General features: G+C 44.7%; 1 protein-coding gene and 1 long non-coding RNA gene across 3 annotated transcripts in view; one reads left to right on the top strand and one right to left on the bottom strand.

Annotated features, from left to right (window-relative positions):
- LOC106548287 (uncharacterized) overlaps positions 1 to 37,395 on the top strand; it is a 73,677-nt gene extending 36,282 nt beyond the window's left edge. The window contains exons 3-4 of the long non-coding RNA XR_015697451.1: positions 30,781 to 30,873; positions 37,264 to 37,395. This is a non-coding gene — a long non-coding RNA (uncharacterized LOC106548287). The remainder of the gene's footprint in view (positions 1 to 30,780; positions 30,874 to 37,263) is intronic.
- Positions 37,396 to 60,442: 23,047 nt separating this feature from the next.
- DEUP1 (deuterosome assembly protein 1) lies at positions 60,443 to 131,938 on the bottom strand. Of its 2 annotated transcripts, XM_087721088.1 has the most exons (13): positions 131,821 to 131,927; positions 131,513 to 131,573; positions 121,326 to 121,497; positions 114,883 to 114,978; positions 111,936 to 112,070; positions 104,307 to 104,420; positions 101,414 to 101,668; positions 95,064 to 95,209; positions 93,312 to 93,417; positions 90,313 to 90,462; positions 86,542 to 86,741; positions 66,045 to 66,321; positions 60,443 to 61,173 (listed from the first exon to the last, which is right to left on the bottom strand). In XM_087721088.1, the coding sequence occupies exons 2-13, from the start codon at positions 131,554 to 131,556 to the stop codon at positions 61,000 to 61,002; spliced, it is 1,869 nt and encodes a 622-aa protein (XP_087577214.1). In that variant the 5' UTR covers positions 131,557 to 131,573; positions 131,821 to 131,927; the 3' UTR covers positions 60,443 to 60,999. The 2 variants fall into 2 exon arrangements, with proteins under 2 accessions (XP_087577214.1, XP_087577215.1); XM_087721089.1 differs by lacking the exon at positions 66,045 to 66,321 and having other exon boundaries at positions 131,821 to 131,938.
- Between the last annotated feature and the right edge of the window lie 12,241 nt (positions 131,939 to 144,179).

The raw sequence follows: 144,179 nt of genomic DNA, 5'->3' as shown, positions 1-144,179 counted from the left end.
AAATTAGGTGTGTCAAACTCAAGGCCCACGGGCTGAATTTGGCCTGTTTGGTGCTTAGATTTGGCCCGTGGGGCCGCCTTGGAAACAGTGATGGACCAGCCTTGGTGCCTCTGCCAGTGAAAATGGAGTTCAGGAGAACCACGTGCGGCCGTCCCAGGCTCCTTTTTTGGCCCCGACGGCATCCTGCAGCTTCTGCCGCCAAAATGGGAGCTCAGGGGGGTTGTGCACAGCCCCCCCCCCATCTCTGTTTTCTTGGCAGAGGGTTGCAAGAGGCTGTCATGGCCAAAAACGGGGCCCAGGACCCCATTTTTCCTCGCAGAATGCTTGAAGCTACCACAGGTGCCCCCAAACATGAGTGATGCCATGCTGGCCACATCTAGCCATGCCCCCCACAAGGTCAAACACAACTCTGATGCAGCCCTCCATGAAATCGAGTTTGACACTCCTGCTTTACATTATACCAAATAACTGAAGAAAGTTTTACTTTTCAAAAACGAGGCAAAGAATACAGGCAGTCCTCAACTTATGACCTTTTTTTGCAGTTGGTTGTTAAGCAAAGACTAGCTTTAAGGTTGAGCACTGATTCAAGATGTTTCAGATAAACTGGCCTCCTTATGTTACCTCCTTTTTTTTCCTTTTTCCCTTTCCTTTGGTAAAATTAACAGTGGTGCGAAACCAAAAATGTTGTGAAGACAGAGAGTTGCGTTATAGTAATCCAGTGGGGAAAAACTGTTAGGCAACCTAACTTTCCAAATTCGCATCCCAAGCAAGGAGGGAAGGAAGGAGAGAAGGAGAGAAGAAAGGAGGGAAGGAAGGAGAGAAGAAAGGAGGGAAGGAAGGAGGGAAGGAAGGAGGGAATGTAGGAGAGAAGGAAGGGGGGAAGGAAGGAGGAAAGGAAGGGGGAAAGGAAGGAGAGAAAGAGAAAAGAAAGGAGGGAAGGAAGGAGGGAAGGAGAGAAGGAGGGAGGGAAGGAAGGGGAGTAGGAGAGAAGAAACGAGGGAAGGAAAGAGGGAGGGAGGGAAGAAGAAGTAGGACCGTGGTAAGATAAGATGGATCTTCAAGTATATCGTCAACAGTAGGGAAAAAATGTTATAAATACATATTATTAATAACAGTTATGAGATCATATAATTGTGAATGTATATATGAAATTGATAAAATAAAATAAATTATATCCTTAAAAAAAAAATTCGCATCCCACTTGCTGTTCAAAAGCTATTGCTCCAATGTGCCCGTCAATCTCATTAACAGGCACACAAAAGGTAGGATGTTTGCGATCTGCAAAACGCACCAGCCTGTTGATTGATTATATGCCATCGAGTTGGTGTCAACTTTTAGCAGCCACATAGATTTTTTCCCCAGCAGAATCTGTCGGGGTGGGTGGATGTAGATGCTTTAAAATTGCTTTAATAAGGTTAATGCTGTGGATTTCTGCCTTGATCAACCTATGCGGTGAAATAACCTGAGAAGTAGAATTGCAAAAGGGCTTTATTCCTTATCTCTCAAATGATAGTTTAATGCCAGGATGGAAGTGAGGTTTAGGTTTAGGTTTAATTTATTTGTATGCCGCCCTTTTCCCTAAAGGGACTCAGGGCGGCTCACAACTCAAAAAGGGAGGGGAAATACAAACAGAGTTACAAAAAACATAAAAAACCATACATAGTTAAAAGCACAACAATCATACCATTCGAAGTGGGGCAGCGAGTCTTTAGCCCCAGGCCTGTCGGAACAGCCAGGTTTTAAGGGCTATGCGGAAGGCCTGGAGGGTGGTGAGGGTACGAATCTCCACGGGGAGTTCGTTCCAGAGGGTCGGAGCAGCCACAGAGAAGGCCCTCCTCCGGGTAGTCGCCAGTCGACACTGGCCGGCTGATGGAATTCAGAGGAGGCCTAGTCTGTGGGATCTAATTGGTCTAGTGGAGGTAATTGGCAGTAGGCGGTCTCTCAAGTACCCAGATCCAATACCATGAAGGGCTTTGTAGGTGACGACTAGCACCTTGAAGCGTACCCGGAGATCAACAGGCAGCCAGTGCAGCTCGCGGAGGATAGGTGTTACGTGGGTGAAGTGAGAAGTTCTTATCAATAGAATTGGATTTGCATCTACTGCTCAGGTTAGTCTTCAACTTATGACCATAGTTTGATTTAGAATTAAAGTAGAATGAGCTGGAAGGGACCTTGGAGGTCTCCTAGTCCAGCCCCCTGCTCAAGCAGGAGAACCTATACTGTTTCAGATAAGTGACTGTGAGATTGAGATTTGTTTTATTTATATGCCGCCCTATTCCCGGCGGGACTCAGGGCGGCGAACAACTCAAAGGGGGAAAGGGAACACAAAAGTACAAGACAAGCATTTAAAAAAGCCAACAGCCACACAAGTCGAGAGGGGAAGGGAGCTCATCAACCCCAGGCCTGCCGACACAGCCAGGTTTTAACGGCTTTTCGGTAGGCCTGGAGAGAGGTGAGGGTCCGAATCTCTGCGGGGAGTTCATTCCAGAGGGCCGGAGCCGCCACAGAGAAGGCCCTCCCCCGGGTCGTAGCCAGATGGCATTGGCTGGTAGACGGAACCCGGAGGAGGCCAACCTTGTGTGATCTAATGGGTCTTTGGGAGGTAATTGGCAGCAGGCGGTCTCTCAAGTACCCAGGTCCAATACCATGAAGGGCTTTATAAGTGACAACTAGCACCTTGAAGCGTATCCGGAGACCGATCGGAAGCCAGTGCAGCTCGCGGAGGATAGGTGTAACGTGGGTGTACTGAGGTGCACCCACAATCGCTCGCGCGGCTGCATTCTGGACTCTCTAGTCTCTTCTTTAAAACATCCAGTGATAAGAGCGCCCACGATTTCTGTAGGCAAGCTCTTCCTCTGATAAATTGTTCTCACTGTTAGGAAGTGTCTCCTTAATTCCAGTTTGCTTCTCTCTTTGATCAGTTTCCAACCATTGTTTCTTGTCCTCCTCTCTGGTGCTTCAGAGAATAATTTGACCCCATCTTCTTTGTGGCAGACCCTCAAATACTGGAATACTGCTATTATATCACCCCTAATTCCTCTTTTCTTTAGATTAGCCAAACTCAAATCCTGTAGCCGTTCTTCATATGGTTTAGCCTCCAGGCCTTTGATCATCTTAGTTGCTCTTCTCTGAACTTTTCCCAAAGTCTCAACAACGTTTTTGTAGCATGGTGACCAAAATTGGTTGCGGTATTCCAAGTGTGGTCTTACTACCATGTTTTCCCGGAAATAAGACAGGGTCTTATTTTCTTTTGACGCCCAAAATAAGTGCTTGGCCTTATTTTTTGGGAGGTCTTATTATTTTTGAGGTGCAGGAGGCAGCGAGCGTGGCCACCTCATGGCTGCTGCTGCTGTGTTGCGATATTTTCAAGGGAGGGCTTATTTTAGCGCATGCGCTCAAAAACCCTGTTTGGGCTTATTATCTGGGGAGGTCTTATTTTCAGGGAAACAGGGTGGGGTTTTATAAAGTGCTACTACGTGATCTTGATTCTATGTCTCTGTTTATACAACCCAGGATTGTATTAGGTTCCTTTGACTGCTGCTGTACACGTGAAGTGTTAATATCACTTTCTAATGCCTTGGTAAGGCCACACTTGGAATACGGCATTCAGTTTTGGTCACCACGATGTAGAAAAGATGTGGAGACTCTAGAAAGAGTGCAGAGAAGAGCAACAAAGATGATTAGGGGACTGGAGACTAAAACATATGAAGAACGGCTGCAGGAACTGGGTATGTCTACTTTAATGAAAAGAAGGATTAGGGCAGACATGATAGCAGTGTTCCAATATCTCAGGGGTTCTCACAAAGAAGAGGGAGTCAAACTATTGTCCAAAGCATCTGAAGGAAGGACAAGAAGCAATGGGTGGAAACTAATCAAGGAGAGAAGCAACTTAGGAGAAATTTCCTGACATTTAGAACAATTAATCAGTGGAACAACTTGCCTCCAGAAGTTGTGAATGCCCCAACACTGGAAGTCTTTAAGAAGATGCTGGATAGCCATTTGTCTGAAATGGTATAGGGTTTCCTGCCTAGGCAGGGGGTTGGACTAGAAGACCTCCAAGGTCCCTTCCCTTCTGCTATTGTATTGCATTACTATATTCAAGTGATCATCCACTAGGACTCCAGGGTCTCTCTCCCAGTTACTTTTTTTGAGCCAGGTCTTGCCTAATCTGTGCTTACACCTTTGGTTTTACCTGCCTAAATGTAAAACTTTGTTTTCTCCACATTAAAATTCATTTTGTTGGATAGGGCCCATTGTTCAAGTCTTTCAAGTTCAGCAGTTTTTTTTTATTTATTTACACAGGGAGTCCTTAACTTACGACCACAATTGAGCTCAACATTTCTGTTGCTGGATGAGATACTTGTGAAGCGGGTTTTGATCCATTTTTACGACCTGTTGTTAAGTGAATTACTGCCCTTGTTAAGGGGGCAACATGGTTCTTAAGTGAATCTGGCTTCCCCATTGACTTTGCTTATCAGGAGGTCCCAAGAAGTGACGACATGTCCCTAGGTCATTGCAACCGTCATAAAGACGAGTCAGTTGACATGTGTCGGAGTTGAAGTGACCATTCAAAGTTACAACAGTACTGAAAAAAAGGGACTTGTCCCCATTTTTCACAGTTACAACCATAGCAGTGCCCTCATGGTCATGTGATCAAAATTCAGATGCTTGGCGACTGTTTCATACTTATGACCATTGCTGGGTCCCAGGGTCATGTGGTCACCACTTGCAGTCATTTGACAAGGAAAATCAATGGGGAAGTCAGATACAGTTAAGAACCATGTTGTCACCTTAACAAGGGCAGTGATTCACTTAACAACGGGTCGTAAAAAATGGGGCAAAACTCACTTCACAAGTATCAAAGACGTTACTAACTTTATCAACTGCAGTGATTCACTCAACAACTGTGGCAGGAGAGGTCATAAAATGAGGCGAAACTCACTTCACAAATGTCTCACCTAACAACATAAATTTCGGGCTGAATTGTGGTCGTAAGTCAAGGACTATCTTAACCCCCCCCCCTTTTTTTTTTTTTGCTGTATCTATAAAATGATGAAAGTGGCTTTTAGACTTCTGGGAGCAAATTGGCAGAAACCCAGAATTTTAAATTAGAGGGGTTCCTCAGTTGTTCTGTCCCCCCTTCTCCGCTCGTTAACAGACGACAGGCAAACAAACTTAAAAGGAACTCTCTTTATCAGTTCTCGGCTCAGAGTGGCTGCGAGCCCAAAAATAAACAGAAATAAAGTCTTTTTCAAGAAGATAACAGAATACAAAACAAAAACTCTTACAAAGCAATGCACTTCCCCAAGTGCCTCCTTGAATCAGGTTTACAGAAAGCAAATAGCAATAGCAATAGCAGTAGACTTATATACCGCTTCATAGGCCTTTCAGGCCTCTCTAAGCGGTTTACAGAGAGTCAGCATATTGCCCCCAACAATCTGGGTCCTCATTTTACCCACCTCGGAAGGATGGAAGGCTGAGTCAACCCTGAGCCGGTGAGATTTGAACCGCTGACCTGCTGATCTAGCAGTAGCCTGCAGTGCTGCATTTAACCACTGCGCCACCTTGGCTCTTCTCCAAGTGTCCATCAAAGAAACCACGACCGAGGATCAAGGAACGTTGACTTCTGCAACCAGGGCGTGGCACCATCAGTCCTTTTATCCGTAAGAGAAACCTCTAACGAGCCACAGCTGGGTGTAATCACCTCCTATGAGTCCTCAGTTGTGCCTTACGTCGGTCAGCTCTTCTCCTACGTGTATCCCGAAAAGACTCACAGGAGGGTTCTTGCTCAGTCTCTCTTGTGTCCTCTCCACTGATCCAAGGCTCAGTCTCTCTTGTGTCCTCCCCACTGATCCAAGGCTCAGTCTCTCTTGTGTCCTCCCCACTGATCCAAGGCTCAGTCAGTACCTGGGGACCAACTAGTCTCTCTGAGCCCTGCTCAGAGGAAGACCACTGTCCAGAGCCCTCCTCCTCTTCCAAGCATGACTCATAAGCCCCCTCGCTGTCAGAGTCTGATAACAGCTCCAAAGGCTCTAGCCGAGTCACAACACTCAGTACTCATTGTTAATTGATTCCGGAAGTCACAATGAGTACCAAATACAAGGAATGCCAAACAGACTTTTCCAATAATATAGTGAGTCACAAGGCAGTCAATACCAACAAGATCTATCGTGTTTCCTCAAAAATGAGACCAGATCTTATATTCATTTTTTCTCCAAAAGACGTGTTAGGGCTTATTTTGGGGGAAATATAGTACTAAATGTGTCCGCCTGGCTGACGATCTTAACTGGGTCTTATTTTTGGGGTAGGGCTTATGTTGTGGCCCAGCAGGAGCCGTTGGAGCTGCCACCAGACTCCAACAGCGAGGGGCCCTATGAATCTGCCCTGGAGGATGTGGAGGACCCTGGACAGGGTTCCGACTCCAAGCCAGGGTTCAGAGAGACTGGTTGGCCACCAGGTGGCGCCTGAGCCTTGGACCAGTGGGGAGGATGCAAGGGAGAGTGATCCAGAAACCAGCAGTGAGTTGTTCCTGGATGCACGCCATCGAAGAGCTACTCGGCATCAAGAACAATTACGCAATTACAGGAGGTAATTGCGCTCAGCTGGTGGTCATTAGGCTCCTCTCCAGACTATAAAAAAGACTGCTTGTGACACGCCCCTCTTGCAGAAGTCAACGCATTGACTAAAGAGAACGTAACTAACTTGGCAGGCTGGATTGCTGCCAAGGTTTGTCTGAATTGCTGCCAAGGTCCTTATCTGTTTGTTTGGTTGGCTTTCAGCCACCGAGATTTTGGCTTCTTGCTATTAAAAGTACATTCTAGTTAAGCTTGTCTCGGCTTTCCTTACTGGACGGAGGAGGGGGTCAGAACAGGCTTATATTACGAGTATCCTGAAAATCATGCTAGGGCTTATTTTCCAGTTTTCGGGGGAAACGTGAGTAGTTTGTATGTTGAGTACCAAACGAACAATGAGTACCGGGAACAATTTTTCACATCAGAATATGTTGAGTACCAAATTCGATGAGTTTCAAAGCAGTTGAGTACCAAAGTACGACTGTAAATTCTTTCTTTGAAAGCTCTGATTGTTTGCCTGCTCTGGGATTATCCTTATCCTACTTCTCTATTCCTTTTTATTTTAAAAATGTTTTCTTTTGCACGTACATCCTCTTTCTGCTCTGGCAAGCAGTTTATAATTCACCCATCACCGTAAAATATTTCTAAAAAGTGAGGAAAATTATAACAAAAGCAATGCTGTTTAACGTGAGTGTGGGTGCCTTCATATGCACAGATGCACATCAGAGCCTTTGGCGAGATGGGCAGCACTTGGCCTGCCAGATGTTGTTAAATGACATGCTGGTTGATTTTCCAGGAGTTCGAATCGAGCAACTTCTGGAAAGCTTCAGGGATCAGGGTTATGCCAGATCTAAGATCTGAGCCAGTGAATTATTTTGATGATCAAATGAGTCAGTGGTGGGATTCAAATAATTTAACAACCAGTTTGGCCAGGGTCAGGTTGGCATGGGAGGTGTGCCCCATCCCCATCTTCCAGCTCCGCCACACATGCGGGACAAATGTCCCGCAATGGCCAATCTGAACCTGCACGAACCGGTTGTTAAATCCACCACCACCCTGCTATCAAAGTGGATCCTGGGCACTGCGCTGCAAGGGAGATACAGGAAACAGAGCAGCCGGCACGAGGGGAGAAGGAGGAGCAGGGAGAAGAAAGAGGGAAAGCGGCTTTTTCCTTCCCTCGCGCCTGCTGCTCAGTTGTCTGTTTCTCCATTGCAGCACAGCACCCGGGATCCACTTCGATAGCGGGGTGGTGGTAATTTAACAACCGGTTCAATTGAACCGATGCAAACCGGCTGAATCCCACTACTGAAATGAGTGCAATTGCAGCCTTGCTGAGATCCACTCGTCTTAAAATTGTCTCTCAGTACAGCAAGGTTTGGAGCCGAAGATGGCTCATCTATACATATACCCCTGTCCTCCCTCCTCCTCCCTCCTCCCGCCCCTCTTAATGGTCAAGGCTCCGCAGGATGATCTGTCTTGGATCTACTTGCAAACCGGATAGGAAGGATTCTAATAATCAAGTCCTGTGACAAATGATAAAAGGAGCCAGGCACGTTTAGCTTGCAGAAGAGAAGATTAAAAGCAAACATGTCAGCTGCCTCCAGATATATTGAAATGCTGTCACATCGAGCTAACTTATTTTGTGTTCTGCTGGAAGACCAGGCTGTGGAGGAGAGGGCAAAGAAGTGGGTGGAAAGAGTAAAATAAAGATTGTGGTTAAGCAGGAGTAGGAGTAGGATTAGAGGTTGTGGGGTCCTTCTTACTAAAAACATCTCCACGGAACAATTGTTTGTCAATTAGGCTATACTTACACGCTGAACTTCAGATCACACATGGAAGAAGAAGCTGGCTAGATGAACCCCTTTCTGTGATCATGAAACCGGCTCAGTTGTGGTGACTTGCTACAGCGTTAGTTCCCATGGTAAAAAGCCAAGTTTGCAGTTAAGTGGGAGGTAGGTTTTACTAGAAGTGTTGGAGCTGAAATAGTTCTGAAATCCACACTGTCCTTCAGCTTGTTTACAGAGATTATCAGATACATACTTCATAACATAGCCTTCTCCCACGGCTTGAACTTTGCATGGAGGGCCCAAACTTTTAAAAGTAATCAGAAACCCGAGTTATTTTAAAATGAGATGGTGTCAAATAAATGTAATAATAGATCCAAATAAATTATTGGCCCTCAGCACTTGAAATAGAACTATTACCTTAGATGAGGTAGGAAGAACCTCATGAATGTATGTTGTTTACTATTTTATTATATGTTTCTATCTTAATGTCTGTATTCCCCTTCCCCGATTTTATGTGAGCCGCCCTGAGTCCCCTCAGGGAAAAGGGCGGCCTACAAATATTAATAAAATCTCAAATCTCAAAAAAAGAACAATTGCAGGAATTGGGTCTGTCTAGTTTAATGAAAAGAAGGATTAGGGGCAGTGGTGAAATTCAAATTTTGTTACTACTGGTATGGTGCAATGGGGCCGGGCGTCCACCACATGCACGTGCGCAGCACAAGCATATGTACTTACCACCCGCAATGCTCCAGCTGCTCAGCGGAGTGTCGCGCAGGCGCTGTAAGCTTCGTATCCGTGCGTGTAAGCCCTGATCGGCTCAAATATAGATAAGAAGGGTGGCGGGTGGGCCCTCCTCCGGAGCACCATACCGGAACAGTATCTGGTGCTCCCAGCAGGTACCGTACCGGGGCATACTGGTCCTATCCCACCATTGGTGTGCAAGCAGTGGGAGCACTAGAAACCGGAAGAGCAGCTTCCTGGTGTGCATATGCAGGAGTGCCAGAAACCGGACAGGCAGTTTGCCGGCGCACATGCTGGGAAGCTGAGCTTCCAGTTTCCAGCCTGCACATCTGTGCTGGTCACCTGGTCTTCCGGTTTCTGATGCACATGCAAAGACCAACTGTCCGGCACATATGTGTATGCCGGAAACCAGAAGCTCAGCTTCTGTGCTGGGAAGTTGCTCTTTTTGCTTCTGTCACTCCTGAGCACGTAAAACCAGCTGGCTGCCACCCATGTGCATGCTGGAACCCAGAAGAGCAATGGGCAACGGCTGGCGTGCCCGGAGAGATGGCTCTGCGTGCCATTTCTGACCCGCGTGCCATAGGTTCACCATCATGGTACTAGATTGTATAGGGGTATCTTTTAGATTGTCTATCTCAGTGTTTCTCAACCTTGGCATCTTTAAGATGGGTGGACTTCAATTCTGGGAATTCTGGGAGTTGAAGTCCCCCATCTTCAAGTTGTCAAGGTAGAGAAACATTGGTCTATCTCAGGGTTGGCAAACCTTTTCAGCACCGGGACGTGAATGCAGGTGCGCGCCTTGGAGCACCAGAAACCCGAAGACTGGTGGAGGGCGCCAGTGGTACGGTGCAATGGGGCCGGGCGTCCACCACATGCACACGCGCAGCTGGTGCATGCACACACGCAGCATGCAGCATGCAAATATGTACTTACTGCCCACCACGCTCTGCGGTGCCTCCACGATGCTCCAGCTGCTCGGCAGAACGTTGCGCAGAAGCCGTATGCTCTGTGCGTGTTCGCAGAAGCCCCGAACAGCTCAAATACCGGTAAGAGAAGCAGGCGGGCGGGTGGACCCTTCGGAGCACCGTACCAGAACAGTACCTAGTGCTCCCAGTAGGCACTGGTATGCCCCGTACCGGGTGTACTGCCTGCAACCCACCACTGTCGGGCGTGCACATGCCAGTTTTTTGGCTGTTTTGGGGGGCGGTTTCAGGCCATTTTCGGGCTGTTTTCAGGCCATTTTTCGGGCAGTTTTCTGGAGCTCTGGTATCCAGAAAGGCGGTTGGCGATGGCGCGCATGCCCACAGAAAAGTCTCTACATGCCACCTCTGGCACATGTGCCATAGGTTTGCCATCACAGGCCTATCTCATATAGACCAACTGCCTCTCCAGTTCCTTGGAGGAATTCCAGCAATCCTAAATTGCACTCTTTGAATTTGAATTCCCCAACTGTTCTAAAAATGTTGTTTTTGTTTTGTGAACTGGAATTGCTTGACAAACCCTCTACACACTCACACACACACACACGGATGCACAAGTTGAAAAAACACATTAATTTGAAACATGCTCCTCTCTTCCAGTGTCTACTGCCTGCCAGACGAAGCAACCATTGAGCTTAGAGTAAGCTTGTCTGCTTTGGACTCAGAATAATTCTCTTGGTTAATATTTATATGAAGTGCTTTAATGATGCCACAGCAAAATTGGCTTCCTATCTGTTAGGTAAGCTCCCCATTGGGAGAGCGAGTACGTTCAGAGAAGCGTTGTGAGAGTTGTGTTGGAGAACACACAACCAGCATACAGAGACAGTGCAGTTTAAATAGGCTTTTACTTTCGTGGAAATAGAGGTATCAGAGTCCATCAAACAGCCCAAGTCATACACGGATAAGACAGTCAGTCATCAATGTCTTTCAGTTAAGGGTTAATCCAAATAACATAGTCCATAATCATACAAACAGTCTGGTACTCAAAGTTTGCTAGTAGATGCAAAACTTACAATAGCTCACGGCACTTTCTAACAGCCAGCTTCCAAAACACTCAGATCAGATCAGCCCAGCATCTAACAAACAGAGAGCTAACAGTCATTCTGGCTCCCTCTTATGGCCGATTGAGGAAAACAGCAACCAATCACATTTTACAGTGTGATTTAAAGAAACAGGTACAGCATTGCTATATGATTTATATATTGCCAACCCAACCGTTAGATTATATTCCTAACACTATCAAAGGGAGGGTAGGATCTTTTGCCTGTTGAATCCATGGTGTTTCGGGGAGCGAGGCTGTTGCAAAAGAGGCTTTTGGTTTCTGAGGCACACGTAAGAAATAAAAGCCCAGCCTTCTCTCTAATCCGATGTTTCGTTTGCAAAATTTTATCCTGCCGAGGGTAAAAATAATAGTAATAAAACATATGCATTCATATTAACCAAGCACTCACTAGTTTTTGAAAGAATGCCAGCTCTCTCAGGACCGTATTGGTGCTTTGAACAGATTGAGTAATAATCTACCGGTGTCAGTCCTGATTTATGGATGGCTTGGGAGAGCAAATGTTTGCCATTTCAAGTTGTTCAGCGATGTATCTGCAATATTGTTTTTCCCAAACTGGAAATAAAAGTAGTGAGTACAGCCGAGTTTGATACGTTTAGGACGGAGTTCAAGCATGCAAAACCATTTCTTGGCCCACGGTTGTAGAATTAATTTAGAAATAAGTTTAATTACATGGAGTGGGCCATTCCACTGAGTAAAAATACGCACAAGGTAGCAGAGACTAGAAACCGACAATTTAGTCCTGAGTGACATATAGTCTCTTCAATTGGATCTACATAATCTAGTTGGCACATCAAGTTAACTTAATTACGGCTCAATTATGTCTTAGCGTGTTGGCTGAATTCAACTTTTGAGATGTATAAATCATGGGAGGCCCCAGCTCATTTAGATTTATTTAGTAAAAGGTAAAGATAAAAGTTCCCCTCGCATATATGTGCTAGTCGTTCCCGACTCTAGGGGGCGGTGCTCATCTCCATTTCTAAGAGCCAGCGCTGTCTCTGTGGTCATATGGCCAGCATGTCTAAACACCGAAGGTACACGGAACGATGCTGAAATTTTTGAAGCCCACCCCTGCACATCTCCCTCTGATGGTCCTTGAGTAGCATCATTAAAGGACCCCTTACTGGCTCTTAAAGGGGGCAGCAACCTGTTTTAACTGAGACTAGCTTTCCGAATATCTTCATTTGATGAGAGTGGATGGATGCTCCCTGCCCCCCATCCCCTTCCTTGGCCCAAAGTGAGTGATTTGTGATGGTTGCCTGAGCCTCGTGCATCCCTAGGGCGGCTTTCCTTTTAAGTGTGCTGTTGGAAAGTACCGAGTTAGGGTCAGGCTGCTGAGGCGTGCATTTGTATGCGGAGTGGGAGAGGCCGTATATTAAAAACAAAAAGAAGAAGAAGCCGCTAACTCAGATATGGGCAATTTCACATCCAGGGCTCTCATTTCCATACCTGAAGCCAATTGGATGAACATCTTTTGATGTCTGTTGCCTACCAAATACCGCATTCCATATGCAAATTCTACCCCGGCAACAGATTACCCAGCAACCACTTAGACATAGTATGTATGCCTTTTCGGGTTGAGAACTGTTGTGTCCATTATACATTTCTTGGTATAGAGGCACCGTGAGAAATCAGGATCTCTGGTTTTCTCCTGATGCTGGCTTGGGGTTAGTTTGCCTCTAAATATACTGTTTTGTCTAGCGGCTTCCCTGATTCTTCCCTCTTGAAGGATTCCATAAATGCTTATTATAGTCTTTCCCAACCTAGTGCCCTTCTGAGATTCTTCTAAACGTTCTTAGCTGGCATTGCTATGTTAGCTAGGAATGATGAAGGTTGACACACAAACGTTTGGAAGGTACCAAGTTGTGGAAAACTCGCCAAAGAGCTGAGATTACAGTTGTAGTGGATTCCTGGAGTGAGCCATGTGTTGGACTAGATCAGGGGTATCAAACTCAAGGCCCACTGGCCAGATGCGGCCCACAGGGGGCTTAGATCTGGTCCGTGAGGCTGCCCTGGAAACAGTGAAGGACCAGCCTGCGGCACCTGTCCCAGTGAAAATGGAGCTCTCAAGGTCCGTGAGCAGCCATCGCTGGCAGAAGGTGGCAGGAGGCCATCGCAGCCGGAAACGGAGTTCGGGAGCCTGTTTTCACTGGTAGAGCACTCGGACCATCACAGGCTCCCTAGCACAAGTGACATTGAGCTGGCCACGCCCCCCTGTCCATGCTCCCCTCAGTCTCCTGAGGTCAAACATCATCCTGATGTGGCCCTCAATGGAATTGAGTTTGACACCCCTGGTGTCAGGGTTCCAAATAGCATCTGAAAGTAAATCAGAATCCAAGGCAACGTATTGCTCAAAGTTCCAATTTATTAAGAGAGCCATGTTGGTACAACTGGGAAAACACGAATCTGAAAGCTTCCTGGTTTTCTCCACCCAGTTGAAAGTTCAAGAACTTGCCCCTACACCATCACATGGTCCAATCTTCCACTGCCGTTCTGGCAGTTCCACCCATCCAGTTCCGGTCAGGTGCAGAGGTATGAAGAGAAAGGATGACCTTGGCTTTCTAGGAAGAATTTTGTTATGGCTACCTAGCATCTAACTCTGTACAATCCCCCCTCCCATTTTCCCACAACAGAAAATGCATAGTAGAATAATAGAAAGTGTGGCAGGCCAAAGATCCAACAGAAAAGATGGCTGCAGGTCTGAACACTTGGACTAGATCAGTGCTTCCCAAACCTGGATAAATTAGCCAAAATTGGCTAAACTTATTTTTCTTTGGGTAACACTACACAAACCCATCATTACATCTAAATTGACTAGAAGGTTGCCATGTGTATTAAAATATATTCTAAAAATCTCCCCATTGAGACAAATATCAATGAAATCACCAGTGGTAATTTGCTGAAATGACATAAAGATCATGCAATGATATTGTTTTTAAGAATACAGGTAGTCCTCACGTTATGACCATGCATTCAGTGACCATTTGACATTATAACAGTGCAGGAGGAAGAGATTTAACCACCGGACAAATTTAATAAAATTTTCGTTAGAAGCAATTTTGATTAATGAAGGAAAAGTTTTGGGAAGCATTGGATTCAATGATCATGATTCCTTCCGGTTTTTGTGTTCCAGGATTCTATAAATATGTTTTTTTCCCCCTCTTGCTGTTATGGTACAGAATAAGATGTCATATTTTGTATAATATAATTTGGAGATTTGATATTTGGTGCAATACGTGGGAATCATTAGAGAGGAAGAGAGTTCATCATCCTAAGAGCTGCTTCTGTTGCTCTGGAATTATACCTCAAGGTAGTAATTATCAGAAGTTAATAACAATAATATAATTAATAAGAAGCAGCAGGAAACAGAACCATGTGTTATGTTGCTCTCAAGAGGACCATGCTGAAGTAGGAGCAGGAAAAATTATGCAGGTTTTCAGATGCTGTAGATGTGCCAGCAGATAAGGTCAAACATAAAACATTACAGATAAAATTCTTGGAGCTCTGTTACAGAACTTCAGGCCTAAAAAGGAATGAGAATTCAATTGTGTGTTCTTCCAAAGCTGTATTAGATATTTGACGTATTCTGGATTTATCCTTGAAAAGTGCGATTCTGCGCAGCTACTCCTCGACTTACCACAGTTCATGTTGTAAATGCAACGATTGTAAGTGTGAAAAACAGCCATAAGTCATTCTTGTGACGTCAAACGGTCACTAAATGAACTGTTGTAAATTGAGGGCTTGCTGTAATGAAGTCTTCCCAATGGAGGCCTCCTTCTGTTTGCCCTTCTTCATCTGGACCGCCCCTCCCTCTTCTGTAGGACCTTAAAGAAACACTAGTCCTTGAGATATTATTTAGAGCAGTGGTTCTCAACATTTTCTTCACCATAAGGCAGGGGTGAAATTCAGCAGGTTCTGACAGGTTCTGGAGAACCGGTAGCGGAAATTTTGAGTAGTTCGGAGAACTGGCAAACATCATCTCTGGCTGGCCCCAGATTGGGGTGGGAATGGAGATTTTGCAGTATCCTTCCCCTGCCATGCCCACCAAGCCATGCCCACAGAGCCTGTAGCAAAAAAAAAAAAATTGAATTTCACTACTGCCATAAGGTAAAGGTAAACGTTCCCCCGCATATGCGTGCTAGTCATTTCTGGCTCTAGGGATGGTGCTCATCTCCGTTTCTAAGCCGAAGAGCCAGTGTTGTCCGAAGACGTCTCTGTGGTCATGTGGCCAGCATGACCAAACTCCGAAGGCGCACAGAACGCTGTTACCTTCCCACCAAAGGTGGTCCCCAATTTTTTCTACTTACATTTTTACGTCCTTTCGAACTGCTAGGTTGGCAGAAGCTAGGACAAGTAACGGGAGCTCACTCCGTTACGTGGCGGTAGGATTTCAAACTGCCGAACTGCCGACCTTTCTGATCGACAAGCTCAGTGTCTTAGCCACTGAGCCACCGCGCCCTCTTTCTTCACCATAGGCCCCCTGTAGATAGCATTTGTGGCCATGGACCATAGCCATGGATCCCCGCCCCTGGATTTCAAGATTGAAATCATCATTTCTCGGTTCTCTTAAGACTCTCTGTGACAACATTGCAATTCCCCAGGAATCCAAGGACCCCAGGTTGAGAACCATACATTTAGAGGAATCTCAGATCTGGATTATCACCAGTGAATGCCACTGTCTGTGTTTCTGTGCTACCTAGCTGAGTGATATATACGGTATATATTTTTAGGATTCTATGCCCGTGATGGGGAACCTATGGCATGTGTGCCAGAGGTGGCACGCAGTGCCCTCTCTGTGGGTATGCGCACCGCTGCCAGTTGCTCTTCTGGTTTCTGGCGCATAGGGTGGTCTTTGCGAGTGCTAGAAAATAGCCGGCGTGGTAGCTCTCCAAGCCAGATAAGGTCTGTGACTATAAATCCTCCCTTGAAAGACTATGCTGGCTGTGAATGGGCAGAATTCATGATAAATTAATAAAAGGGGTTTTTGTCTGGGTTTTTTTGTGGGGAGCCGAGGTGGCGCAGTGGTTAATGCAGCACTGCAGGCTACTTCAGCTGACTGCAGTTCAGCAGTTCGGCTGTTCAAATCTCACCGGCTCAGGGTTGACTCAGCCTTCCATCCTTCCGAGGTGGGTAAAATGAGGACCCGGATTGTTGTTGGGGGCAATATGCTGACTCTGTAAACCGCTTAGAGAGGGCTGAAAGCCCTATGAAGCGGTATATAAGTCTAACTATTGCTATTGCTATTGCTTTGTCGGGACAAGGAGTTTGCTTCATGCTCTTGGGAAGCCTCGATCAGAACAGGGAGGGGGGGCACTGTCAGAACTTAAAATCCAGGTCATGAGGTCCACCCACCCCCCATGGTGGTCAGTTTTAATTTCCAACGGTTGCAAAGTGACCGGTCGTAAGTTGAGGGCTACCTGTAAAACATGCTTGTGTTGGGGAAAATCGAGGTATAGGCCAGTGAAGTATTTGTTTGGCCTTCTTCCGTCCCATATGGATCCACGTATTATCCCCCTGGCTTCACATTGAATGGGTAGGCGGGAGAAGGGGGGGGGGGAAATAGGCAACCTGCTGACCAAATCCGGCTGAAGCTGAATGAATCTCTTATATTGTGGTGGGAACTTGTTTTCTTCTATTGGCACCTAAGGGGTGTAAAAACGAGCTACAAATTTATTTATTTTTTGTAAAAGAACCTCCTGTTATTCCAGCGAGTGGAAATTTATGTGAAAAACATGTTTACCTTCCCTGTCTGTGTTAGGGAAATCTTTGTAAAGGTTCGGTCAGGAATTTATTTCAGCAAAAAAGGACCGGCTGGTAATATTGATGCCCTGCTGTCTTCCTGCACAATATTAAAGAGAAATGAACAGGGAATTAAATCGGCTGCCTTCTGAGCTGCTGCAATTATGGTCTGCCTTAAATAATAGCCAAAAAGGTTCTTTGTAAATTCGAGTGCAGGTGGCGGCCGCTGCGTTCCTGGCTGTGATTGTGCAGTGAAAAAGAATGGCACAGCAGATTTAAAAGGTGAATCAAAGGAATGGCGGCGCCCCATTCTCCTTTATAATAATATTACGCTTTGGAGAGAGGGGAAGACATAGTTCCTTGTGATTTCCTTTAGCAGGGACATCCTATGGCAATGGGTCTCAAACTCGATTTCCTTGAGGGTCCAGATCAGGGTTGTGTTTGACCTCAGGGGCCCGGGGTGGGCGTGGCCAGGTTGTGTGTGACCATTTCAGGGTTTCTGGCACTCATTGCATGCGAAGACCAGCTGGCCAGGGCGCATGTGTGCGTCAGAAACATGCATGTGCATGTGCACCGAACGACTGTTCTTCTGGTTTGCGCCGCTCGTGCACGTGTGAAGACTAGCTGGCTAGCACACTGGAACCCAGAAGAGCAACGGGCGATGGCTTGCATGCCTGGAGAGATGGCTCTGCGTGCCACTTCTGGCATGTGTGCCATAGGTTCGCCAACATGGCTCTAGAGATATGAATCACCCTTCATGGAAGGACCAAGAATAATTTCATTCTAGTCTTCTCTTTCTGTAGTGTTCTACTGCTGAAGCACTGATGAGCCTTTTTTGGTCCAGTTCAACATTTTGCCCTTGGCACTGCTCTTGGGCAGGCACCGAATCACTCTGAAGTCACAATTCCTTTCCTCTTGCAAGTTAGGAGAGAAAGAAACAGTATACCATCTCCATTAATTCCTGTTTTGCAGGTCACATCTGTATTTTTAGGATATTCCAGTAAGGGATATTGAATTTTGTAGGAGACATCAGATCAGCATACAAATGTTTTTTTTGGGGGGGAAGGATCTCAATCTGTGCAACTGTCTCATTAGGAGACCAACTGTTGGTGTGGGATACTTAAAATTGGGTGAATGTAGCTGAGATCGGAATGGGATAACTCACCACATCAATTGGTCCCAGCCAACTTGCTGCAGGACAGTTCAACCAATGCAAAAGTTACATTAATTTCGACGGAACGGAGGCATATAATATTAAAATTAAAAAAGTCAGTCCAGAAATATAAGAGTTACAATAATTTCAACAAAACCGTGGTCACCAATAGTAAAAGTAACTGGGTGAAATGATTAACATAGCATTGAATTGTCCCACAGTGAATTGTTCTGTGCTGAGTTGGTCATGTCAAGTTGCCACAGGGCATGTTGGCCATAGAGAATGTTTTTTTCTGTTAAATGGTTGTCATGAGTCCTTAACTTAACAACCATTTGTTTACTGATTGTGTTACCATCTTTCCTGAGCCTTCCCACTGCCCGGTAGACTGGGTAAGTGGCCGCAGCTCAGGACCCCGGAGAGGAGGTCCGGGTGGGGCGGACAGTTTCCTTTCAGTTTAGGAGAGTTGGTTTAATGTCAGAGCTCGAAATAATGAATCCATAGCAAGCAAGACTCTGAAGTATGTATATTCCTCAAAGAATACTTTTATTTGGAATTATCATACTGGCACATATCCAGTGAAAACCAGCTCTAAGGTCTCCAGCGAATTAAATGTAAAAGTTTCCCCATTTTCTCAAAATGGGCTGGCAGCTGGGTGACATCACTCTGCCTTCCTGTGAGAATGACCTTGCTTCCCAAGAGAAAATATGTTGCTTTGGCTATATGTTTCCCTCTATCTCAATACCCCCCTCCCTATCCCTCAGCTCCAGTGTGGCAACACTGAAGTGGTCAAAAATGGCTTCAGTCAGTTCAGCTTCAGGGTTGACAGACTGTTGGAAGTTAGAGTGGCACTTATGACCTATCTTCGCACTTAATGATTGTTGCAGCATCCCCACTATCACATGTTCAAATGTTGGTGCTTGGCAATGCACATGTATTTACAATAGTTGCAACATCCCACGATCACATGATCACCATTTGGCGACCATCCCAACCAGTTCCAACAAGCCAAGTCCAAAAGGCAGGAAACAAAAAGGAAAAAAATGGGTGAAACCAAGCAAAATGGGCGAAACTTTCATCCCGACTGTGGTTATAAGTCAAGGACCATCTATATTGCTCCCAATTTATGTCAATTGCCTAGTGATGTCATTGTGCCCATGATATGAACAATGCGGGTGGTATCATTGATGGAAATGATATAATTGGCCTCATTTGCATTGATGTGATGATATACTCTTGAGTCAATCAACTCTGGGGGAATAATGAAGTCTTCCTTCTCTTTAATCTGTAAAAATAAGTTATCTCACTACTTGATCTGACTCTAACATCCTCATCTTGTGTCCTTATGAATGCCCTTTTAGAATAGAATAACAGAGTTGGAAGGGACCTTGGAGGTCTTCTAGTCCAATCCCCTGCTTAGGCAGGAAACCCTACACCATGTCAGACAAATGATTATCCTATCTCTTCTTAAAGACTTCCAGTGTTGGAGCATTCACAACTTCTGGAGGCAAGTTGTTCCACTGATTAATTGTTCTAACTGTCAGGAAATTTCTCCTCAATTCAAAGTGGCTTCTCTCCTTGATTAGTTTCCACCCATTGCTTCTTGTTCTACCCTCAGATGCCTTGGAGAATAGCTTGACTCCCTCTTCTTTGTGGCAACCCCTGAAATATTGGAACACTGCTATCATGTCTGCCCTAGTCCTTCTTTTCATTAAACTAGACATACCCAGTTCCTGCAGCCGTTCTTCATATGTTTAGTCTCCAGTCCCCTAATCATCTTTGTTGCTCTTCTCTGCACTCTTTCTAGAGTCTCCACATCTTTTCTACATCGTGGCCACCAAAACTGGATGCAGTATTCCAAGTGTGGCCTTACCAAGAGAATAATTCTTTTCATAGATAAGTCTTTTTGCATGTTTCAACTTATATGTCTGTCCGCCTGTCTATCTGTCATCTTCAATTAATATATACCATATTTTTCAGAGTATAAGACACTCCGAAGTATAAGACACACCTAGCTTTTGGGGAGGAAAACAAGGGAGAAAAATCTGCCTTTGCCTCCCAGCAATTTGCCTCCTTGCAACAAACAGCAAATACTACAGATGATATACACTGTTTGTGGTGTTACATTTCAGACTATACTTGTACAGATGCTGTTAAAACTGATGTGCTTTGTGGAAGTGTAGTTATTCTCTGCTATTTAAAAGAAGATACAACAGCACTGGGCCTCTTCAGATCAAGCATTTATTTTAAAGAGCTTCTTCATTTTGTTCAGCTGTCCAGAACAATAATAAAGCAGTCTTTAAAAAATAAGTCTAATCGTTTGAACATTCTATAGGCATTTATAGTTATTGACTATATACCTCCTTGCAGCAAACAGCCTGATTAGCACAAGAAAAAAAAATCTGCTTCTGCCTCCCAGCAATTTGCTTCCTGGAGCAAACAGCAAGTTTCACTTTCAGTTTCAGCTTGGGCCTCCCGATCATCAGCTGTTTCAGGCTGCAGGGATTGCTATAGCCTATTGCAGCCTCCGCAAGCCCCATTTTCCCCGTTTGCTGCAAGGAGGTAAAGTGCTGGGAGGCAGAGGCAAAGGGTGAGGGATGCTGGGTGGGTGGGGCTACATTCAGTGTATAAGACACACCCAAATTTTAACCCTCTTTTAGGGGTGGGGGAAGGTGCGTCTTATTCTCCGAAAAATACGGTAATCTCTTTGTTGGAATTTAGCCCAAACTCTAAACCCAGCCCTTATTTGGTTCCTCTCATCGCCTCTTTGGTGGAAGCCTTTCAATTCCATCATTTTAAGAATTAATAATCCATTGTTAATATGGATGCCATCCTGCCAAGTTCAGCGTCCTCAAAGACTTGTTTTTATTTTTTTTCCCGTGCCAGAATTTTCATGCCAACCGAGGTTTGATTCGGAAGCACTCAGAAGATCTTTCGCATTGTGCTTCACTGTGCTGTACTTTGGGGGGGAATGAGGTCAATAAATTCCTTGCGCAGATGTTACATTACAGATGGTGAAAGTGCTTGAATGCCCGTGGAAGCGAGTGAATGTTATTACTGAAACATGAACTGTAAAGGTGTTTCTTCTCTCTCTTTATTGAGTGGCCATTTCCATAAATAAGCACACTGACCATTTTTATGCGGTTTGCTGAAAAACTATTTTCTGTCTTTCGGGTGTCCTTCATTTTGCAAATTGAATATTATTATCAGAGCCCATTGTGGGTCCTGCAAAGGGAGGAAGGGGGTGAATAATATAATATTTGGTTCCTTTATTTCATAAACAAAATACCATATTTTTTGGAGTATAAGACGCATCGGAGTATATGATGCACCAAGATTTTGAAGAGGCAAATTAAAAAAAAAAGTTTTTGCACTCTGCAGACTTCCCAAAAACGGGCCCGTTCTTTTGCCAAAAAAAAGGGCATGCAGAGCCTTTAGGAGGCTTATAGAGTGCTCCTAGAGGCTGGGATTGGGGGACATAATTGAGCAAAAAACGGCTTGTTTTTCGCTCATTTGTGCCCTCCCCAGCCCCCAGGAGAACTCTGCAAGACTCCTAAAGGCTATGCACGGCCATTTTGGCAAAGGGGGTGGGATTTCAGGAGGCTGAAAACGCTGTATTCAGTGTATAAGACGCACCCAGATTTTCACCCTCTTTTTTGAGGGAAAAAGGTGCGTCTTATACTCCGAAAAATACAGTAATCTCACAAACAATATGCCAGTACAGGTAGTCCTCGAATGAGGACCAGTTCATTTTTACAACATTCAAAGTTACAACGGCACTGAATGACTTGCGACCATTTTTCACACTAAACAACCATTGCAGGATTCCCCAGGGTCATGAGATCGAAATTTGGATGCTGGTTCGTATTTGTGGTGGTTGCCCTATCTTCTGACAAACCAAGTCAATGGGTGAGCCATATTTACTTAAGAACTGTGTTGTAACTTAAGAACTTCAGTGATTCATTTAACATCTGTGGCAAGAAAGGTCGTAAAATGGGGCAAAACTCACATAGCAACTTAAATTTGGGGCTCTGTTGTTGTTGTAAGTTGAGGACTACCTGTATAGCAAATCCTTGGGTCAGTGTTTTATACACCCCTGGCAACTTAAAGATGGATGGCCTGTTGGCTGAGGAATTCTGGGAGTTGAAGTCCATCCATTTTCAATTTGCTGAGTTTTAAAAAAACACTGCCTTAGATACCTGCCCCATTATTAGTTGAAATAATTAGAACCAAATGCTTTTTAAAAAATTTCTGAACAGTATTCCATCTAGCTGGGTAAGGATATGGTCCATACCTCCATGGCAAGCCACTTCAAAATAGAATAGAATAACAGAGTTGGAAGGGACCTTGAAGATCTTCTAGTCCAACCTAGACAGGAAACCCTAAACCATTTCAGACAAATGCTTATCCATGAAACTTCCAGTGTTGGAGCATTCACAACTTCTGGAGGCAAATTGTTCCACTGATTAATTTTTCTGACTTGTCAGGAAATTTCTCCTCAGTTCTAAGTTACTTCTCTCTTGATTAGTTTTCATCCATTGCTTTTTGTTCTACCTTCAGGTGTTTTGGAGAATAGTTTGACTCTCTCTTCTTTGTGGCAACCCTTGAGATATTGGAACACTGCTATCATGTCTCCCCTAGTCCTTCTTTTCATTAAACTAGACATACCCAGTTCCTGCAACTGTTCTTCATATGTTTTAGTCTCCAGTCCCCTAAACATCTTTGTTGCTCTTCTCTGCACTCTTTCTAGAGTCTCCACATCTTTTCTACATTGGGGCGACCAAAACGGAATGCAGTATTTGACTCAACTCAATAACATTTGAATTTTCTAGCATAAACTAGGAATCCTGCCACAACATTTCTCTTGAATTTTGTCCTGGGCTTAAACTTGACCCAATCCAAAATGTTGAATGTATTTTTCTTCATCCACTTTCTTATGGACTTGCTTATATAATTTGAGGATAATTGCCATGTAGCAAGTTCTGCTTAACCGAAAAGTTCAGTTTCAGATGGTGTACAGGTGATTTGATATTCTGTAGAATTTTTCTGTACAAAGAAGAATTCATGCTGCTAAGATTTGTAATGGTATATATGGGAAAGACCTTGGGAGAACAGAGACGCTGCCTAGGGAATGGTCAGAGAAGAGACAGCTTAACCCACATCTGTATAAGGGCAAGAAGCTCAGGAGGGACCCTGCCAAGTTTCTTCAGCTGTTAAGGAGAGGGTGGGAGAATTGTACTTTGAGATTTGCAAGACTCTGCCAATGTAGGTTTACGATAAACTGAAATAATAGAATAACAGAGTTGAAAGGGACCTTGGAGATCTTCTAGTCCAACCCCTTGCTGAAGCAGGAATCCCTGTATCATTTCAGACAAATGTTTGTCCAATCTCTTCTTAAAAACCTCCAGTGTTGGAGCAGCCACGATTTCTAAAGGAAAATTACTCCACTGATTAATTGTTCTAACTGTCAGGAATTTTTTCCTTAGATTGCTTCTCTCCTTGATTAGTTTCCATCTATTGCTTCTCCCTACTAGCTCATCTGGTTTGAGTCTACCCCATGAGACCGGACATCAATCTTGCAAGTCTGAAAGTACAATTCTACCACTATCTCCTTCCCAAACCTCATGTTTAAATCCAGTGGTAGAAATACAGAGTCTATGTTGGGCTGATCTGAGATATCTATAACAGAGAATATTGGTAGCTCAGGGTTGAAATAATGGGTCCTTGGTGCTCTCTGAGCTTGGTTGTTTTCTTGCAGACATTTCGTTACCCAAACTAGATAACGTAATCAGTGCAATGATGTGCATCACACTGATGGCGTAACCTAGTTTGGGTAATAAAACATCTGCAAGAAAACAGCTAAGCTCGGAGAGCACCAAGGATCCATCATGATCTAAAATAGCTTGACATCAAATGCAGAGTGACATGTACCATATTCCTGCTACCAAAATATATCTTATTTAGTGGGTTAGCCCTTTCCCCTCTTCAGCGGAAAACCTATATATAAATAGATTCGTGGGTAGAACCCACAAGTCTGCAAAATAAATGTAGGATAAAGGCTATTTCTGGCTGGCTGGCTGCATCAAAAATGCTTGATTGATCTTAGAAGCATAATTACCAATGACTACTTAAGTCCATTTCAGATTAGTCTTATGCAGACTGATGTTTTGAAATCCCAAACATCACAAAGGCACAATTGGTGTGAATATATATTGCATCCAGTTTAGGTCACTGCAGTGGTGGGTTTCAAAAATTGTTCGAACCTACTCTGTGGGCGTGGCCTCCTTTGTGGGAGTGGCTTGCCACCCATGTGACTGGATGGGAGTGGCTTGCCGCCCATGTGACCGGATATGAAGATGCCGACGACACTTGTCAGAACCACCTTAAATTACCTCACACACAACACTGCCATGCATAGGAATATGATGTAAACTTGTTTTTTAAAAGGCATCTTTGGTTTGCGTTAAAACAACTTCAACACACGCAATCTTCTGATTGCACCACAAACGCAGTAGTCATCCTTACCTTTCACAGAGGCACTGAGTTTTATAAATATGAGCATGATAGTGTAGAATAATCCTATCCAAGGACCAATTGTGGGTTTCAAAAATTTTTGGAAGCTCTTCTGTAGGTGTGGCCTGCTTTCCGGGTCAACTGGTGGAACCTCTTCTAACCGGTTCGGTAGATTTGACGAACCGGTTCTACCAAATAGGTGCAAACTGGTAGGAACCCACCTCTGGGTCACTGGATTATAAAAAAAAAAATGTTGAGACTTTGGAAAGAACGCAGAGAAGAGCAACTAAGATGATTAAGGGCCTGGAGACTAAAACACAATGAAGAAACAGTTGGGGGAATTGGGTATTGCTAGTCTAGAGACAATAAGGACTAGGGGTGACATGAGAGCAGTTTTTCAGTATTTGAGGGGCTGCCACAAAGAGGGAGTCAAGCTATTCTCCAAAGCACCTGAGGGCAAGACAAAAAACAATGGATGGAAACTAATCAAGAAGAGAAGCAACCTAGAATTGAGGAAAAAACTTCCTAACAGTGAGGATAATTAACCAGTAAAACAACTTGTTTTCAGAAGTTTTGGATTCTCCATCACTAGAGACTTTTTAAGAAGAGACTACACAGAGACTTGTCTGAAATGGTAAAGGGCCTCCAGCTTGAGCAGGGGGGCTGGACTAGAAGACCTCCAAGGTCCCTTCCAACTTTATTAATCTGTATTCTGTAAGGAGGATGCTTTCCTTCCCCTTCCTGCTGGGAAACTCTATGACCCATTTGCTTTCTCTACCTGTTGTCACGCAACCTATTGTTGATAGCTTTAATAATTGTGGCAAAGATCAATGCTGGTTATTCTTTCATAGAAGCAGAGAATTGGAAGGGATCATTAAATCTAACCCCTTACTCAGTGCAGAAATCCAAAGAAAAACATTTACGGGAGATCACTGTCTAGTCTTTGCTTGAATCCATCTAGGGAAGAGAACCCGATCACTTTTCTAAATAATTGGTTCCGCTGTCAAACTCAGAGCCGAGGTGGCGCAGTGGTTAAATGCAGCACTGCAGGCTGCTTCAGCTGACTGCAGTTCTGCAGTTCGGCTGTTCAAATCTCACCGGCTCAGGGTTGACTCAGCCTTCCATCTTTCCGAGGTGGGTAAAATGAGGACCCGGATTGTTGTTGGGGGCAATATGCTGACTCTGTAAACCGCTTAGAGAGGGCTGAAAGCCCTATGAAGCGGTATATAAGTCTAACTGCTATGTATTGCTAAACTCCTCGTAATGTTAGAAAGGTTTTCCTTTGTCATAAGGTTTGGTGGGAATCTGCCTTCCTATAACTTAACTCCATGATTCTGTGTCCTGCAATCTGGGAGAAGAAAGAGCAGCCATCACTGGACTGGTTGTTAAACTGGTAGGATCCCACCACTGATCCAGAGACTTCTTGAGCCTCAAAATTCTGGATTTCTTCCATCTCCCTTCATAGCCCTTGTCATCCTTCTCCGAAGCTCTTCCTGCTTCTTTTGAGGTTTCTTTTAACATTGGCCAGTAAATAGACAAACTGGGCTGTGAGAAACCACCGAGTATGATGGCATACAATAAATAAGATAATACGTTGTGTGGTTTCTTTTTAAGCAGTATTTTAAAAGATGTTTTCCGTGAGTCGTTCTGCCTGCCCATCAAGGAACTTGGTGGAAAGTTGCAATTGTGAAATATGTAGAGGCCATCTCATTAGGGATGCTCTTTTTCTGCTTTTGGTTTTTTGGGGATATTGGGGGTTGAATTTCTTACCTGCTTGCTTTTCTATTTCTTTCTCGGCATCATAACTTTTCGAAAGAAGCCGTAAAGTGAACAGTAGAGGTTCTTCAGGATTATGCCTGAAGAGAGCCGAGGTGGCGCAGTGGTTAAATGCAGCACTGCAGGCTACTTCAGCTGACTGCAGTTCTGCAGTTCGGCTGTTCAAATCTCACCGGCTCAGGGTTGACTCAGCCTTCCATCCTTCCGAGGTGGGTAAAATGAGGACCCGGATTGTTGTTGGGGGCAATATGCTGACTCTGTAAACCGCTTAGAGAGGGCTGAAAGCCCAATGAAGCGGTATATAAGTCTAACTGCTATTGCTATTGCTATGCGACACCTATTCTTCTACACAGAGAGTTAAATATTGTATAGAAATTATGCAGTCTATTAATTTGTGTTATTTACCAGTTTTTATTATCCAATATTATGAGGCAACATATTGGTGGGAAACATGCAGAAGAATCCTTCATCCTGCAGTGGTTAGACAATGGTGACGAGAAGGAGGCGGTAGAGCAGGGGTGTGTCAAACTCAAGGTCTGGGGGCCAGCTCTGGCCCACGGGGTGCTTAGATCCGGCCCACGGGGCTGCAAAGGACCGGCCCGCAGTACCTCTGCCAGCGAAAATGGAGGTTGTGAGGGCTGGGTGCAGAGATCCATTTTCGCTGGCAGAGGCACTGCGGGCCGGTCCTTTCGCTCTGTCAGCAAAAATGGGCTCCCGAGTTCCGTTTTCGGCTGTGAAACCTCCTGCAACCCAGTGGTGGGTTTCAAAAATTGTTCGAACCTACTCTGTGGGTGTGGCCTCCTTTGTGGGAGTGGCTTGCCACCCATGTGACCGGATGGGAGTGGCTTGCCGCCCATGTGACCGGATATGAAGATGCCGACGACACTTGTCAGAACCACCTTAAATTACCTCACACACAACACTGCCATGCATAGGAATATGACGTAAACTTGTTTTTTAAAAGGCATCTTTGGTTTGCGTTAAAACAACTTCAACACACGCAATGTTCTGATTGCACCACAAACGCAGTAGTCATCCTTACCTTTCACAGAGGCCCTGAGTTTTATAAATATGAGCATGATAGTGTAGAATAATCCTATCCAAGGACCAGTGGTGGGTTTCAAAAAAATTTGGAACCTCTTCTGTAGGTGTGGCCTGTTTTCCGGGTCCACTGGTGGAACCTCTTCTAACCGGTTCGGTAGATTTGACGAACCGGTTCTACTGAATAGGTGCAAACTGGTAGGAACCCACCTTTGCTACAACCCTCTGCTAGCGAAAATAGAGGTTGTCAGGGCTGTGTTCAGAGCTCCATTTTCACTGGCAGAGCGCTCGGGCCGCTACAGTGACATTGAGCTGGCCACTCAAGGTCAAACACAACCCTGATGCGCCCCTCAATAAAATTGAGTTTGACACCCCTGAGGTAGCGGAAGAGAAGGAGGAGGGGGATTCTTTTTGGCTGGGTAGATCATGACTCCTGGTTACTACTATGGACAAGGCCTTGCGAGTTTCAAGGCAACATTTTTCATAAGGGGTTTTGCCATTTCCTTCTTCCTAGGGCTGAGAAAAAAAGAATGGCTTGAGGTCATCTAGTACTTCTCATATAAGAACAGAATTCAGATCTCTCTGAAATGCCATAATTATAGGTGTCAGCACCTCTTCATTGAGTAATTAGGAAAGAAGACCACGAGACTCCGTGGGTAGAAATCAAGTGTACTTTTACTAATTATAAATGATTAAAGGCGTAGCGAAGCGAAGACTGATTATTTAGGCGCGAAAGCGATTGATATATAGAATAACCCATTCCTCACCCCTTGGCATCCCAGTTACAGTCCAATCATAATTCTCCTAAGTGTCAGGTGTGAGATAACTTCAAAAGGCATCACTAAGATGGAATGTCGGTGCCGTTAGTCTTGGCGGGAACCTCCTCCGCATGCGTAGTCCGACAGGCAGCAGAGCTCCAGAATCTTCCTCCAGCACAATTAGTAAACCCCTCCCAAATACCATGCCCTCCCTCCCCGTTTCATGGCAGCCGAAGCAGCAGCAAAGCAGAGGCTGACAATAGGTAGTCCTTGACTTAGATCATAACTGAGCCTGGCAATTACCGTCGTAAGTCATGAGGGTCCTAAAGTGGATCATCACATGATCGGACCTGATTTTGCATCTTTTTGTGGTGGTAGTTGAGCAAACCATTGTGGCATTTCCCCCTCCCCCTCTGGAAATTGGAAGTACATGCCAGTTTCCAGAGGAAAACCGATGACCATTTTTCACGCTTACGACCATTGAAAGCATCCCCACGGTCATGTGATCAAAATTCAAAGGCAATCGTGTTTATGACGGTTGCGGGTTTGTGTAATTCCCTTTTGCGACCTTCTGACAAGCAAAGGTTGTTGGGGAAGCCAGGTTCACTTAACCACCATGTTACTGTTTAACAGATTAACAGAGTTGGAAGGGACCCTGTAGGTCATCTAGTCCACCACCACCCCCTCCCAAGCAGGAGACGCTACGCCATTTCTGACTGAACGGCAGTCCAATCACTTCTTGAAAGCTTCCAGGGATGAAGCTCCCACAACTTCGGAAGGCAACTTCTGTCCCACTGGTTGTAGAAGTGTTGTAGAATATTGTAGGAGTAAATTCTCTCAGCCCCCATTCCTCCTAGGTCCATAATGGCAAACCCATGGCATGCATGCCACAGGTGGCATGCAGAGCCCTCTCTGCGGGCACACCGTTGCCCAGCTCAGCTCCACAGCGCATGTGCATGTGCCTCCCACCGGCCAGCTGATTTTCGGGTCTGCCGCACATGCGGGAGATGCGCGCACATGCACGGGGGATGGGAAGGTCGCACACGCATTGCATTATAGGTGTGGGCGCCACACACTTTCGGTATGCGAGGACGAAAAGTTTAGCCATCACTGTCCGAGGACCTCTGGAAGCTCCTGGATGGAGATTATCTTTAAAAAAATATTATGTGAATTGCCAAATGAATTACAGAGCTTTTTTCATCCTTGACTCTCCAATGGTAAAGCCATTCATCTTTGACTCTCCAATGGTAAAGCCGAGGTAACAATGCATCTATACTAAGGATAATCCAAAGAGCGACGAAGCCCTTTTGTGAAATTTCCATCTAGCCTTTGTTTTTAGTTTTAGGGTCATTTTTCAAGCTTTTTCAAAGGGGTCGGAAACTTGACAATGCTTTTAAAAACCAAAGTTGAGCTCCCCAGGTCAAATCGGGGCGATGCCATGGGAAGGGCAGAGGGCAGTCCCCGTCCATCTGCCGTCTGCCCGTCTATCTCAACAACTGCATTGATTCACTTCACTGTGGCAAGAAATGGGGCAAAATTAACTTCACCGCTGTCTCGTTTAACAGCAGGAATGCTGGGCTCTGTTGTAGTCGTAGGTCGAGAACTATTTGTATTTCCTCTCTTCACTTTCACACCCTTCTGGAGATATCTCCTACAAAGCCATATCCTGACGTTGGGAACTATTAAAATCTGATCGAATGTCCCTTTTTTCCTACTTTTCTGTCATTTTGGCTGGAGGCAGAGATGAAACTCATTTTTCCAAATGCAATTGGAAAGCATGGAAACTCTCAAACCTGCACTTACGTTAAAAGCAATGTTTTGCTAATAGCAGGTCAGTTTTGATTCAGGCCTGTAATTTGGCAAGGAAGAAAAATACCTATCTGCCATCTCAAGGATAGTAATTTTGTGCGCCGTCCTAATTTCTCCAGAATTGCTTTGCATATAACTAAAAGCTTTTTACCCTTGAAAATATAGAGCTGGAGGTAGAAGGGAAATAATAATGCTGCCTCCCCATTTGTCCAAAAGAAATGTATTTTTGGAGCAAACAAAAGGGTGTGTTACAAGTTTCCTGCTTTTTTTTTTTCCTTTTGGCTGTCCGAAGTTAATTTTTTCCCCATTTTAGTTCAGTGTTCTGTATTACAACCATATCTCTACAAATCTAGGATTGCAAATCGACTTTAATCCCTCATCTAAAATTGTCTGTTGTTAGGATTAATGTAGATCAGGGGTGTCAAACTTGATTTCATTGAGGGCCGCATCAGGGTTGTGTTTGATCTTGGGAGACCAGGGGGGTGGGGTGGCCAAGGTTGGGCATGACTAGCTCAACGTCACTCGTGTTGGGGGTGCCTGTAGTGGCCAGAGCACTTTGCCAGCAAAAACGAGCTCCTGAGCTCTGTTTTCAGCTGCCATGGCCTCCTGCAACCCTCTGCCAATGAAAACAGAGCTCGAAAGGACTGCGTGCGGCCCTCCCGAGCTCTGCTTTTGCTGGCAGAAGCACCACGGGCCGGTCCTTCACTGTTTCCAGCGTGGCCCCTCTGGCCAGATCTAAGCACCCTGTGGGCTGGATGCCGTCCCCGGCCCTTGAGTTTGGCACCCTTGTATTAAGCTATCAATGGAAGTGCCTAGACCAGCTTTCTAAAATAAAGTTATTTGTTTTTTTTCAGCATGAATGTCTGTTTGTTTGTGGCGTGTGTCAGTGTTTTGGACCGAGCAAGGTTTTAGAAACAGAACTATAGAAACAGAACCTCCAGCCAAAGGTAAGCATCAGCTCTGGAATCTTCTTCTATCATCTTCTTTCTTCCATATGTATAAAAATGGCTTTATGTGTGTATGTTCCAGCATAACTCTGGAACGCCTCGAGCAATTTCAACCAAATTTGGTACACAGATGATTTACTCTCTGCAAATAAATACTGTGGGGACAAAATCACCCCTAAAACCCCTCAGGGTGTGTGTTCTGTTAAGATGCAGCCTGTTGTGCCTTAAAATGGCTTCTACTGTACTGCTATAAAATGGCCTATACTGTGCAGCACAGTGGCGTTGCCATGGTAACAGCTTCACAGTACTCCACAAGGGGGGCATCATGTCTGTACGCCAAAGGTGCACGGAATTCTGTTACCTTCCCACTGAAGTGGCACCTACTTATTTACTCACATTTGCATAATTTCAAACTGCTAATTGGGCAGGAGCTTGAGTACATAACAGGAGCTCATCCTGTCGGGCGGCACACGGATTTCGAACCCTGCTGTCAACTCTCCAGCTGAGAAACTCAGTGTCTAAACCAGTGTTTCTCAACCTTGGCAACTTGAAGATGTCCGGACTTCAACTCCCAGAATTCCCCAGCCAGCATTCGCGAATGCTGGCTGGGGAATTCTGGGAGTTGAAGTCCGGACATCTTCAAGTTGCCAAGGTTGAGAAACACTGGTCTAAACGCTGAACCATCGTGCAGAATTACAGTCCTGCATAATTTGATAATTTCAGTACTGTGAGGCCCCTGAAATCGGTGCATTTGGGAATGTGCGAAGAGTGTCAAGCTTTGCTTCTTGACCCTGTGATATAGTACAGCAAACAGCCATGAATGTTTCAAGCTGGTTGCTTGAACACCCAAGCTGCAATCACAGGACTGCAGAAGCTTGTATTTTCTCTTAATATCCTGAGTGAGATTGTGTGTGTTATAAAGTCAAGATGATTAGCCTGCAAGCCACTCAGCTCTCATTTACAAGAAAACCAAGCGACCAGAAAAACAGAGACTTAAGCCTTTCCGCTCAAAGGCTTTTCGGATAGATGTGAATCTATTTATATGTAGTAACCATAACAATTTAGCTTTCAGTTCAAACCTATGTTGGAAGCATGATTACTAATGGTGGTCTTTAACAACTTGAGGTTAAACAAAATAATGGGCGCATGTATTGCTTTTTAAAAAATCTTTAAATTGCCACAAATAAATGCCGCTGTAACTCTGTGAATAACCTTAAAAAATTATAGAGGAACTAGCCATTTGTCTAAACCTCCATACGGACTTTAGATGGGGTCAAAGTTGAATGGAATTCAGTCATTCCCTTGTTCACAGTTTTAGTTGCTACTTAGCTCCAGAGTTGACAGCCACTGGATTTAGTTAAGTTTAAATGAGATCCATAGAATGGTCTCCAAAAGCCTATTTTGAAAAGCCAAAACAGTAGAAGAAAAGTTGGGACGTATTGTGTTTGTTCATTATCGGTTTTCTTCCATCTCTGCGGCTACCCATCTCTCATCCAGGGGACTCCAAATGAAAGAAAGTCAAATTTAAACCACAGCAGCTTGTGATTCTGTCAGCCCACTGCTTTTAAGGGCGAAGTATTTCGTGCTCCGATATTTCACTTCAGTTCGTAATTTAAAGCCCCATTCATCACGCATCTGCTCTCAAGTTATGTTTCACTGACTTTTGTGAGGCTTAGTTTAAGTAAGCAAAACCGTGGCTTGAATCTGTCAGAAATTACTTCGGGCTGAGGTATTTATGTTGTAGGCCCTCCAAGCCCAGGGAATGAAAAAAATCTGTTGTGGCAGCAGATTCGGACAGTGAGGAGGGTTGGGGAGGAACATGGGTCAGTCCTGGAGTTTGGGGAAAGCTCTGATGAGGGCTCTGCGTTGGAGGAAGAGATGGGGCCAGGGCCGTCTGACAGTTATCAGCTGCCTTCAGAGTCGGACACCAGTGAGGCAGACGAATAGCAGGAGCCTGTTCCCAGTGTGTGCATGCGCAGAGTTGCCAGACGAAGGGAACAACTAAAGAGCAGGGGTCAACTTGTGAGTAAGGCCAGACAGTGAATGGCCCCTCCCAGAGGAAATAAAAGAGGAGCGAAAGCGGAGTGGAGTTTGCAGGAGACAATTAGTTTGCTTAATTGGTTCGTGACTCTCCGAGACTCCTTGCCAAGTTTTGCAACCTCGACCTGGCAGCTCTCCAAGCCAGATAAGGTTTATGTCTGTAAATCCTCCCTGGAAAAACTTTGCTGGATGTGAATGAGCAGAATTCACAGTAAATTAATAAAAGGACAAGAAGTTTGCTTCGTGCTCTTGGGAAGCCTCTGTCAGAACAGAATCTTTAGGTGGCTGAAGGGATGAAAAGGGAAGGAAAAATGAAGATACCTTTCTAAAGAGCCAAACACATTCAGTTTATCTATTTATTAAATTTATATGCCGCCCTTCTTACCCTGCAAAGCAATTCAGAGAGCTTGCAATTACAACTTCTTTGCTGATTTCAGGACAGGGAAAGTATGTTTTATATAGACAATCTGTTTGTTGAGACTTGGGGGCAGATAATCCTCAACTTTGTTTAGCAAGTGTTCAAAGTTGCTTATGACCAGTCCTCGCACTTGCAACCGTCACAGCAAGTGACAGCAGCACCCTGGTCACATGATCAAAATTTGGGCGCCTAGCAACAGCATATATTTGTGACAGTTGAAGTCTTCTGGGGTCATGGGATCCCCTCTTTGCGACCTTCCAGCAAGTAAATGTAAAACGGGGTAAAATTCACTGAATAACGGTCTCTCTTAGCAACATAAATTTTGGGCTCAAGTGTGATCGTAAGTCGAGGATTACCTGTACTTCAATTATGGGGGAGATATCGAGAAAACAATTGTATTGGATGTATTAGTAAAAGGCCCAGATCTGTTGATGCGCCCCAAACCCTTTCCAGAAGTTCTCTCTAAAGAAAAAAAGAAATTAATGCAACAGAAAAATAAAATAGCAGAGTGAAATATGAACTATATTTCTTTGAGCCATGGTAGTGCAATGATTAGAATGCAGTATTGCAGGCTAATTCTGCTGAGTGCCAGGGGTTCAACCCTTACCAGCTCAAGGTTGATTCCATCCTTCCGAGGTGGGTAAAGTGAGGACCCAGATTGTTGGGGGCAATATGCTGACTTTATAAACTGCTTAGGGGGGGTCTGTAAAGCCCCATGAAGTGGTATATAAGTCTAAGTGCTTTTGCTATCCTGTTTCCCCGAAAATAAGCCCTCCCCAAAAATATTGCAAAACAGCAGCAGCCATGAGGTGACCATACTCACCTCTTCCAGCACCTCAAAAATAAGAATAATAACACCTTTCTGAAAATAAGGCCAAGCGCTTATTTCAGGGGGTCAAAAGAAAACAAGATCCTGTCTTATTTATGGGGAACTGTATTAATTTGATTTAAAACTAGGTTAACCTCATTTCACTGCTTTCCGGAGACTTCCCACTTCTTTGTCCCAGTCCAAACCATTTTGGTGATTGCAGCCCTAGCAATGGCATTCAGAGGCCTGTAATTGCAGAGCTGGGTACAACACAGATTTGTGCCATAGTGGACCATTGACAGTGGATAAAATAGATTCTATATAATTTTCATGTTATGTTGTTTTAGCCTTCATTATGATTGTGACAGGGATGGCCATTAAGAGAGATGCTGTCAGTTCCACATCTTCAACTTAGCTTTTTTTTTTTTTAACCAGCATAAGAGCCTCAAATGACTGTTTTGATCAGTTTTCCAGCTTCTCAGGCCAAAGCCAGCTAGACCACAAACAACAAGTATATATCTCTATATATAAAATGGCGGTGTGTGTGTGTGTGTTCCAACATAACTCTGGAACGCCTCAAGGAATTTCAACCGAATTTGGTACACAGATTACTTACTCTCTGGAAACAAATACTGTGGGGGCAAGACACCCCTAATGCCCCCCGGGGTGTGTGTTCTCTTAAGATACAGCCTTAAGAAGCACCCAACATGTGACTATGGTATGTATGTGTAACTGTCATCCCTTTGAAAACTTGAGAGACCGCCTGCTGCCAATTATCTCCCATAGACCCGTTAGATCGCACAGGGTTGGCCTCCTCCGGGTTCCGTCTACCAGCCAATGCCATCTGGCTACCACCCGGGAGAGGGCCTTATCTGTAGCAGCTCCAGCCCTTTGGAATGAACTCCCCGCGGAGATTCGGACCCTCACCTCTCTCCAGGCCTTTCGGAAAGCCGTCAAAACCTGGCTGTGCTGGCAGGCCTGGGGTTGATGAGTTCCCCTCCCCTCTCGACTTGTATGGCTGTACGACTTTTGTGTATTTTAATTATGTGTATTATGTTTGTGTCCCCTTTTCCCCTTCGGAGTTGTTCGCCGCCCTGAGTCCCTCCCGGAGAAGGGCGGCATACAAATAAACTAAACCTGAAACCTGAAACCTGAAACCTGAAACCTGGTCATTAGCAGCTCTGGGGAGGTCCGTTGTAATTTCAAATGGTTGTTAAGCAACGGGTCTTAAGTCGATGACTTCCTGTATTATAGCATCGTAGAAAATATTCATGATACCTGAAATATACACCCATCATCTCAGCGACTAGGAGATTTTAACTTCAATAAATAATGGCATCCTACCCCCTCCATATTATAACACGTAATCTGGAACTTAAAATCCCAGCACATCAGTAACCTACCAACTTGGATAAGTCTAGATAAAGTGACTGTGTAGAAATGAGGACAGGTTCTGTGTGTCTTTATTGATTTCTCCTACTTGTCAGTTTGAATAAATAACATTTTGCAATCTCAGAGACCTCAGTGTTCTTGTTAAATAAATATCTCATGAAAACTCGGGGCCTGTGTTTACTTAAATCTGTTGAGATTCCGGCTGTTCTCTCACTACTATCACCGTTAAAAAACCCCGATTATAGATATTATTCTAAATGGGTTAGCTTGGCTATTCATGGAAAGGCATAGCTACCTCATAAAAAAAGGTTTTAAAAAATTGGCAATGTTTGGAAAAGCTTTAGGGTAGGGGTCCCCAATCCTTGGTATGTGGACTGGCACCGGGCCATGGCATGCCAGCAACCCGGACGCACAAAAAGTAAAAACTCACCCACAGAACGCAGGCAGCAGGCAAAACCACATCCCCTCCAGTGCATGGAAAAACCTTTCTCCGCAAAACCAATCACTGGTGCCCAAAACGTTGGGGGCCACTGCTTTAGGGGGTCATCTCCCAGCTGCATAGAATGTACTTCTCAGTGTTGTGGCCCGCCAGCAGCCAGCAGCCAGTGGAGCTGACAGCAGATTTGGACAGTGAGGAGGTTGGGGAGGAACAGAGGCCAGTCCTGGAGTCTGGGGAAGCCTCTGATGAGGGCTCTGCGTCAGAGGCAGAGATGGGGCCAGGGCCGTCCGACAGTTACCAGCTGCCATCATAGTCAGACATCAGTGAGGCAGATGAACAGCTGGAGCCTGTTCCCAGTGTGCCAGGCGAAGGGAGCAGCTAAAGAACAGGGGTCAACTTAGGAGTAAGGCCAGAGGTGGACAATGAATGGCCCCTCCCAGAGGAAATAAAAGAGGAGCGGGAGTGGAGTTTGCAGGAGACAATTAGTTCCTTCCTGCATTCTTGCCAAGTATTGCATTGTCTGAAAGATATAGGCCTGGCCACTCTCCAAGCCTGATAGAGGTCGGTAATTGTGAACTATTTTGAAAGACTGGGAGAGAGGAAAGATTTTGCTGGAGAGGAATTCACTGTAAATTAAATAAAAGAGATTTATTGGGATGAGGACTTGGTTTTGTGCTGCTGGGGAAGCCTAGGTCAGAACACTCAGTATTAACCCCGTCACTCTTGTTCAGCAACACCAGGAGTCTCCAACGTTACCTCCCAACGGCCGATAAGATCCCACAAGGTGGGCTCCTTAGGACACCCTCAGCGGGACAGTGTCGGCTGGCGGGGCCTCGGAGGAGAGCCTTCTCTGTGGCTGCTCCGACCCTGTGGAATCAGCTACCCCCAGAGGTCCGGACCTCACCCACCCTCATGGCCTTCAGAAAAGCTTGTAAGACCTGGCTGTTCCGGCAGGCCTGGGGCTGTTGACCTTACTATGTAGGGTCCAGCCCCAATCAGAACCTATGGGTGTTGGAGAATTTTTAAATTTTATTTTTATTTTTATTTTGTTTGTCTTCTTTCTGGTTCTGTGTAAGCCACACGGAGTCCTCCGGGATTGGGCAGCCTATAAATCTAATAAATTAAATTAAATTTTAAGACTTGCAGACTTCAACTCGCCAGAATTCCTCAGTTAGATATGCTGGCTGGGGAATTCTGGGAGTTGAAGTCCAGAAGTCTTCAAGTGGCCATGTTTGGAGGCCTCTGACCCAACACCATCAACACTATCATTTTTTTCTCTTCTCTGTCTTCCAGGTTTTTACACCGGACCCAATCCGACGCCAAAAAGAGCCGAGGTCGACCGGAAGAAGCATCTCTTGGCTGCCCCTTTGACCCGTCTTTGATTAGATTTCCTTGGCGAGAGGTCCAGGAAAGAAGGAGAATGAGACAGCTGAAAGGGAAGCCCAAAAAAGAGACATCCAAAGACAAAAAGGAGAGAAAGCAAGCCATGCACGAAGCCCGCCAGCAAGTCACAACTGTGGTGCTGCCCACCTTGGCTGTGGTGGTGCTTTTGATTGTGGTGTTTGTGTACGTGGCCACCCGCCCCAATACCACTGAATGACATGGATTTTGAACTCTGCCCCTTGGGTGGGCATGCCAAGGCCCAACAACTAATCAAAGTTGCCCCTTCCTCAAGAGATCCTTTTTTAATCACTGATGTTAATAATCCTTTTACAAAGGAATCCTCTTTCTCTGACTTGATCCACAGTCCACAGTTGCTCTGGTGGAAGGTCACATAGAACATACTTGATTCCAGGGACACGAAGTATGTTTTATTGTCTAGCATAATGTGCCTTTTTTAGACCTCAACAGTCTCTTGCTCACTCACTCCTTAAGGTAGAGTCCGTTGCTTTTGGAAATGTGTATAAATATCAGCTTTGAGTTGGTCAGCAGCATTGGCCCCGTCAAGTTCCTGTATGTTGGCTTCACAGCTGCCAAAGAAGTGGATTTTTCCCCTTCCGTTGTAATTATATAATGGCATTTGAAAATCTTTGATTAAAAAAGTATTTATTTTTGGAATAAAGAGAACACACGTCTTACATAAAAGGCTTTTCCTCCTGATTTACTCTTGAAACCGTTCTGTTGTGGAAAACGACAGAGAGTAGATAATGGTTCCCTCAGAATTAAGCCAGGATATAAACAGGACAGTTCCTTTCTCCATATGAAGCTTTACCAATGAATAATTTAAGATAACTCTTTTAACAAACATACACTATATTGCCAAAAGTATTCGCCCACTTGCCTTTGCTCGCATATCAACTTACTGTAAATGACATCCCATTCTTAATCCATAGGGTTCAATATGATGTCGGTTCACCCTTTGCAGCTATAACAGCTTCAACTCTTCTGAGAAGGCTGTCCACAAGGTTCAGGAGTGTGTTTATGGGAATCTTTGACCATTCTTCCAGAAGCGCATTTATGAAGTCACACACTGATGTTGGACGAGTTTACGTGGCCTACCACTTCGTGGCTGAGTTGCTGTTGTTCCCAAACACGTCCACGTTCTTATAATACAGCTGACAGTCGACTGGAATATTTAGGGGCGAGGAAATTTCACGACTGGATTTGTTGCACAGGTGGCATCCTATCACAGTTCCACGCTGGGATTCACTGAGCTCCTGAGAGCGACCCATCCTTTCACAAAAGTTTGTAAAAACAGTCTGCATGCCTAGGTACTTGATTTTATACACCTGTGGCCATGGAAGTGATTGGAACACCTAATCCTGATTACTTGGATGGGTGAGCGAATACTTTTGGCAATATAGTGTATGTTTGTTCTAGTAAAATTATAGGAATTTCGGACAGCATTAATGTTGATTTTTAAGTGTCTACACTTTTTTAAAAAGTCCTGAGTCCAGCATACTAAAACAACGGCTTACCACATGATGAAACACAAATACCCGAGCTATTCGATAGAGCCAAGGTGGCGCAGTGGTGAAAGCGCAGTACTGCAGGCTACTTCTGCTGACTGCCGGGTGCCTCCAATTTGGCATTTCGAATCTCACAAGGCTCAAGGTTGATTCATCCCTCCATCCTTCCAAGGTGGGTAAAATGGGGACCCCGATGGTTTGGGGGCAATATGCTGACTCTGTAAACTGCTTAGAGAGGGCTGTAAAGCACTGTGAAGTAGTATATAAGTGCTATTGATATTGATATTGTTATTTTTAATATAATTGACTAGAGGTCCCCAAACCCCAGGCGGTGGACTAGCACTGGGCTGTGGCATGCCAAAAACCAGGCCGCGCAAACAAGCGAAGCCCCATCCAGGGAATGCAGGCAGCATGCAAAACAACACACCCTTCAATCCACGGAAAAACCTCTTTCCACAGAAACGGTCCCAGGTGCCTAAAATGTTGGGGAAGCTGCTATAATTTACTATATGGTGGGATCCAAATTTTGAGATACACTGCAATAATAAGGGAAGGAAACCCAGCTCTTTCATGCGCCTATAGTTAAGAGGATGCCTAAAATAGGGTCTCCGAATCCTTAAAAGTAAATGTTCCCCTTGCACATATGTGCTAGTCGTTCCTGACTCTAGGGGGCGGTGCTCATCTTCGTTTCAAAGCCAAAGAGCCAGCGCTGTCCAAAAACGTCTCTGTGGTCATGTGGCCGGCATGACTAAACACTGAAGATCCCTGTTTTTCTACTTGAATGTTTACATGCTTTTGAACTGCTAGGTTGGCAGAAGCTGGGACAAGTAACGGGAGCTCACTCCATTATATGGCACTAGGGATTCGAACCAGTGAACTGCCGACCATTTGATCGACAATCTCAGCGTCTCAGCCACTGAGCCACCACGTCCCAAAGTCAACCCCTAAATTTGGCTTGGCGCATTTTGGTGAAATTATGATATCTTAGCTCCTTGTCTGATGACATTATGAATTTTTTTAAAAATAAAAGAGCAAAAGTTGAAGCAGAAATAATAGTATTTCGCCTTTTCATTTAGACACAAGACCAATAGGAGCATTGAGTTCTTCCCATGATAAACTGTATTTTATTACATAAGCCCTATAGCTTGGTTCACAATGCTGTTAAGTATCCATAAAATTCACGGGCTGGTTGTAAACATCATACTAAGCTTTAATGCGGCATGCACAATGTAGTATACTGAGCCTTAATGCGATTTTAGCTTCTGGAGTTGTGTGACCTGTTTGCCCTTAACAAAAAAGAAAATCACATTAGAGGAACCGCTTTCATTAGTAGTGTTACGATTGATAAGCAATAAATAAACAGCGATAAAATAAATAAACATGAACCAGTTCAGCTGCCAAGCATCCAAATTTTGATCCCAGGACCATGGGGATGCTGCAACAGTCATAAGTGTGAAAACCAGTCATAAGTCACATTTTTCAGTGAGGTTGTAACTTTGGTCATTAGAATAGGATAGGATAGGACAGAACAGAATAGAATAAGAAGTGGAGGATAGAATAGAATAGAATAGAATCAGGTGAAGGATAGGGTAGAGTAGGACAGGATAGGACAGAACAGAATAGAATAGAATAGAATAAGAAGTAGAGAATAGGATAGGACAGAACAGAATAGGATAGGATAGAATGGAAGGGACCTTGGAGGTCTTCTAGTCCAACCAGGGCTGGGTTTCGACCGGTTCGCACCGGTCCCTGCGATCCGGTTGGTCGCCGAACCCGGAAGTAAGTAACTTCCGGGAACGGCGAAGCCCCCCCCCCTGCACCCACGCGCGCCCGCACACCCACGCCCGCTCCTTACCCGGTTTTTTCGAATTTTGCGCTTTCCACGCATGCGCAGAACGCCTGCGCAATCCTCCAGGAGCAGCTGGAGCATCGCGCAGACGCTAGTACGCATGCGCGCACCACGTGTGTGCACGAGGACGCCGCGTGCGTGCACACGCGCGCTGCGTGCGTGCGTGAGGACGCCGCCGGCCTCGTTCCAACCGATCCGGTTGGAACGGGGCGAGAAACCCACCCCTGAGTCCAACCCCCTGCTCAGGCAGGAAGCCCTAAACCACTTCAGACAAATGATTGTCCAATCTCTTCTTAAAAACCTCTGAAGCAGCCACAACTTCTGAAGGCAAGCTGTTCTACCAGTTGATTGTTCTCCCTGTTAGGACATTTCTCCTTAGTTTCAGGTTGCTGTTCTCCTTGATTCTTTTTCATCCATTGCTCCTTGTTCCTGCCTTCAGGTGATTTGGAGGATAGGTTGACACCACCATTGGAACTATCATGTCTCCTCTAGTTAAAAAGTTGAGGAAAAAAATGAAAGTTCCTAACTTACAAGTCTGTAGAGCAGTGTTTCTCAACCTTGGCAACTTGAAGATGTCTGGACTTCAAGTCCCAGAATTCCCCAGCCAGCGCTGGCTGGGGAATTCTGGGACTTGAAGTCCAGACATCTTCAAGTTGCCAAGGTTGAGAAACACTGCTGTAGAGATTCTCAGTCATCCAGGTCAGGATTGTCCCAAAGATGCTTTTTTCAGGAGGCAACTGGACTTTCTTGTTTTTTTCTTTTGAAGACATTTTGCTTCTCATCCAAGAAGCTTCTTCCTGACTTAGCATTTAACAACATAAAAAAGGCAAAGCATTTCACCAGTAGAATTTCCAAGCCATTTCTCTCTTAACATGAAGTGATGGTAGGAGAAGGGAGTGATTTATTAGAATCATTTTAACAGAAAAATCTCATTGCAGGTTTTTTTTCCCTACCTCATCATACGATCAAGCTACCAAGAGTGGTTATTACCTGATAAAGCCATTTTACATATATTTCTAACCACCTTTTCCCTTTGCAGATATCCATTTATAGCCAAGGTGTTATGGCTTGCAATGCAATCTTATCACATGAATCCTATCGTGACTCCAAGCATTTAAAAAGGCATTTTTTGGGGGGTAATTTTATTATCATTCAGTTCAAGAATCTTAAAAGTGAAGATATGGGGAAATGGGCATTTTAGTTTTACATTCCTGAACATCTCTAAATGCAGGATTTATTTATTTCCTTCCTTTGTATTCATTTGCAACTGTCTAAAGATTCCTACGTATATTACTAAGGTCCCACAGCGTATTTGGCCTCAAAATGTAAACTGTGCCAATGGAGGCGCCCTCCTCAAAGGCATATAAAATATTTGCAACGACAATAGAGAACAAAAAGTGGAAAAAATGGTGCCTTCTTAAGAATTGGGAAATAATAATACAAGGGTATTGCAACCAGGAACATCCCTACTATTTCTCATCTCACCTAAGTATCAGCATGATTTCTAAAGCTTCTAAAATAAGCTATATGTGTGTTGCAAGAGTTTTTAAAAGGAAGACTGAAATGTAATAATTATAGCAATGGAACAGGTGGTGCTCAACATATAACCGAGCCGAGGTGGCGCAGTGGTTAAATGCAACACTGCAGGCTACTTCAGCTGACTGCAGTTCTGCAGTTCGGCTGTTCAAATCTCACCGGCTCAAGGTTGACTCAGCCTTCCATCCTTCCGAGGTGGGTAAAATGAGGACCCAGATTGTTGTTGGGGGCAATATGCTGACTCTGTAAACCGCTTAGAGAGGGCTGAAAGCCCAATGAAGCGGTGTATAAGTCTAACTGCTATTGCTATTGCTATAACCACAATCGAGCTTAAAATTTCTGTTGCTAAGTGAAAAATTACGCCCCACTTTACGACTTTTCTTGCTGTGTTTGTTAAGTGAATCACGGGAGCTGTTAATTTACTAACACGGTTGTTAAGTGAATTTGGCTTCCACATGGCCTTTGCTTGTCAGAAGGTCACAAAAGGGGATCACATGACCCCAGGACACAGCACCTATCCTAAATATGTTGCCACTTGGTGTTCACTCTTCTTAACAACAGAGTTGTCGGTCCCCGTCGTGGTTGTTAAACGAGGACTACCTATACCAGAGGTGTCAAACTCGAATTCATTGAGGGCCTCATCAGGGTCAGAGGTAGTATTCAGCCAGTTCTCTGACCAGTTCTCTGGTTCGGGCGAACCGTTACCGGCAGCTGTGGGAGGCTCCGCCCACCCATCCCGATATAATCCACGACCTTCTGCGCATGCACAGAAGCCGGGGCGCATGTACAGAAGGTTGCGCTCACATTTGCAAACCGGTAGGGAAGGGAAGTGAATCCCACTGCTGATCAGGGTTGTAGTTGACCTTGGGTGGGCATGACCAACTTGATGTCACTTGGGTCATGGGCGCCCGTGGTGGCCCGAGTGCTCCGTCAGCGGAAACGGGTTCACAAGCTTCGTTTTTGGCTGCGACAACCTCCTGCAACCTTCTACCAGTGAAAACAGAGCTCGGGAGGACCACGGTCAACCCTCCCGAGCTCCGTTTTCGCTGGCAGAGGCACCATGGGCTGGTCCTTCGCCATTTCCAGGCGGGCGCCACAGGCCAGATCTAAGCACCCCGCAGACCGGATCCAGTCTTGAGTTTGACACCCCTGAGCTATACGCTCAGGTAGCATTTCCAATCTGCAGCCCACTCGGTAGTCATTTGTTACTTCAAAGTGTCAGGAAAATATTTATGAAGAAGGGGAATTGAACTATAAAAGGATTCATAAGCAGAGCAGAGAGCTGTGAGACCAGACCTCAGAGAAATCTGCCTTGCTGGAAACCTACATGGAGCAGGATGAGAGGCCAGGGAGAGACGTAGCAGCTGTTTCTTGTTTCACCTTCTTCCCAAGCCATTTCTCAAAAATTAAAAACAGAGGCAAACAACATTTGGTGTCAGGAATATACTTAGCTTTTTATTGTGGGAGGGGGCGTGAGCTGAGTAGTTGGGAGGAGATGTAAAGAGGAGAGGAGAAAATTTTACTTGAACCTCCATTTGCAGATAGGTTGAATTTTCTTTTCACTGCTAAACACTTCTTAAAGAGTGTTTCATCCCAACTGTATTATTTTTTATAAATAACTCAGGGCGGCCAATATATATATAACCAACTCCATTGTATTTATTTTATACAATGACAATAAAGACTATGCTAATATATCGAATGCTCCTTTCTCCTATTTTCCCAAGAACAACCATGTGACATGGGTTGAGTTGAGAGCGAGGGACTGGTCCAGTCAACCAGCTGGCTTCTGTGCCTAAGACAGGACTACAAATTATAGTCTCTTGGTGATTGGCCCAACTCACCCAACTTTCATGTCTAAGGAGGGACTAGAACTCATAGTATCCTGGTGATTGGCCCAAAGTCATCCAGCTTTCGTGTCTAAAGGAGGGACTAGAACTCACAGTATCCTGGTGATTGGCCCAAAGTCACCCTGCTTTCATGTCTAAGGAGGGACTAGAACTCACAGTATCCTGGTGATTGGCCCAAAGTCACTCTGCTTTCATGTCTAAGGAGGGACTAGAACTCACAGTATCCTGGTGATTGGCCCAAAGTCACCCAGCTTTCGTGTCTAAGGAGGGACTAGAACTCACAGTATCCTGGTGATTGGCCCAAAGTCACCCTGCTTTTATGTCTAAGGAGGGACTAGAACTCACAGTCTCCTGGTGATTGGCCCAAAGTCACTCTGCTTTCATGTCTAAGGAGGGACTAGAACTCACAGTATTCTGGTGATTGGCCCAAAGTCACCCAGCTTTCATGTCTTAAGGAGGGACTAGAACTCACAGTATTCTGGTGATTGGCCCAAAGTCACCCAGCTTTCATGTCTAAGGAGGGACTAGAACTCACAGTATTCTGGTGATTGGCCCAAAGTCACCCAGCTTTCATGTCTAAGGAGGGACTAGAACTCATAGTATCCTGGTGATTGGCCCAAAGTCACCCAGCTTTCGTGTCTAAGGAGGGGCTACAACTCACAGTATCTGGTGATTGGCCCAAAGTCACCCTGCTTTCATGTCTAAGGAGGGACTAGAACTCACAGTATCCTGGTGATTGGCCCAAAGTCACCCAGCTTTCATGTCTAAGTGGGGGACTAGAACTCACAGTCTCCTGGTTTGTAACCTGGTGCCTTCATCACTAGACCAAATGGGCTCTGTTGAATACACATGAATATGGATTTTATATTTTCTCCCTTCAACAAAGCAGCAGCGTAATCAAGAAAAGCTCTCAAGAGCTTCAAAAGTAGTTCCAAAAATACCGGTTGAGCAAAGCCTGATTTCTTGGAAGTGCTTGTCATCAAGTACACCCAGAGTAGGTCTATACTGTCGCTTAGAGCAGTGGTCTCCAACCTTGGCAACTTTAAGACCTGTGGACTTCAACTCCCAGAGTTCCTCAGCCAGCAAAGCTGGCTGAGGAACTCTGGGAGTTGAAGTCCACAGGTCTTAAAGTTGCCAAGGTTGGAGACCACTGGCTTAGAGATACTAATTCAGAGATGACTATAGGGGAGAACAGACACAACATGTCAAAATGGCAACTCCAGTTTTTTTTTTTTTTTACATACGACACACATATTAAAAAATGGCAGGGTTTTAATCTGCCATTTTGACTTTTTTGACCTCCCTCGGCAGCCCCATGCTTAACTTCTGTTAAGCATGGGCCTGTTGGAAGAAATGTCAATCAGGGTTCAGTTCCAAGTGGGGAAAAAGACACTGGAAACAGGAAGCTGCTTGGAAAGATGGTTTTTAATGGTAGACAGGACCACGTGGCTTGAGGTCCTGGGAGGAAAAAAGGGGAAGAGATGCTGAGAATGCCCTGGTTTTATGCCCTCTCTGGGCTTTTGAATTTGAGCTTGTATTCTGATTGACTGTCAGACTCCCATGGAGCCATGCAAGGGTAATTTTGTAGGTTGTACTTTTGAGTCCCAGGCTTGGTTGAGCCTTGCTGGGTGATGGCGTAATGAAGGGGCTCTCATGCCTGCAGCCATCTTTTCTTTTGGATCTTTGGCCTGCCACACTTTCTATGATTCTACTATTTTTTATTATGGGAAAATGGGAGGGGGGATTGTACGGAGTCACATACTATGTAGCCATAACAATATTCTTTCTAGAAAGCCAAGGTCTTCCTTTGTCTCTGTACCTCTGCACCTGACCGGAACTGGATGGGTGGAACTGCCAGCATGGCAGTGGGAGAGTGGACCATGCGATTAACTTGTGGGTGTAGGGACAAGATCTTGAACTTTCAACTGGGTGGGGAAAACCATAAAGCTTTCAGATTCGGGTTTTCCCAAATGTCCCAACATGGTTCTCTTAATAAATTGGAACTTTGACCAATACTTTGCCTGGGACTCTGATTTAATTTTGGATGTTATATGGAACCCTGACAGGGGTTTGGGCAATTTCTCCTATGGCTCTGCCTGAAGGAGGTGGATCTTTGTTATGTAGAATACACTGACTCAGGCCTTAATGGTCCATTGACAAAGGTGGGGGGCTGAGTTTCTGCCTCCCTTTTAGGGGAAATATTCTGCCCTTTGAATATTTTCTCAAATATTTCATTTTTCTAGGAGAGGGGTGGGTGCTAACTTCCTATAGGCCTTATGGTTGCTGGTAGCCCAGGAAACTACATAACCTGTGAATAAATTGTCCTATTTAAGGTGATAGATGGGGGAAATGATGACATTCATGATCAGAGTCTAGTCCAATTACATTTAAATGAAAGGAAATTAAATTATTTTCAGTGCTAAGTCCATCCATTTCTTGTAATGCTCAGAGCCTAGTCTGAGCGCCCAAATGCCTGTTATTGAATAGATTCACCTAATTCATTGAAAAATCTCAATTTTTCTCTCTCTGCAACCCAACTTGTTTTTTGATCTGTTTTCACTCCGGCAATCTTTTCCATGCTTCACCTGCAAAATATCTCCTCCTCCAGCAAAAAAAAAAAAAAAAAGCTCTGAGGCTGGGTCACATTTGATTACAAAGAAAATCACATTGATCTGCTATGCAAAATCTTGATGCCAGTCAAAACTTGTTTTCGATGTTTTAAATCACCTTGTCATCCGCCGGCAAAATTAAGCCTACCGGGCAGATTAAAACTATAAAACAAATAAGAAAATTTTGGCAGATAAAATCCAAGTTGATAAAATGACAAAACAAACCCTACAATCAAAGGAAAGAAGTAAAAAGGACAATTGTCCCAGGAAAGATATGCCTAGATTAAAATGGCACTTGGAACCATGCGTTAATTTCTGTTCCAACCGAAGAAGAAAAATTATATACAGGGAGTCCTCCACTTACCACAATTCACTTACTGACCGTTCAAGGTTACAACGGCACTGGGGAAAGTGACTTATGACCACTTTTTCACACTTATGACCATTGTAGCATCACACACACCCGGTCACTTGATATACACTCATGTATTAAATTTATTTGTATTTAATTCTGGCTCCAGCCAGAATTGTTCTGAATATCCACATCTCCTCTTTTCCCTGGACAAACCTCCTTTTGAGTGCAGATCGTGATAAACTCTGCACAAACTTGGATCCTTTCTGGGTACCAAAACCGGTTCACCGACAAAACCGCGAAGCCCTTATCCGTGCCGACATAAGCGCGGAGGGCAAATCTGCACCTTCCAAAGCACTCAGCACCCTAACCCTAACCCTAACCCTAACCCTAACCTAACCCTAACCTAACCCTAAACCTAACCCTAAACCTAACCCCTAAACCTAATCCTAACTGTTACCTTAATTTAAATCGGCTTTCTGTCGCCGCGCTGTTTTAAAGCGCCCTTCTGTCGCTGCGCTGTTGTCGCCGCGGTGATGACATCGTGGTGATGACATCGCGGTTTTAGCGACACGGTTTTGTCGCCGCTATTTTGACTAGCGCGGTTTTGTCGGGCCACAACCAAAACCATGTTTAAATATTTGACTCAAAGTTGTGAGGGTGGGTTGCTTCTGATCCTTTTGTCAGGATTGGATCCCAGCTGGGAAAAATCACCCTCGCATTCCGAATAAGGGAATGGGTAGCTGAACTCTCTCATAAACCGCAAGGCACAGGAACCTTCCCAATCAATTTTTCAGCTCAGCTCAATTGTTTTTAATATATTTATTCTCCCGGAGGCTGTGAATTAATGGCTGTTTTGGGAAACGGTGCACACAATCTTCCTCTTTCCCTCCACTTTATTAACTCAGACAGACAGATGTGCCCTAAGAAGCTGGCCATTACCAGTAGTTAATACCGCAGCAGTGCACATGGTTTTCTTAGGTAACCGAGTTTAAAAAAGAAACTTCTGATAATTACCTGCAAAAGATGCAACAGAGCGAGAGGCCCTGCAAAGCTCTTTCCAGAATCTATATATATAAAAACGGCTTTGGTGTGTGTGTGTTTCCAGCATAACTCTGGAACGCCTTGAGCAATTTCAACCAAACTTGGTACATAGATGACTTACTCTCTGGAAACAAATACTGTGGGGGTAAGACACTCCTAAAACTTCTTGGGGTATTCTGTTAAGACACAGCCTGTTTGTGCCTTAAAATGGCTTCTACTGTACTGCCGTAAAATGGCTTCTACTGTGCAGTGCAGATTTTCTCACTCCAGGGGAAGGATACAGCAAAATCTCCACTCCCCTGGAGTGGGGAGGGAATGGGGATTTTGCAGTATTCTTCCCCTGGAGGGGGAGGGAATGGGGATTTTGCAGTATGCTTCCCCTGGAGTAGGGAGGGAATGGAGATTTTACAGAATCCTGCCCCTGGAGTAGGGAGGGAATGGAAATTTTACAGTATCCTTCCTCTGGAGCGGGGTGGGAATGGGGATTTTGTAGTATCCCTCCCCTGGAGTGGAACAGGAATGGAGATTTTGCAGTATCCTTCCCCTCCCCACTCCAAGGGAAGGATACTGCAAAATTTCCATTCTCATCCCACGCCAGTGGAAGGATACTGCAAAATCTCCATTCCCCTGGAGTAGGGAGGGAATGGAGATTTTGCAGTATCCTTCCCCTGGAGTGGAGATTTTGCAGTTTCTTCCCTCTGGAGTGGGGAGGGAATGTGGACTTTGCAGTATCCTTCCCCTGGAGTGGGGTGGGAATGGAGATTTTGAAATATCCTTCCCCTGCCATACCCACCAAGCCACGCTCACAGAACCGGTAGTAAAAAAAAATGAATTTCATCACTGATTGGAAGGGATCTTGGAGGTCTTCTAGTCCTACAACCTGTACAAGCAGGAGACCCTAAACCATTTCAGAAAAATGGTTGTCCAATCTCTTCTTAACCCCCCCTCCCCAGTGTTGGAACACCCACAGCTTCTGAAGGCAAGCTGTTCCACTGGTGAATTGTTCTCATTGTTAGGAAATTTCTCCTCGGTTCTAGGTTGCTTCTCTCCTTGATTAATTTCCATTGTTTCTTGTCCTGCCTTCTGGTGCTTTGTAAAACTCGTTGAAGGACATTGTATGCACCGGTAGCATTTGCGAGATGGATTTGTTCTTCTCCCCATTCACACAAAGTATCTTCTATAGGGAAGCTGTAAATGCAGCGTACAGATTAGAAATGAAAGTGACATGTTTGCCGGGGGAACAGGTGCTTTATAAATAAGTAAGATTAATAAAATGTGGTCTATAATTAGTACCACCTTGTACTTATCAAAGCCTGCCCCAACGTGTGAGTCAGGAAGTGCTTCAGGCTACAGCTGCTACCTTTCCAATTTCCAAATCCCCTTCTGAATAATACAATATTCAGCCTGCATTTTGGGGAGTTACCTTCAGATGCCTATTGAAGTTAGGTCACATCCTATTTTTGAAGGCCTGTTTCCTGCAGAGACTCATTATTTTTATTGCTCAGATACTATTTCGGTCAAGTGTACATGTGTCCCACAAACCATTTTCTCGAGAGAGAGAGAGAGAGGCACTAACGGAACAGACGGTGTAAAATCTACCTGGCAGTTCTGGGCTGCATAATTTTTCTCTGCTCCACATAATTTCTGGACTTCGTCGCATCACTAAAGGAAAGAATGGAATTCAATGATTTGCTGCAGACAGACGAGAATATGAGCTTGCTTGTGTTCTTGTAGACGTTTCATTACCCAAACTAGGTAACGTCATCAGTGCAGTGCAGTGTCCCCAAATGGGAACAACCAAGACCTGGATGAATGAGAATCTCTACAGGCTTTTAGCTATACAGTTTAAGATGAACAGCCTTTGAATGGTGTAGGAGTAGGAATGGATTTCCAGGGGAAAAATGGCAGATCACAGAAATCAGATCAGCCGGTTTGGCCCGGTTCGAGCAAACTGGTAGTGGCGACTCAAGAGCCAAGGTGGCGCAGTGGTTAAATGCAGCACTGCAGGCTACTGCTAGATCAGCAGGTCAGCGGTTCAAATCTCACCGGCTGAGGGTTGACTCAGCCTTCCATCCTTCCGAGGTGGGTAAAATGAGGACCCAGATTGTTGGGGGCAATATGCTGACTCTCTGTAAACCGCTTAGAGAGGCCTGAAAGGCCTATGAAGCGGTATATAAGTCTACTGCTATTGCTATTGCTATTGCGGGAGGGTCCGCCTTGAGGCCGCCGCCTCCCTCCCCCAGTGCTAGGCCGTTCTATTCAGGCACATTTTCTAAGCCGTGTGTATGCGTGTAAGCCGTGTGTGCAAGCCAAGTAGATGCGTGGAAGGGCGCGTGTATGTGCAGAAGGCGCTTGCTCACATTTTTGGTGCACAGTGAACAGGTAGTAAAATTATGTGAAACCCACCTCTGAGGAGCACCACACACATGACCCTAAGGACAAAGATAAACTTCCAAGTGCTTTAACGACCCTCTAAAAAGGATGCCAATGACCAGCTGCCTGCTAGGAATATAAATCCTTCCATTCCACACTATCCGATCAGAGCTCCCGAAGCTTCTTGGATGAGAAGTGAACCGTCTTCAAAAGACAAAACAAGAAAGTCCAGTTGCCTCCTGAAGAAGCACCTTTGGGACAACCGTGACCTGGATGACCGAGAATCTCTACAGACATTTTGCTATCCAATTTGGGACGAACACCCTTTCAATGGTGTTGGAGTAGGAATGGATTTCCAGAGGAAAAATGACAGGCTGCAGGAACCAGGAGCATCACTCAGGTGACCCTGAGGACAGAGATAAACTTCCAAGTGCTTTAACGACCCTCTAATAAGGATGCAAATGACCAGCTGTTTGCAAAGAATATAAATCCTTCCATTCCCCATCATCCAATCAGAGCTGAAGAAGCTTCTTGGATGAGAAGTGCAAGATCTTCAAAGAAAAACCAAGAAAGTCCAGTTGCCTCCTGAAAAAGCACCTTTGGATCATCTTGAAAGGAGTGCGGTTTGGTGTCAGTTTATATTCCGGTGTCTTGCCTGTCTGTATGGGTGAGAGTGGCCTTAGAAAGTGTCTTCTCCAAAATGTTAAGCGCGTTTCACTTTTTTGTAAATCCACCTTCCCGGCCAAGGTGGATCCGGGATACAGGGTGTAATCCGAAATGTCAAAATGGCAGCCATGATGGTCTGATTGAAGCTTCACACATTTTTTTTTTAATGTGCGTAAACATCAAATCCCTTTCCTGGTTTCTTTCATTATTGATAGGACATGTTCCTTGCAATTCTCCAATGAATTGTGTCTTCATGTGAAGATTTCTGGCATCGTATATTTTCTTCCCCTTGAACTTCTTTTCTGCGGCTTCTAACGATTTCTGGACTCTCTCTTCGCAGAGTTCCTTTGATACTTCCCTGAACCTCACTGGAGGTTTTTAAACAGAAGCTGGAGAATTAACTATTGGAGATGATGAAGGGCATGGTTGTGTGAAGACCTCTGGAGGCTCCCTAGATCCTTTCAGAGGCCCACAAAATCAATTTTATTTCGCCAGATGTTGAAGATACTTGCAAAAAATTAAAACGATGACACCCTACTCATTATTATTTTTTAGGTGCTAATAATATAGAGGTTTTTTTTAAAGCTGTCCAGTGTTATTTTGATATGAGCTGGGTGGCAGATAAATTTAATAAGCAAATAAATATGTTATTTATGTCAATCTCTTATTAATTTTAATATTTTGGCTTTTACGGGATTCAACAACTCAATATTCTATCAATGCGTCCATTTTAATGTTGAACGCAGTAAATATTGATCAATATAATATCCTGACTTGCTCTCGAGTTGCCATAGGCAGGGGGATGGGAAAACCAAGTCTCACGGCTGCATTGATGAACTTCCATTTCAGTCAAATCAAAGCACATTCCTGTGGCAATGTCAAGGTCATCTCCAGGGGGAGCCAGAGTGGCCAGAGGGAGTGACTTCTACAACCTGTGAAATTGCTTCATTGGGGAATGTGACTTGTGGGGAAGGGGAAACAGGGTCAGAGCCGAGGCCCGGATTAAGTGAAGTCAGAGTTGGCTTCACTTGGTTGGTGCTGACAGGAAGCTCCTAATAAATAACTGGATTTCTTTTGAAACTTAGCTTGAGGCTTCTGATTTAATTAGGGCATCAGTCGGAATCCTGACACAAACCATATAAAAAGGAAACACTATTCTGGCATCTCGCATAAGGTTTAAAAGTGGGACAGGGTTTCAAGAGGAAAGAATTTGAGAAACCTAGGTGTGAGTCCTGCACTGTACAGGGGGGGGGAGGGGGGGTTGAACTCTAGCTCTATGATTCCATGATGACAGTTCACTTTGTGCAAATCTACACCAATCCAGACAGCCAGTTTGGTCTTGTAGTCAAGGCATGAGGCTAGAAACCAGGGACCATGAGTTCAAGTCTGGCCATAGGCATGAAAACCAGCTGGGCAGGGGTGGGCTTCAAAAATTGGTTCTCTGCCCAGTTGCTGGGTGAGCATGGCCATGGTGGGTGTGGCCTAGTCTGCCTCCTGCACCACTGTGGGGGCGGGCATTTTTGCCCTCCCTTAAGGTGACCAGATGTCCCGCTTTTGGTGGGACACCCCCGCCTTTTGATGCATATTCCCGCGTCCCGCCCGCTTTTTAAAAAGGCACGCTTTTTTTGGCGCTGGCAGCTCCCGCCCATCAGCTGCTGGGCTGGCTCATCGTTTCGTTCTATGCTACCTACAAATTTAAGCCAGCCCAGCCTGCCGCTCACTAATTTGATTGGCTGGACTCCAGCCAATCAGTGAGCTGGCCAACCAGCTCACTGATTGGCTGGACTCCTTAGCTGAGGACGCATGCGCGAGTTCTCCATTTTATTTCGTCTTTCTTTCTTGTTGGGGTTGCAGCTGCTGCGCTTACTCACTGGTGGTGAGTATGTTTTGTATTGTCTAATTAATTTGGTACCGTGGGAATCGGGAGGCGCTGGGGGGAGGAGACGTTGCTGGTCGCCGCGTGCTCCCTCGCTCGCGGCTGAGGAGGGGGAGGAGGGGGAAGCAGCCCGGCGTTGCTCGCGGAGGAGGAGGAGGGGTGGAAGGCAAGCAGCCCGGCGTTGCGTTGCTCGCGGAGGAGGAGGGGGGAAGGCAAGCAGCCCGGCGTTGCACGCGGCGGCGGAGGAGGAGGGGTGGAAGGCAAGCAGCCCCGCGTTGCGTTGCTCGCGGAGGAGGAGGAGGAGGGGGGAAGGCAAGCAGCCCAGCATTGCACGCGGCGGAGGAGGAAGCAGCCCGGTGTAGCTGCTCGCCGCGCGCTCCCTCGCTCGCGGCCAGGCTTTGGTACTGCCTTTCCCGCTCTGTGCGTGCTGCCCAGACCAGACCTCTATTCCTTCCGTGGAGTCCGTTCGTGAATCCATGGGATTCGCCGCGGAAGGAAGAGATATCGGGGGAGCGGCGGACGCCAGCAGAGAACGTCCTCTGGCTTCTGGGCCTCCCCGCTGCTGTCCCGATCTCTCTTCCTTCCGTGGAGTCTGTTCGTGAATCCATGGGATTCGCCGTGGAAGGAAGAGAGGTCGGGGGAGCGGCGGACGCCAGCAGAGAACGTCCTCTGGCTTCTGGGCCTCCCCGCTGCTGTCCCGATGTCTCTTCCTTCCGTGGAGTCCGTTCGTGAATCCATGGGCTTCGCCGCGGAAGGAAGAGATATCGGGGGAGCGGCGCCGCCAGCAGAGAACGTCCCCTCGCTTCTGGGCCTCCCCGCTGCTGTCCCGATGTCTCTTCCTTCCGTGGAGTCCGTTCGTGAATCCATGGGATTCGCCGCGGAAGGAAGAGATATCGGGGGAGCGGCGCCGCCAGCAGAGAACGTCCCCTCGCTTCTGGGCCTCCCCGCTGCTGTCCCGATGTCTCTTCCTCCGTGGAGTCCGTTCGTGAATCCATGGGATTCGCCGCGGAAGGAAGAGAGGTCGGGGGAGCGGCGGACGCCAGCAGAGAACGTCCTCTGGCTTCTGGGCCTCCCCGCTGCTGTCCCGATGTCTCTTCCTTCCGTGGAGTCCGTTCGTGAATCCATGGGATTCGCCGTGGAAGGAAGAGAGGTCGGGGGAGCGGCGGACGCCAGCAGAGAACGTCCTCTGGCTTCTGGGCCTCCCCGCTGCTGTCCCGATGTCTCTTCCTTCCGTGGAGTCCGTTCGTGAATCCATGGGCTTCGCCGCGGAAGGAAGAGATATCGGGGGAGCGGCGCCGCCAGCAGAGAACGTCCCCTCGCTTCTGGGCCTCCCCGCTGCTGTCCCGATGTCTCTTCCTTCCGTGGAGTCCGTTCGTGAATCCATGGGATTCGCCGCGGAAGGAAGAGAGGTCGGGGGAGCGGCGGACGCCAGCAGAGAACGTCCTCTGGCTTCTGGGCCTCCCCGCTGCTGTCCCGATGTCTCTTCCTTCCGTGGAGTCCGTTCGTGAATCCATGGGATTCGCCGCGGAATGAAGAGAGGTCGGGGGAGCGGCGGACGCCAGCAGAGAACGTCCTCTGGCTTCTGGGCCTCCCCGCTGCTGTCCCGATGTCTCTTCCTTCCGTGGAGTCCGTTCGTGAATCCATGGGATTCGCCGTGGAAGGAAGAGATATCGGGGGAGTGGCGCCGCCAGCAGAGAACGTCCCCTCGCTTCTGGGCCTCCCCACTGCTGTCCCGATGTCTCTTCCTTCCGTGGAGTCCGTTCGTGAATCCATGGGATTCGCCGCGGAAGGAAGAGATATCGGGGGAGCGGCGCCGCCAGCAGAGAACGTCCCCTCGCTTCTGGGCCTCCGAGAGCGTGGACGCAGCGGCAGCTGCCCGCAGACAACTTCCACGCGTTTCCGGAGCTCCTGTCGCTCGGCAGAAGCTCCTGAAGCGTGTGGAAGTTGTCTGCGGGGCAGCTGCCAGCGCACCCACCTCTCCTCCTGCCTCTTCGTGCATGGGATCGCTGCCTCCGAGAGCGTGGGAGCGGCTGCGAGGAGTCCGTTCGTGCAGCGCCCCAACCTCTCCTCCTGCAGGAGGAGGAGGAGAGGTTGGGGCGCTGCACGAACGGACTCCTCGCGGCCGCTCCCACGCTCTCGGAGGCAGCGATCCCATGCACGAAGAGGCAGGAGAAGAGGTTGGGGCGCTGCACGAACGGACTCCTCGCGGCCGCTCCCATGCTCTCGGAGGCAGCGATCCCATGCACGAAGAGGCAGGAGTCCTCTGTGGGAGCCCTGTCAAAGCGCACCTTTCCCGCGTCGGCGGCTGCAGGGACCGCCCCACCGCTTTCTCTTCCTCCTCCTCCTCTTCCCCTTCTGCCATGAGCAGCAGCAACGGCAGCCGAGCCGGGAAATGGGCGCTTTGGCAGGGCTGTGGGAGCCCTGTCAAAGCGCACCTTTCCCGTGTCGGCGGCTGCAGGGACCGCCCCGCCGCTTTATCTTCTTCCTCCTCCTCCTCCCCTTCCGCCCGCAGCAGCAGCAACGGCAGCAGAGCCGGGAAAGGAGCGCTTCCGCCGCGCCCCCAAGGACCGCTGACCTCGCGCCTCCGTTTCTTCTTCTTTCCCAGCCTTCCCAGTTAGCTTGCTTGAAGCTCTGAGGAGGCGGGAGGAGGGTCGCAGGAGTGGAAGTGGGGGGAGGTCTTCCCAGCCGGGAAGAGCTGAGAGGCTGCCGGCCCCTTTCGCAGGAAAGTTAACTTTTCTTGGCGAAATCCTGCCCCCCCCCCCCCGCGTGGGTGAGTGGTAGGCTGTCCTCTTCCCGCAAGCCGCCCGGAGTTACCTGTGTGTGAGGTGGGCTGCCCTATGCATTTGCGTGTGTGCGCTGGAAAGAGAGTGAAAAAGAGAGGGAGAAATAATTATATTAATTAGATAGATCAGTCTTTCTCCACCTTGGAGACTTGAAAGTGTGTGGACTTCAACTCCCAGAAAGGGAGTTGGGAGAAAGGGAGAAAGGAGGAGAGAATGAAAGGATGATGGAAAGAAGAAAGAGGTAAGGAGAGGAGGATGGAAAGGAGAGAAAGAGGGGGAGAGAGGGTAGAAAGGGGAAGAGGAAGAGCAGGAGTAGGAGAAAGGTAAGGGAAGAAGGAAGGGAAAGGAGAGCAGGAAGGAAGAAAGTAGAGAAGGGAGGAAGGGAGAAAAGAAAGGGAAAATAAGGTGGTGTTATAACAGGAGGAAGGGATGGTAAACAAAGCAACCCAAACTGTATATTATAACCTATTAAATGAAATAATAAATGTATAAGAATGATAAATGTTAAAACACTTGTAACCAAATGACATGCTATATGTGATGATGGGTTTTTTTCTTTTTGTTTTGTTTTTATTGTTGTGGGTATGTGTCGTCTATGTAACAAAAAAAAATAAAAAAGTTGATAGGCAAGAGGAAGGAGGAAGGAAGGAAAAAAGAAAAAGAGGGAGAGAGGAAAGAAGAAAAGATGGAACTAGAAAGCAAAGAAGGGAGGGAGGGAGGAAAGGGGAAGACAGGGAAAGAGTAGAAAGACAGAGAAGGTGAAGGTAGATAGGCAGAAGGAAGGAAGAAGGAAGAAATAGGAAAGGAGGGAAGAAGGAAGGAACAGAAGCGAAGAAATGGAAAGAGCAGAAAGACAGAGAAGGTAGATAGGCAAAAGAAATGAAGCTGAAAGAATGGAAGGAGGAAGGAAGAGAAAAAAAGAGGAAGGGAGTGAGTGAGGAAAGAAGAGAGGATGGAAGGAGAAAGGAAGGAAGAGAGGGAAAGAGCAGAAGACAGATAAGGTGAAGGTAGATAAGCAAGAGGAATGAAGGAAGAAGTGAGGAGTCTCGAGGAGGGGGAAAACATTTAGTGACCAAAGTTACAATGGCATTGAAAAAAGTGACTGATGACCATTTTTCACACTTAGCGACCATTTTCACACTTAGCGACCGTTGTGGCATCCTCATGGTTACGCGATCAAAATGTTGATGTTTGGCAACAGATTCGTATTTCTGATGATAGTTTGAAATGGTGACAGTATAAATTATTGCTGGTGTAATACTTAACAATGGTTTTTAAGGATTTCTTTTATTTATAGAATACCTTTTTTATTATTTTGGGGGGATTTTTACTTTTAAATTGTTTATAAAATGTATTTACTACAAGAAATGTTCCTTTTTGCAAATGTGATCTTTGCAAATCTTTGTGATGCAATATGTTCAGACCAGGTTTATGTGTCTCAAAGTGGCTGCTATTCTATGGGCAGGCCAGGTTGGTGCAAGGCAGCTTTGCCAGATTTGGTGTGTTTCACCCTCATTGAATTTTATATCGTATAAAGAATGGAAGGAGGAAGGAAGAGAAAAAAGGAGGAAGGGAGTGAGTGAGGAAAGAAGAGGATGGAAGGAGGGAGGAAGGAAGGAAGAGAGGGAAAGAGCAGAAGACAGATAAGGTGAAGGTAGATCAGCAAGAAGAATGAAGGAAGAAGTGAGGAGTCTCGAGGAGGGGGAAAACATTTAGTGACCAAAGTTACAATGGCATTGAAAAAAGTGACTGATGACCATTTTTCACACTTAGCGACCGTTGCGACCATTTTTCACACTTAGCGACCGTTGCGACCATTTTTCACACTTAGCGACCGTTGCAGCATCCTCATGGTCACGTGATCAAAATTTGGTTTGGCAACAGATTCGTATTTATGCTGGTTTCAGTGTCCTGGGGTGACCTTTTGACAAAAAATTTTTTTTTAATCAAGCCCCCCCCCCCCCCGGTCAAGGGTGTCCCTCTTTTCCAATCTGAAAATCTGGTCACCTTACCCTCCCTGGACTCCGGAGGCTTTCCCCTAGCCTCCAGGGGGGCGAAAACAGCCTTCCCAGGTTCCGGAGGCCCGTTTCCAGCCTACCTGAATTTCCGGTAGGCCGTTTTTCGCCCTCCCTGAACCTCCATGCACACCCTGCACTTATCTGCATCCAAAATGGGCCGCATGGGGACTCCTGGGAGGGGAGGGGTGGGCGGATCCAGCCAGGAGTGGGATTTGGGGGTTCTCCGAACTGCGTAGAACAGTGTTTCTCAACCTTGGTGACTTTATTTCTGGGAGTTGAAGTCCACAGGACTTAAAGTCACCAAGGTTGAGAAACACTGGCATAGAATCTTAGCTAGAGGTTCTTCCAATCCCCCCCCCCCAAACCCCCATATGCCCACCCCTGCAGCTGGGTGACTTTGGGCCAGTCACTCTCTCAGCCCAACCCACCTCACAGGGTTGTTGTTGTGGAGAAGATAGGATGAGGAAAGTGTGTGTTGGATATGTTCACCCCCTTGAGTTATTTCTAAAAATAACAACTGTATAAATAAATCTCCCTTGGGAACTCTGGACTAATTGGTCAGTCAAAATTACATTGGCTTCATATTCCGAGTTGGCTAAAATTTTAACTACTTTTAGCCAACTCGGGTTAAAAATCTCTCTCTCTCTTCCCAAGACAGATTTATTTATTTGTATTCTACCGTTGTTGTTATTATTATTATTATTTCTGTCTCTTGCAGTCAGGACACACACACACACACCATTTTATATATTGGAATGATTTTGGGATATTGAATTTGCAATGATCAGGACAGCAATTATCATCAATGTGATCTGTACTGTGGCTCATCTTAAAAAGATTTGCAGACATGTCCACGTATCAGGTTGACCTTGGTCTCTCTTGCCCAACGGAGCTGGAAGTTGGACAGCAGCATGTACATTTAATAGATTATTATTTTTTAATTACTGTATTATTATTGACTCTGCCCTTTCTGGAGACTTGCCCTGAACTTTCACGTTTCTCTTCGGCTGAACTTAACAGTTCAGTTAATTTCAGCTCTCCTGCATTTTACTGCGTTGAATGGAAAGAACCAGACACCCTAAAATCGAAGGCAATTTCCCCTCCCCTCTAAAAGATCGCAATAAAGCACCCACAAAAATTCCTGTAGGCAGTGTGGCTTCTTTTTTCTTGCCAAATGCCAGCTCCCATTGAATCCAATCCATAAGAATGTGTCTGTGTGATACATTTAATTGTGGTTGTGTACATATACAGACACAAACGCAGTTAGAAGCCATACTGCTCCTTCTTTGAAAGGCAGACTCATCATTAACATAACGCTTGATTTATTTTTATCAATTAAGCCCGCTATGTTTATAAAATTAATAGTTCCTCTGTCTGCATTCATACTCACAGATTGTTCTTTAACAACCCTATTTCTCTTATGTACATATATATGTATGTATATGTGTGTATGTATGTGTACACACACACACACACACACACACACACACACACACACACAAGAAAACTTGGCCTCAGCAAATATAAACTTTTGCAATACATAGGCTGAAGTCCAAAACATTATTTAAAAAGGTAAATAAGTAACTAACTTGAGTTGTCATCCTACGTGTTTTTACGTTACTTTTTCTTTTGTGATAAATTCTCTTTTCAGTCTATAGATTTACGGTAACTTCTTTGGATTTATAAGAGTCACAATGGCACAGTGGTTAGAGTGCAGTTATTGCAGGCTACTTCTGCTGCCTGCTGGCTGCCTGCAATTTGGCAGTTCGAATCTCACCAGGCTCAAGGTTGACTCAGCCTTCCATCCTTCCACGTCAACAACATTTTGTCCTGCCAACATGAGCTCTTCCTCTGTACATAACAGAATAACAGAGTTGGAAGGAACCTTGGAGGTCTTCTAGTCCTACAAGCAGGAGACCCTATCCCATTTCAGACAAATGGTTGTCCAATCTCTTCTTAAAAACCTCCAGTGTTGGAGCATTCCAGAGCTGGAAGAGACATTAGAAGCAGTGGTGGGATTCAAGTAATTTAACAACCGGTTCTCCGCCCTAATAATTTCTTATGCGTCTTATACTCTGAAAAATATGGTACTTAAGAACAAATTTCTCTCTTAGCAATATAAATTTTGGGCTTAATTCTGGTTGTAAATCGAGGATTACCTATATTAAGTTAGATTTTGCCAGGGAAAATTATCTGAATTAAAGGAAGGGTAAAGTTAACACTACCATATCTGGGTTGCAAAACTGCAGTCAATGGAGATTGTAAGCAACAAAATACCCTAACCCTAACCGTGGCCCGTCAAAACCGCGCTCGACTAAGCCGCGCCCGATTAAACCGCGTCGCTGACGTCATCAACAGGGTGACAACAGCCAGTGCGGAACAAGAAGGGCGCTTTAAATAGCGCTTTGAAAGCAAGCCGATTCAACTTAAGGTAAGGGTTAGGTTTAGGGTTAGCTTTAGAGTTAGGGTTAGGTTTAGGGTTAGGTTTAGGGTTAGGTTAAGGGTTAGGATTAGGATTAGGTTTAGGTTTAGGTTAAGGGTTAGGGTTAGGGTTAGGTTTAGGGTTAAGTTAAGGGTTAGGTTTAGGATTAGGTTTAGGGGGGTTAGGGTTAGGGGTTAATTTTAGGTTTAGCGTTTACAGCGTGCTTCTGTCTCCGCGCTGTTGTCGCCCTCTTGATGACGTCAGCTACGCGGTTTAGTCGAGCGCGGTTTAGTCGAACGCGGTTTTGTGGTGGAACCAACCCTAACCCTAACCCTAACCTCAAGAGCTGAAATACTTGAAACTGTTTCTTGTTTTGATGAGACCCATAACAGTCACATTAGTGTGAATTTTGTTCCCAGCCTTGCAACCCACCTTGAATCCGTCTCCAAAATAACATTTTGGATGCAGCATTTTGAATATGAAAACAGAATTTTGGATCGCACTAAAAAAATTAAAAAATATATATTCACATTTAATTTCCAGACTTTCTTTTGAGACCTCTTGATACACAATCTTCCAAATTCATCTTGAAATGAACTCCACAGCGAAACGATATAAAAATCTCACATTACAAAAAAAAAAATTCTTGGGCTAAAGTTTTTTTTTTTTTTTAAAATGGTAGCTGATGTTTGGTGCAGGGATTTATCTGTACAATTTAAGGTTTTATTTTTTTTTTAAAGCTTCATCTGCGGTGGATATGCTTGAGAGTGGCATGGTGCTTCAGGGTATTTGCTGACTGCCTTTGCAGTTCTTCAATGTGAGAGTTTAAAATCTGTTCGAGGTCCTGTGCTCTCCTCTCTTCCTCTTGTCGAAATTTCTCTGCTGCAGCGGCCGGGAACAAACTCTCTCGGGAAGGCTGAATGACACACAAAATTTTTTGACACAATGAACACACGTATAATTAAGGCTGCTTTTCTTATTAGCGCAGGGGCACTGCTGAAAGTATGCTTTAAATGTTTGAGACATGCAATCTTTACAGGTATCTTGCTGGGCCCTACAATCCCACCGGTGATATCTTAGAATAGAATAGAAATAGACCTCCACAAATAGAATAACAGAGTTGGAAGGGACCATGGAGGTCTTCTAGTCCAACCCCCTGCCTAGACAAGAAACCCTATACCATTTCAGACAAATGGTTCTCCAACATCTTCTTAAAGACTTCCAGTGTTGGGACATTCACAACTTCTGGAGGCAAGCTGTTCTACTGATTCATCTGATTCATTGTTCTAACTGTCAGGAAATTTCTCCTCAGCTCTAAGTTGCTTCTCTCCTTGATTAGTTTCCACCCATTGCTTCTTGTTCTACCCTCAGGTGTTTTGGAGAATTGACTTCACTCTTCTTTGTGGCAACCCCTGAGATATTGGAACACTGCTATCATGTCACCCCTGGTCCTTCTTTTCATTAAACTAGACATACCCAGTTCCTGCAACCATTCTTCATATGTTTTAGCCTCCAGTCCCCTAATCCTCTTTGTTGCTCTTCTCTGCACTCTTTCTAGAGTCTCCACATCTTTTCTACATCATGGCGACCAAAACTGAATGCCGTATTCCAAGTGTGGCCTTATCAAGGCATTACAAAGTGGTGTTAACACTTCCTGTGATCTTGATTCTATCCCTCTGTTTATGCAACCTAGACCTCTGTTGGCTTCTTGAGATCTTCTACAGCAGGGAGGTCAAATTGGATTTCATTGAAGGCCGCATCAGGGTTGTGTTGGACCTTGGGGGGCTGGAGTGGGCGTGGCCAGCTCAACATCACTCATGTCAGGAGCGCCTATGGGGGCCTAAGTGAAAACGGAGCTCGGGAGGATTACTCTGGAAACAGTGAAGGACTGGTCCATGGTGCTTCTGCCAGCAAAAATGGAGCTTGGGAGGGCCGCGGGCGGCCCTCCCAAGCTCCATTTTTGCTGGCAGAGGCACCGTGGACCGGTCCTTCGCTGTTTCCAGGGCAGCCCTGAGGCCAGATCTAAGCATCCCCCGGGCCAGATCCTGCCCCCGGGCCTTGAGTTTGACCCCCCTGCTCTACAGGTACTCCTCAATGTACGATTACAATTGAGCCTAAAATTTAGGTTGCCGGGTGAGAAATTTGTTGAGTGAGTTTTGCCCCATTTTACGACTTTTCTTGGCACCGTTGTTAAGCGAATTGCTGCAGTTGTTAAATTAGTAACCCAGTTGTTAAGCTTACCCCCTTGACTTAGCTTGCCAGAAGGTCGCAAAAGGGGATCGCGTGACCCTCTGGATGCTATAACCATCATAAATATGAACCAGTTACCAAGCGTCCGAATATAAATCATATGACCCTAAGGATGCTTGGTACCTGGTTCATGTTTATGATGGTCACAAATGTGAAAAATGGTCATATGTCACTTTTTTCAGTGCTGTTGTAACTTCAAACGGTTACTAAGCGAACTGTTGTAAGGGGAAAACTACCTGTACTGTATCTAGGCCATATAATGCAGATGGCCACCAGATGGCAGCAGTGTGTATAAAATTTTCTCTTGTCTCTCTGCTGCCATCTAGTGGTTGTTAGAACTCTAGCAGCCGTAGTTGATAGTCTACTCCAGGGGTAGTCAACCTTTTTATACCTACCACTCACTTTTGAATCTCTGTTAGTAATAAAATTTTCCAACCGCCCACCGGTTCCACAGTAATGGTGATTTATAAAGTAGGGAAGTAACTTTACTTTATAAAATTTATAAAGCAGAGTTACAGCAAACCCCTACCGCCCACCATGAAAGCTGGAACGCCCATTAGTGGGCGGGTGGGGACCAGGTTGACTACCGCTGGTCTACTCTAACTGTTGAAGAAGGTGCAGAAAACAGTCGGCAAGATGGAAAGGAAAGGGTGTACCTATAAACAGCCTCTCCTCCATTTTTCTAACTGTATCTTGCTACAATATACATATGTATGTATATATTTATTTCGGTCCGATGAAGTCAACAGTACATTAATCAGAGTGGTATTTTCAGCCAGTTTGGTGCAATGGTTAAGTTGGTTGGTCTAGAAAACAGGAAACTGAATTCTAAATTTGTCGTAGGCATGAGAACTGGCTGGGTGACTTTGGACCAATCACCAGAACCGATGAATATTTGTCTCTCTTTAGACACGAAAGCCAACTGGGCCAGTAACTCTCACTTTAACCCACCTATACCAAATATTAGGTATGTTTTGCCACTTCAACTTACAGTAATCCTTGACAACCTCCAGTTGCTTAACAACTATTGGAATTTACTAAGGTCACAGAATGGGTGTTCTTTATGGCAGTGTTTCTCAACCTTGGCAACTTGAAGATGTCCGGACTTCAACTCCCAGAATTCCCCAGCCAGCATTCGCTGGCTGGGGAATTCTGGGAGTTGAAGTCCAGACATCTTCAAGTTGTCAAGGTTGAGAAACACTGCTTTATGGTCCATAAAGCAGTACACTGGGTGTTATAAATGCTAATGCTACACACACACACACACACACACACACACACACAAACACAAACACACACACACACACACGGGATTCAAATAATTTAACAAGCGGTTCTCTGCCCTAATGATTTCTTCCAACAACCAGTTCACCAAACTGCTCAGGAAGTTAACAACTGGTTCTCCCGAAGTGGTGCGAATCCCACCACGGCACACCTACACCCACATCCAATGGGGACACAATAACAACACGTTGTGTGCTTGGCAACCTGGTTGTCTTTATAATCACTTATAGCGTGTCACACAACAACAATTCGTGATATTTTTACTAGTTTGGGGCACAAAATGCCATTCCAATGAACGAATTTGCTTAATGGCTGCAACGTTTGCTTAACGGCTACAGTGAAAGATTTTAGGAAAGCACTTCTGGCTACGCTGGCTGAGGAATTCTGGGAATTGAAGTCCACATATCTTAAAGTTGCCGGGGTTGAGAAACGCTGATCTATATTCAAGTTTGTTTCTTGCATATCCATTTTCTCCCTTTTTTTTAATGCAGAATTAAGGGAGCTCATGTGCAGGAATGAGCCATTACAAATTAATCAGTAGATATAATTTTTATATTACTTTGGATATTATCACTAACGTGACATTTTTCGGCGGAGTAAATTTAAGGCTTCCTGGAGCATCATCAACTAAAGAAAATAGCACTGTGAGATTTCCACAATGCCAAAAGGATGCATAATATCTAAATCTGAAATAAGCGGGGGAGGTAAAAGCAGCACATTTAAATACCTCTTTAAAAAAGCAATTTTAAAAAAAATTCTACATCAGGCTTTAAATGTAGGCTGATTGCAAATTTAAGTATTTTCTTTTGCCTATCCATTGGACTCTTGATTGCTGGCAATGTGATGTCTCGGAGCATGAATGTGCTTGCAGTCACACACAATTGACTTGGTGTGAACCCTGCTAAGCCAGACTATTTTTAACAGATTCACAGAGTTGGAAGGGACCTTGTAGGTCATCTAGTCCAACCACCTGCCCAAGCAGGAGACCCTACACATTTCTGGCAGATGGCAGTCCAGGCTCTTCTTGAAAGCTTCCAGTGATGAAGCTCCCACAACTTCAGAAGGCAACTTCTGTCCCATTGGTTGATTGTTCTCACTGTCAGAAAATTTCTCCTCATTTCTAGGTTGAATCTCTCCTTGTTTGGTTTCCATCCATTGTTCCTTGTCTGGCCTTCAGGTGCTTTGGAAAATAGATTGACCCTCTCCTCTCTGTGGCAGCCCCTCAAATATTGGAAGACTGCTATCATGTCTCCCCTGGTCCTTCTCTTCACTAGACTAGCCATGCCCAGTTCCTGCAACCGTCCATCGTATGTTTTAGTCCCCTAGTCATTCTAGTTGCTCTTCTCTGCACTCTTTCTAGAGTCTCAACATCTTTTTTATAGTGTGGCAACCAAAACTGGATGCAGTATTCTAGGTGTGACTTGAAGGTTTTAAATAAATACATGTGCAACCGGCCTGTTACACAGTAGATTCCATAGGGCACTTCTTATAGAATAGGAAAGGTGAGCTAAATTCAGGTACTCCTTGAGTTATGACCGTAATGGAGCCTGCCCATCATGGTCTTAAGTTGTGATTGTTGTAAAACAGGTTGTGAGCAATCTGACATATGATCTTTTTTTATGGGAGTTGTTAAGCGAACGCTGTGATTGTTAAGCGAACCAATGGCTTACTGTGGGCCCAGTTTTGCCAAAAATTGAACATAAAGGCCAGTTTGGGAGAAAACTGTCCTAAATCGTGGTCACGTGACCAGAGGACACCGCAAACAGATGTGAATTGTGGCCCAGTACCAAGTGCTCGAATTGTGGTCATGTGACTGTGAGAGGAAGCGGCCCTCAGAACTTCTAATCCGGGTCGTAAGAACTCCTAAGGTCGGGCCAATGGTCCTAGCAAAGGGTCGCTAGGCCACCCCACCGGTCATAAGTTGAGGACTATCTGTATTGAGTTTGAAAGTGTGTGAACTTGCCTAGAAAAAAAAAATTAAAGAGAACTTTTGAAGGTGAAGAACATCTTGGAGAGCACGAGGAGGAGGAAACAATGCCGTCAAATTAACATGTTGATAAATAGACCTAGTGGGACTGAGGTATCTACCACCACTGTCATTTGTGAATGCACAAGTTCCTGACAGCTGTCAGTTTGTAGGAAGGACCCACTTAAAAAGTTTATGTTGTGCCCACTCGCTGAAAACAGTTTCTCATCCCTCGGCTCGCCGAGAGAATATTGACCACGCTCTTACGAAGCAAAATAATAAATTACCATCTGTCTTTCTTCCATAATGTAGACCTGGTTCAGCAATACGTCAGATTTATTCCGATGAGGAAAGGAAGTGGAGCAGTATGGTGGGAGCACCTCTAGGGGGGAGGGAGATCTACCATCTGCTACGGGTTCACGCTCTCGGCTCGATCTTTCAGGAAGCGAAGGGCCATTGCTTTCAAGAGTAATCCTATCCCGCAGGCCATGCCAGTCAGGAACATGCGTTTGGCAGCATCCCAAATGTTCATATATTGCAGACTGGATTGAATTCTGCACAGGCCTAAAAGAGCAAAAATGTTTATAAGGTTATGGCGATCAGTCGGAGCTTCGAAATGTTCCTAAAAAGCAAATTATTCGGTAGGAAACTGTTCATCCAGCGTTCTTTTATGGAACACAACACAATATTCATGTGGCAAAAAAAAAAAAAAAAGGTCTACCCTCTTAAGATACCGTATTTTTCAGAATATAAGATGCACCGGAGTATAAGATGCACCAAGATTTTGAAGAGGCAAATTAAAAAAAAAGGTTTTTGCACTCTGCAGACCTTGCAAAAACGTCCCTATTTTTTATCAAAAAAAAAAGGGGGGGCATGCATAGCCTTTAGGAGGCTCATAGAGTGCTCCTGGGGGCTGGGGATGTCAGAAATGAGCAAAAAACGGCCTGTTTTTTGCTCAGTTTTGCCCTCCATGGCCCCCAGGAGCACTCTGGAAGCCTCCTAAAGGCTATGCATGGCCATTTTTGCAAAGGGGGCGGGATTTCGGGAGGCCAAAAATGCTGTATTCAGTGTATAAGACACACCCAGATTTTCACCCTCTTTTTTGAGGGAAAACGGTGTGTCTTATACGCCGAAAAATACGGTGTTAATTTTATATAAAACATATCAAACCTAGGTAATCCCTGACTTACAACCATTCATTTAGTGGCATTCAAAGTTGCAATGCCGTGGAAAGTGAGTTATGACCAGTTTTTCACACTTATGGCCATCGGAGCATCCTGTGGTGGTATGATCAAAATTCGGGCTCTTGGCAACTGGCATGGATATGTAGTCCTCGGCTTATAACGGTTCATTTAGTCACCGTTTAAATTTATACCCGGAACTGAAAAAAGTGATCTGTGGCTCATGTTCATACTTACGACCTTTGCGGTATCCCCATGATCAGATGCTTGGCAACTGGTTCCTATTTACGATGGTTGCAGTGCCCCGGGGGTCATGCGATCCCCTTTGACGACCTTCTGACAATCAAAGTCAGTGGGGAAGCAAGATTCACTTAACGACTAGGTTACTCACTTAACAACTATAAGTTGTCAATGGAGAGCTACCAGTAAAGACCAGCTCCTTCAGCTGCACCTAAAAACATATCGACAGTCAGAGTAAATGAGACCGACCTGCATTTATGACAGTTGCACTGCCCATGATCACCGTTTGTGACCTTCCCAACTGGCTTGTAACAAGCAAAGTGTCAGCCTCTGCTTTGCTATCGCTTCAGCTGCCATGAAACGGGGAGGGAGGGCATGGTATTTGGGAGGGGTTACTCATTGTGCTGGAGGAAGGTTCTGGAGTTCACCGACTGATCGGACTACGCATGCGTGGGTGTTTCCCGCCAGGACTAACGGCGCCGACATTCCATCTTCGTGATGCCTTTTGAAGTTATCTCACACCTGACACTTGCAAGAATTATGATTGGACTGGGACTATGATGCCAAGGGGTGGGGAATGGGCTATTCTATATATCAATCGCTTTCGTGCCTAAATATTCAGACTTCGCTACGCTTTGCCTTTAATCATTCTTAATTAGTAAAAGTACACTTGATTTCCACACATGGAGTCTTGTGGTCTTTCTTTCCTAGTTAATTAATGGAGAGGAGCTGACACAAAGTCAGTTGGGGGTGGGGGTGGGATGGGACACAGTGGTGAGATTCAAATAATTTAACAACCGGTTCTCTGCCCTAATGACCAGCTGGGTAGGTGGGGCTCGGTGGTCATGTGACTGGGTGGGTGTGGCCAACTCAATGTCACTGATGTCGATGGGCGCTTCGCCTTAGCTGTTACAATGTACTAAAGGTTAACCGCAGAGGCAGTTTCTGTAAGCAGGGCAATAAAGATTAGGCTAGAAACAACCCCAGAATGTTTCCTTCCTGCCTTCCTTGCAGGATTAGCCCTGAAAAAGTGGGGAAAAACCAAAAGATTTCTTCCAACAACTGGTTCTCCAAACTGCTTAGAGAGGCAACAACTGGTTCTCCTGAATAGGTGCGAACTGGCTGAATCCCACCACTGGGGTGGGAGACAGATTCACTTAGTGACTGCATACTTCACTTAACAACTGCAGTGATTCACTTAACCACGATGGCAAAACATAATAACTCACAACACACTTAACAACTCTTGCTTAGCAATGGAGATTTTGGGGGACCCTTCTGGTCGTAAGCTAAGGACTAGCTTTACACTTGAATGGAAAGTTGCTCAGAAAGTCCAGCTGAACAGCATCTTTACAAAAAAAGACATCCTGGGACTTAACACAGGTAGTCTCAACTTACAACATTTCATTTACTGACTGTTCAAAGTGACCACGGCGCTGAAAAAAAGGGACTTAGGACCATTTTTCACACTTAACGACCGTTGAATCATCCTTGTGGTCACGTGATCAAAAGATGTTTGGCAACTAGCTCATATTTATGACGGTGGCTGGACCTGAGAGGGGGTGTCACATGATCAGCTTTTGTGATCTTCTGACAAGCAAAGCCAGAAGCAATGAGCTGTGGTGGTGCAGTGGTTAGAGTGCAGTACTGCAGGCTCATTCTGCCGATTGCCAGCAGTTCAATTCTCACCAGGCTCAAGGTTGAGTCAGGCTTCCATCCTTCCAAGGTGGATAAAATGAGGAACCAAATTGTTGGGCGCAGTAAGCTGGCTCTGTAAACCGCTTAGAGAGGGCTGTTAAGCACTGTATATAAAGCGGTATATAGCAATAGCAGTTAGACTTATATACCGCTTCATAGGGCTTTCAGCCCTCTCTAAGCGGTTTACAGAGTCAGCATATTGCCCCCAAGAACAATCCGGGTCCTCATTTTACCCACCTCGGAAGGATGGAAGGCTGAGTCAACCCTGAGCCGGTGAGATTTGAACAGCCGAACTGCAGAACTGCAGTCAGCTGAAGTAGCCTGCAGTGCTGCATTTAACCACTGCGCCACCTCGGCTCTTATATAAACCTAAGTGCTATTAATATTGCTAAAGTCAAGGGGGAAACCAGATTCACTTAATCGCAATGTTATTAGCTTAACAAAGGGCAATGTTTCACTTAACAACTGTGGCAGGGAAGGTCGTAAAATATGGCATCCCTCACTAAACAAATGTTTCGCTTAGCAACATAAATTTTGGGCTCAATTGTGGTCGTAAATCGAGGACTATCTGTATTGTATTCCAGACGTGGTCTTCTGTAGCTTTCAGGTCTCGGTTCCTTTTTAAGTTTGGACTCTGTCCAAATATCCAGCCTAGCTACGATAAACATCTGAAGCGAATCGTTTCTGTTTATCACAGTGGAGCACTGCTGCATTTTGTCACAGTCTTGGCACTGTGACAACGAACAATGAAACAAGGCACATGTCCTTTGGCGCCTTCGGAGAAGCTGGCTGAAATACGGACGGATTAAATTAATACGTGATGATATGCCCAACGGCATCCGTTTGATGCGACCTCCTCGGGGTCCCTTCTAGGAGTTATGTCGGTGGATTAAAGCTCTGGGAAAGCACAGGGATGTCTGTTGGTGAGACTTTGTTTTGGATAATAATTTTGATGAGACCAGGGGCTCCCGTGCAGCCCACCCACCCAGGCACGCAGAGTCCCACATGGTAACCCATCACATCGTCAGATGTCCTGTAGTTGGCCTACCAGAGACTTCACAGCACTAAGAGCTTTACGGACTTCCATGCGTTATTACTCACTACGCTCACTTGGTGGAGAGATAATACAGATATAGATAGGATGTGGTATAGGGCAGTGATGGCTAAGCTTTTTGTGGTTGAATGCTAAAAATGGGAGGGCACCCATAATGCAAAGTGGACCCCACGTGCGCATGCATGCGCACACACACATATGCTCCCCCCTGCACACTGCACTACTCGCCTCCAAGCTGAGCTTGGTATTTCCTCCGGTAGGCCAGGGGAAGTGAAAAACAGTCCCAACGGGCCAGTGGTGGGTTTCAAAAATTTTTGAAACCTACTCTGGGTGTGGCCTCCTTTGTGGGAGTGGCTTGCCCGCCATGTGACCTGGTGGGAGTGGCTTGCCGGCCATGTGTTCTCTCTCTCTCTCTCTCTCTCTCTCTCTCTCTCTCTCTCTCTCTCCCTTTCCTTTTGTCTCTTTGTTCCTTTTTTCTTTTTTCATCTCTCACTCTTTTTCTTTCTTTCTTTTAAAATTTATTTATTTCTTCCTTTCTTTCTCTTTCTCTCTGTGTCAGTCTGTCTGTCTGTCTGTCTCTGTCTCTGTGTGTGTGTGTGTGTGTGTGTGTGTGTGTGTGTGTGTGTGTGTGTGTCAGTGGTGGGTTTCAAAATTTTTTGGAACCTCTTCTGTAGGTGTGGCCTGCTTTCCAGGTCCACTGATAGAACCTCTTCTAACCGGTTCAGTAGATTTGATGAACCGGTTCTACCGAATAGGTGCGAACTGGTAGGAACCCACCTCTGCAACGGGCTTACCAGAAGTTCAAACTTCCGGTTGGCCTGTTGGGCCTGTTTTTTGCCCTCCCCAGGCTCCGGAGGCTTTCCTCCGGAAGATCAAAAATCAGGTGGCTGGCGCGCACCTGCGTGCTGGAGCTGACGGCTTGCATGCTGGCAGATATGGCTCCACATGGAACCTGTGGCACGCATGCCATAGATTCGCCATCACAGGTATAGGGTCTCCTGCTTGAGCAAGGGATTAGACTAGAAGACCTCTGAGGTTCCTTCCAATTATTCTATAGAATAATAGGGTTGCAAGGAACCTCAGAGGTCTTCTAGTCCAATCCCCTGCTCAAGCAGGAGACCCTCTACTCGTAATGGCTAACCTTTTTGTCGTTGCCTGCTGAAAGTGCACACATGAAGGATGGACCTTGAGAACTAACTGTATACTGCAGTCATTTTCAGCTCCATGTCCTCCAGATGTTAGAGGACTACATCTGCCCCCAATTCCTCTGTCTGCTGGGAGTGTTAAATGGACCATTTACAACGTGGGCATGGCTGATATTCTCTCTAAAGCAGGTGTGTCAAACTCAATCCCATTGAGGGCTGTATCAGGGTTGTGGTTGACCTTGGGGGGGCTGGTGGGCATAGCCAACTGGTTGGGCGTGGCCAAGTGGGTGGGCATGGCCAGCTTGACACTATTCCCCAAACTGCTGGCATGTTTCCTCTTTGCATTGGGTAGACCGGAAGGAAGTGACACAGGAAGACTGGGCCCAAGTGACGCATGTAGACCGGGCCAAAGCAACAAGAGCCGGCCTCTCACATTTTCCAGGATGGCTCCATGGGCCGGATCTGACCACATCGCGGGCCGGAACTGGCCTGCGGGCTTTGAGTTTGACATCCCTGCTCTAAAGCTTTACTATATTGTAAAAGGAATCTGACACATAAAAGTGAAGAATCTCTGCTTCAAATTGTAAATATCTATAATACGGATAAGAGAAGAAAAATTACTTATAACTGTTTGTTTTTGAGTTTTTTCTGTCCGCTGGACAAACATGATCAAGAAGAGTGACTATAAATAGCAGAAACACATTAGTGCGGCATCTGGAAATTGCCAATTATCTACCCCCATCTTCCCCCAAAGCTCAACACATTTTTATATTTGCTATCCCAAACTTACCCACTGCCATTTTTTGCTTGGTATAATTGCTATGGTAACGGAACAGCAAATTAAAATAGAAAAAAGTCAGGCTTTTACATTTATTAAAAAAATAAACGACACCCTGGAGTTAAAATAAGCTATCAATAATAGTTTGGTTCACCTACTTCTGTTTGATAATTTAACAGTAGCTTTTAAAGGGAAAACGATAATGGATTGTTTAAAAAAAATTAAAAATCAAAAAGTCGAAGCGAAAGCCAGAATCACAGATGCACTTAATTTCCAGGATTTCAAGATTTATCGTTGCCAAATATGAGCTGCAAAATTCTGGATGACCACCAAACGAATGCAAAGAGATATAGAAAACTTTAGCTCATCTGGAGATTTGCAGAGTTGGGGAAAAAAAACATTCGGGACTCCATGATTTATACATAACTGTATTTCCAGCCATTTAAATTTAAAAAAAAAAAAGGCAAATAGCCTTTTCTTAAGCTACGGCACCAGGATGGGAAAATGGCAACAGCAGCCGTCCCAGTTAGATAAATACCAACTTCACATCTATACATGTCCTTCAAGCCAGCAACAGGAACTTCAGCAAGCTGGTGTGCACAACACCAGTGCTACAATAAATAAACAGGTTAATTGTGCCATCTAGAAGAATTTAAGAAAGAATCCAGAAAGAACATAATTCAATTTGCCACTGAGTGGAGCTATTTAAGTGCCCTCAGGTGGAAGTTAGAAATATACCGGTTTCTTTCTGAACGTAGGAAGAGAGATGACACGGTGGGGCTAATACATACTTTAAATCCTGCATTCCTTCCTTTGAAATGGCAATTTTTTAGTAAAACCGTTGTAAAATGCAGTCACGTGACTGTGGAATGTTGCAAAGGGCCATAAACATGGTGCGGTGCTAATGGGGTCACATCAGGGATGAAATTAACTTACCATCGCTATCGGTTTGCAAATGTGAGCGTGTGCAGGGCTTCTGTGCATGCACAGAGCGTCAAAAACAAGATGCGATGATGTCTGGGTGGGTGGGCAGAGCTTCCCACCTCTGCCACTACCGGTTCGCCCGAACCGGGTAAAACCGGCTGAATTTCACCACTGGATTACATGACCCTGAAGTGGGGGGGCATCTCCTTTTCAGATAGGTCATAAGTTTGACTAATCACTAAATGATCAATCATAAGTTAAGGCCTACTGGTATATAAACCGGGAACAAATCAGTGGTGGGATTCAGCCGGTTCGCACCTATTCGCGAGAACCAGTTGCTAACTTTCTAAGCAGTTCAGAGAACGGGTTGTTGGAAGAAATCTCCTTTTGTTTTTTCCCACTTTACAAGGCTAATCCTGCAAGGAAAGCAGGAAGGAAACATTCTGGTGTTGTTTCTAGCATAATCTTTATTGCCCTGCTTACAGAAACTGCCTCTCCAGTAAACCCTTAATACATGGTAACATCTAAGGCGAAGTGCCCATCGATGTGAGTGACGTTGAGTTGGCCACGACTACAGAGCCACACCTACCCAGCTGATCATTAGGGCAGAGAACCAGTTGTTAAATTATTTGAATCCCACCAGTGGAACAAATCCCACACTCAACTCACCCTGGTGATGTTCCCTAGCTAGGTAACAAAACGTCTGTAGGAAAACAACCAAGCACAGGGAGCCTCAAAGACTCTACTGTTCAAGCCTGAGCTACAGATATCATCGTATTTTGTCCCCTTTTCCCTTCACGTTAAAATTTCATGTGCTCTGCCTTCATTTGGTACTGCTTCAAATGACACAACTTTTCATGCTGTACCAGCACTGAAGTACTTTTAATGAAACTTCTCAAAATTGCATCTGGCATGAGAGAAAAAGAGCTGAGATGAAAGACATAATTCAGGCTGCTTATTAAAATAATTTCCTACTGAGCCATTTACATCACATACTGGGGTTTTTTTTGTTCCCTCCTCTTACCTTTTTATTACTTAGTATTAACACGTCCTATACGGCTTTTAAAATTAATATTGGGAGGAAAACCAGGGTGGCATATTAGGAAGGCTTCACAATGTGATATTCCCTCACAAAGGAAATATCTTTCCAAGGTTTAGAAAAGCATAAGAGAGTATGATTTTCATACTTTAAAAAAAAAATCTCTTTAATGGGCCTCTGTTAAGTCAAAGGAAATTTTGAGCTTTGGCAAAATGAAGAAAAAATGTAATGGAGATGGGAAATAGGATGTTGGACATTTTGTGCTCTCCCAAGACTTGAAAAGGAAAACAAAATGAAAGAAAATTGAGAGACTAGCATTAAATTAAATTAAATTTAAAAAAAACCCAGCCTGTGACAAACCATGGCATTGGGTACTCAAGCCCAACTAGCTCCTAGCATTTTGCATTTTGTATATTGCCAGAGAAGGACATACAACTTACTAAGGTAAAGGTAAAGTTTTCCCTCGCACATATGTGCTAGTTGTTCTTGATTCTAGGGGGCGATGCTCATCTCCGTTTCAAAGCCGAAGAGCCAGCGCTGTCTGAAGACGTCTCCGTGGTCATGTGGTCGGCATGACTAAACACCGAAGGCACACGGAACGCTGTTACCTTCCCACCAAAGGTGGTTCCTATTTTTCTACTTGCATTTTTACATGCTTTCGAACTGCTAGGTTGGCAGAAGCTGGGACAAGTAACGGGAGTTCACCCCGTTACGCGGCACTAGGGATTCAAACCGCTGAATTTTCTGATCGACAAGCTCAGCATCTTAGCCAGTGAGCCACCGCGTTCCCCTACAACTTAGTACGCTAGTGGAAATATGTAGGGCACCAGAGGTGGTATTCAGCTGGTTTGGACCGATTAAGATGAACCGATAGTGGAAATCGTGGGTGCCTCCCCCTGACTCTATGCTGTTCTATTTAGGCACATTTTCAAGTCACGCAAGTCGCAAACGCTCAAAATGCATGTGTTGAAGGCCAAGTGCATGCGTGGATGGGGTGCGCTCACATTTGTGAACCAGTAGGGAAAGTAAGTGAATACCACCCCTCAGGGCACCTACTGTAGAAAAAACAATTCAGGAGAAACAATTTCAGCATCTAATTACTGAACGTTTGAACTTGTACCATTTACAGGTAGCCACAATTCTGCCCAAATGTTCTGTTGTTAAGTGAGACATTTGTTAAGTGAGTTTTGTCCCATTTTAGACCTTTCTTGCCCCAGTAGTTAAGGAAACAACTTGCCTCCAGAAGTTGGGAATACCCTAACACTGGAAGTCTTTAAGAAGATGTTGGATAGCCATTTGTCTGAAACAGTATAGGGTTTCCTGCCTAGGCAAGGGGTTGGACTAGAAGACCTCCAAGTTCCCTTCCAACTCTGCTGTTGTATTATTGAATTGATGCAGTGGATAAGTTAGTAACATGGTTGTTAAGTGAATTTGGGTTGACTTTGCTTGTCAGAAGGTCACTAAAGGTGATCACATGACTCCGGGACACAGCACTATTGTAAATAGGAACCAGTTTCTAAGTGCCTGGATTTTGATCATGTGACCATGGGGATGCTGCAAAGGTCGTAACTGTGAAAATCTGTGATGGTAAGTCACTTTTTTCACTGCTGCTGTAACTTTGAACAGTCACTAAACGAACTGTTTTAAGTCGGGGACTTCCTTCCTGTATAACCAATTATTTCCTGGAAGACAAAGAATTAGTCCTTGATTTCTTTGTATACAAACGAAAAAATACTATGTGAAAAAAGTCACTTAGGGGATTTGTGGTGAAACGTTTTCAGCATCAAGAATGATGGCTTATGTTGTTGTGACCCACCAGTGGCCAGCAGAACTGGCAGCAGATTCGGACAGTGAGGAGGTTGGGGAGAAACATGGGCCAGTCCTGGAGTCTGGGGAAGCCTCTGATGAGGGCTTTGTGTCGGAGGCAGAGAGGGGTCCAGGGCAGTCTGACAGTTCTCAGGCTGTCTTCGGAGTCAGTGAGGCAGACAAACAGCTGTCCCCAGTGTGCGCATGCACAGAGTTGCCAGATGAAGGGAACAGTTAAAGAGCAGGGGTCAACTTGGGAGTAGGGCCACAGGTGGATGATGAATGGCCCTTCCCAGAGGAAATAAAAGAGGAGCAAAAGGGGAGTGGAGTTTGCAGGAGACAATTAGTTCAATTAATTGGCTTGTGACTCTCTGAGACTCGTTGCCAAGTTTTGCAAATATCGGCCTTGCAGCTCTCCAAGCCAGATAAGGTCTGTGGCTGTAAATCCTCCCTTGAATGACTTTGCTGGATGTGAATGAGCAGAATTCACAGTAAATTAATAAAAGGGACCAGGAGTTTGATTCATGCTCTGGGGAAGCCTAGGTCACAACACATGTGTCGTCTCAAGCTTTAAATCCAATTAACTCTTTAGAAAATTAAAGAGATGAAAATACCTTTCAAATGACTCTGGAAACAGTGGGAGGTTACACTGGTGTCTCTGAATAAAATATGGTGTATCTAGGTAAAATATTAGGCTGTTATTGAGATTTTTCTTATATAGTACAGTATATTCTTATACAAGGAGTCTTTAATTTATAGCCACAATTGGGACAGAAACGTCCATTGCTACGGGAGATAGTTCTTGAATGTGTCACCCCTGATTTTACCACTTTTTTTTTGTCCTGGTTGTTAAGCGAATCACCAAGGTTGTTAAGTGAAGCCTGAAGTCATTCAGTGAGCCCAGCTTTCCCCACTGATGTTGCTTGTTGAAAGCCAGCTGAGAAAGTACAAATGGCAATCACGCGAGCCCAGGAGGCTGCAACGATCGAAATAAATGCCAGCTGCATTTATTTGCAATGGTTGTAAGGGCGAGGACTGATGACGCGTCACTTTTTTCCCAGGGCCTCATAACTTCAAACAGTACCTGTAATCTACCTGTAATCCTAGCTGAATGTCAATGTCAATAGCAAGTGTTTACAGACACAAAAACAGCTTCGTGCAAATAAATGGATGGAAACTAATCGGGGAGAGAAAGCTACCTGGAATTAAGGAGAAACTTCCGAACAGTGAGGACAATGAACCAGTGCAAGAGTCGGCAACCTTAAACACTCAAAGAGCCATTTGGACCCATTTCCCACAGAAAAGAAAACACCGGGAGCCACAAAACCCTTCCGGTGTCTGACTATTTCTTGAGCGGCTAAAAAACTAGCATATATAGTTGAATTAAATGTTGTTTTCTTCTGAAACTTTTCATTTCTTGGACTTATCCATGGTTGGCCTATTGGGGGTTGAAAAGCTCAATCAATCACATGCCAGAGAGTGTTGCACGTTGGTGGTTGTGAAGCATATTTTGAGTGACAGGGAGCTGCAGCAGAGGGATGAAAGAGCCACATGCGGCTCCAGAGCTGCAGGTTGCTTCCCCCTGAACCAGTGGGACGGCTTCTGTAGGTGCTTCATCACTTAAGAAAAGACTGGACGGCCACCTGTCTGAAATGGTATAAGGTGTCCTGCTTGAGCAGAAGGTTGGATTAGATCTCCAGGGTCCCTTCTAGCTCTGTTCTGATTGATAGATTAAACATAGGTTCCATTGAGTTTTATCACAAGGTATCAGTGGAATTTCAGAGCCGGTTTTGTGACTGCCATCTTCTGAAAATCTCATCTATAATTTCATGCCTGGCGCTTCAGAGGTTGTGCATCCTCTCCCATTGTTAACTATTTATATTTTATGCGCTGATGAAGCAGGGAAGGCGATAACAAGGAGGCAGAGACTTCAGGAAACTGTTGTAAAATTCCAAGTTTTTACAACTGTTTGTGCTCTTTCTGCTTTGGATAACACAAAACCTCCCCAAAACCACCCCCATCGCTGGAGACAATGCCTCCCTTTTTTGCCACTTGACAGAACTCCAGTCGAGAAAGTCCCATCAAATCTGATTTTTTTTCTTTTTGGGGCTTCAAAGACCATTATGATCACATCGTAATTGTTCTCTGACTATTATGGAATGGCCTGTCCCCTTAGTTAACACATGACAAATGGCAGCACGCACGGCGTCATTGGTTTGCCCTCCGCTATAATTGCTGTAATTGCAATGGCTTTGTCAAGAGAGAACCTCTAATAAACTACAGTGACCTAAAGTGTCATTAGAAAGGAGCAAGCAGGGGCCAGGTTCGTTTTCAAAACTCTGCCAGCAGCCAAACAACAGGGATGAAAAGAGGTTGGGAAGATCAAAGGTGCCCAGTGCTGACTGGAGCCTCTTGTCAATGTGTGCTGTCAAACAGTTGCCATGGATTGAGCCCAATTATGTTGAGGCTGTTTCGCTCTCCTGTCCTCTTAAAAAGCGTTAAAAGCTGGCATAGCCTTCTTCAAATCCAGCAGACAGGCCCTAAAAAGCTTGACCAAATCGCAACTCTAAATCACAACTCATTTTTCACAGCCAAACACAGTATCTATAATTCAGCCCACAACTAGCACTTAAGACTTACATATTGTTTTGCAGTGCTTTACAGCCCCCTCTAAGCGGTTTACAGAGTCAGCATATGCCTCCCAACAATCTGGGTCCTCATTTTATCAGAAGGACGGAAGGCTGAGTCAACCTTGAGCCGGTCAGAATCAAATTCCTGGCAGTGAGCAGAGTCAGCTTGCAATACTGCATTCTAACCACTGCACTACTATGCTGATTTTTACAAAAGTAGGGTCTACGGCTTATAATACCTCCCCACTCCCGAATTTCCTAATTCCTTTAAAGCTGGAATGGATCCCTAAATGTTTAAAAATAAAAATAAGTGCTGTTTTCTATGGGCTGTGGGTGGAAAGAGAAACAGATTACCAAATAGATAAAGGTAAAGGTTCCCGCTATCCAGTTGTGTCAGACTCTAGGGAGCAATGCTCACCTCTGTTTCTTAACTGAGGGAGCCAACCAGAGGTGGTATTCAGCAGGTTCTGACCAGTTCTGGAGAACCAGTAGCGGAAATTGTGAGTAGTTCGGAGAACCGGTAAATACCACCTCTGGCTGGCCCCGCCCCCATCTATTCTCTGCCTCCCGAGTCCCAGCTGATTGGGAGGGAATGGGGATTTTGCAGTATCCTTCCCCTGTCACACCCACCAAGCCATGCCATGCCCACCAAGCCACACCCACAGAACCGGTACTAAAAAAATTTGAATCCCACCACTGGAGCCAACGTTGTCCAAGGACATTTCTGTGGCCAATATGACTATACCTTTCCACCAAAGTGGGATCTATTTATCTACTCGCATTTGCATGCTTTTGAACAGTTAAATTGGCAGGAGCTGGGGCGAGGATGGGAGGTCGCTGTCAGCTTTCCAGGTAACAACTCATGTTCTTTAACTAATCTATCTATCTATCTATCTATCTATCTATCTATCTATCTATCTATCTATCTATCTATCTATCTATCTATCTATCATCTATCTATCTATCTATCATCTATCTATCTATCTATCTATCTATCTATCTATCTATCTATCTATCTATCTATCTATCATCTATCTATCTATCATCTACTATCTATCTATCATCTATCTATCTATCTATCTATCTATCTATCATCTATCTATCTATCTATCTATCTATCTTCTATCTGTCTAATCTCTCTTGTCTGTCTGTCTGTCTGTCTGTCTGTCTGTCTGTCTGTCTGTATGTATGTATGTATGTATGTATACATATATGCCTAATTAAAAATCCAAGTAAAATTGTACATTTACTCTGAGGTAAGTTATGTTGCCCTTTCCTTTAATCCTCACTACCCTATTCAGTGCTTCAGCAGTTGGTCATAGTTAGTTAATCTTGTTTGGGCTCTAGATAAAGACCATGAGGAAATGAGCCAGATTGACTGGGAAATTAAGAAAGCTGCCCCAGAGGAGCAGCTACCAATCACTTCCACATGGTTGAGAAGAAAACCAGATGAACATATCCTTGGAGTCAACAACAGAGTCATCAACTTCAACTTGGGGTTGACTTCCACTTTTTATCCAATCAATTTATTACTGACTCAGGGGACCTGGAACGCCTGGCTGTGATCTCCAGGCAGACTGGAAGAGAAGGAGAGACACATTGGGAGGGTGTCTGCACTAGCCTATTCTTCCCTTTTACTGGTGATATCATTACCGAAGTCCCAAATCTTCACTTCAGCTAGTGCAATTCTCATGTCTTCCAGCTTTCTGTGAAGTATATTTGTCATATCAGTTGCTCCAGGATCCTCAGTGTCAATAAATTCCAGGAAATGCAGTCTAGCAATCACCATCGCAAGGACATTTTTATTAGATTCTCTTGCTACAAAAAAGCCGTTTGTTCTACACGGCTGATCTCAGGGGGCCTGTCCAGAATAGCAAGATACAGTAATCGCCGACTGATTTCTTCCGTTGGACATTTGTCGCCATTAATGTGGTGTGGTCGCATTTTGTTAGCCTTCACAAGCAGCACAACCAGGAGTACTAGTTCTATTTTTATTGTGAGGTTACGTTAAGCAGAGTCCTGTGAGTAGGGAAGGAAACCCCCAAGTCCGTTCCAGTTCTGTTATTCTGAATTCTTACAAAACTGAAAGTATTTCTCTCCAACTTTCCTTTCCCCCTCCCAGATGTTCTCATTCCATCCCTCCTTCTGTGAGCTGAGACATCTTTCACAAGCTCATTGTCCCATTTGCAGCTCTCCATTCTGTCTCCCAAGGCTATTCCCAAATACTATTATACATGATAAAGGTTCCCCCCCACCCCCAAGTAGTTGAGTGTATAGATTTCTTGAGCAGTGATTCTTCTTAGATGCTCCTAGAGTAAAGTTATCAAGCTCAGAAATTTTAAGAAACCTTCAATCACTTGTTCTATGCATTTAAAACGATTTAAAATACCATTTATGCTAGATTTTGGATTGCAAACGTTTGTTACAATAACCACCAGCCTTTCAGAATGTTTAGCCAGCAAAGAAAGCCTGATGCAATCTTGTCTGGACACCATCTCCTCTCCTCTCCCCTCTTCTCCTTTCCTCTCCCCTCCCCTCCTCTCCTTTCATCTCCCCTCTCCTCCCTCCTTCCCTCTCCTTTCCCCTCCTCTCCCTTCCTGTCCTCTCCTTTCCTCTCCTCCCCCCTCCCCTCTCTCCTTTCTTCTCCCCTCCCCTCCCCTCCTCTCCCCTCCTCTCCTTTCCTCTCTGTGATTTTGTTCCCTTCTCATGGCATAGAACAGTGTTGGCGAAGCTTCTTGGCACCAAGTGCCAAAATGGGAGCACGCGGGTAGGGGAGCACCGGAAACCGGAAGAGCAGTTCCCCGGCACCATTGTACATTGGGCTTCCGGGTTCCAGCGTGCACATACGGGCCGGTCACCTGGTCTCCCACTTTCTGGCGTACATGCGTGTGCAAGGAGCAGCTGGCTGGTGTGCATGCATGTGCCGGAAACCAGAAACTCAACTTCCTGACAGGTGCATGCGTGCCAGGGAGCTGCTCTTCCGATTTCCGGTGCTTCTGCATGTGCAAAGACTAGCTGGCCAGTGCGTATGTGCATGCCGGAACCCGGAAGAGCAATGGGTGATGGCTGGTGTCCTTGGAAAGATGGCTCTGCGTGCCACTTCTGGCACGCGTGCCATAGGTGCGCCATCATGGGCATAGAAGATTTGTAGGAAGAATCTCCCTCTTCTTTGTTTCTTGTAGAACCTAATGTAGCTGGAACATAAGGTTGGAAAAATAAGTGAGGGAAGACTCCTCTCCTAGAAGAATGAAATATTTTGAGAAATATTAAAAAGGCAGAATATTATATTTCCCTAAAGGAGGAATGGAGAAACATGCTCCTGAAGGCAGAAAGACACACCCTCCACCTTTCTTAACAGCCCCCACCAGATATTTGGTGCCCATTGAGAAAGACTGGGCCAGCCTATCTACAAAACAAAAGACCTTCATCTCCAGGGTGAAGGGATTAAGACATGACCTTTCTGGACATAATAGGATTAACTCACTACCATTTAGCAGCAGAGCTCACTGCATTGCACAATCTCCTAAGGGCATTGCATCAAAGTCCAAAGTTCAATCAAACTTGAGAGCTCAACAGCCAATAGAATACATGTTCTTGCACAGGAAACAGGAAGCTCACGTGCAAAGCCCAAGAGAAGGTATAAATACCCCTCACTCTCAACTCCATGTGGTCAGCTGCCCAGAACCACCTATGTGCTTCTGCTTCATCAATAAATAGATCTCTTTCCAATCAGCCTCCAGCCTCCATTTTGTCTCCACTGCCTTTCTCCCGGCTTGGAACTGAACCTGATGGCTATTTCTCCCAACAATTGTAAATAAATCAGTAGGTAACGTTCTAGATTTTTGAGCTCATAAGCCACGGCCACTTCAGTTGTCACCATCTGGACCAGAAGAACCTTGAGGAGCAGGAGGAATAGCCGCAAACAAGACACCGGTTAGATAAGGGAAATCTTGAGTCCAAAATAGAAATGCAATTTGAGAAAACTTCTCAGATCTGACATTCCCCAGGTCTCTTGTAGATAAAGGCTGGGATGGAAGAAGCCCTCTCAGGTTTGCAAGATCCTGTTACTCTAACCTTAGAGTAACAGTAGCATTCGCATTCATAACTTTGGTTTCCTAGTCTGGTCTACTTCAAAGGGTCTGACACCTTTAGGGATTTCATGCCGTAAAGTATCAGACAGAAACTTCTGTTTTCTTTCTCTTTTGAGAGAATGAAAATTTGTCACTTGTTGTGGTCCAGGCCATGCCAAGAAAGGACTCTGGTGTGTCCACAATCCATCTAGACGTCAGGTACTATAGCAGCTCCTTGTTCTGCCTCCATCACCACTTTTCTTCATTCTTGGCTTTTCCGCAGGAAACGAGCATGGTCAACATCCACTTGAGAAGGAGATCTGGATGCTTGCAGTTTAGCCAGGGGTGGGATTCAGCCGGTTCGGACTGGTTCAGGCGAACCGATAGTTCCGGTGAGCATTTGGCCCCGCCCACTCACCCTTGGGTTTCCTGTCCTATATTTCCCTGGTTTTTAGCTCAGCTGATTCACGCGGCACAATGGATTGCTGCGTGTCAGCTGTTTTACTCACAGGCGCTGACATAGAAGGTAAGTTTTGAAACTTAGAAAGGTTGTTTTTTGAATGCTACACACGTGTGAAGCGCCCGTCAGGCGCATGTGAGCGTGAAGCATGAGCATACGGGCAAAGCGCGCGCTCACCGAACTGATTGTTAAACCGGTTGCATCCCACCACTGAGTGTAGCTATAAAGTCACCTGGAAGATCAGTCATCTCACCATCACTTGCACGCTTGCAGGGGCTGGGAACCTGGCGGTGAATATTGTTCCTGTGTTTCTGACAGAAGCTTGTTCCTGTTTTGATAGAAAAGCTTTCTTTTTCTAAACGTTGCACTAAGAGAGATGCTTCCTTCCCCCAGCTCCCTGCCCCACTCATGGCTGCTATACTGTGCCAGCTGGAGTGGCGCTCAAGGCGTACCTGAAGAGGATAAATAAGCAGGTTGGTAGCAGGGCTTGGCTGAAGGAAGATGGGACTTAAGAGGCCTAATTGGTCCCCGTTGCTACCTCCTCCCTGTTCTCTTCATGTGAGTCAGAGGAGCATCCAGTAACTATTCCTTGGCCCCTTTCACTGCATTCTTGGCCATGATTTCCTCTTACACACATTATACAGTCTTTTTTCCCCCCTTTCATCCTCATTTTGTGCAGCAATCATTCTCTTAAGGCTGGTTTTTTTCCCCCTCATCTGCATCGTCTTTCACTTCATTGTTCTTCCAAGCATCCTTTTTCATATTTGCCATTAGCATAACTCCACGTTCGTCGGCAACGCAATTCTTTTCATTTTGCTCCGAGCTGCTCCGGCATTCTCTTTCCTCGCGGCCGCTTCCATTCGTTCGGTCGCAAGATTAATCTGCCTCCTAATACTTTTTCTTTTAATACAGGCTCATATTTTCCATCCCGGCTGTCATTTTACTTTCCCTCTCCTTTCTTTCAGTCCCTCCCAGTCAACACCTCTCACCACCCTTGTGGACTCATTAATTCTCTCGATCTTTCATCAGAAACAAACAAATCAATCAATCCTGCTTTTAGATTAATTCCTTTGCCCATGTGTATGTGTGTGGAGAGGCTAATGCTTAAGGTGCTTATATGAAATAAAGAGGAACTATTAAGCAGATACCCACCAAACCATAATCATGACTATTCACTGCAGGATCCAATCTGGGTCGATTACCGGGACTAGAGATCTAGTCTTCCAAGCTTTTGGACTTTTGCTGCAGCAGCAGTGGTGGGTTCCGGATCCTGTTGCAACAGGTACAGTGCAACAGAACCCAGAGTCCATCACATGAACACGCGCAGCACGCACACATCCTTACCTCCTGCGACGCCTCTGCAACGCCTCCGCGATGCTTCAGCTGCTCAGCAGAGCATCACAGAGGTGCCGTACACTCCATGCGCAGAAGCGCTGAAGACTCAAATACAGGTAAGGAGTACAGGTAAGGGCGGGAAGGTTGGTGGGCCCTCCAGAGAACCAAACCGGAATGGTACCCGGTGCTCCCAGCAGGCACCGGTATACCTGTACCAGGTCGTAACCCATCACTATGCAGCAACCCATCCTCAGGGAACTTCTCTCTCATCAGAATCAGTGGTGGGTTTCGGGTGGTGCGGCCCAGTACAACCATACCGGTAGTAGCCGGGAGCAGAGGCCACCGTACCGGTACGGTGGCTCGTTTCGCCCACCCAATCACATTCCTTACCTGTTTTTGAAGCAACCGGACCAATTGCGCATGCGTGAACAGCATGCTGTGCTTGCACGACCTCTGCTGAGCAGCTGGGTGTCGCAGGGCAGTGGCGTGCGCATACGTACGTGCCAGACGAGGACGCCCAGCCTCATGCGCAGCATACCGGTTGCGACAGGAGCCAGAACCCACCACTGATCAGAATCTATGGTGAGAGAGAAGTTCCCCCAGGATGGGCTCCAGCATGAGTCCAAAAACCTGAAAGTCTACATCTCTGGTCCCATTGACCAATCCAGATTTGGTCCTGGGACATTATTCTGGGACGTGTACTGTATATGTAGCTTTCATTCATGACTGTTCATTCTTGGGTTTCCTAACAGCTCAATTACTTTTTCTGTGGTTCCTACCAACCCAGAAATGAACCCTGAGGCTTCAGGGCTGCCAATAGGTGGGAGGGGGAGGGAAATAGTTAGCTGAGGTTTTGTAGTCAAAACAAAAAGTGTTCCTGTGGGAACCAAGGTCATTCCAACAGGAGGCTGGGAGAAGAGGAGCAAAGTAACCAAGCAACTTTCCAGCACCTCGATTGAACCATGTGACTGATGACTTGGCGAAAGGGGAAAACATTTTCTTTTAACTAGGTGAAAAACGTGGGAACTTTCAGAGTCAGTTTTCATCAGTTGTGCCAATATGATGTATCCAATAAAATTGTTCTTTTGAGGAATCTACCTGCCATGGAGTTCTGCTTTCTATGGGTGCATTACTTGTAAGGCTGACAGATTCATTTTATTCCTGCTGACCCATCTGCAATCATATTCATGTTTCTTATCAGAAACGTTCTTCTCCTGGATGGCTTTCATTCAGAACATCCTACAATGTTGCATCAACCTATAAATTTTTATTTTAATAAGCACTAATCTAATTTGTAATTGCTGACACGTATTTTAACTCTTTCATTTATAGTTAAACCTGTATCTTTATTCATCAACTTCACTCCACGAGACCAGACTACCTTCATTCCAATCTACTACGTCGTTCTGGTTTCTCCGAGTTTTACAAATAGACATCTTCTTGCACTACTCTAGACTTTCACACTTTTAGAAAGATAAAGAAAGTATGTTTCAAGTTAACAAGCTTTTTATAGTCCCTCGCCTCCCATGCAAAAAAACTCTGCTAAAGGCAAGGACAATGCAGGTATTGGGATACTGGGATTGCCATCTCTGAGAGTGAGTTTCATCCTAAAGTGTGATGTCACTGCTTAATGATAGCAAACCTGGGGAGTCCCAGTTGCTGTGGAAACCCCAAGATGTGCAGGTGGTTAAGTGGGGGTTCAAATCTCACCAGACACAACGTCGACTCAGCCTTCCATCCTTCCGAGGTGGGTAAAAACGAGGACCCGGATTGTTGAGGGCAATGGGCTGACTCTGTAAAACCACTTAGAGAGGGCTATAAAGCACTGTACAGCGGTATATAAGTCTAAGTATATAAGTCTCTTTCTCTGTAGCTGCCCCGGCCCTGTGGAATGATCTACCCGCAGAGATCCGGACCCTTCCCACTCTCTCGGCCTTCCGGAAAGCCATTAAAACCTGGCTGTTCCGGCAGGCCTGGGGCTGTTGACCCCAAAATACGGTCCAGCCCCATTCAGAATGGAGTGCATGATGTATCGTATTTTATATCTATTTTTCTTCTCTGTATTTTATTTTATTTTCTTTTTTGATTATTTTTGTATTGTAAGCCACCCGGAGTCCTACGGGATCGGGCGGCATATAAATGTTATTAAACTTTAAACTTTAAGTGCTATTGCTGTCTGTGCCCTCAGACTGAATCAGAGGTATGGAATCTCCTTGGAACAGAAATCAAAGGATTTGGATTATATAATGAAAATAGCGGGCGTCAAAAACTGAACTAAGAATGAAGACAACGCAGTTGACCGCACCACCCATCTCTTTGCTTTTCCGACGAGGACGAAAGAAAAAACCCAAAGAAAATCAAAATAAAGGAAAAAAAAAAGTTAAGAGCTAAAGTAGAATGATTTGTGCATGGTCATGTACCTACTTCTCTTCCTTTGCTGGCATTTTCAGAGAGGCCGGCTTGGCATGATTCGTTCCAAAGTAGGCGAAGGCATTTGCCAAGGAAGGCATGTCTGGGTCCCTCGGCAATTTAAGAAGTTCTTTGCGTAACCTTCCATTTTTACACTCCAGCGTACCAGCAGGATCGAAACAGGTCCTGTGCTCTTTCGTTGATAAATCCATTGTCTGCGTAGGTAGAAGGTAGGAGGGGAAAATCGCTTATTTATAATGCTGGTATAATTGAATTGATGCAATTCTACAAAGGAACAGGCACAAGGTAACATACACATAAACACACACACACATACACACACCACTTGTAATCATACAGCGTTTATTGTAAATAATAATAGCAATAGAATTGCCTCTAGAAGCGGCAAGCAAGACAAATCGGTAGAAAAGATAATAGCCTGGAGAACACAAAAACAACATATTATACGTGTTCAATGAACCTTGCATTCAAGGCTGTATCTGGTTTTTTTTTTTAAAAAAAAAAAGCACTCCGTGTTTTTTTTAAAATCGCTCGCCTTCAAGGCCTTAAAGCAGCACACGAAAAAAAGCTTGAAGGCTGCCGGAGCTGTAAATATTTTCATTAAAATGCTACCTCGAGTTACGCCTTCACCAGAGGCAAACGCAAAATGGTCCTTTCAAAATTTCTATAGGGCTAAATGTTAACAAACGATGAAATGAAGATAAAAATGCAACGGAGTTGTGTTCTGGGTCTTTTTGAAAAAACAACAACAAAGTCCTGCCATAGTTCTATAGAAAAAAATAAAAATAAAATCCTGCCATACTACTGATGAAAAGGAATGACGAAGTAGCATATTTTAAGAGGCAAAGTGAGGACTTGGGGGAAAAAAAAAAAGAGTTAGATTTTGCCAGTTTCAAAAATAGGGAGCAAAGCAACATTTCCTCTCTTGGTTGAAAATCGGTGAGACTTGAAAAGGCTTCATTTTGGCTGGATTATGCATACATTTCTCTGCCCCAGCATTTAAAAAATGCATACAGCTGTGGATAATGTCGTAGAACATCTGGGCCAGATGGTCCCAATCTGTAGACTAAGCTCTCTATGTGTTTTTATGCTCAGTCTATATTTTTATAAATAAACTAGCTGATAATCTGGCGTTGCCCGGGTATTTATTTATCCTAATCCATACATTTGTCCTCAAAAATAATCCCGGATCAAATGTAATTTCTAATGTTGGCTTTTACCCCTTACCAGAGGGAGACCCCTTGTGGAGTACTGTGACGCTGTTACCATGGCAACTCCACTGAGCTGTACAGTAGAAGCCATTTCACGGCAGTATGGTAGAAACCATTTTAAGGCACAACAGGCTGTATCTTAACAGAATACACATCCCGAGAGGTGTTAGGGGTGTCTTACCCCCACAGTATTTGTTTCCAGAGAGTAAATCATCTGTGTACCAAGTTTGGTTGAAATTGCTCAATTCCAGAATCATGCTAGAACACACACATACATACAGTCATCTGTCTGTCTGTCTGTCTGTCTGTCTGTCTGTCTGTCTGTCTGTCTGTCTGTCTGTCTAGAAACTCACTAAACTTCCCCTTATTCTCCATTATTGGAAATAAACCCAGGAAAAACTTGATGTTCAAAGCTATCCCTCCCTTGCAGAAATGGAGCAATATAATGTATGTTGCCTTGAATTATTTACAAAAATAATAAAGGCAGGGATTAAAACAAAGAAACCAACCAGCTGAATGTTTGGAAGACAGAAAACAGCAAAGGCAAACAGCGGAAAAGTTATTATTATGGTGGGTTGCACAGTCAGCTAGACATTTAAGCTGTTGTTTTTAATATTATAGAGAATAAATAATATATAACATATATAATATATTAATATTATATATTAAGAAGCTGTGGTGCTTCATCACTGGAGGTTTTTAAGAGACTGGGCAGTCAGTTGTCTGACTGGACTAGAAGACCTCAAAGGTCCCTTCCAACTCTATTATTCTGTTTTGTACAGAGAAAGATCTCATACTGGCTGGACAAAATGGTGTGGATATGGCCAGATACTAAAAAAATGTCATTTAATTTTAATCATTATTCTACATACTTTTACACATGCTATATTTCGATGACCTATTTTATACTTAGTTTTTTTAGAAGAGGCTGGACAGTCACTTGTTTGAAATGGTATAGGGCCATGATGGCGAAACTCTGTGCCCCAGCTCAGCTCCACTGCGCATGCGTGCGCGGCTCCCACCAGCCAGCTGATTTTCTGGTGTCTGCTGCACATGCCTGGGTGCGAGGAGCATTTGGGACGTGGATGTGCATGCACTGGGGCTGCACGTGCATGTGTGGGAGGGACGGGGGCTGTGCGCGCATACCCAGGGGTTGCATGTGTATGCACGGGGGTGGGCTGTCACACACACATGCACAGGGAGCGGGGTGGAGCATAGGGGGGGCGTTTTTGGTCCCAGGAGGCTGCAGGAAGGCCTTCTAGACCCAAAATGGGGCATGGGGGGAGCGGAGGGTCACGCATATGCAAGGGGGGGAGCGCTGGGAGGGTCGTGTTGCATGTGCATTGCATTATAGGTGTGGGTGCACTTTCGGCATGCAACAACAAAAAGGTTAGCCGTCACTGGTGTAGGGTCTCCTGCTTGAGCTGGGGGCTGGACTAGAAGACCACCAAGGTCCCTTCCAGCTCTATTCTCTGATATTAATCCACCTACTAAGTCCTTCCCAAGGAACTGGGAGAGGCCAATGTTTGGCGGCGTTAAAGGGTATTGTTGTAGGATGTAGGCTCTTCCAAATACTGAATGCCACACTTGGAATACGACATTCAGTTTTGGTTGCCACGATGTAGAAAAGATGTCGAGACTCTAGAAAGAGTGCAGAGAAGAGCAACAAAGAGGATTACGGGACTGGAGGCTAAAACATATGAGAAACGGTTGCAGGAACTGGGTATGTCTAGTTCAGGGGTAGTCAACCTTTTTATACCTAACGCTCACTTTTGTATTTCTAGTAGTGGTAAAATTTTCTAACTGCCCACCAGTTCCACAGTAATGGTGATTTATAAAGTAGGGAAGTAACTTTACTTTATAAAATTTATAAAGCAGAGTTACAGCAAACCCCTACCGCCCACCATGAAAGCTGGAACACCCACTAGTGGGCGGTAGGGACCAGATTGACTACCACTGGTCTAGTTTAATAGAAAGCAGGACTAGGGGAGACATGATAGCAGTCTTCCAATATCTCAGGGGTTGCCACAAAGAAGAGGGAGTCAAACTATTCTCCAAGGCACCTGGGGGTAGAACAAGAACCAATGGGTGGAAACTAATTAAGGAGAGAAGCAACTTAGAACTGAGAAATTTCCTGACAGTTAGAACAATTAATCAGTGGAACAGCTTGCCTCCAGAAGTTGTGAATGCCCCAACACTGGAAGACTTTAAGAAGATGTTGGATAGCCATTTGTCTGAAATGGCATAGGGTTTGCGTGTTTGCGTGGCCTGATTTCCAGCATGCCGCGGCCCAGTGCCAGACCACAAACCAGGGGTTAGGGACCCCTGCTTTAAAGCTTTTATTCTGGAATAATATAAAGTCCAGATTTTTATGATCCTGTACGTTTTTGCTCTTGACATCAACGGATCACATATTTTGGTTTCAAAGCAGCAGCTTTTCAGATGCCAATAGGTGTTGATCTCCCCAATGACCAAATGACCTCAGCCATGTTTTATTCCCGCCGCGTACCTGTTTTGCTAATATTTTCTCTTTTATCTCTAGCTCTGTTTGTACCTGCTTTTCCAGCACAGCGGCATTTTCCACAATAGTTGCTATAGTAATTTCCTTCTGATGAAGCTCCTCTGTCAAGCTAGAGTTTTCCATCCTCAGTCTCTCCACCTCGGAGCGATGGGCTTGCGCTTCCCGAGAAAGCTGGACGCTTATCTGCAGCCAATGTGACCCAAAAAGGAACAATGAGAGTTGGCTTTTCATAGGGTATCATTTGTCACCCGCTAGTGACTTTTGGAGCGGTCTATTCTTAAAACATCACCCGTACAGAGGAAGCGCACAGGAATTTAAAATGACTTGATTCAGAACAGCCAAGCTTTGCTACACCTTTGAGTATGTTTATGGCATTTTCTATGTCGCTCCCAAAGTCCACCCCACGGTAAAGAGATATTGAGCATAAAACATGATCTAGAAGGAATTATCTCTTTTTCCCAATAGTCCCAAAGGTGCTTTTTCAGGAGGCAACTGGATTTTCTTGTTTTTTCCCCCCTTTTGAAGACCTTTCCCTTCTCATCCAAAGAAGCTTCTTCAGCTCTGACTGAATGGTGGGGAATGGAAGGGTTTATATTCCTTGCAGGCAGCTGGTCATTTGCATCCTTTTTAGAGGGTCGTTGAAGCACTTGGATAGCAATAGCAATAGGAGTTAGACTTATATACCACTTCCTAGGGCTTTCAGCCCTCTCTAAGCGGTTTACAGAGTCAGCATATTGCCCCCAACAATCCGGGTCCTCATTTTACCCACCTCGGAAGGATGGAAGGCTGAGTCAACCCTGATCCGGTGAGATTTGAACAGCCGAACTGCAGAACTGCAGTCAGCTGAAGTAGCCTGCAGTGCTGCATTTAACCACTGCGCCACCTTGGTTTATCTGTGTCCTCAGAGTCACTTGAGTGGTACAAATGGTTCCTTTAGTCTGTGGTTTTTCTTCCCCTGGAAATCCATTCCTACTCCCACACCATTCAAAGGCTGTTCATCCCCAATTGTACAGCTAAAAGTCTGTAGAGATTCACAGTCATCCAGGTCATGGTTGTCCCAAAGGGGCTTGGGATCTTTGCCTCCTGAAAAAGCACCTTTGGGACAACCATGACCTGGATGGCTGTGAATCTCTACAGACTTTTTGCCACCAACAGATTCAGGGTTCCGACCAGAGATGGGTTCCTATCGGTTCGGACTGGTTTGGCCAAACCGGTAATGGTTTGGTGGTCTGGGTCGCTGGAACTGGCAGCGACCCAGGCATGCCACACCCCTGAACCAGTTTCTGAGCCCGCGAACTGGAGCCCAGAACAATAAAATCTGTCACTACCTCCATTTCTTCCCCATTTACCGTATTTTTCATCGTGACCCGTCAAAAGCGCGGAGGACAAAATCGCGCTCGACGAAAGCGCGCATGTGACGTCATCACAGCGCGACGAAAAAAATTAAAAATTGAAATAAAATTAAAATTAAAGCAAGCCGATTCACATAAAGGTAAGGGTTAGGTTAAGGGTTAGGGTTAGGGTTAGGTTAAGGGTTAGGGTCAGGTTTAGAGCGTTAGCGTTAGGTTTAGCGTTAGGTTAAGGGTTAGCGTTAGGTTTTTTGTTACGTTAACGGTTAGGTTTAGGGTTAGATTTAGGGTTAGGTTAAGGGTTAGATTTAGGGTTAGGTTTAGGGTTAGGTTTGGGGGGGTTAGGGTAAGGTTTTAGCTTTATTTTTACATTTTCCGATCACAGCGCGATGTTTTCGTCGCGCTGTGATGACGTCAAATGCGCGCTTTCGTCGAGCGCGATTTTGTCCTCCGCGATTTTGTGGTGGAACCTTTTTCAGAGTATAAGACACACCTTTCCCCCCCCCTAAAAGAGTGTAAAAATTTGGGTGCGTCTTATACACTGAATGTAGAACCAGCCCCAACCCTTTGGCCTCTGCCTCCCAGCAATTTACCTCTTTGCAGCAAATGGGGGCTTGCGGAGGCTTCAATAAGCTATAGCAATCCCTGCAGCCTGTAACAGCTGATGATCGGGAGAAATTGAAAGTGAAACTAGCTCTTTGCTCTACATGGCAAATTGCTGGGAGGCAGATTTTTTTCCTTGTGCTAATCAGGCTGTTTGCTGCAAGGAGGTAAGTCAACAACTATAAATGCCTATAGAATGTTCAAATTTTTAGACTGATTTTTTAAAGAGTGCTTTATTATTATTCTAGACAATTTAACAAAATGATGAAGCTTTTTAAAATAAATGCTTGATCTGAAGAGGCCCCGTGCTATTGTTTTAAAAAGTGCTATTCTTTAACTAGCAGAGAATAACTATACTTCCAGAAAGCACATCAATTTTAACAGCATCGGTGCAAATATAGTCTGAAATATAACACTACAAATAGTGTATATTGTCTGTACTGTTTGTTGCAAGGAGGCAAATTGCTGAGAGGCAAAGGCAGATATTTTCCCCTTGTTTTCCTTCCCAAAATCTAGGTGCGTCTTATACTTCGGAGCATCTTATACTCTGAAAAATATGGTATTTGCCAGGAATTGAGAAGACCGGATGCCATGATCTTAGTTTTTAAATTAAAAGTCAGTATCAAGGAAACCACCAAATGTGGCTACCATGTTCACTCCAACACTTTCCAGCTACAATGCTTCTCAGTTTGAGGCAGTTATTTGGCCTTAACTACATCATCCTCTTTTAAGGACCCCATAATCCCTTGTGAGGTGTAGCCTGGGCAACTGAATGGAGCTGAGGGTTTACTGGCCAGACGCCTTTCCTGTCGCCAATGCAGAGTTTTTCCCCCAGCAGATATATTCTCAGTGTGCCCAGAGAAAGAAATATCTGCCTCTACCTAGGATGAAACCTGGCCATAACTACATCATCCCAAATAATACTGATTACAAGACCTTTTGAGGTACATCTTCTAAATAAATAAATAAATAAATAAATAAATAAATAAATAAATAAATAAATAAATGAATGAATGAATGAATGAATGAATGAATGAATAAATAAATAAATAAATAAATAAATAAATAAAATAATAATACCTCATTTAGCTCTTTTTGTAGATTGTCCTGCTGCCTTTCCAGAATAAGTATCTGAGTTTTCTTTATTTCCAGATCCTTGATGCATTGTGCATAAGCTGACTGGAGCCTATTAAAATATATATACATTTCAAGCTCCTCGCCCAAAGCATTTGTCTTTACAGAAAAAAAAATATTTAAATAAAAACCAGAGAAGATATGGAGAATGTCTCTCGGGAAGATCTGATTATTTCCAGTGTCTGAGCAAGTCAGAGGATTTCTCCCCCTCCTACAATGAATGTGATTCATCAATTTTCTTCTCAAGGGTTTCCCCCTCCCCATGTATTCATATGTCACAGGAATATATTTACAATAAAAATACATTTTTGTAAGTATAAAAGGATACAAGACCTGATGTTACAAAAATGATTGCTAAAAGGCAACATCAATTATATTGAACAAAGTACATTTTCTTCACTTATTTTCCTGTTGTATTTTTTTAGTATACAGAACACATTTTAAGTCTCTGTACAATATTTATAGCTAGGACAGTAATCGTTTAATATTTTCATAAAATCCGGCTATATATCCCTGATGACGCCTATAAGAATTAAAACAGTCACATACTGCCTCCTGATGATCAATGTAACTAAAACCTCAACACAGGATACACACACACACACACACACACACACACGTATATATGGCTCTGTGTGTGTATGTGTGTGTATGTATGTGTTCCAGCATAACTCTGGAATGCCTCAAACAATTTCAACCAAACTTAGTTTAATTTAATTTAAACCATTCTAGTTTACTTGATTTACCCTCTGGAGAAAAATACTGTGGGGATAAGACATCCCTAACACCCTCGGTGTGTGTGTTCTGTTAAGATGCAGTCTGTTGTGCCTTAAACTGGCTTCTACTGTACTGCCATAAAATGGCTTCTACTGTGCAGCGCAGTGGAGTTGCCATGGTATCAGCTTCACAGTACTCCACAAGAGGGCTTCCTCTGGTAAGGGGGGGAAATCCAACATTAGAAATCATGTTTGCTCTGGACATCCCCCCTATAAATAAATACCGGGGCAACACTGGGCTATCGGCTAATATACTATAAAAATAGAGAAATTTTCTCCTCGTTCCAGACTGGTGGTAGAGGTGGAAATTACTTAATGCAGTGGTCCCCAATCTTTTGGGGGGATGGGACGGTTGCGCATGCACAAAACCTGATCACCTTTAGAAGCAAATAAAGCTTCACTATAATAAAGAGCCGTGGTGGTGCAGTGATTAGAATGTAGTACTTCAGGCTACTTCTGCTAACTGCTAGCTGCCTGCAATTTGGCAGTTCGAATCTCACCAGGCTCAAGGTTGACTCATCCTTCCGAGGTGGGTAAAATGAGAAGCCAGATTGTTGGGGACAATAGGCTGACTCTCTAAACCACTTAGAGAGGGCTGTGAAGCACTGTGAAGCGGTATGTAAGTCTAAGTGTTAATGCTATTGACACGGAACCGGTCCCTGGTCCCAAAAAGGTTGGGGGCCGCTGGTATAAACCATTCTAATTGACACTGAAAAAAAGGCAATTTGCTTTTATTTGTATTGGGCACTTCAAATATAGCTTGATCACAACTAGAAAGCTCTGCCTCCTTACTTAAAAGTAAGCGCCCTTTAAGCTACTGAGACTTACTTCCCAGCCGGCCTAGAGAAGATCATGCCTCTACTGCCATGTAGAAAGCATGGAACCAGTTTTTGAAGTATAGGGGTACAGTTTCAACACCTACTTCACTTGATTTTCTTCTTTGTTTCTATATTCTTCGATTTTGGCCACTTCCTTTCGCAACTGCTGGCATTCCAGTTCCACCATATTTAGGAGGTCTTCCCGAGACTGCAGTTCATTCCTCACTTCCAGGAGCCTGACTTCAGTGTTCTAAATAAACGCAAACACCGCACTCAATTTATTTGTTCGCTGACAACTTGCCGTTACCACTCTGTAACATTCAGAGCTCTTTCGCATGGCGTTTAATGCTGATATTCCATGGAACCAAAGACTCTTTTTCATTTGGAAAGTAGGTTTCATTTTTTTTTATCACCCCTATAAAATTTTGAGTTGCCAGGTTCTCTCTGCAGGAAGATCACTTAGAAATAAAGCAAGCAAGCTGCAAATGTCAGGCCTGCAGTCATATTCCTTTTAGGATCTTTGTCCTGCCACACTTTCTATTATTTGACTATGCTGTTTCATTAGTGGGGTAATTGGGAGGGGGAATAATAAGGCGTAGAATTGCAGAAAGTGTTGTGGTCAAAGTAAAACATTCCTTTCTAGAAGCCCAAGGTTATTCTTTGTCTCCGCACCTCTGCACCTGACCGGAACTAGATTCGGGTTAATGTCAGCGTTCCAAATATCATCCGGAATTAAACCAGAGTTCAAGGCAGATCTTTCACTGAGCCAAGGTGGCGCAGTGGTTAGGGTGCAGTACTGCAGGCCACTTTAGCTGACTGTTATCTGCAGTTCAGCGGTTCTAATCTCACCGGCTCAAGGTTGACTCAGCCTTCCATCCTTCCGAGGTGGGTGAAATGAGGACCCAGACTGTGGGGGCGATATGCTGACTTTGTAAACTGCTTAGAGAGGGCTGAAAGCCCTATGAAGCGGTATATAAGTCTAACTGCTATTGCTGCTTTCCTCAAAGTTCCAATTTATTAAGAGAGACATGTTGGTACATCTGTGGAAACGCCGAATGTGAAAGCTTCCAGGGTTTTCCACCCAATTGAAAATTCATGATCTTGCCCCCACACCCACAAGTCCATTACATGGTCCAATCTCCCACTGCCATGCTGGCATTTCCACCCAGGTGCACAGGTGCAGAGACAAAGAATGAACTTTCAACTGGGTGGGAACCCCAGGAAGCTTTCAGATTTGGGGTTTCCACAGATGTACCAACATGTCTCTCTTAATAAATTGGAACTTTGAGGAAAGCTCTGCCTTGAACTCTGATTTAATTCTGGATGATATTTGGAACGCTGAAAGCAAGCCTTTGTGCATTCGGAAATAAAATGGGCTTTTTTTTTTGAGATATTTCCTTCTAAGGAAGCTGGCACTGGTTCAGTACACATGAAAAACTCCTGTCCCGGTTACAACAATATGGTTAACATGAAGGATGTGCTATGCACAGGTATATCAGTCGTAATAGACGATGGGGCTGGATAGTCTGAAAAGCATTGTTGTGGCCCATTAGCTGCCAGCAGAGCTGGCAGCAGACTCAGATGAGGAGGAGGTTGAAGAGGAACTTGGGCCAGTGCTGGGGCCTCGGGAAGGTTCTGATGGATGCTCAGCGTTGGATGCAGAGATAGAGTCAGGGCCATCTGGCATTTCCCAGCCACCGGAGAGGCAGCTGCCTTTGGAGGCTGAGATGAGTGAAGAAGAAGAATAGCTTGGGCCTGTTCCACATGCACATATGCACAGAGCAGTTAGGAGAGGTGAACAACGGAGGACAAGGAGTCGACTCGGGAAGCAAAGCAAATGTGGACACTGAATGCCACCCCCTGCCTGGGGAATAAATAGAAGGAAAGGGGAGTGGTTGTTGTAGGAGACAACAGTTCGTATTTCTGGAGATTTTGCTCATTGTGTTTCATGCCACAAAGACTGCTTGCCAGAACTTAATTTTCAGCCTTTCATCTAGGTCGGAGCTCACTGCCTTGCAATTATCGCAAGGAACTGATAAGGTCTATACTGCAGTTAATTCCTTGAAGGACTATTGCCTGGACTTTTCGATGTATGAATGCAATTTATTCACAAGAGATAGATAAAGAGGGATTTTTTCTTGTGACGAGGAGTCTGTTTCTTGTTTCTGCTAAGGCTGAGTCACAACAAGCACTTCAGAATATTACATTCAATAACTCAATCACATATTGATCCACACAACAGACTGCATATATGTTTTCTACCACTTTACTCACATTGCTCCCCTAAAGGTACCTTATGAACTGAGATTTGAAGAGATGCGGAGAATAGTTGGGCAGAGAACTTTATTTTTTCCCCTCACCCAGATATAATCTGCAAGATTTTCTGGTGAGTGGCAATGACTGGTAACAGAGGCAATGAGAACAAAATTGAAAATAGGGATTGCCAATTTCATGATGGAGACATGTTTTTATTGATCCCAGTATATGTGGTGGCATTTTAACTCAGTTAGGAGACATCCCTAGAAGAGGGAAGTCTGTAGAGATTCTCAGTCACCCAGGTCATGGTTGTCCCAAAGGTGTTTTTTCAGGAGGCAACTGGACTTCCTTGTTTTTTATTTGAAGATGTTTCGCTTCTTATCCAAGATGCTTCTTCAGCTCTGACTGGATGGTGGAGAATGGAAGGATTTATACTCCTTGCAGAAAGCTGGTCATTTGCATTCTTTTTAGAGAGTCTTTGAGCCCACTTGGAGATTTATCGGTGTCCTCGGAGATCACCTGAGTAGTGCAAATTGGTGTGGAGCAATTTGCGCCACCATTCCCCACCATCCAATCAGAGCTGAAGAAGCTTCTTGGATGAGAAGCGAAACATCTTCAAAGAAAAAACAAGAAAGTCCAGTTGCCTCCTGAAAAAGCACCTTCGGAAGAAGGAAGCCACACATTTGGAACTCCTGTTTATTACTTATTCCTATACAATATTAACCTATCATTATAAACTTATATCAGCTTTATGTGTATTCCCCCTCTCTCCCCCCTCTCTCCCACTCTTCCTCTCTCTCCCTCTCCCTTTCTTATTTATCTCTCCTAATATCAAAAAGACATTAAAAGCTCATATAAAATTGAGATATCCGGGCTTTGCTACACTCTGTCTTTCTAAAGTATGAAATGAAAAAACGTCAATTCCTGAACTTTCTCTGGATTAAAAGTTGGGTAGAAAGCCTTTGTCTTGTTGGGTTGTGAATGGAGTCCCTCATGCATTCATACAGTGCATTCAGACCCCCTTCACTTCTGGCAATTTTGTAATCCTGCAGCCCAATTCTACATTGTACAATCAAGGTGTAGAAACTTGTCAGCGAGAAAAATGGGAGGTATCTGAGCTAAATTTCAAGCGTTGTTTCAAAGGGTCTGAATCTGTGAAATTCAAATGTTTTTACTACCGGTTCTGTAGGCGTGGCTTGGTGGACATGGCAGGGGAAGGATACTGTAAAATCTCCATTCCCACCACCCTCTGGGGCCAGCCAGCGATGGCATTTGCCAGTTCTCCGAACTAACTCAAAATTTTCGCTACCGGTTCACCAGAACCTGTCAGAACCTGCTGGATTTCACCCCTAGTCTGAATACTTATGCCAGTTAAATTTGAGGCCTTTTTTGCCTCTTTTTAATAAATTTACAGACATTTCTAAAATCCTGTTTTCATTTTGTCACTGAGCACTGAGTGTCAATTAATGAAGGGGGGGGAATGAATTTCAACAACTGTAGAATCAGGCTGCAGCGTAACAAAATTGACAAAAGTGAAGGGGGTCTCAATACTTTTTGAATGCACTGTAAATCTCAATACTTCAGGTTACTTGCCAGCTGCAGAGAGGTTTGCATTCTTATGAGTAATTGCTTTCTACCGTGTACATAAAGAGATACCCCAGTTTTCCCCTTCATTCTGGGGTAGAAAATGTTGGTCCTTTGGAGGAAAGAAACCCCCCAAAACCTGAGGGTGAAGTTGTGAACTGAGATCCTGGGGAAAGCATGGATTTAATATCCTTCTAAGCAGCCTCTAATTAAAATGTGGAACTTTCTAAGAATCTGAGAAAAGTCCAGATCATTCAGAGGGAACATCTGTTTCCCATTCAGAGAGAACATCTGTTTTCCGGAGAATTCCTGATTTGTGGAAAGAAAGAGATCTTTCTAAAACGGTAAGAGAATATTGGAAAAGTTGTCTTAACTGGGTTATTAGGAAGAGAAGCTTCATCCCTTGAGGCTGGAATAAACTGTTGCAGCAGTCAGGGAGATGCTGTTAGCAGCTTTGCCTCTTGATTAAAAAAAAGACAATCTCTCCACATTTCCAGTAGTAATCAATAAAGTGAAATGATAATGTGTGTGCAAGTTTATGTCCCTAGTAGAGGTTCCTGGAAAAGCAGTAAAGCTACAGTTATTTTTGGCAGAGGCCTTGAGTTGCCTTGATGCCAAATGCCAGCATGGGCATGAAGAGTGATGATCCCTAGAATAGCTGAGCGTCAGACCCGACTGAATGGTTGACTATGACTGCAATATTTTGCACATCTCCTGCTTTCTTCTGTTTCTTAATGGATCGAAATCAGAGGTGGTATTCAGCCGGTTCGCACCGGTTCACCTGAACCAGTGGCAGAAATTTTGCCCAGTTTGGAGAACTGGTAACGATGGCCACCCCTCCTGTCACCGGTTGCTCACCCCGCCCATCTGGTTGCTGCTTCCTTGCGCTACCTCTTCGCATACCGGCTCTCAAAGAGGTCAGCAGCCAGCGGCTGGCCACAAGCCGCTGAAAAGTCCTCTGGTCTTCGCATGTACGCATCCCATTGCCTTGAAAGTCCACTTGGAGGCAGTGGCTGGGAGGCTTCTTTGCTAGTCAGCCGCTTCCCAAAAGCGGTGGCTGGCTGGGGGCTGCCGAAAACTCACCAGCTTGCCTTCTGGAGTGGATCAGCCGCCGCGGAAGGTAATCAACCAAAGAGGCGGTGGTGGGGGAGGAAGCGGGGAAACGGGGGCTACTAGCGAAGGGAGGGTGGGGGTGGATAGGGGAAAATCCTAAAAATTGTCCTACCTTTTCCTATGGGCGTGGCTAGGTGGGGGAGAATGTGATTGAATGGGTGTGGGCGTGAGTGATGTTACGTTGCCCCCCCCCCCCAACCTAGCCATGCCCACCGAACCGATAGCGAATTGTTTTGAATCCCACCACTGATTGAAATGGATAAAAACCCAGGCACTGTTCTTGTAAATTGAACAGGTGCGTGCTGTGATGCTTGATGGGGTTTGTATTTGGGTTGCAGGACAGAGAGGAGAAAACACTGCTCAAGTCAGAAATATTGCAACGGTAATGAGGGACAAAATGTTGGAGGGGGGAAAAAAAACCCCACAACACGACTTAGCTATAACTAGAGGCATTCTTCATCTAGCGACAGCTGTAACTCTTCTATTTTCCATCACAGGAAAATATATATATGAGGGGTATTTTTTTTAAAAAAAAATTGCATTATAAACATTCCTGGCTCCAAAGGAGTAATCTGTAGGATTTAAATAGACCAGCTTCCTGGTTCCACCTGCTCACAGATTCTTCTTTTGAATTCTCAATACACTTTACTGTTTTCCCAATTCTTTCTTATTTCATAGTTAAGACTTTGGGAAGGGGAAAATTGTTGCGTACAAGAGGTGACATCCATCCATCCATCCATCCATCCATCCATCCATCCATCCATCCATCCATCCATCCATCCATCCATCCATCGAAAGCTTGATTATTTTTTTTTTTCACATTTTTTTAAATTTTCATTTTCATACACTCACATGTATACTGTACATAGCCAACGCCATATAGCATTAAACAATAATTGCATCAATTCCTCTTGTCAACAATGCCCAAGAAAATAGAAACCCAATATAACTCTTCCGCTCTCCATATACCTCTTTCTTCCACCACCCTCCAACTTTCTATCTTCCCTCCATCATCCCCCTCTACCCTACTTCCCCTCCCCCTCTACCACTCCTCTCTCCACATCCACTCCCCCCCTTCCTTCTCACCTTTCCCTCCCACCCTCTCTGCCCATCTTTCTTCTTTCCCACTCCTCCTCTCCTTGGTGTATTTCCGCTACATGTCAATATACTTGGCCTATCCTATTTTTAAAGAAAAGTTTTTAAAAAAAGAGCAGTATACATGTGGAATCACATTACATTGAAATCTAACAGATCTTATCTAAGCTTGATTATTGACAACTTACATCGATCTACCTATGCAATCCAAAAGATTCTAAACTCCTTTTCTTTGGGGAAAGCTGGTGGCATCCTTAGTACATAGCTGTGACCATTTATATGTCCTATCAGCATTCATGGGCTCACAACTCTTTCTAGATTGGCAGCAGCACCCAATATCATTTGCATAAAATATTAGAAAGCTACTGTTTAGAAACAATATACGAGCAAATAGCTTGGTCTTTACCTGGCATTTCCTTTGGTACATTTTTACTTCCTGTTGGAGCTTTAAGTTTTCCTCTTGTAGTTTGTTTCTGCTCACCGCGATTTCACTCACGGTCGATTCAAGTTTTTCCATAAAGAATTTGTTCCTATCAGCAGGCTCGGTAAAAGCACCGTTTTGGAGCCCAAGCTGCTCGTTTCTGTACTGGCTGCAAGGACCCCCATCATTTTGCTTCAGCTTTTGACAGTGTATTTGGATTTTACAATTTTGAGCTTGTTGCTGAAGGAAAAAGAAAAAAACAACAACCAAGAAAAGAGTTGCATGAAATTCATTGCTTTGGGAAGAACGATATTTCTCTTCTACACCGAAATTTATGCCACTATAGAAAGCTGGCACTTGAGAACTGTAAGTCTATTTATTTAAAGCAAATTTCGGTTAGGAGATTTATAGGAGATGTCCTTGTAGTACCAATCATTTCTCAGTCCTGGACTAGCCTAAACTTCTAACAGAGCAAATGTATCCATGTGTGTCCAATGATTTCCAGAAATGAGACCACATGGGGAGGGGGTGGGAACCTTCGGTTATGATGAATACACCAACAACTAATTTTTCACCAAATGAGGAAGAAATGCAGATTTAATGCAGAGTGTAATGCTGCCATCTTTGACTTATGACTTAGAAGCAACACCTGGTTTGTCGGAAGCCACTGGTTGAGGATGGTTGTACTGCTTCATTAGTGTGCTTGTAGCCCCGGTTCTAAAAAAAGGGAAGAAGAGAATGTAGAAACATCCCCCCATCTCCATTATTTGTATGAGTTATAGGGACATTCCTTGGTGGAAAAAGCATTTGAAGGGATTCTGGCTATTAAAAATGTAATTTGTCTGCTTGTATATATATAAACTTCCGTGGCAGGACAAAACCGCGCTCGTCAAAATAGCGGTGACAAAACCGCGTCGCTAAAGCCGCGACGTCATCACTGCGCATCATCACCGCCGCGACAACAGCGCGGCGACAGAAGTGCGCTTTAAAACAGCGCAGCGGCAGAAAGCCGATTTAAATTAAGGGTTAGGATTAGGTTTAGGGGTTTGCTTTAGGGTTAGGTTTAGGGTTAGGGTTAGGGTTAGGGTGCTGAGTGCTTCGGAAGGCGCGGATTTGCCCTCCGCGGTTATGTCATCGTGGTAGGGTCGAGTTTTTCTTAGTGCTTCGGACGGCGCGGATTTGCCTCCGCACTTATGTCGGCGCGGATAAGGGCTTCGCGGTTTTGTGGTGGAACCATAAACTTCTTCCCTTTTCCAGCACCTTAAAGCAACAGGACATGAAATTGATTTTGAAGGAACCAAATTACTCTCCAAAACTGAACACTTCAACAAGAGAATAATTATGGAAGCCATCGAAATAGAGAAACAACCCCACAACATGAATAAACGTGATGATACCTCCCATCTACCAGACATCTGGAAACCAGCCCTAGTCAACAAATGAGTCCCAGCCACGAAAACTGACACCAGACCCAGAACAACACAGGACGCCACCACCAATCATCCTCACCAAACATCAATTCCATCATCCAATCAAAATGTAACAACACAGCCAACCAATCCGTTTAAAGCAACAAAGCCAACATTCCACACACACACCACCTATATTTATGGAAAGACGGCAGCTCCGATCACGCTTTGCTCGCACAAGCACGAAGCCAAAGGCACCAGCCTGAAGATGACGAGTGTGACCTTGTCGAAACGTCATCAAGATACTGGCAATCTTTACTTTTTCATCAGTGCCTGTTAAAATTTTGTCTAACTTAGTCATTTTATTATAAAGACCTTTAGTTTTTCTATCTTCATTATATCTAGATTGTATCTGTACATATGAATACCAGTTCATTTCCATCCCTTCTTGTTTCAACTCTTGAACAGATTTGAGCTCACCCTCTGTATTCAATAATTCTATATATCTGACTGTTTGTTCCTTTTTATATATTATTGGATATGAAAATGCTTCAATTGTTGATATCCAGACTGGAATTTTCAAATTCAACACCCGAATATGCCAAGACCTGCATATATCTGTCTGCCTGTCTGTCTGTCTGTCTGTCTGTGGTGGGATTCAAATAATTTAACAACTGGTTCTCTGCCCTAATGATTTCTTCCAACAACCAGTTCACCAAACTGCTCAGAAAGTTAACAACCGGTTCTCCCGAAGTGGTGCAAACTGGCTGAATATCACCACTGATACACACACACACGCATGCACGCACACACACACACACACACACCCTGTTTACCCCAAAATAAGATCTTCCCAGATAATAAGCACAATCGGGCTTTTGAGCGCATGTGCTAAAATAAGCCCTCCCCAAAAATATTTAAAGCAGCAGGTCCCCACCATTTCATCTAGTTGCTTGCCGCACAAACAACATGATGTGAGGAGGCGAGGCTGGAGGAGGGGGAAGAGAGGGGGGAACATGCCGCATGCACCCCACATGCCCTTTCCTAATGGCCGCTTCCAAAGCCCTAGCCACCGTACCCCTTCTGTCACATTAATGGCCACTGCAAAAAGAGGGGCAGGCCCAGTGACATGCAACACAGCAGCAGCAATGAGGTGACCACACTTGCCGCCTCCTGCACCTCAAAAATAATAAGATCTCCCCCAAAATAAGGCCAAGTGCTTATTTCGGGTGTCAAAAGAAAATATGATCCTGTCTTATATTCGGGGAAACACGGTATATAAAAAAATTCCTACAGCATCACATTCCTGGAATGCTTAAAAGTGACGAACCTCATTTGCAAAGGTATCTCTACATATTCATTTTTATGGCTTAGATGTGGGTGAGTATATATATTCTGGTAAGTATTTATCTAGACTTCACAGTTCATTTAATTCCAATTCCTCTCAGAGAAGAAGCAAAGAATGATACCTGGAACAGATTGCATTTCTCAGACAATAATTTTCGCTGAGCATCTAAAGAAACCAAATGATTTTGATACAGCGTTTCCTGCTTATCCCACTCTCTTGATTTTGCTCTAAATTCCTGAAAGAGAAAAGTGGCACAAAAAATAAATAAATTACAAAAATAATAATCAGATGATTGAATATCTCCTTTTCTCTTTATATTTCTCGAAAACAAACAACTGGTGCAACCTTCAATATCAAGGGCCATTTGCACTGAAAGGTTCTTGTATAATACATTATTATTACCAACTAGCTGATAACCCGGCGTTGCCTGGGTATTTATTTATCCCATTCCTGTATGAGGCAGGAAAAGCCCTAATTTTGTTGAAAATCTTCGGACCAAACGTAATTTCTAATGTTGGATTTTCTCTCTTACCAGAGGGAGCCCCCTTGTGGAATAATGTGAAGCCGATACCATGGCAATTGCACTGCGCTGTACAGTAGAAGCCATTTTACGGCAGTACGGTTGAAGCCAATTTAAGGCACAACAGGCTGTATCTTAACAGAACACACACCCCGAGGGCTGTTAGGGGTGTTTCCAGAGAGTAAGTCATCTGTGTACCAAGTTTGGTTGAGATTGCTCGAGGCATACAAGAGCTATGCTGGAAAACACACACACACATTTAGATAGATAGATAGATAGGTAGGTAGGTAGGTAGGTAGGTAGGCAGGCAGGCAGGCAGGCAGGCAGGCAGGCAGGCAGACAGACAGACCTTGGCTAGGTGCAAAACACATTTTTCGTCATTCACTACACTTAGCCCTTAAGTGTTCAAAATACTTGGTCTACAAAGAGGAATTTTCACAGAGTCATTGTTCCTTCTCCACCAGCCCTTCAAATAACAAAGGGCTTGCCCTAGTTCGTGTACATCAGCCCAAAGCAATGAAGCTGGGGTCCAATTCCTCTAGTTGTGATTCATTTGTTGGACCCCACAGAGAAGCAGAGTTCGGTTGTGATGCCAATATAAAGGCACTCTTGCGTGTGTTCAAAAATATTGTCATATCGGACTTATGGGTCCCCCGCTTGGAAAGCTATACAGAGCATTAGGCTAAGATAGGCAATCAATCCCCAAGTGGCAGTAGGTGGGATGGGGCTCGCTTCGGGTCGACAGCGGGCCTTTTCATTGGAATTATCCATGCCGGCATTGAAGTCAGAGGGGGCATGAACAATTTTGTTCCTGAAGGGGGCTTGCTGACCTGTCACAGCAAGGGCTTTGATGATTTCATCACATCCCTGCTAGGTTTCCGCTTCATAATCTATTTGCCACCAGGAATAACTCTGTTGGATAAATACTTAAGGATCCCCTGTCCCAACTGGACATGATAATGTGTTTCCACTTGTGTTTGCTCATATACAATATGAGATTTGGGCCATTCGTTACTCACCTATTGGTTTGTCTGTCTTACAGCCTTGGCATCCTTACCGAATAAGGATCTGCAAACAATTGCATTGATAGATCCTCCATTTTATCACACGAATGTGAGTGTGTCGGACTACAATAGAATAGAATAGAACGAGCTGGAAGGGACCTTGGAGGTCTTCTAATCCAGCCCCTTGCTCAAGCAGGAGAAGCTATACTATTTCAGATAAGTAACTGTCTAGTCTCTTTTTAAAAATATCCAGTGATGGAGCACCCATCATTTCTGAAGGCAAGCTATTCCTCTGTTAATTGTTCTCACTGTTAGGAAGTTTCTCTTTAATTCCAGGCTGCCTCTCTCTTTGATTAGTTTCCAACCATTGGTTTTTGTCCTGCCCTCTGGTGCTTTGGAGAATAATTTGACCGCCTCTTCTTTGTGGCAGCCCGTCAAATACTGGAATACTGCTATCATGTCCTCCCTCTTCTCTTTAGACTAGCCAGGCCCAAATCCTGCAGCTGTTCTTCATACGTTTTAATCTCCAGACTTTTCATCGTCTTAGTTGTTCTTCTCTGAACTATCAATCAATCATTACATATGAACATCCACAGTTCTTCTCACACAAGGACACCTTCTTAAATTTAACATCCTAATGAAGGAGACACTAATCTAAACTTCAGAAAGAAAAAGAAGATTGGTTGTGTCAGTAGAATCAGGAAAAAGTCTGTAATTGGATCCAGAATTTCCTTTGCTAAGAAAGAATCTTGCTTCTCCTACTAGTTGTTAAGCGAGTCCAGAGGTGGGTTCCTACCAGTTCGCACCTATTCGGTAGAACCGGTTCATCAAATCTACCAAACCGGTTAGAAGAGGTTCCACCAGCGGACCCAGAAAGCAGGCCACACCTACAGAAGAGGTTCCAAATTGTTTTGAAACCCACCACTGGTCCTTGGATATGATTATTCTACACTATCATGCTCATATTTATAAAACTCAGTGCCTCTGTGTAAGGTAAGGATGACTACTGCGTTTGTGGTGTAATCAGAAGATTGTGTGTGTTGAAGTTGTTTTAACGCAAACCAGATGCCTTTTAAAAAACAAGTTGACATCATACTCTTATGCATGCCAGTGCTGTGTGTGAGGTAATTTAAGGTGGTTCTGACAAGCGTCAGCGGCATCTTCATATTCAGTCACATGGGTGGCAAGCCACTCCCATCCGGTCACATGGGCAGCAAACCACTCCCACAAAGGAGGCCACACCCACAGAGTAGGTTCGAACAATTTTTGAAACCCACCACTGAGCGAGTCACACCCCATTTTACAACCTGTTTTGCCAGGATCATTAAGCGAAACACTGCACGGTGGCTCAGTGGTTAGAGTGCAATACTGCAGGCTACTTTTGCTGACTGCCAGCTGCCTGCAATTTGGCAGTTCGAGTCTCACCGGTACAAGGTTGACTCAGCTTTCCATCTTCCCGAGGTGGGTAAAATGAGGAGCCAAATTGTTGGGGGCAATAGGCTGACTCTGTAAACTGCTTAAAGAGAGATGTAAAACACTGCGAAACAGTATATAAGTCTAAGTGCTATTGCTATCAGTGTGTTGAGACAATGACACAGAGAGCCACGGTGGTTGACATACCCGTCAAATGGAGTTCAAAAGGCATCTCCAATGTGTTCCAACCTAGGCTTCCTGATACTGTAAAAAGCACACGCTTAGTCCCCCAAACCTTCCTTTTATTTCAAATACTGTGAATTATATTCATTCACAGCCTGTAATGAGTCACAAATAGTTTGTAAAAAGTCCGACAGTAGTCTGTCACAGTCCTTCGGGATAAAACTGATAAGTACCCCCTTTATCTTCCTTGAAATGCTGCCAAAGATCTAACTGGCAATTAGCTTGCAAGGCCACACAGAGCAAAGAGTCAAAATGGAGCTTCAGAGTTTAAACTGACTAGAACGAACAAAGTTGCTTTCTGCAAAGGCTCACATGCCTTTGCTTCTCCTTTAGGTCTTATGGGAGGGGCTACTCCGCCGACCCTTACTCCCGAGTTGTTCCTATTGTCTTAACTGTTCTTGCCTTCTGGCAGCTCTGCGCATGTGCGCGCTGGGAACAGGCTTCCCCTGTTCCTCCGCCTTGCTGATGTCCGACTCTGGAGACTCCAGAGGCAACACCTAACTCCCAGATGGCCTTGGCCCCATCTTTGCCTCTGACACAGAATCCTTGTCCGAGCCTTCCCCAGACTCCAGGACTGGCCCATGTTCCTCCCCCACTTCCTCACTGTCCGACTCTGCTGCCAGCTCTGCAGGCTGCCGGCGGGCCACAACACAATGACCAATTCTCACAATACATTTGTTTTGAGATTTTGAACATCATTCCAGAAACTACCACACCCACATCCAGCAGGGATAATGATGGGCAGGGGAAGGATGATGATGATGATGATGATGTTATCCATCCCGTCGTCTTTGATTTTTGGCAATTCTCTGGGTCAGGCGTCTCCACATCTTCCAATCTTGTGCTACTTCTTTGAGTTGTTCTATGCTCTGGCTGATGTCAGCCTTGATGGTGTCCAGCCACCGTGTTCTTTGGCAGCCTGGTTTTTCATTTACCGCTAACGCTCCCAAACATAGTTGCTTTCTCCAATGAATTCCCACGCATGACATGGCCAAAATAAGTGAGACACAGTTTTGTGGATTTTTTCTTTTCTTCCAGTGACATGTCTGGTGTTATGTGCTCCAGTACTTGCTTGCTGATCACCTCTGCTGTCCAAGGAATACCCAGAAGCCTCCTCCGGTATCACAGCTCAAATAAGTTTGATGAATCTATAATGGCATCATTTATTCTCTCTAGCGTAAGACAAGTACACTCAAACCGCACCCTTGAATGGGTTTTTCTATCGTTCTTTTCTGCAGTAAAGTTCTGCCACTTTGCACTTTTCTCTGGCTTCCTCAGAAGCCTTGTAAACAGCTCTTCCCCGCTTGGCTTTCAAGCTAGGAACAAATGCAAAAGCTATTCTTTCATCCCTCTCGGAATAAAAGACAAGGCTGCCTTTGAAAAGGGCATTTCCTTCAGCTCTTTCTGCCACGGAGAAGAGAAATACATGCGCTGCCTTCTGAAGCCATTGTCTTTTGAAGCAGCTCTGGGGAAATGTGTACATTTTTGCATTGGCAAAATGCAGATTCTCTGACACAAGGACGGCTCCAGCAGTCGACCCAGCAGCAAATTAGCAATTAAACACTCCTGGATGAAGAAGCTCGGTGAGCAACACTCATCAATGTCTCCCTGGGCTTAGAATCTGTTGATAGAATCTCTCCCTCCAAACTACAGATACCCAGATAATGTATCAAGCAATCTTTTATATACTCGGGGTATATAAATTTGAAGGGGTCCCTGGTGCTCTTTGAGTTTAGTTGCTTTCTTGCAGATGTTTCATTATCCAAACTAGATAGCCTCATCAGTGCTGGTAAGGCTTTTCTAGTAAGAAGCGGGAGTACACCCCACTCCTTACTGGCACTGATGATGTTACCTAGTTTGGGTAATGAAACGTCTGCAAGAAAACGAGCAAGTTCAGAGAGCACCAAGAGACCCCTCATGTCAACCCTGAATTCTGCTTTATTGGTAGTCTATAAATCTGTTGTTTCCAACTTAAACTGGCAGCTGAGAGGTCTCCTTCCCCTTTCCCAAAAATAGCTATGTCTAAGTCCCTGTCCGTGTCGTATCTTCGTGTGCTTTTAAGTTATCAGACAGGACCATAGGTGTCTGGCAGATGCTACAATAATGTGCTTCCTGAGATCATTGTCCAAATCATACAGATTAAGAGTTGGAAGGGACCTTGTAGGTCATCTAGTCCAATCACCTGCCCAAGCAGGAGACCCTACACCATTTCTGACAAATGGCAATCCAGTCTCTTCTTGAAAGTCTCCACTGATGAAGCTCTCACAACTTCTGAAAGCAAGTTCCATTGGTTGATTGTTCTCACTGTCAGAAAAGTTCTCCTTATTTCTAGGTTGAAACTCTCCTTGCTCCGTTTCCATCCATTATTCCTTGTCTGACCTTCAGGTGCTTTGGAAAATATATTGACCCCCCTCCTCTCTGTGGCAGCCCCTCAAATATTGGAAGACTGTGATCGTGTCTCCCCTGGTCCTTCTCTTCACTAGACTAGCCATGCCTAGATCCTGTATCTGTTCTTCATATGTTTTAGTCTCCTGTCCCCTAATCGTATTGGTTGCTCTTCTCTGCACTCTTTCTGGAGTCTCCACATCTTTTTTTATAGTGTGGTGACCAAATGTCATGGTATGATGTCATGGTACACCTGATGTCATGTGTCTCCCTTGTTCTACTCCATCCTGTGGCTTGCCCATGAAAGGGGCAATTAGAACAGGTGGGAGAAGCAGACCTTCCGCCAGTCAGTGCCGACTGGCGACTACGCGGAGGAGAGCCTTCTCAGTTGCAGCTCCGACGCTATGGAACAACCTCCCCGTGGAGATCCGTACCCTCACCACAGTCCAGGCCTTCCGCACAGCCCTCAAGATCTGGCTATCCCGTCAGGCCTGGGGATAGGATTTATTCTCACCCCGCCCGAATGTTGAGTGAATGTTGTGTTTTATGGTTAATTTTTTACTCACTTTTTTTTTCTTTTATGTCTTGTCTTGCACTCCCTTCCCCCATTGTTGTAAGCCGCCCTGAGTCCCCTCAGGGAAAAGGGCGGCATATAAATGTTCAATAAAATCTAAAAAAAAAAAAAAAAACACCTTCCTACGTCAATTTCCTGTGACACAAATCAGTTGCTTATCCTTCTGATTTGGAAAGCCAAATCTGGCTCTAGGTTCTGCCTCAGTTTACCCTCCCAATAAGCAACTGAGTTGGAAGATCATTTAAAAGCATTTTATTAAGGTACCCTGATAAAGTGGGGTCTCTCTGTGTAAAAGGAAAAGATAACCTCGAGCTCCGTGTTCCTCTCCTTTTTATAGTTAACACAACAAAGAAAATGCGAGAGAAAAGTTGATTGGACAGAATAAAAGTAGCTTCTCCTTTTCATAGGAAATCAGTTACATGTAATCAAACATGTTACATATTTGCCTCTCATCATATCACACATGCTCGTTAAAATGAGGTCTGCCGTCAGAAGGGGTGTAATTGTAAGGAAAAAGGATATTTATAGTATTCAGGAAAGAGATAAGCCAGATCCCAGGTTGTACTAACAAACTTCTCTTATCTGGAGCTAGTCTGCAGCTTGCTTATCAGTTTAGGAATGTTAAATGCTAATAAATCTGGCCATCATTTTTAAAGAGAGAAAATACGTCAAATTAAAATGCAAAGTAACTATGTTAGATAACAAATGACAAAAACCCACGTCATTTGCCCCTCAGTTTGCCATCAAAAGTTACCGTAGTTTTGTGAGTAAAAGATCCTTCCCCCCCCAAATGTGAAAATTTGGGGGCATCTTATACACCGAATGTAGCCCGACCCACCCCCACCAGAGGCCGAAAAGGCAAGGCATGGAGGCAGTGAAGGTCTGTGGCAATCCCTGCAGCCTGGAACAGCTGATTGGGGGTATTCCAACAGTCCGATCCACCTGCCAATCAGCTGTGCCGAATCAGGCTGCAATAAGTGCTGAAGTGGCTGGTCAGAGTTTGGAGCAGCAATCACATTCAGAAAGCACAGTAACTGATTCAGCAGGATTCAAAATAATAATAATATACAATTCATTACCAAAAGCAGGTTTTCCAAGGTAGCAGTAAATACAAGCAAAACACAAGCAGTTTCACTTTCAGTTCTGGGCTAAGCCAGGCTCCTTCCTGTCTCCTTGTTGCTCACCCAGCAAATTTCAGAGTCTTAATAGCCCTCATTGGCTGACTTAGTTGCTATGCCTATTCATTGGCTGACTTTGTTAGCATGTGTCAGCTGAAGATCATGGATGCAGAAGCCGATTTTTTTCTTATTTTCCTCCCCAAAACCTAAGGCACATCTTATACTCCGGAGCGTCTTATACTCCCAAAAATATGGTATATGAAATTTCCCCTGACTTTCTGAACCTACAAACCAAAGAAAATAAACAAAAGCTAGAATCAATTTTTCTCATGGCATATCCGAAGAATGCCCCACCTGATTAAAGGTGAAAGGAGACTGACTCGTGCAGGTCTCCAAAGGCAAATAATAATATTTTCCCTTCCTGTCCCCTCTCTTGATCTTGGAGTGCAACAAGGTTCGCGAAAGAAGCACTACTTCAAATAGAGATCCTTACCTCCAACTTCTGGTTTAAGCTGTTCATCGGGAAAGGGGCTTCTTGGTTTTCCGTGCATTTCTCCACGCTGTGAGTTTTGTTTTGTTTTAGTTGGTGCAACTGTAACTTTTCATAGCTTTGCGTCAGCTTAGCAAACTGAAAATAAATGAATGGCAAGAATATATTATTTCTTTCTTAAAAACTGATGGCAGGATGGGCTAAGGCAGTTAAGATTGAATATTATAATTAGCCAGGCTTCTTTTTTTTTTTTTTAAATTGTACCAGCTATTACAACTAAGCAGTTAAGACTGAACACAGGTGAACTTTCACACAGTTTGTGGTATCGATTAACTGCATGACTAAACAATGTTTATTTGGTTTATTGTACCCTCTGTGTAAAAGCATTTCTATCTAGCATTTGTAGGAACTGTTTTGCATTAATTTAGCGCCATCTTCTGCAGGCAGGCTTAATCTTTCTTCAAAATCAAAGAGTTAATTAGCATAAACTAATCTTTAAGAGAGTTAATAATGAATAGATCAGGGTTGGTGAAACTTTTTGACACTAAGTGCTGAAATGGGAGCGTGTGCACATGGGCGGGGGAGCACCAGAAACCGGAAGAGCAATTCTCCGGCGCACATGCCCCCTCCGGGAAGCTGAGCTTCCGGTTTCTGGAGGGCACATGTGCGCCGGTCACCTGGTCATCTGGTTTCTGACACGCATGCATGCACAAAGACCAGAAACCGGAAGCTCAGCTTCCCGGTGTGCGCATGCGCGCTAGGGAGCTGCTCTTCCGGTTTCTGGTGCTCCCTCGTGCATGAAGACCAGCTGATGTGCCGGAACCAGGAAGAGCAATGGGCAATGGCTGGCGTACCCAAAGAGATGGTTCTGCGTGCCACTTCCAGCACATGTGACATAAGTTCACCATCATGGCCCTAGGTCAGGGGTCAGCCACCTGCGGCTCTGGAGCCGCATGTGGCTCTTTCATCCCTCTGCTGTGGCTCCCTGTTGCCAGTCGGCTCCACAATGAATAGGGCTTCTGGTTAGGACAAGTAGAGGAAAAAGGACGCCATGCTAGGAGGAGACTCTATGGTGAGGGAACCGGCTTCAGAATTGAACGGGGAGCTTCCGGTTAGGATCTTTTGGCTCTTTGAGTTTTTAAATTGAGTGTTTGAGTGTTTGCCTTTGGTGATAAAACGTAGCATTGGGGGGGGGGGACTTTTTTTAAAATCTAGATCACAAATAATGATTCTCAAAGAGAATCATTCATGCCCTTACCTGAATACTCTGCTTCTAAACTTGCCGCTAAGCAACTCAGACCAATAAAAAAGTCATATGTATTAAGTGAGGTTCTTGTGTAAAATATATCATTTGGTCTTGCCATATATGGGTCTCAGAATACGATAATTAAATATGGCATTCTGGGTCAAAGAAAATGAGTCCAAGCACTGGCAGGTTACACTCAAAAGGGCACAGAAAATACATTGTTCAGATGGCCAGTGATCATTCCGGGAAAGCGAAAGAATTGCATACAAGAGGAGAGAGAGAAATACAATCAGGTAGTCCTCGACTTACGACCACAATTGAGTCGAAAATTTCCATGGCTAAGTGAGAAAGTTAAGTGAGTTTTCCCCCTTTTGATGATCTTCCTTGCCACAGTTGGTAAGCGAATTATTGCAGTTGTTTTGCTTGTTAGAAGGTCGCCAAAGGTGATCACATGACCCCAGGGACTCTGCAACTGTCATAAATACAAGTCAGTTGCCAAGTGTTTGAATTTTGACCAGGAGACCGTGAGGAGGCTGCAACAGTAATAAGTCATTTTTTTTCAATGTCGTCGTAACTTCGAATAGTCACTAAGTGAATATTTGTAAGTCAAGGACTACCAGTGCAGCACTTCCTACTCCCAGATACCCTATCAAAAGAACATCGTCTCTATTCCTTACACTCCAAGTGTTGAATGGGAATGACTGGATTTCAATGGACAAAATTAGATGCTGCCTTTCAAGGGTTGTTATGTCAGCCACCAAAATGTGCAGGCAAACGGAGGAACAGGGTGGACGTATATAATAGTTTCCTAAAGCACAATCCAAATATGGATTGTAGGTGGATTGCTTTCCAGAGCAAACCTTGCCTTCACACAATCTCATTCCACACTTCCTCTATTTGAGCACTTGAGCTTCAAGAATGAAGTGACTGGCTTCAGACTGTGGCTTGATTGGTTTTATCTGAACAGGCTGGGGTGAATCCCAGCTGTGGTCCATAATTAACAATTAATCCAGAGGTTCTCAACCTTTTCTATACCCTGAACCCCTAGACCACTTGATATATTCTCGCACCTCTTAAAAATAATTATATGCATATAATTATACATATAACACTATAATTTTGAAACTTCTAAACCTACGTTTTCGCAGCCCCTGGAATATCGTCTCGCGCCCCTGGTTGGGAACCTCCGAATTAATCAAACCAAGTCTCCATAGATAAAAACAGTTCAGTCCAATTTTGGAGGGAGGAGGGAAAGAATAAATTTAGCCGACATTTTGGTGAATAGGAAATTATTAACCCAAATGCTGATGAGGATTCCATCATGACCTCTTTCATGACCTCTTTCATGACCAAGGTGGCGCAGTGGTTAAATGCAGCACTGCAGGCTACTGCTAGATCAGCAGGTCAGCGGTTCAAATCTCACCGGCTCAGGGTTGACTCAGCCTTCCATCCTTCTGAGGTGGGTAAAATGAGGACCCAGATTGTTGGGGGCAATATGCTGACTCTCTGTAAACCGCTTAGAGAGGCCTGAAAGGCCTATGAAGCGGTATATAAGTCTACTGCTATTGCTATTGCTATTGCTTTCATTCCACGAATAAAAATCCCCCAGGACGGATAAAATTAGGTAATAATTTTTCCAAATCACTAAACTAACCTTGGAATATTTCAAGCACTGTAAAATAGGAATCTGACTTTTTTCCTTACTTGGATTTTCAAGGCTTGGAGCTGGGCATCGTAATTTTGAGCCATCTCATATTTCGACTTTTGTAAGCTGTCCAGCTTCTGTCTGAGTAAGCCCACCTGTATTTGAAAGGGATGTTATTCTGAACCTTGAAACAAATCCAATATCGAAATTATCCCTACACTGGGCTACGTGAGAATAATTTTCTTCCATTCAGTTATGTCTGATTCTTGGAGGCTACCTGGATAAACCCCTGCAGTTTTCTCCGCAAAGTTTTCCGGAAGGGATTTGCCATTGTCTCCTTCCTAGGCCAAGGAGAAAGTGATGGGCCCAAGATCATCCAGCTAGCTTAGTGTCTGGAATAAACTCCCAGTCTCTTTGTTTCTAGTCTGAAGCCTAAACCATTACACCAAACTGGTTAAACTTCTGTGGGATTTCCAAATACAACCTGATAAAATATTGGCTTGTAACATTGTGGTTAAAAGAAAAAAGTGAGGGGTTGCAGCCAGTGGTAGGATCCTGCTGGTTTAACAACTGGTTCAGTGATCGCATGCTTTGCGCGCACTCGTGTGCAGTTTTAACAAAACTTACCTTCCACATTACTTCTGGGGAGTAACACAGTTGTGGCACGGCAATCTGCTCTGCCGCGCAAGAGGATATAGGTAAGTAAATCGCAGGGGTGGGTGGGTGGGCCCAATTAACTGTCAGAGAGAACAGATTCGCTCCCTAACTGATCATTGGAGCTATTGGTTCGCCCAAACTGGCCCGAACCGTCTGAATCCCATGCCTGGTTCAAGCTCCCAGTGGGGAAAAATGGATGTTTAACTGGAGATGGTATCACAGATTGCTTTGCCCTACAGTTACTAAGAGGGGGAGGGGGAGTATTGGATTTATTTTTTCCTCCAGATTTAAGAAGGAAACTTTAAATCAGCCCATATGTCCTCCAGACTGTTGATCCTCGGGAGAGTCATGGAAATGGTGGTTACTTTGGCTAGTGAGTTGAGTGACAGGATGGCAGGCTCTTCCATCAAGTTAATTTTTCACCCTTCCAGAGCCTCCGCGCGGGCCCTGCATTTACCTGGCATGATGAACAGGCCGCATGGAGACTCCTGGGAGGGGCAGGGCAGGGTGAACGGGGTCAGCCGGTCCTTGTAACTACCAGTTCGGCGAACCAGAATAAAATTGATATCTGGTTCTCCCGAACTGGTCTGAACCGGCTGAATCCCACCCCTGGCTGTTTCTCAAACTTAGCAACTTTAAGATATGCAGACTTCAACTCCCAGAATTCCCCAGCCTGCATTGAAAATTTCAGATATGTTGAAATCCACGTATCTTAAAGTTGCCAAGATTGGAAAACACAGTTTCGGATTATAATTTCATTTTCAGTTTAAAAAAAAAAAGACTTTCTTCAGATATAGGTACCGTATTTTTTGGAGTATAAGATGCACCGGAGTATAAGATGCACCAAGATTCTGAAGAGGCAAATTAAAAAAAAGTTTTTACACTCTGCAGACCTCCCCAAAATGGGCTGTTTTTTGTCAAAAAAAGGGGCACGCATAGCCTTTAGGAGGCTTATAGAGTGCTCCTGGGGGCTGGGTGGGACAAAGGCGAGCAAAAAATGGCCCATTTTTTGCTCATTTTTGCCCTCCCCAGGAGTACTTTGCAGGCCTCCCAAATCCTCTGCGCGTCCATTTTTGCAAAGGGTGCGGGGTTTCGGGAGGCCAAAAATGCTGTGTTCAGTGTATAAGATGCACCCAGATTTTCACCCTCTTTTTTGCGGGAAAAAGGTGTGTCTTATACTCTGAAAAATACGGTTAAGTGTTTCTCTTTGGTGGTGTTTGTTATTTAGAAATGTCTGAGAATTTTACTGACTTTTGCTTGTCTTGCAGAAAATGGAAAGATTAAAAATATTTAAATGGAAAGAAATAACATTTCTTTTTTGAAAAGGTCAATAGAAAGAACCACTTGGTGGAAAAGCTGTCTTATTATCAGCTGTAAAACAAAACCCTGAAGTCTTATTATCGAAGCACAAGATGCCTACTTTAAAGAAAATATCTGATTTATGGGCCTGTGAAGGGCTTGAATTTTTTAACACTTTGCTAGAACTAGGAGTTACTACTGAAGATGAACAAATCCCTCTTGAGACAATAAGAGATGGACACATTGAATTTACAAATGCAATTGGGTGGCCATTTAAAAATGGAAACAGGCGTTGTGGGTTACTCTTTCAAATTGTAACATAAGAGATTTATCGGAACTACTTCAAAGAAATTACAAGTGAACTTGGAAGCTGACAACAGTGAGAGGAAAGAAAAAGATGCTACAAGAAAACAGGAGTCATAATTTTATTTACAGGGTTTTGGGATGGTTGGGAAGAAAGAAAAAAAAATAGATTTAGAATTCAAACTGATTTGTACCTTTCTGGTGCACAAAAATTTTATTGAGGAATTACGAATATCTGGCCGTCTCTAACTTGATCCAGATCTTGGTACATACAAATCCTAATTATTATCAGAAGGGAGCAAGCTGAGACAGATATCTTTGCAGGCAAAAGAACTCATTAGGAGGCTTCCACTTTTCATTTTTTAAATGCTGATGCAGCCCCATCCACTCTGCACAAAACACTGTTGAGCAGGAGAATGCCTTTCCTTCCTTCCAGCCTGCTCTGTTAGAAAACCTAATTATTTTGTAGAGTCTTATCTTTTTGAAAAGAGGATAAATAATGCAAAATATCAGTTATATTTATTCTATTGCCTGGTTCACACATTTTTGCTACATTACGTTTCTCTCGGGCTTCAGCTCAGCGTGATGCAGGAACCCATTACGGCTTCGCATTCTATGCCTCCACAGCTTGTGCAACAAAAGCATTATTTTAAAATGGTTTATCCGTTAGGTATGAATGCAATCCATGTACAAAGGTTAGGTAGGAGGCCCTGGATATACTATTTTTGTTCTGGAACATTTTATACATGGTCTATTAAAGTTCAAAAAACAAAAACAGAAAAAAAAAATTCCAGAAAGATCAAGGAAATATTGCTAAGAGAAGGCCAATATTTATGCTTGTATCAGGGGTGGGTTCACCCAAGTTTGGGAGAATCCGTAGCTAACGTTATGGCCGGTTCGAGAACCTCCAAATCCCTCCCCTGGCTGGCCCCACCCACCCTGCCCCTCCCCTCCCAGGAATCTCCATGTCACCTGTTTTGGATGCAAGTTAAGTGCAGGGCCTGTGCGGAGGCTCGGGGAGGGGGAAATACGGGCCTCCGGAGAGCCTCTGGGATAGGCAGTTTTCACCCTCCCAGAGACTTGAGGAAAGCCTCCGGAGCCTGGGAAAGGCGAAAATGATCTCCCTGCAGTGGTGCAGGAGGCTGACTAGGCCACACCCACCATGGCCATGCCGACCCAGCAACTTGGCAGAGAACCTGTTGCTGAAATTTTGAAGCCCATCCTGGTTTGTATGCTTGTATATCTGTCTCTCTCACTCTCTGCGCCAGCTGGATAGTGTAGTGGTTAGAGAGCCACTTTTCACATAGGATACCAGGGTATGAATCCTGGCTTACCTATAGCTGTCCTTGGGCAAAGACCTCCTAATACTTCACCTGACTGCCTGAGACACAAGAGTGACATGAACTAGAAGAATCATGCCATCTCAGACATCATCGGATTAACAACATCTGTATCAGATGTGGGGGACAGAAAACAATCGGATGATAAGTAGGCTAGCTTAATGAAACCATACTGTCAGGGTTCCAAATAGCATCCAAAAGTAAATCAGAATCCAAGGCAAAGTATTGCTCAAAGTTTCAATTTATTAAGAGAGCCATGTTGGCACATCTGGGAAAACCCGAATCTGAAAGCTCCCCGGTTTTCCCCACCCAGTTGAAAGTTCAAGATCTTGCCCCCACACCCACAAGCCCATCACATGGTCCAATCTTCCACTGCCATGTTGGCAGCTTCCACCCAACCAATTCCAGTCAGGTGCAGAGGTGCAGAGACAAAGGATGACCTTGGTTTTCTAGAAAGAATTTTGTTGCGGCTACATAGTATGTGACTCCTTACAATCCACCCTCCCATTTTCCCATAATAGAAAATGCATCACAGAATAATAGAAATTGTGCCAGGCCAAAGACCCAAAAGAAAAGATGGCAGCGGGCCTGACACCTACATGGTCTAGCTTAAAGAAAAGAAGAACTAGGGGTGACATGATAGCAGTATCTAAGGAGCTGCTACAGAGAAGAAGGGGTCGAGCTATTCTCCAAAGCACCTGGAGGCAGGACAAGAAACAAGAGATGCTAACGAATGAAGGAGAGAAGCAACCCATAACTAAGGAGAAATTTCCTGACAGTGAGAACAATTAATCAGTGGAACGACTTGCTCCCAGAAGTTGTGGGTGCTTCAATACTGGAAGTTTTTAAGAAGAGATGGGACAACCACTTGTCTGAAATGGTATATGGTTTCCTGCCTGAACCAAGCTAGGTAAGATCATCAGTGCTGGTCTAGTCTGCCAGTACTTGAGAGACCACCTGCTGCCAATTACCTCCACTAGACCGATTAGATCCCACAGATTAGGCCTCCTCCGAATTCCATCCGCCGGCCAGTGTCAACTGGCAACTACCCGGAGGAGAGCCTTCTCTGTGGCTGCTCCAACCCTCTGGAACGAACTCCCCTTGGAGATTCGAACCCTCACCACCCTCCAGGCCTTCCGCAAAGCCCTTAAAACCTGGCTGTTCCGACAGGCCTGGGGCTAAAGAGCTGTTGCCCCCGTCTCGAATGGTATGACTGTTGTGTGTTTTAAATTATGCATTGTTATGTTTCGTTTTTTAATTTTTTGTCTGTATCCCCCTTCCCTGGTTTGAGTTGTGAGCCGCCCTGAGTCCCCTTCGGGGGAAAAGGGCGGCATATAAATATAATAAACAAACAAACAAACAGTGCTAGTCATCAGCGGAAAAGCACTAGCGTGGGGTAATGAAACATCTGCAAGAGAACAAACAAGCTGATTCCAACCTTGAGCTACAAACCTTCTCCTTTAAAGGTCATAGTTCCTCACCCCTACTAAACACTCCCTAGGTTATGGAGTATATTATTATTTATTTATTATTATTATTATTTAGTTTGTCAAACATGTATGAGATAACAGGTATAAGTATAAACATGGATATGAGCACATGAAATGAATACAAATAAAAGGGAACAGGACAGTGGTGGGTTACGACTGGTTCGCCCCGGTACGAGTGTACCGGTGCCTGCCGGGAGCACCGGGTACCATTCTGGTACGGTGCTCTGGAGGGCCCACCCGCCCGCTCTCTTTACCTGTATTTGAACTCTTCGGGGCTTCCGTGCACGCATACAGCACCTGCACGACGCTCCACCGAGCAGCTGAAGCGTTGCAAAGGCGTCACAGAGCATTGCAGGTGGTACGTACGCATGCGCATGCTGCGTGTGTGTGCGTGCAAGCTGCACGTATTTATGTGGTGGACACCGGCCCCCATTGCACTGTACCGGTTGTACCAGGATCTGGAATCCACCACTGGAACAGGAGGACAGGGAGGGTAGGCACACTGGTGTGCTTATGCACGCCCCCCCAACAGGCCTCTTAGGAATGGGGTGAGGTCCACGGTAGACAATTTGAGGTTGAAGCTGTGGGGGTTTGAGGAAGTAACAACGGAGTCAGGTAGAACATTCCAGGCATTGACCACTCTATTGCTGAAGTCGTATTTTCTGCATAACAAGGCTAAGATGTAGATTTCAGCATAGATAAAATTACTGGGCATAAGATAGCGACGGGGGTGAAGTATCAAAAAGAGAACGTCCCTCATGAATTAAGATCTTCTTCTATGTGCTGTGTATTGTCTATGTCACGAGTGTCAAACCTGTCGTGTCATGTTGCTGTGACATATCCCATGACGCCTTTCCCTTCATGGAGCTGGGGTGGGCACGGCCTGTGCATGACACATCTGACCCGCGGGCCACCAATTTGACACTCCTGGTCCATATTGTTTCCTTGGCAACAAAAAGGCAAAATGGCTACCCAATCTACTTCTTCTACAAGCCTGGGACTTGCTCTGGACTTCTATCCTGCAACTAATCAGGCTGGCCTCTGTTCATCTTGTATGAAAACATCTAAGGCAAATGATTGCAGACCAGGGGTGGGTTTCTCGCCCCGTTCCAACCGATTCGGTTGGAACGGGGCCGGCGGCGTCCTCGTGCACGCGCGCAGCGCACGCACTCATGCGTACTAGCGTCTGTGCGATGCTCCAGCTGCTCCTGGAGGATCGCGCAGGCGCTGTATGCGTCCTGCGCATGCGTGGAAGCGCAGAACTCATCAAAACTGGGTAAGGAACGTGGGCGGGCGGGTGGGCCCTTCGCCATTCCCGGAAGTTTCTTACTTCCGGGTTCGCCGACCAACCCACCCCTGATGCAGACCCACCCATTCAATGCAATAGTCACAAAATAAACAATGCGACATTACCTCTTGGCCTTTCTGATCTAATTTGCTCTGGGCACTTGCTAACTCTTCATTCCGGATAGTCATTCTTGCTTCCAATCCCTGCATTTTCTTTTCCCATTCCAGTTTCTTCTTGTTTACCATTATGTCGATCTGGTGCATGAGTTGTTGAAGTTCAGCATCACAAGGGATAGATCTAAAAACAACCATTTAGTTTCATTCTTTAAGCAAATGAAAACGTGTACAAAACCCATATTTTATCCGGAAAATGGCAACTCTCCCTCTCCGTTATTCTGTCTTTTTCTTTTTTTTTTTTTTTTTGCACTTTGGAAAAACTCTGCAAGGGAAGAACACAGGGAGTCCTCAACTTAACAACAATTCATTTAGTGACCAAAGTTATAAAAGCACTGGAAAAAGGGACCTAGGATCATTTTTCACAGTTGCAACTTTTGCAGCCACCCCATGGTCACATGATCAAAATCCAGAGGCTTGGCAACTGGTTCATATTTACAACGGTTGCTGTGTCCCAGGGTCATGTGATCCCCTTTTGCGACCTTCTGACAAGCAAACTCTATGGAGAAACCAGATTCACTTAACAACCGTGTTATTAACTTACCAACTGCCATGTTTCACTTAATAATTATGGCAAGAAATGTTGTAAGATGGGGCAAAGCTCACTTAACAACAATTTGGGCTCAATTGTGGTCATAAGTTGAGGGCTACCTGTATTTAGACACTGCTCATTTCTAAGCTTAGATCCCCTGATGATGTGTTCAGATCAAGCTTTGGGGTGCCATTAAGTCAAACAAAAGTAAATATTGTAATTTGTTCCCCAAGGGATTATCCACACAGCTGCATCATCTGGCTGTGAGATTTCCGCCCCCCCCCCTACCTTTTGCCACCTCCCCGCAATGGATCCTCCACCTTGTAAGCTACTTGACCGTTGCAATGGGAAATGCCAAGATACTATTTCTACAAACTCATTTGCAAATAACCTTGATTTGGGGCATTTTTCCCAACATACATGAGAGAAAGTCATGCACAGATCAGCTAAACTAAACTACTTCTGAAATGCATAGAATTGGACTAAGCACCAAGAAACTTTGCAGGTAAAATTTCAATCAAATTAAATCTCTATAGGTAATCCTTGACTTATGACCAGTGGCTTAACAACTATTTGAAATTATGACATTTTTTTAAAAAAAAGGTTACTTATGACCCAGCCTCAAAGTTATAACTGCCACACCCAGAGGTGGTATTTAGTAGGTTCTGACCAGTTCTGGAGAACCAGTAGTGGAAATTTTGAGTAGTTCGGAGAACCGGTAAATACCACCTCTGGCTGGCCCCGCCCCCATCTATTCTCTGCCTCCCAAGTCCCAGCTGATCGGGAGGAAATGGAGATTTTGCAGTATCCTTCTCCTGCCCCACCCACCAAGCCATGCCCACAGAACTTTTAGTAAAAAAATTTGAATCCCATCACTGGCCATACTACTTTTATGATCATGTGACCACATTTCGGGCACTTGGCAATCAGCTCGCATTTATAAAGGGATGCAACATCCCACACTCACATGGCAAAAACTACCCATTGGGTAAGCTGAATTCGGACTTATGTCCATGCGATTTGCTTACCAACTGCAGGGCTCACTTAATGGCCATCATCAAAATAGTTGTAAAATCGAGTCTGGTCAAATAGGGACTCAGCTTATGACCGCAAAGACTTATGACCAAAATCCTGGTCTCAATTGTGGATGTAAGTCGAGGGCTTTGTGTAATAGGTCAAGGTTGTCTCTTTGACAGGAAAATAAATAAATAATCCCAAACTTCACGGAATCTCATCTTGATGATGTGCTATCCCACCATTTACATGAAAGCGTTGGAAGTGGCCCAATTAGATAACAATTAAAAATGTTTTTCAACAAGATTCCTTTGATGGAGGGGGGGGGGAACGGGGGTAAATGATCAAACTGCAAACCTTTTTCTAATTAGCAAGTTTATGCGTGCCAGAGAGTTTAAAAAAAGAAAAGAAAGAAAACCCCCCTTCTTTGACCAGGTTTGGAAAGTAATTTCAGCGGCTAATGAGGGTCAATTAAGAAAGCCCCCTCCTAATGAAAAGCAGTTAGCCCCATCGTGGCTCCATAGCCTAATAAATGAAATCTTAAATTCTTCAGTGTCAAGCGTTAGGGTGCTAATTAACAGGCTGATTGGCTTTTGCATCTGTAATAGTGACACAATATGATTTGCGTATTTGTGGTTTTCTGTATAAATCTCTAGAAGACTTTCACAATCTCAGCAACGTGAAGCTGTGTGGACTTCAATTATTCTGGGTTGCAATGTGTTGCAAGTCAACCAAGGGGATTAAATATGTTTTTATGGAAGAAAAATACTGGGAGTTGAAATCCATGCATCTTAAAGTTGCTGAGATTGAGAGACACTGCTCTAGGACATCCTTAGATTCTCAAGTATATGTTCTGACCCAGCTCCCCAAACTCAACAAACCCCCTAAAGTGAACTCAAAAGATTTGTTTAATTAGGAATGCCGGCAGCCCCAGCAAAAGGTTTCTCTCTCAACGCAGGCTAATAAGTCCGGCCAGCTAGAAGATGAATACTTGTCTGCCACATCTATTCATCGCTGCCCCCTGCCTTTTATCCCCCAGAGCTAGGGTGATGCTTCATTAGCAGCGGTGCCTCTTCTGTCCCCAGGATCGGCCCATATATTTCCACTGCTCTCCTCTCCTCTGCCTTCTGCGCATCCGCATGTCAGGCACTGGACTCAGCTGTTCATCCTCTTCCTCATTAGCCACCTCCAGACCTGGGGATTGTTGACTCTCCATCTGATGGATGGCCCAGGCTCCGCCTCTGTCTCTCTCTCTCTGCCAGCTCCACTCCCTCTTCCCCAGTGGTGGGTTCCGGATCCCGGTGCAATCGGTACGGTGCAACAGGGCTGGGCGGCCACCACATGAACACGTGCATGCGTACTTACCGCCCATGATGCTCTGTGATGCTCCAACTGCTCGGTAGAGCATTGCGCAGGCGTCGTGCGCTCTGTGCGCCTGCACGGAAGTCCCGAAAACTTCAAATACTGGTAAGGAGTGAGGGCGGGCAGGTGGCCCCTCCAGAGCACTGTAACAGAACCGTACCTGGTGCTCCCAGTAGGCACCGGTACGCCTGTACCAGGGCATACTGGTCGTAACCCACCACTGCTCTTCCCCCTTGGAGCTCTCAGGTTGCCTTGATGCCAACCTGTCTGCCATGCCTCCTCCTCTGATTCGGCCACGGCAAACAGGCCACAGCAGTGCATTCAAAATCTAAAGAAGTTTTGAAATCTCATCTCATCCTCAACTTGCCACTATTCATTTAATGAACATTCAAAGTTACATGGACACTTTAAAAAATGCCTAATGACTATTTTCCACACTTATAACGGTTGCAGCATCCCCATGGTCGCATGATCAAAATTCAGATGCTGGGCAACAGGTTCATATATATTTATGATGGGTACAGTGTCATTAAATTCGACTCAATGTTTACATGCTATTTTTTAGAAGATTATGGCAGGATTTTTTTTTAATTCTCCAACTTATTGTGGTATTGTATATCCAGGTACTAATCTGATCTGCTCTTCTTATGTTTGCAAATTCTGTCCTTATCTGCTAGATTCTGCCAATTTGTAAGGCTATTTAGAAATAAGCCTCACTAAAAAGTAATGGGCTATTTCAAATCTAATGGGTCTTCCTTGCTAAACTGTTGCTCAGCTAGCCATGAAGAAGCAGTGGAAACATGTCATCCATCTATCACACGTCCCTTTACACGCCAGCTTCAAACCTCTCATTTAAACCAGAATTTCCCATTACTCTTCTAATAGGGAGCTCTGGGATAATACTGGTTTACAGACTGGAATCCTGCAAATATATTCTGCTAAACCTTGGTTGGAATAGCAATTGGCTGGGAACACAGATAGAACATGCAATACTGAAAAGTAAAGCAATTACATTATGGCCTGGAGTCGTGTTTCCCAACTTTAGCAAGTGTAAGACATGTGGACCAACTCTCAGAATCCCCCAGCCAGCATTTATTCTGGAAAATAAACCAGTTTTTCTGGTTCATCCAAATGAGCCATCATCTGTAAATTTTATTTATATTCATTAATCCCAACTACACAAAGGTGTGTAAACATGTTAAGTCATTCAATGTTAGGAATATAATCTAACGGTTGGGTTGGCAATATATAAATCATGTTGTACCTGTTTCTTTAAATCATGCTGTAAAATGTGATTGGTTGCTGTTTTTCCTCAATCGGCCATAAGAGGGAGCCAGAACAACCGTTAGCTCTCTGTTCGATAGATGCTGGGCTGATCTGATCTGAGTGCCGTGAGCTATTGTAAGTTTTGCAACTGCTAGCAAACTTTACTTTTTGAACTGAGTATACGATACTGGACTATGTTATTTGGATTATCCCTTAATTGAAAGGCATTGATGACTGACTGTCTTATCTGTGTATGACTTGGACTGTTTGATGGACTCCGATACCTCTATTTCCACGAAAGTAAAAGCCTATTTAAACTGCAGTGTCTCTGTATGCTGGTTTATGTGTTCTCCAACACAACTCTCACAATGCTTCGCTGAACGTACTCGCTTTCCCAACGGGGAGCTTACCTAACAGTTTTTTTCCCCCAGAGAGGTATTTTTTGTAGGCCCAGAGCAGGTTTTATCAATGAGTAATAAATTCCTGGGAGAGGTATTTGTATTGTATATATCGTTGTGGAGTTGACTATCAAGAGCCATAGTGATGCAGTGCAAAGAAGGGTTCCTAGTGGTTTGGCCCGGTTCGGCCGAGTCGGTAGTAACTCAGCCTGCCATGCCCCGAACCAATTCTATTGTCGGCACTGCCATCTTGATTTTTGTTTCTGAACAATCTTCTTTGCAAAAAATGTATTTTCCCCCTGTTCTAACATTGTGCGCATGCGCAAACCTTTTTAGGTGCAAACGTGCACGTGCGCAGAGCCTGCGTTCACACTACTGAAGCAAGCGTGCACAAGAAATTTAGCGCGCCGAACTGGCAGTAATGCTGGAAGCAACACACTCCTGGTGCAGTGGTTAGAATGTAGTACTGCAGGCTACTACTGCTGATTGCCAGCTGCCGGCAGATCGAATCTCACCAGGCTCAAGGTTGACTCAGCCTTCCATCCTTCCGTGGTGGGTAAAATGAGGACCCAGATTGTTGGGGGCAATAGGCTGTCTCTGTAAACCGCTTAGAGAGGGCTGTAAAGCACTGTAAAGCGGTATATAAGTCTTAGTGCTATTGCTATCTGTCCCTGCAACATTCACCTTTCAACTTCATGTTCACCACGGAGGACAATCCATTTTGTTAGCCACCAGCAGAGCAGCAAGACTCATGCCCAGTTTATCAGTCTACAAACAAGCCATTACTGTAAGGGCAATCCCGACTTAAAACCACAACTGAGCCCCAAATTTTCAGTGTTCTATTGGCGTTCTATATGTGTTCCCGGCCAACTGAGAATCGTTATACCAACCGTGGCTTAGCACAATATTTTTGCCTGATGCCAAGTCAGTAGGACAAAGTTCTGTTGCTAAGCAAGACAGCGGTTAAGCGAGTCTGGCTTCCCCACCGACTTTGCTTGTCAGAAAGTCACAAAAGGTGGATCCCATGATCCTGGGACACTGCAAGCTGTCATAAATATGGATGAGTTGCCAAGCACCTGAATTTTGATCACGCGACCATAGGAGTGCTGCAATGGTCATAAGTGCAAAAAGCTGTCATAAATAGCTGTTTTCAGTGCCGTTGTAACTTTGAATGGTCACGAAATGAATGTTTGTAAGCCGAGGACAGTGGTGGGTTTCAAATCCCGTTCCAACCGGTATGGTTGGAACGGGCCCAGTGGCATCCTCATGGATGGGCACAGTGCACGAATGTGTCTCAGTGCCTCCGTGATGCTCCGTGACACTCCCACTACTCCGCAGAGCATCCGCAGGCGCTGTACACTCCCTGCGCATGCACAGAAGCACAGAAGCCTTAAAACACAGGTAAGGAGCTCGGGCGGGCGGGTGGGTCCTCTGGAGCACTGGAACAGAACGGTATCCAGTGCTTCAGGCTGGCTCCGGTACATCCGTACCGGGGCACACCGCCTGCAACCCACCACTGATCGAGGAATACGTGTACATTGATATAATGAAGCTAGGATTTATGGTAAAGATCCCGAAAGTTTGCAACAACTGTTGACATTTAATGCTGATAGGATATTGAGCAGTTGATGCAAAGGAAAAAGAACTATTAGCATAACAATGTTATGCCTATACAGATAAGACTTATTTATTTATTTATATTTATTTATTTATTTATTTGTCAAGCATGAATTAGATAACAGATAGAAGTAAAAACATGATTGTGAATACATGAAATGAATACGGATACAAGGGAATATTAGGACAGGGACAGTAGGCACATTGGTGCGCTTATGCACGCCCCCTTACAGACCCCTTACGAATGGGGCGAGATCAACAGTAGACAGTCTAAGGTAAAAGTTTGGGGGTTTGGGGGAAGAAACCAGAGAATCAGGTAATACATTCCAGGCATTGCTGAAGTCGTATTTTCTGCAATCGAGTTTGTATCTATTGTGTGCTGGTGTATTGTTGTGGTTGAAATTGAAGTAGCCATTGACAAGTAGGACATTGTAGCAGATAATTTTATGTACTACGCTTAGGTCAGACTGAAGGTGGCGTAGTTCTAAGTCATCTAAGTCCAAAACCTCAAGCCTGATGGCATAAGACAGTGATGGCTAACCTTTTTCTCATCATGTGCCAAAAGCGGGGGGAGCGCAGGGAGGTCCATGCGCTGGCGTGCCCACACCCATAATGCTATGCGTGGGACTCTCCTGTGCGCATGTGCGTGCGATCCCGGCCCTCCCCCCTCTTTTGGCTAGTGATGTCATTGTCAATTTTAAAAATTGACAAATGTCATTGTCAATTTTAATTGGGTTTGAGATATTCTATTTAATTTTTTTTAAAACTTTTGTATTATGTGTTTCTTTTAATGTTGTACGCCGCCCTGAGTCCTTGGGAGAAGGGCGGCATATAAAGCTAATAAACCTAAACCTAAACCTGGTGATGGACCAGTTTTTTGCCCTCCCCAGGTTCCAGAGGCTTTCTAGGAGCCTGGGGAGGGTGAAAACAGCCTCCCCCTCCACCGTCCGAGGCCCTCAGGGAAGCCTCCGGAGCACCAAAAAGTGGCCCTATGTGCAAACCGGAAGTTCGAGAACGGACTTCTGGTTTGGCCGTAGGGCCGTTTTTCGCCCTCTGGACGCTTAAAAGAAGGCCGAAGTCAGCTGGCCAGCGTGCGTGTGCACGCTGGAGCTGACAGGGCAACACCTCGCATGCCCTAAAAATGACTCCGCGTGTCACCTGTGGCACGCGTGCCATAGGCACGCCATCACGGGCTTAAGGTATTCTGTCGTGAGCAGAAGAGTGGAGGTCTCTCCTCATTAAATATCTCTAATATCTTTAAATGAGAGGTGGTAAATTTGGGATATTCCATGGAGGGTCACAGATTTCTCCATTCCTACCTTAGACCAAAGATAGCAAATCGGGGCCAGGAGAGATGAAAAAAAACCAATCTGGTTCATCCAGTCATTTTTATCTACCTTATGGTGCATTTTTAATCAGCATGTGGTCAATTCTTCCTCTTTATCTGCTCTGCCAAAAAAGTCACTTTCAACCACTTTGTGAAAGAACTACGGTTCTTTCTTTTCTTTGGCTGAACCACAAGGTCATGGCTAGAAAAAATGCAGAGAACCAAAAGGATACCTTATATATCTCTTATAAAACTGTATTAATAAAAAAGGGATAATATTTGTAAGATGCTTTTAAGGGTTCAGAGTGCTTTTTGTGCATTAACCTGTTCTAATCTTTGCATCACCTTTTTAAAGGAAGAAAAGATGTACAGTAGCAACAGAACCAGACGTGGAGAAAGAAATTTGCGGGAATAGCAGTTAGATTTATATACCAAGAGCCAAGGTGGCGCAGTGGTTAAATGCAGCACTGCAGGCTACTGCTAGATCAGCAGGTCAGCGGTTCAAATCTCACCGGCTCAGGGTTGACTCAGCCTTCCATCCTTCCGAGGTGGGTAAAATGAGGACCCAGATTGTTGGGGGCAATTTGCTGACTCTCTGTAAACCGCTTAGAGAGGCCTGAAAGGCCTATGAAGCGGTATATAAGTCTACTGCTATTGCTATTGCTATTGCTATACCGCTTCATAGGGCTTTCAGCCCTCTCTAAGCGGTTTACAGAGTCAGCATATTGCCCCCAACAACAATCCGGGTCCTCATTTTACCTACCTCAGAAGGATGGAAAGTTGAGTCAACCCTGAGCCAGTGAGATTTGAACAGCTGAACTGCAGATCTGCAGTCAGCTGAAGTAGCCTGCAGTGCTGCATTTAACCACTGCGCCACCTCAGCTCTTGCTAAGGCATCTTAGGGACAAGATTTAACCGGTAATGCCTGCCTTATGTAACTCATTTTAAGATTAATTATACTACTGCATTGGAGTGTTTTTACACCCTATAAGACCCCAGTCAATTCCTTTCTGACTAGGTATTTTAGGAAGCAGTTATTTCTAGCACTAGCGCTTAAACTTATATACCACTTCACAGTGCTTTTACAGCCCTCTCTAAGTGGTTTTACAGAGTCAGCCTATTGTCCCCAACAATCTGGATCTTCATTTTACCGACCTTGGAAGGATGGAAGGCTGAGTCTATCTTAAGCCTGGTGAGATTTGAACTGCCAAATTGCAGGCAGCCGGCAGTCAGCAGAAGTAGCCTGTAGTACTCCACTCTAACCACTGCGCCACCAAGGCGCAAAAGTAGCCGTAACAAATGATTCTTCCAATTGGCCTTCAATTGCCAGGATACCCCAGCAGACTGAGCCCATTGGGAAATTATAATCGTTGAAATTCACACTATATGGTTGAGCATTACTTTGAGGAGCTGATTAGTTTAGATACTAGTTTATATAACCCAATCTCTACCGATTAGAATCTAGTTCCTCCATGTTATTACCTATTTCACACAATCTGACTGCTTTCGAGGAAACCACCAGAAGACCTAGTGACCCCATGAATCCCTTATAAACAGAAGAACACAGACACTGACATCCCCTAAATTCTTGAAGATGTTACCTAACCTGGTAATAAAACATTTGGAAACCAACCCACAAGCTCGGAGAACAAACCTCCACCCTATATATGCTAACTAAATTGCCAGACCAATTCTCGAATATAGCTCGCCTGCCTGAGATCCACACTGTATATCGGACATTAACACAATTGAGCGATTCCAGAGGTATTTCACAAGAAGAGTCCTCCACTCCTCTGCTCACAATAGAATTCCCTATGCCACCAGCATTGAAAGTTTGGGCTTGGGGAACCTAGAACCGGGATGGTGAACCTGTGCGTGCTGGCCAGCTGAGTTCACCCTTTTTTAAAAGCCATTTTTCGCCCTCCCCAGGCTCCAGAGGCTTTATAGGAGCCTGGGGAGGGTGAAAAAAGCCCCCCCGCCCCCCTGGAGGCCCTCTGGAGGCTTCATGAGCTTCCCTGAAGTCTCCGGAGCACAAAAAAACGGCCCTTTGGGCAAACCGGAAGTTTGGGAATGGATTTCCAGTTTGCTCGGAGGGTCGTTTTAAGTGCTCTGGAGGCTCCTGAAGGTTCCTGAAGCCTCCAGAGGGCCTCTGGGGGGGGGGAAGGTTTTTTTTGCCCTCCCCAGGCTCCTATAAAGCTTCTGGAGCCTGGGGAGGGCGAAAAAAGGATGCAAAAAATGGGGGGTCGCACCTGTAGTGTGCACATGCGCATTGCATTATGGGTGTGGCACGCCCGTGCACAACCTCCCTGCGCTCCCCCCCTTATGGCACGCAAGCCAAAAAAGGAGCTGGGAGTTGAAGTCCACAGGTCTTAAAGTTGCCAAGGTTGGAGACCACTGATCTATTCCATTGTTCAATGAAGGTGTGCTAATCCTTATTAATTCAGGGTTCAAGGAGGGAATTAAAATAAGCCCCCTGTGCTTCAAAGGCTCCAAAATTGCTCCCTGTCTTGTATAGGACTCCTGCGTGAGCAGGGGGCTGGACTAGATGATCTCTAAGGACCCTTCCAACTCTGTGACTTTTTTTTTTAAAGGGTCAAATCGTGGCCTGTCCTTCGAACCTTACCTAGCCATCATTTGTTCTTGCAGCCCCTCTATGGTCTTCTCCATCCTGGTCTTGATCCGATCTGTTTAAAAAACGGGAAAACAGAGGGGTGGGAGGAAGTTTAGTTCGCCTTTTTTTTTGCAGAGGAGAACAGCAAGCTTTCTTTCCCCTTTCCAGAGACTTTCGGTGGAGCAAAAAAACTCGGGTTCGAGTCTGACAGGTGCCATTTCCGAATCTGGAAAGAGGTCCTCTGAGCATACGCAGAGCGCGCGCCTCAAAAATGCCCTCGGCGCCCTCTTTCCGGCAGGGGGGGGGGTCCAAGAGCTCACCTGGAGGGGCTTCTCAGGACTCTCCCATCCACCTGCGGATCCCTGCGGCTCTAGTCACGCAGGCGGGGAAGACGCCTCGCATCTCGGATGCCCTCCCGCCGCGGCTGCCGCCTTTCGTGGCCACGCCCCCTTCGGCCCGGGCGGCAGTTGCAGGCGGGGCCGGCAGGCTTCTCCCGTTGCTAAGGCGACGGGGCAAGCCGGGGGAACCCCCGAGGGGGCGGAGCCAAAACAGACGCCGCTCACGTCGGGGCCGCTGGATTCATAGAATCTCCATAGGTAGAAAAGTCGCCTAATATTGCTGCACCATCCGTTGCGAGTCCCCGTCGCCTCTTTCCTGCCCCCCCCCGCCCTCTTTGAGAATCCGAGAGTGGGAGGGGCTACTACAAGTAGTCCTCGACTTACGACCGCAACGGAGGCCAACATTTCCGTGGCTAAGCGAAACCTTTCTTGAGTTTTGCTCCGCTTTGCGACCTTCCTTGCCTCAGTTGTTAAGGGTATCGGTTGTGAAGTCAGCCTCGCTTCCCCATTGACTTTGCTTGTCAGAAGGCCGCCAAAAGGGGGAGGGTGGGTGTCGCGTAACCTGGGGACGCAGCAACGGTCATAAATAGGAACCCATGGCCAAGCCTCTGAATTTGGATCCCACGATCAACGGGGATGCTGCGAAGGTTGTAACTGTGAAAAACGGCCATAAGTCACTATTTTCAGTGCCGTTGTAACTTTGAACGGTCACTGAATGAATTATTGTAAGTCGAGGACTACCTGGACCGTCACTGGAGGAAGTGCAAAACAACTCTGGATTTACAAAGAGTCCTCAACTTACAGCAATTCATTTAGTGACCGTTTGAAGCGACTTACATACATCGGATGCTTGAGTACTGATTTATGTTTATGACGGTTGCTATGTCCTGGACTTACGTGATCCCCTTTTGCGACCTTCTGACAAGCAAAATCAATGGGGAAAACCAGATTCACTAAAACAAAAGTGTTACTAATTTAAGAACTGCTGTGATTCACTTAACAAATGGGGTGGGGAAAAGTCGTTAAATGGGGTAAAATTCACTGAACAATTTTCTCACTTAGCAACATACATATTGGGCTCAATTTGGAAAGGATACAAAGGATATAACAACAATAACAGTGACAACATCTAAAGCAGGGGTCTTCAAACTTGGCAACTTTAAGACTCGTGGACTTCAACTCCCAGAATTCTCCAGCCAGCTGGCTGGAGAATTCTGGGAGTTGAAGTCCACGAGTCTTAAAGTTGCCAAGTTTGGGGACCCCTGATCTAAAGCAATAGATAAAAATATTAATGTCAGGAATAGTTGCAGAAATAATAGCATTGCTCATCTCATCTCAGTTATCTTTTATTTATTTATGAAACAAATTTATATCGCCATCCATCGTAGCAGAAGGGAGTCTGGAAAGCAAACGAGAGTCAAAACTACAATATAATTTCGAAGAAGTCAACATTTAAAATAGCATGGAGGGCTGCTTAAAACTTGCCTTCAGAAATCAGAGGTGCTTCCACAGTCCTCACTATTAGGAAGTTTCTCCTTACTTCCAGGTTGCTTCTCTCCTTGATTAGTTTCCATCCATTGCTTCTTGTCCTGCCCGCAGGTGCTTTGGAAAATAAGTTGACCCCCCCCCTTTTTTTATGGCCACCCCTCAAATACTGGACTCTCTGCCATGAACTCAGTAACAACTGTTCAGGGTCACAACAGACTCAAAAGTCTGTTGTTTATGGTCTGTGGTGGGAGGCTTATGTTGATTTCTCACTCTCACAAACAAAATTATTAATTTTAAATTGTTAATTTTAATTTAATCTTAAATTTGATTTAAATTGTCCATTGAAGGTTATTGGATTTCCTATTTAATCTTTTTTAACTTTTGTCACATGTGTTTTTATGTTGTATGCCACCCTGAGTCCTTTGGAAGAAGGGTGGCGTATAAGTCCAATAAAACCCAAACTCTTCCCTGCCTGGAGACCCAGGCTCTCTCCCTGGTGCTCCACTTAATGACTGCAACTGGGAGAATCAGGATTGCTGTCCATGAGCAAAGCAGTCATGTGACACCTTGCTTAAGAACCCCCTGGCTCAATGATCAAGATTCCTAGGTCAATTGTGGTCATCAGTGGATGACTACCTGTATAAACCAACTTGTTTGCAAAAGACTAGATCAGTTGCTGGCTGGGGAATTCTGAGAACTGAAGTCTATTCATCTCAAAGTTGCCAAGGTTGAAAAGCACTGGACCAAATTCTCCATGAGTTCTGCAAACATAGTCAACTTTAAGCAAACTTAGCCAACTCTGTTTTAGTTTTCCTGTTGTGTGCTCTACATGGGGCTGCCCTTGAAGAGCATCCGGCGGCTTCAGCTAGTCCAGAATGCGGCCGCACGAGTGATTGTGGGTGCACCTTGGTTCGCCCACATAACACCTATCCTCCGCGAGCTGCACTGGCTACCTGTTGATCTCCGTGTGCGCTTCAAGGTGCTTCTTACTACCTAAAAAGCCCTTCATGGTAGTGGATCTGCGTACTTGGGAGACTGCCTCCTGCCAATCACCTCCTCTCGACCCATAAGATCTCACAGATTAGGCCTCCTCCGAGTGCCATCTGCCAGCCAGTGCCGGCTGGCAACTACGCGGAGGAGAGCCTTTTCTGTAGCAGCTCCGGCCCTCTGGAATGATCTCCCCGTGGAGATTCGTACCCTCACCACCCTTCAGACCTTCTGCACAGCCCTCAAGATCTGGCTATCCCGCCAGGCCTGGGGGTAAGACCATAGTCCGCCCCCACCCGAATGTTGTATGAATGTTGCTTGGTTTTAATTATATATTGTGTTTTTATGTTATTGTATGTCTCCCCCTCCCATACAAGTTGTTAGCCGCCCTGAGTCCCCTCAGGGAAAAGGGCAGCCTATAAATAAACTCAACTGAAATTGTGACCAGCCCATCTGACCTGTGAAAATGTAATAGCAATATCATTTAGACTTCCCAGTGGTTTACGGCACTTTCTAATCGGTATATGGTCAGCATCTTGCCTCCAACAATCTGGAGCCTCATTTTACTGACCTTGGAAGGATGGAAGGATGAGTCAACCTTGAGCTGGCGGGAACGAAACTGCCGAACTGATGGCAGCCGGCAGTCAGCAGAATTAGCCTGCAATACTGCATTCTAACCACTGTGCCAGCACAGCTTTTGACATCATAAGAAAGAAAGGAAATGGTAATTCTCTGTGGATTGAGAATTAGCTTCTGATTTTGTGGCTGACAAAATAAAAGGATATTTATTTATTTATATCAGATTTGCATGGCCTCTCACCTCACAAATTGTAGCATACAGCAATCAAACAACAACAAAAATAAAATAATTACACAATAATTAAATGAAATGATTACACAATAATTAAAAGCGTTCCAGACCGCCACAATTCCAAGGTACCAAAATTGTTGAGCAGTGGAGACTATTTTTGCTTTCTTGCATTGAGATCAGTGGTGAAATTCAATTTTTACTACTGGTTCTGTCCGCGTGGCTTGGTGGGCTTGGCAGGGGAAGGTTGCTGCAAAATCCCCATTCCTTCCCCACTCCTAGGGGAAGGATATTGCAAAATCTCCATTCCCACCCCACTCCGGGGCCAGACAGAGGTGGTATTTGCCGGTTCTCCGAACTACTCCAAATTCCGGTTTTCCAGAACCTGTCAGAACCTGCTGAATTTCACCCCTGATTGAGATCCGTAATCAAGAACACTGATTATAGCAATAAAGAGAGATGGATGTAAGGTTTGGGATTCGGATGGGTGGAGGCATCGTGCTGTTTTCTTGACGGTTGCCATTGCATTGAAATTACTCATCTCTTAATAAACACCAGTTTCAGATCTACAAAGGAGAAGGGAATATATTTGACAGATATAAATGCTATTTTATTTCACTTTATACAAAGTCAGCACAATCGACTTCAAAGCAGCTGGGCGGATGTGCCAGGGAGGCAGGCAGTGAAGGGTAGCAAATGTTGACACGTGCACAAGGATGCAATCGCACAAATACCGCACTGGAGTCAGATTTCCCATGCAAGTGTATAGTGCAGGAACAGTCCTGTCAAATGCAAGAAGTCAGGGGCCAGGATAGAGTTCAAAAGTACAAGGAGTCCTTGACTTACAACCGTTTGCTTAGTTGGCCGTTTGAAGTTAGAACGGCACTGAAAAAAAGTGACTTATGACTGCTTTTCACACTTATGACCATGGCAGCATCCCTGTGGTCGAGTGATTTAATTTGGATTAAAGTTCAAATACTTGGCAATGCTGGGTTCATATTTTTCATGTTTTGTCTGAAATGGTATACGATTTCCTGCCTGAGCAGGGGGTTGGACTAGAAGACCTCCAAGGTCCCTTCCAACACTGTTATTCTATTCTATTCCTTTTCTACTCTACTCTACTCTACTCTACCCTACCCTACCCTACTCTACATCATAAATATGAACCAAACATTGGCAACTATTTTAAGAGCCAAAGTGGCGCAGTGGTTAGGGTGCAGTACTGCAGGCCACTTCAGCTGACTGTTATCTGCAGTTCAGCGGTTCTAATCTCACCGGCTCAAGGTTGACTCAGCCTTCCATCCTTCCGAGGTGGGTGAAATGAGGACCCAGACTGTGGGGGCAATATGCCGACTCTGTAAACCACTTAGAGAGGGCTGAAAGCCCTATGAAGCGGTATATAAGTCTAACTGCTATTGCTATTGCTATTAATTTTGAGCAGGTGCTCATGGAGATGCTGCAATTGTTGTAAATGTGAAAAATGGTCATAAGTCACTTTTTTAGTCCCATTGTAACTTTGGTACCTAAATGAAGGATTGTACATCAAGGACAACCTCTTTATAACCTTAATACTGAAGTTTCAATGTCATTGTTAATACCACTTTATAATGCTTTGGTAAGGCCACACTTGGAATACTGCATTCAGTTTTGGTTGCCATGATGTAGAAAAGATGCGGAGACTTTAGAAAGAGTGCAGAGAAGAGCAACAAAGATGATGGGGGGACTGGAGGCTAAAACATATAAAGAAAAGTTGCTGGAATTGAGTATGTCTAGTTTAATGAAAAGAAGGACTAGGGTAGACATGATAGCAGTCTTCCAATATCTCAGGGGTTGCCACAAAGAAGAGGGAGCGAAGCTATTCTCCAAAGCACCTGAGGGCAGGACAAGAAGCAATGGATGGAAACTAATCAAGGAGAGAAGCACTTAGAACTGAGGAGAAATTTCCTGACAGTTAGAACAATTAATCAGTGGAACAACTTGCCTCCATAAGTTTTGAATGCTCCAGCACTGGAAGTTTTTAAGAAGATGTTGGATAACCATTTTTCTGAAGTGATGTAGGGTTTCCTGCCTAAGCAGAGGGTTAGACTAGAAGACCTTCAAGGGCCCTTCCAACTCTCTTTATTCTAACAAGAATATCATGAATGAAGTGTAACTGCTATTATATCCACATGCAGTACTTAGTTGCATCTCTCATTACTTCCAAAATAATTACGCCCACGTAACCTAGATTTTACCTGTGGTTATTCCTTTTGTTTCTCATCAAGTGGAGCGTTTTCTCCAATCTGCATTTCTGTATTTTAAAAGACCTGTGTTTTAAATTCTATTCTGTTATTCAGACGGCAAAGAGGCAATTTAGTCCTGCGTTTCTGAATGGCAGCCGAAACCATTACAGATCGAAGCTTGCAATTAAGTGTCAAAGAAGATACTTCTAAAGAAAATATGCAACCATGGACAACTCCAATGGCACACCATGGCAACAAGGGACTGTTTTTTTCCCCCCCATGAAAAGGAAGTTTGATACTAGCAGGGGTAAGAAGCCACAAGATGAATACATAATCAAGGAGAGAACTGGCGATTTACAAGTACTTTTTTTTTTTTTTGGAGCACTAAGATTCAAAGGGAATTTAATGATATCTTAGATCGGATGAACTGAGCGCACAATTTAAAACAAAGTTATTGCTAGATCAATCTTTAACTTGCAAATGTTTTTAGCAGGGCCTGAAAACCTGGTCTGGCAGTTGGCTTGGGGCCCCAGAGCAGGCCGTCCTTTGCTGAAGATGATTGATGGCGGTTCTGTGGGTGTGGCTTGGTGGGCGTGGTATGGCTTGATGGGCGTGGCTTGATGGGCGTGGCAGGGGAAGGTTACTGCAAAATCTCCATCCCCTCCCAATCAGCTGGGACTCAGGAGATAGAGAATAGATAGAGGGTAGGGCCAGTAAGAGGTGGTATTTACTGGTTCTCCGAACTACTCAAAATTTCTGCTACAGGTTCTCCAGAACCGATATCACCTACTGCCTTGGCTTTTAGTTTGTATTTAAATGTCCTTAGTATTAACTGTTTTCATACTTACATTGTTATCATTTTGCAAGCCGCCTAAAATTATTTTAACAGTGAGATGGGAGCCTATAAAGTTGAGAAGTGAAAGGAGCAGAAGTGGAGAGCCAGTTTGGGGTAGTAGATATGGCGCCAGGATCGAAGCCAGGAGATGGTGAATGTTCTGCCTTAGGCATGAAGCCAGCTGGGTGACCTTGGAGCAGTCATCCTCTCTTAGCCCTAGAGAAGGTGGCAATGGCAAACTACTTTTTATTTTTTTACAGAAAAAAACTGCAGGGAGGGAGGGAGGGAAGGAAGGAAGGAAGGAAGGAGAAAACGGAAAGAATAGAATAGAACAGAACAGAATAGAGCTAGAAGGGACCTTGGAGGTCTTCTAGTCCAGCCCCTTGCTCAAGGAGGAGAAACTATACTATTTCAGATAAGGGGCTGTCTAGTTTCTTCTTAAAAAGCCTCCTTCCAAAACAAAACCTTCCAAAACAAATATTTCCCAGTGGCTTAATTAATTCTTTTAATATAATCTTTTTGTACCAATAATGCTGGATACATGGGAAAAGATATGGGTAAGAAATGTAAAATTTACGCAAGCCCAAAATCTGAGGGAGAATTTCTACAAGATGGCATTTTATAGATGGCATTTAGATCCCAAAAAATTGGCTTGTATGTATCCGAACCTACAACCTAAATGCTGGCGATGTGATTGTGCTGATGCTACGTATTATCATATATGGTGGACTTGCAAAAAGGTCAAAGCATTTTGGATAAAAATATGGTGGATTGTGCAAAATATCTTTAAAAAGAGGATAATGTTTACCCCTCAGTTATTCTTGTTAGGTATAACTACTGATTGTACTGTTATAGAGACTAATTTGATTCTGAACCTAACAACGACAGCAAGACTGTTGGTAGCGCAATACTGGAAGAAGGAAGATTTGCCTACTATTCAAGAACGGACATTAAAAGTAACAAACTTAGCAGAGATGGCTAAAATATCAGCATATTTCAAGGATCACTCAGACGAGAAATATAAGCTGGAGTGGAGAAGATGGGTTGATTATATTCAAAATAAATATGGGACTAAGAAACTCCAGATAGCTTATGATTGAAGAAGCAAGGAATGATATAATTTGTTTAGAGTTAGCTCAACAAAAGGGGAGTTAAAGTACAAGTGAAGGATGATGCTAAAGTCTGTTAGTTTACTTTAGAATATGATTGTTAAAGATTTATACCCTGTATTTGCTCTGGGAGGTTGGGGGGGGGAGGTTGGGGGGAGAGGTGGGTTTGGGTGGGGGAGGGGAGGTAGCAATAGCAATAGCAATAGCAGTTAGACTTATATACCGCTTCATAGGGCTTTCAGCCCTCTCTAAGCGGTTTACAGAGTCAGCATATTGCCCCCAACAACAATCTGGGTCCTCATTTTACCCACCTCGGAAGGATGGAAGGCTGAGTCAACCCTGAGCCGGTGAGATTTGAACAGCTGAACTGCAGAACTGCAGTCAGCTGAAGTAGCCTGCAGTGCTGCATTTAACCACTGCGCCACCTCGGCTCTTATAAAATTATAAAATAATAAAATTATTATTAGGTAAATATTTGTAAAAGTTTTTTAAATTTTTAATAAAAATAATATAATATTTTTGTTTGAGTTATAAGATAAAATAAGATACAACATACGAAAGTAAATAGGAAAGCAGTTGGGAGGAAGAGGAGGAGAAGTGAGGAAGGATTAGGAAAAAGAGAAAGAAGCATTGACTTTGGACTCTCTCTGTTGCAGTAAAACAAGGCATTAACATCAAATCATAGCTTTTTGTTTTTTCATAGTCATATAAACTAGCCATTTCTATGAGGCTTTATCATCTATCAATCTAATTGGTAAAGCCCAAAAGCAAAGTTTCATTTTTTCCCCACTTCAACACAAAGGCCAGAAGTGGTCTCCAGGTGGAAACAAAAGTACTTAATATACCTTTCTTTAATCAAAATAGTAAATTTTGCTTAATGTAATTCTGAATCCCACCCAAAGTGATTGGTAGGCTGAGATTTAAACCAGTGATGAAAGAAATGTCCTTCTGGGTTCGGCTCCAAGTGGGGAAAAAGACACTGGAGACACGGAGGCTGCTTGGAAAGATGGTTTATTGGTGGACAGGACCACATGGCTTGAGCCCTGAACAGAAAAGGGGATCACATGCTTCAATGTTGGTGGAGAAAAGAGAAAGACTGAGATGCTGAGTCCCTGGTTTTATGCCCTCTCTGGCCTTTGACCTTGAGCTTGTATTCTGATTGGTTGTCAGACTCCCATGGGGCCATGTAGGGTCAACTCTCTAGGCTGCGTTTTGAATCCAGGTTTGGTTGAGTTCTCAGATGCCATGTGGTGAGTTGGGTAAAGGGCCAATACTAGCATGCCTTAATCCCATTTCCCTGGAACTGAAGGGAAGAACTCTTTATTATGTAAAGGGACTGGCTTGGCCTTCTTAATGGCCCATTGACAAAGTGGGGATGGGCAGGAAGCTACAGGGAGCTATTCTGTCTTTTAAAACATGTTTCTTCCTTTTCATATCCAGATAAATATTCTGCCTTTTCAATATTTCCTAGGATATTTCATTTTTCTGGGAGAGGGTTGGGTGATAACTTCCTACACCAGCTTCTCTGTAATTTTCTATAGCAAAACATTCTAATTGCAATACCACACTGACTCTCTTCTTTACCTGCTTAATTTCAAATGCTTTTGTTAAAAGAAACCGTCTTATTTATTTATTTTTATTGGCTGAAATTTAATTCTCCCTTAATTTAATTAAAGATTAAATTTGATTACAGATCATGGCAAGGCATATCTGAAGCCCCCAAGAAATTGAAGGAACTTGAAGAAACGCACAGACGTTAAAGTATTGGAAGAAATATCCATCTGGTTCTGTTCCAAGCCGGGAGAAAGACATTGGAAACATGGAGACTGCTTGGAAAGATGATTTAATGATGAAGAGGAACCACGTGGGTTTGTGGTTCTGGGCAGCTGACAAAATGGAGTTGAGGTTGTAGGGTTTTTATACCTTCTTTGGGCTTTATACTGGAGCTTCCTGTTCCTGTGCAAGAACATGTCCTTTAATATTCTATTGGCTGTTGTCAAATTCCTATGGGGTAATGTAGGGGGTCATGTTATAGCTGGCTCAATGGGCAAAAGGGGAAATGCAAACCCTAGGTGCTTGTCGGAGCTAATTTTGTCAACCTTTTGTTTGTTGCTTATCTGGAGTTTCTGTCTGACCCAGTCTTTCTGAATGGATAACCAAATCTGCATTTCTAAAAGCTGGCCTCATCAGTTTCTGCTTGGGGCAGGGAAACTGGGGCTGGTTTCTGAATAGGTTGGCCCAATCTTTCTTAATGGGCACAAAATCTCTGCTGGTACCTATTGTGGGAAGTTATCATCCAGCTCTCTCCCAGAAAAATGAAATATCTTAGGAAATATTGAAAAGGCAGAATATTTCTCTGGACATGAAAAGAAAGAAACATGTTTTAAAAGACAGAATAGTTGCCTGTAGCTTCCTGCCCATCCCCACTGTTAATGGGCCATTAAGAAGGCCAAGCTAGTCCCTTTTACATAATAAAGACTCCTCCACTGCAGCCCCAGGGGGGATGGGAGTAAAGGCATGATAATATTGGCCCTTTACTCAACTGACCACATGGCATCTGAGAACTCAACTAAACCTGGATTCAAAACACAGCCCAGAGAGTTGCCCCTGCATGGCCCTATGGGAGTCTGACAACCAATCAGAATACATTTCTTACACAGGAACAGGAAACAGAGAGGTGGGACTAAACAGGTTATAAAAAGCCTAGCAAGCCCCTCCCTCAGCCCTTCTCTTCTTCTCCACCAGCATTGAAGCATGTGATCACCTTTTCTGTTCAGGGCTCAAGCCACTCTGTCCAACAATAAACCATCTTTCCAAGCAGCCTCCATGTCTCCAGTGTCTTTTCCCCCACTTGGAGCCAAACCCAGAAGGACATTTCTTTCATCACTATTAAGAAAGACTGAGTCTGCTTTCTGCCTTTAAAAAAAAAACATGTTTCTCCATTTCTCATTTATGGAAATATAATATTCTGCCTCATTCTTCGTGGGGGTGGGGTACTGACTTTCTACAAAAGAAATAAATAAGATGGTTTCTTTTAACTAATACCGGACAAAAGCATTTGAAATTATGCCGGTGGAGAAGACAGTCAGCATGAGTTTGTGTTTCAAATATTTTGTTAAGGAAGATTTACAGAGAACCTAGTTTAAATCTCTGCGCACAAATCTTAAAACAGTCCGTTCCTTCCAAAACTCACATTTTGTTCAAATACAAACCAGGGCCATCCTACTTACCATTCTGGATGAGCCAAAACCAGTCAGATGCTGCCATCTGTTGGCAAAGCTTGGTTAGATGTGCAGATATCTAAATCCCAGGTTTTAAAAAAATGGTGCAGCATTATTTTGTGAGAAACCATGAACAAAATTTGGTACACCACATGGGGGCAGCAGAGTCCATGACAAAGAGATTGCAGCATTCAAAGAAAAAAGATGAAGTATTAAAAATATATATACTTTATTCAGTTTAGGGCAGGGATAGTCAACCTTTTTATACCTACCGCCCGCTTTTGTATCTCTGTTAGTAGTAAAAAAATTTAACCGCTCACCGGTTCCACAGTGATTTTATGAAAACCTAATGAAAATGTTTTTAAATAATGCTACGTCATTTTTTTAAAAAGCCAATTAAATTTTAAAAAAGGAAAATGCTTCAGTATTGGACAAAACCCCTACCGCCCACGATGAAAACTGGAACACCCACTAGTGGGCGGTAGGGACCACTGGTTTAGGGTGTTGCCTGATTCTGTTGTGACCCGTCAAAATTTGGTATTTTGGTATTTGTTTATTATTTATAGGCCGCCCTTTTCCCTGAGGGGACTCGTGGTCCACTAAAGCGCGCCCGATTAAAGCGCGTACCTGACGTCATCAGCAGCGCGACAAATACGACCGCGGAGAAAAAAGGGCGCTTTAAAAAGCGCTTTTAAAGCAAGCCGATTCACATAAAGGTAAGGGTTAGGTTTAGAGTTAGGGTTAGGGTTAGGTTAAGGGTTAGGGTTAGGTTTAGGGTTAGGTTAAGTGTTAGCCTTAGGTTTAGCGTTAGGTTAAGGGTTAGGTATAGGGTTAGGTTTAGGGTTAGGTTTAGGGTTAGGTTTGGGGGGGTTAGGTTTAGATTTACACGTTAATTTTAAGTTTACCGCTCACAGCGTGCTGTTTTCGTCGCGCTGTGATGACGTCACATACGCGCTTTCGTCGAGCGCGCTTTAGTCTACCGCGGTCTTGTGGTGGAACCGATTCTGTAGGAAGCCCTCCCCCCAAGTATTTTGGGAAATACTAAAAAGGCGTGTGTGGGTCGGAGGGAGGGGGAGGAATTCAAACTTCATCCTCAAGTGTAGATTCCTCCCCAAGTGTAGTTTGATTGCAGGCAGAACCACGTTGCCTTTTCAAACACACACACACACAAACGCACACACCCCTGGATAAAACTATATAAGCCCAGCTTCACTGATTACAAGTTTGAAAAGGTAACATGGCTTTTTCAGAAAGGAGAAAAACAAATGGTGTCGCTTTAAATCGGAAGTGAGTATGCCTGGCTGTGGAATTCTGGGAGTTGAAGTCCACAAGTCTAAAAAAATTTGAAACCCACCACTATGTCACTGCCTCACCAGCCGTAAACCTCACTGCACGTCACTGGGCCCATGTACAGCACATTGCAGTGGTTGAGCTGCAAGATAATTAGGGCATGAAAGTGAGAGGCCTCTTGATCCAGGAAAGGGTATAATTGGTGCATCAGATATCCATCTGTAAGGTCCCCTTTGGTTAAGCTACCACATGCTCCTTTGAGCAGGAGCTGTGAGTCCAGGAAGACTCCAGCTTATGCATCACTCCTGAATGGGAGATCTCTTTGTCTGCACCTTTGTGTCAATGTTGACTGCTAAAAACTACCCGGGAAAGTCCCTGCAG

Source organism: Thamnophis sirtalis, unplaced genomic scaffold (genome assembly GCF_051295495.1).
Source record: "Thamnophis sirtalis isolate CommonGarterSnake01/CBP01778 unplaced genomic scaffold, rThaSir2_p1.2 scaffold_8, whole genome shotgun sequence".
Classification (NCBI taxonomy): domain Eukaryota; kingdom Metazoa; phylum Chordata; class Lepidosauria; order Squamata; family Natricidae; genus Thamnophis; species Thamnophis sirtalis.
The sequence above is the reverse complement of the archived record's forward strand: the minus strand, read 5'-3'. Positions and strand labels throughout refer to the sequence as shown.

Coding starts and splice junctions, on each gene's coding strand:
- DEUP1 (XM_087721088.1), bottom strand. CDS start 131,556: ATGGAGAAGACCATAGAGGGGCTGCAAGAACAAATGATGGCTAG. Junction 86,742..90,312: donor CCGCTGTGCTGGAAAAGCAG/GTACAAACAGAG, acceptor CTACCTACGCAG/ACAATGGATTTATCAACGAA. Junction 61,174..66,044: donor TTATGGAAGAAAGACAGATG/GTAATTTATTAT, acceptor TGTGTCATTCAG/CCTTCCCGAGAGAGTTTGTT.